The 144,179-nt window shown below is 36.5% G+C and overlaps 1 protein-coding gene across 1 annotated transcript; it reads right to left on the reverse strand.

Moving 5' to 3' along the window:
• Window positions 1-21,448: 21,448 nt before the first annotated feature.
• Window positions 21,449-94,344, reverse strand: RASSF6 (Ras association domain family member 6). Its single transcript, XM_074228449.1, has 11 exons — window positions 94,212-94,344; window positions 78,292-78,379; window positions 54,802-54,880; window positions 49,128-49,270; window positions 38,394-38,491; window positions 34,835-35,019; window positions 32,477-32,578; window positions 29,429-29,480; window positions 27,039-27,157; window positions 26,848-26,945; window positions 21,449-26,759 (listed from the first exon to the last, which is right to left on the reverse strand). The coding sequence occupies exons 2-11, from the start codon at window positions 78,354-78,356 to the stop codon at window positions 26,684-26,686; spliced, it is 1,017 nt and encodes a 338-aa protein (XP_074084550.1). The 5' UTR covers window positions 78,357-78,379; window positions 94,212-94,344; the 3' UTR covers window positions 21,449-26,683.
• Between the last annotated feature and the right edge of the window lie 49,835 nt (window positions 94,345-144,179).

The raw sequence follows: 144,179 nt of genomic DNA on the forward strand, positions 1-144,179 counted from the left end.
AGTAAAAGGAGTGTTGTGCTAAGTCATGAACCTCACTTTCCCCTCTGAAGCTATTTGGGTCCAGTGACCAGATAGGAATCAGGATGACTGGAGATAGCTTTGGATAGTTGAATAATAGGGATCAGATAGGGATAATGTTAGGGGTTAGAATTAAACTTGGGGGCCCAGGAGTTCCCAAAGTTCAGGTTTAGTCAAAAGAGAGGATTCTTTGTTGTTAATCACATCAAAATCTGTTTTGGAAGGAAATCTCTAAGATCGTGGAGGTCCCCTTCAAGATCAGATCAGTCCTGACCATGCTATTATTGCTAGCCTGAGGATTTCAAGTTATACAACCCCATTCTCTGTTTCTTTGACCTCTAAGGTTATTTTTTCTGGGGAACAGATGTTTTCCCCCAAACTCACAGCACACAAGTTAATCCATTTCCGCATTCCCCAGTGCACTTAAAATGTTTCAAAGAATCAGAATCTGAAACTTAAAGGACTTTGGACTTTTAGACTTTGAGTGGCCTTTCTGCGTTTGCAGGAGACAGAAACTAGGCTTGGCAGAGACAACGAAATGGTCATTGTGTAAAGCCAGCCTTAGTAGAAGCGTAAAGAAGCAAAATAACACTTTTGCTGATTGCATTTCAAATCAATTCAGAACAGAATCAGAAACAGAAGAAGCCAGAAGTTCTAGAGTCTTTTCTCAACCTATTCGCTTTCCACATTTTCCAAGAGGCATGAGGAAAAAGGCTTAGTTTATCGTCTATGCACTGACCCATTTTCCTGCAATCTCACAGTCCTCCATTCCTTGCCTTCAACCAAGTATTCCAGTTCCTTCCCTGGGACCCTGACTACTTGACTGATTCACATACTCTAGGCTTCCTCATTACCACTATGACACAACATGGCTATCTTTCTATCAGTTTTCTCTGCTCTACTCACTACCTCTCCTGGGTCACTTGGACATTAAAGTTCCTTCTTCCTACTTCAACCACCCCTTTCTACTTTTGGCTCTAGGGACAGAAATAATGGATATGTCCATTAATTACCTTATGACACTACTATCTCCATTAGAGAAAACAATATAATTATGCTTTGTGTCCTTAAAAATGACTCAGAAGATAATTTCAGTGAACTGTTGGTACTTGAATTTGTATAATTCTAGACCAAAACACCCCATCATTGGGTACTATGGCCCTGCATGTGGTATCTCCCCCATTACAATGTGAGTCTTTCTGAAGGCAAAAGCAGTGTTTCTTTTTATATTTATTCCCCCATTATTTAGCGATGTTAAATGCATGTAACATTTATTTATTAATTATTTTCCATCCATTTCTTCATTGCTAGGGTTCTTATTATCTGACTTTGAAGTTCAATAACCAGTCTGTTGGTTCTTTTGTTTTTTAAGCTCAATGAGGCTATCTCAATCAGGGGATAATGGGGGGGGGGTCCATCATGTCTGGGATCCTCAACCTAGTTTCTTGATCATTTCACATACAATTGACCGTGTAAAATCTTAAGCCTTTTATGAGGTGCAACTAGGGAGCAAAGTCTATCAGTTAGTATTTATAATTAAGAAGTATCTATTAATCACCTACTATGTGCCAGACACTATAGTTAAGCCTGGGGACACAAAGAAAGTCAAAAGACAGTCTCCGATTTCAAGGAGCTCACTATCTAATGAGAAAACAACATGTAAAGTATGATATACCAAAAAAAAAAAAAACCCTATGTGAGGATAAGTAGAAAAGAATTACCTAGAATTAAGAGGGTTTGAGAAAGTTTTACTTTTGAAATTGTGATTTTAGCTGGGACTTATAGGAAACAAAGAAAGCCAGGTGACCAAGATGAGGGGAGGAACATTTCAGGGGGAATATCTAGAGAATTTGAATGAGTCAGGAAATGAAGTTTTTGAGAAAAGCAAAGAGGTCAGCATCATTGGATCACAGAGTCTGTGGAAGAGAGTTTAGGTATAAGACTGGAAAGGTGGTGGAGGGATCTTTGTGTGTGTGTGTGTGTGTGTGTGTGTGTGTGTGTGTGTGTGTGAGCATGTGTGTGTATGTGTGTGCTTACATGTGCAAAGATAATGAATTCAATTTTGGACATGTCAAATTTAAGCTGTCCAAAAGACATCTGGACTGAAATGTCTAATGGGCATTAGCGATATGTACCTGAGGTTAGGATTAGATAAGAAGATCTGTAAATCATCAACATAGAGATGATAAGTGACTCCATGGGTGCTAGTGATATCACAAAGTGAAACAGTAGAGAGGGAGAAGAGAAGGTCTAGTATAGAATTCTGTAGTCACCCATCAAGACTAGTGAGTGTGACCTGGATGAGGATAAAGCAGAAGAGACTAGGTGGTACAGGTGTTTCAGTTTTCTAATCTGCAAAATGGGTATAAGAATAGCATCTACCTCACAGAATTGATATGAGGGATGAACAAGTTAACATATATAAAGTGCTTTGTAGACCTCAAAGTGTTTCATAAATGCTAGCTATTATTATTAACAATTACTAATATCACCCTCAAAAGTCTTTCTATCTCACTTTCTTTGCACACTTTTGAGTGTGTTATTGTCCTTGAAAAGTTCTTGAGACTTTAAGTGACCCATTTACATATAACCAGGGTCAAGAATTTTATATAATTATGGAAGTCCAGGTCAGAGTTCTGTAGGACAACCAGGATCAGTGAGAAGACCAGGATGAGGATCTGATAAAAGAAACTGATTATTTTCTGGTGGATTATAAATGTCTCATTTCATTCCATTTCCTCCCATTTCAGACAACCTGACAGCAGGACCCTGGGGCTGATATTTAATCTCTCTGTCCCAGGCAATAGTCCAAGACTTAGACAACAAGTTAGCAAAAAAGTGCTATCTTACATTGGTAGTTTCTTCATCTGGGAATACTCTGGTGAAAACACAGATCTAGTGTCTATGCTTATTTCTGAAGACCTAACAAGACCCAAGCTATGAAACTGGATGATACTAATGAAAACCTGCAACAAGATGACTCCAACAAAAAGGGGTGGGTTGGGGGTGGATAATCCCATAGTCTACAAGAAGCCTTCCAACTTCTCTTAGTTCAGGCGCCTTCCTTCTCTTAATTATTTCCTATGGTTTCCTCATATAGTTTGTTGATTCCCCCCATGAGATTGTAAGCTCTTTGAGGATAGAGACAGTCTTTTGCCTCTGTAGCTCTAGAACTTAACACAATGACTGGCACCCAGTAGCAACTGATTGATGCAGAGGAAAGTGGACCACCAGGTTGCCTCCTGGCTTCACGTGAACCTTCAGCTTCCTGTGAACCTTTCTCTACTAACCCTGGGTGATTGAGGAGAATGATAATAATGTTTGTCCTTCATTTTTGAAGATCATGACATCAGGGACTTGATGCCATGACAAGTAAATGAATTGGATTTGAGTGGGGGTTGCTGGGATAAGTCGCCACCCTCACTTTCTCTTCCAGAGCCATCTGGGTCCAGTGACCAGAGAAGAATCAGGACAACTGGGGATAGCCCTGGATGGGGGGCAAATGGGTTAAATGATTTGCCCAAGGTCATACAGCTAGTAAGTGTCAAGTGTCTGAGGCCAGATTTGAACTCCTGTCCTCCTGATTCCAGGGTCAGGGCTCTATCCACTGCACCACCTAACTGCACTTAAGGACAATAGGAGTAAACCTTAGGGGTTGAATTTATAATTTCTGTGTCCTAGATTTCGGTTGATCCTGATCTATCCAGTCTGATGGTCTCTACTTCCTCCTAGTTCTATTGAGATATTTCCTCAGTTTACCTTTGAAACAGCAGGGAGATATTAAATTTATGAGAATGTTCCATAATAGAAGCTGAAGAATGAGACTTTGCCCTGAGAAGTCAACAGATAAAGTGTAATATTTGAGGAAGTTATCAGCAATGCAAACATGACATTGTTGATATCTTGCTTGTTTAAAATAATGTTTTTTTTCTTTTGGAAACCTTGCGACATCTTGTGTGTCACCTTTGTGCCTTGAAGTCGTATCACTCTCCCCTCTTGTTAAATGTGGTTGACCTTAGAGATGTCCTATAGTTTTAGGGAACTGGTAGATTAAATGATTTGGCTTGGGTTATACAACCAAATGGGTGTCAGAGGCAAGGCTCAAACTCAGATCTTCCTTGCTCCAAGCCCAACTGTTGCTTAAACATAAAAAATAAATAACATTATACACATATGTATGTATGTATATTTAAATACAGATATCTATAATGCTTATAGTAAAAAATTTGGAAAAATCCTGCTTTTAAAATATTCAGAAGGAAAAATAAAACATATTCAGGATCCCAAAGCAGAGGAAAACTTAAAACTTTTTTTAAAAAAAATTGAGAAAAGAAAAGTATCCCCAGAAAGTCCTCACATTTAGCAGTTGTATGAGATAGGTAGTAGAAAGTTTCATGGGCAAAACTGGTTAATTTTTTTCCACTGGTCTCTACCCTATATTCCCAACTCCTCCTACTAATCTCAACTTGGATTAGGGTGAGGGGGTCTCATTAATTTGCCCTGGGATGGGAAAAGAGATGTAGCTACCTTCTACCTAAACTCTATTTTCCTTATTTTCAAACTGGTGGATTTAGAAAAATATATTCTTAGGTTCTTTCAGAATACAATTTTCTTCTCTGTCTTTGGGAAGCAGAAAATATGAATCAAAATAACCTTTCAGTCTAATTATGATTCCTCATATTTTCCCTTTGAAAATTTCTGGGTTTTAATCACATATCAATCTGGAGATAATAGTTGTCCCTTTTAATTATACTTAACCTTAAAGGATACATGATGGTTATCTTTTGTTCTCATAGAAGACCATGACATCAGGGAGGTGTTATCATTATAAGCACATGCATTGGATTTGAGTGAGGGGAAAGGGGGCTATGCAAAGTCTCCAGCCTCACTTTCTCCTCTAGAGCCATCTGGGACCATATAGGAATCAGGATTCTTGGAGATGGTCCTGAATGTGAGGCAATCAGGATTAAGTGATTTGTCCAAGGTCACCCAGCTAGTGTCAAGTATCTAAGGTCAGATTCAAACTTCATCCTTCTGACTCCAAGACCAGGGCTCTATCCAATGTGCAAAGTAATTAGCAAAAAAAAAAAAATCAAAAAATAAATAGGCTCTTGAAGAATAAAGAATAGGAATATCATTCAGTACTACTTTCCTGGGAGGGGAAAGGCTTGGATTTCACCAGATTTGTTCTTGTTAACAAGAACCCTAGTAAACTCTTCATTCTATAAAATCACTTCAACCTTGGAATTAACTCACTTTTCATCAGTATTGGTGGCTCCTAGGATTGGAGGGTGAAAAGTCTCTGTCTGAACCTGCATTTAAGGAAGAGGCTCATGTACTTTCATCTGCCTTTGGGTTGTATTTTTGATTTTCCTCCCATTAGATTGGCAGCATACTTAGGCATTCTGTAAATTGGGAGCAGGATTCTTCCATTCTATGTCATTAATTCCAGAAGCGTTCACCAAATCCTTCATGTGAGTTGACAGAAGATCAGAGACTGAACACCAGACCCCTATGGACCAATGCCACCATTACAAATCTTATTGGTCACAAGGGTATCCGAATCCATAAGTGGGAATATTCCTTTATCATTCTGGGAAAATAGAACTTAAAAGGATAATGCATACTCATGTTAGTACCTTCTATAGAGAAACAACAGTTTATTTTCTTTCTAGAGCGGGGGGGATTAAATCAAGGATACTTAGAAAGACAATGTGGTATAATTCAAATACTGTCCAGAGAATCAGCAAAGATTAATTAGGTCTGGCTTTGCCATTAACTTAATATGGTTCTTGACCAACATCCTTTTGAATCTCAATTTCTTTATCTGTAAGGAGTTGGACCCCATGATTTCTAACTGTAAGATTCTATAATTTTTCATTTTAATGGATTTCTCTGTGGTAATATATGTATTTAATATTTTACCGCCCTTCTCTAAGCATAGCTTGGGAGAGGAAGAGAGTTTATGTGAATTCTGAAATAATTTCTCCAGGTCTCATCCAACATCGCTGGGTATAGAATATACAAAAGTGAAGGTTGGGAGTGCAGAGAAAATTCCTTGAACTGTCTTAGGTTAAAAGATGACTAAGTTCAGGTTGATGGATTGTTTTCAGTGGTGATGACTCTTTGTGATCTCATTTAGGGTTTCCTTGGCTGAGATACTGGAATGGCTTGTCATTTCCTTGTCTAGATCATTTTATAGATAAGGAAATTGAGGCAAATAGGCTTAAGGTACTTGCCCATGGTCACACAGCTAGTAAATGTCTATTGTCAGATTTGAACTCAGGAAGATGGCTCTCTTTCTGACTCTAGGCTGGGCCCTTTTTCACTGTACAACCCTTTTTCACTGTACAACCTAACTACACTAAGGTCAGGTATATCATTCAATTAAAATTTCTCCCTACAAAGATAATAATTTCTGAATTACAAAATTTAATCGATTTTTTGCAATTTTTATACTTTTTGATTTATGTTCAGTCTTTGAAATTCTTACTCATCCTTTCTCTTGGATCCTCTTCTCTATAGGTTTTTTGAGACATTGAAATAGGTCAATTGTTTGTCATGCTTTTTCTCCCCTTTCCCTATATAATCATGAACTATTGAAAAAGCCTTAAAGTAAATATTAGGAGGCAACATTTACCAGAAGTGTTTGTTGATCAGGAGCTAAGATCACTTCCCAAGGTCTGTGTTGTGAAATGATGAAAGAGCAACTTTCCTGGCAAGGTTGTCTTGAAACATCCTATTCATTAATGAACAGGACACAGCAATATTCCTTTAGTTAGGGTTTGTTGTGAGTTTTCCTCAGATTTTCAAGTTCAGCAGGAGATGGTGAATATCAAATATACACCAGAAAAATTCAATAGTTTAGTGCAATTACTCAAAGAGAATGAAATGGCTTAGATAATTTTCTTTTCCTATCTCCCTAGATGTTTTCAAGATGCAGAGAAGAAATCTTTTCTATTTTCATCCGTATCCAGATTTGCCATGGAATGGGTAGTATTCAGCATCCAAGTGTTTAGGGAAATTATTACCTTCCTGCAGTGCTATCACTAATAAAATTGCAGTATCAGTAGCTATTAATGATCCAGAGGGCTCCCTCTTGGTAAATAAATTTATTTATTCATTCAAAGGATAAGTATGAGCATAAAATGGAGGGAAATACAGAGTTAATAATCATAACTGTGAAGGTGAATGGGACAAGTTCACCCATGAAATGATAGAGGATAGGCTAGATTAGAAACCAGAATCTAATGATATGTTATTTATCAGAAACACATTTGAAATGGGGATGTACACAGAGTTAAAATAAGGAGTTAGAGCAAGCTCTCATTCTTTAGATGAAGTAAGAAATGATTGGGTTGCTGCCTGTGTTCTTAGGACTTTACTAGATAACATAGGGGAGGCAACATGCATGTATTTGTGTTTATACATATATATATATACATATATACACACAGATTTACATAAATATAAAATACAATAGATGTATACATATATAAAATGCAATAGAGTAAGTCAGAGATGATTAAATGTGTACATGTGCCTCATTGGCCCACAATTTTAATTCTTTGGAGTTTTCCAAAGTCTGAAAAGGAAGTCAAATCGTTTAACTTATCTGGACCTTGGTTTTCTCTTCTATAAAATAAAGAGGGTGAAGTCAAGAAAAGGTCCCTTTCAGGGGCCTAGTCAATTCTGGGGTCATTGCCTGATCTATAATATTTATGAAAGAGATAGGCTGTGCTAGTGGACTGACAAGTCTGGATAAAGAGTATTCTTCATTTCCTATTTTATTGTTGTTTTTCTAGTATATTGTTAGGTCAATTTTTTAAAAAAAAGTGATTAGGAATCCTCTTTTGTAATCTATGCAATATTGCCAGAATTCAGGACTTTAAATCATGGACTACCACAACCTCCAAAGAATCAAAATCATGCCTAGTAGAAAGCAGGTGCTTACTAAGTGTCGACTGGATGATTGATTGAAAGACAGTTCTTTGCGCAGAGTAACAATTGGACATGCTTGCCTCTGTGAGGCAGGGACCTTATCTTTACTTTCTTTCTTCAAAATCCATCTCTGCTTTTTCTTTTCCTTTGGCTAATCCTAGTAAAAGCCTGCTCCAAATTCCTTATTCCAAAGCTCATTTGCTCATGCTGAGGGGCTCTCCTGGGCGCCAGCAGCAGAGATGGCCAGAGTGACCTGATCCAACTACCTTTTCTTTAGAACTCAGACACCTCACCCAAGTTTTGTTCACCCGACTCTTGTTGAGACATTTGCACCCTCCTCACTTTTTAAGGGCAAAGGTCACAACATATTGATTTTGAGTGGCACATTTTAATCCCAGCTTTACATATCCTTGGTAGAAGGATAGCAAGGGTACTGTTAACTATTATGAGGCATAAGATAGCATGTTTTCTTTATGTCTTCCCCAATGTCTAAGGTAATAAAAAGTGGAGTATTTCAAAAATTTCAGCTCTTTTTGGTGTTTTTTCTTTCTTTCTAATACTGAAAATTTTCTTATTCTTTCTTATTTTTTATTTTAAATTTACAGAATAAAATAAGCATTTCCATAACACAGTGTAATAAAAAGATGATTTCATTGAAACTGCAAATCTACTATGTAAAATTTGCTGATCCTTTTAAATATACAACAAAGTTAGCAGGCAAATTTCTTTTTTTAAAGAAATTTTAAAAGAAAAATTTGAATTTCTTTAAAATTTGGTTTTTTTTTAAAGAAAAAGGTATTTTCCTCCCTTCTTTGCAGAAGTGAAGGATTATTGCATATATTTTCAGACATGTGAAAAAACTAGAGTTTGACTCATTATCCCAGTTGGCTAAATTGTCCCTTAGGATATTAAAGGGAATACCCTGAGGGATTGAGAGTATTTCTTCTCTAATGTCATTGGTTTGAGCCCTGATCCATTGTGTTTCTTTTGCCTTAAACCACCGATGATTAGTAGTCCAGTTTCATTTTTTCACTTACCACTGATTGGCCAGAACAAAGGGACATTTCCTTTGAAGAAATACCAAGGGAAGTGCCTGGGCCACTAATAGGTTCAGTGACTTGATTAGTATCCTAAACTACATGTCAGAGATAGAATCTATATCCAGGTTTCCCTGATTCCAAAGCCAGCTTTCTGCTTACTATACTATCTGTCCCTCATGTGTAGTTTTAAAAATTGTGACCAAGAAAATTGTGTAAGAAGTTGTAGGAGTCTCTTATATATAGTTTGCTTTTATATAAACACATATACATAAGCATTTATATGTTTGTATGTAAATATATACATGTGTGTATAATGTAGTAAGACGGGAAAATTCTTTCATTTATTAAGTACTCAAAAGGTTTACAAATCCTTTTTCAACTAATCCATACAACAATCCTGGGAAGTAGATGCCATTATTATCTCCATTTTACAATTGAGGAAATTGAGTCAGATGGCAATTAAATGACTTGCCTGGGGTCACACATTTAGTAAGTGTCTGAGATTTGAACTCAGTTCATCCTGATCTCAGGTCCTGTGCTCCCTACACTGTACCACTGAGCTATTTCTAGAAAGTAATTTATTATTAGAATTCATTTGTCATTTGTTACTGTAGCCATCTTCAGTCCTCTCAGTCACATCTGGCAAAGATACTGGAGTAGTTTGCCATTTCTTCTCCTGCTTCATTTGATAGATGAGGAAACTGAGGCCAACAGGATTAGGTGATTTGTCCAGGGTCACACATCTAGTCAATGTCTGAGGCAGGATTTGAATTTAGGAAGATGAATCTTCTTGAATTAAAGTTCAGCATTGTGCCACCTACCTCTACTTGTTGTCTTATTTTTTTTGTTGTTGTTGTTGACTTGAACTGCATTGCATAAAGGGTAGCTAATTTTTACAGTTCTAGAAAAGTTGCTTGAATCAAGATTTTCTATAGATATATTCTTCCCAGTTTCTTTGGAGGAGAATGTGGTCTGGGAAATCCATTTAGGTAATTGCAATAAAGCAGTTTTTAGGTACAATCCTCATATTCTTATACCTCCTTTTGCTGTTAAGTAATACTATCTCCTGTAATTATCCACAGAAGAGTGAAGTGGACTATGATCCAATATCACACAGATTAAAATAGGATTCATATCAGAATTCAGATTCGTTCAGTTTAAATCAATTCATCAGTTCACTGTCATATTGGTGCAAAATTTTCAATAATCCTTAGAAGCTTTTTTTTGAGTATAATCTGTTATCTGGATGAATCCCTTTCTGCAAAACATGTTTAGCAAGAGAGTTGTTGACCTTTTGCAATCATAAAAGATCATAGGCAGCTGGTTGGTTCAGTGGAGAGAGTGCTGGGATACCAATCTAGCCTCAGACACTTACTAGCTGTGTGACCTTGCACAAGTCACTTAACCTTTGTTTGCCTCAGTTTCCCCAACTGCAAAATGGGATGAGGACTAAGCACATAGAAGGTACTGTATAAATGCTAGGGAGAGAGAGCACTGATAGTCTGACTATGACATCCAGATGTGAACAGAGATAAGTTCAGATGGAGAAAGTAAACCATCCAGATGGAAAGAGAATGAATGGGTGAAGAGTTAAGACTATGGTGTCAAGGTGACTTGAACAGACAGACAAATCTCTGTCAAATCTGTCAAATCCCTGGCTGAGATATGGTTAAACTGTTTTTCTGAGCCAAGGCTAGGACCAATGAGATGTTACAAGTCCCCCATTTCCCTTTGCTTCTATTTCTGCCTTAAAATGTTTGGCATTTTACTGCTCTGTTATGTTTCCCCCTCTTCTATAACTTCTGATTTAATTATCTTTGAAAATGCTTTCCATAGGGGTGGCTAGGTGGGACAGTGAATAGATCACTGGCCCTGGAGTCAGGAGTACCTGAGCTCAAATCCAGCCTCAGGCACTTAATAATTACCTAGGTGTGTGGCCTTGGACAGGCCACTTACCCCATTGAAATCCAAGCTTCATCATGACTGCTTTGTTCTATACATTCACATGCTTATTCCATTCCATTGCAAATGGAAGTTTGCAGTGGCTAACTGGAAAACTATATAACTTAACTGGGTCAGAAATATACTCTCCAAAGTCTAAAGGTTTCTCCATTCCTGGGCACTACAGAGCTGTGTGTGAGAGGTTCTCATAGAGATAGTTTTTTTAATTAATAACCTTTGGAGTAGGGGTGGGTGAGTGTTATAAACTGATGCGTTCTATTTTGATGATGGTGAGTTAGGGACATCCTGGGACATCCTGGGACATCCTGGGACATCCACTTTGAAATGTCCAATAAAACTGCTGCTGTGAGAATAAGAACACAAAAGTGAGAGAATTCTTGGTTATTTTAATAAAAAAATATTTTTGATATCAAATATTGAGGTGCTTCATTTTTGAAGCATCCCATCATTTGGTTGGTTGGATTTTTAGCAACTCCTCTCCTCTCTTGACCCAATCTCAACATAATCACTTATGGCATGATATGAGTTCCTTGGAGGGATGTAATCTCAGACTTCAGATTTCAGAGACTTCAAAAATGTTAGAGTTGGAAGGGATCTTCAATGTCATCTAATCTACTTTACAGATGAGAAAACAGGTGTTCAGAGAGGGAGAAAGAGTAACCAGAAATGATTAAAAACCTCAAGAGACAGAGTTTTGGGATAATTAATAATCAATTTATCAATTAGTCTAGCTAATAAGCACCCAATTAGTGGTCAGTGATTTCTCTTGGAAGCCAAAGACACCAATGGAGACAAAAAGTCCCTTTATTTTTTGAAAAGGAATACCCCTGACAGGAGAACTCAACCCTGACTGACACTCAGAAGCACAACACTTATTAACTAAATGCAAACTTAGCTTTTTTCCAACTACTGACACTGTATTTGGCAAGCAATGCACTTTCATTCAATTTCTATTTTAATGAATGAATTTTCTTTCCATACCAGGAGACGGGAGTTAAAAGCAGACCTAGTCCATATTTTTTTTTTCAGAAATTGATAATACCTCCATCATGGTGGTTGTTGAAAAAAACGTTTCCTACCCAAGCTTCTGATTGTCATTTTGATGAGAACTAGGAGATTAGTTATACAGCTCCTAGTCCTGACTAGTTTTGGTTCTACTTATGGTACTACCACTGACCTCTAGTGAACATGGTGGGAGCCATTCAACTTTCCTGCATCTTTTTCTGTTTCTTTACAATGGGGATAATAAAACTCCCCCATTCATCTCACTGAGTTCTATGGATTTAATAATATAATAGTGTATGTAAAATCACTATTAACTTCTATTGGAAGTTACTATTGTTCAGAACAAATGTCTGCAGGGAAAACTTTATTTGACACATTAAGGTTTCTTAATGAATATTCAAAAAAAACAACCTAGGCATCTGAAGTGTGGGTAATGCATAAGCAGGAATTATTATTTTTTTGTAAGGCAATGAGGTTAAGTGATTTGCCCAAGGTCACACAGCTAGGTAATTATTAAACATCTGAAGCCGGATCTGAACTCAGGTCCTCCTGACTCCAGGGCTGGTGCTCTGTCCACTGCACCACCTAGCTGCCCCATAAGCAGAAATTACTAAAAAGGTTCTTTGAAACTGGAATGCCACAACCATAGGTTAGATACCACATATATTTTATGGAGTCAGTATTTGATGATGGCAAGCTTTTGTTGTTTGGTTAGTCATTCAGTCATGTCCAACTCTTCATGTTGCCATGGATGCCAAGTCCTTCTTTTCTCCACGATCTCCCAAAGTCTGTCCAAGTTGATGTTCATTGCTTCCATGATACCATCTTATCCTCTGCCATTCCCTTCTCCTTCTGTCTTTAATCCTTCCCAACATCAGGATCCTTTCCAGTGAGTCCTCTCTTTTCATTATAACAGTCAAAGTATTTAAGCTTCAGCTTTTCCATTATGGACAGAAAAAATTCTAATACTGTTAGAGTACAAATGTTTGGCATTTGTGAGATGACTAAGGAATTTCCACACTAATGTTCAGCAAAATGTGAGTGAACCAGATCTTCATGTGCGGCAGTTCTTAAAGGGTTGGTGGAGAATGCTTACCCACAATAACAGTCCCTATTAAAAGATATAGCATAGATTTCACTGAACTAAAAATCAGGTGCTTACTTCTCAGGATTCTTAGTTGAAATCATGATGACTTTATAGATGGAAGATCCAGATTAAAGTCCCAAATTTAATTTTTCCAATGTGAACAAGTAATATCATGTTTCTGAAAGTTTTCTCATTTGTAATTATATGGGAAAGTGCTTTGTAAATTGCAAATTGCTGAATTATCATTATAATTATTGTTATAGGGACCATATCATGGGATCCAACCCATGTAGAATTGGAAGGGTTCAAAGAAATGTATGCTTTTTAAAAAGTAATGTGATAGAAACATTACTGAAGTAAGAGGTAGAAGACTGACCTTCTCATCTTGGGTCAACCTAATGAGCAGTGGGATTTCTGTCATGCAAAGAGAAAGTGTTTCATAAGTACTTGGTGAGGGGCAACTAGGTGGCGCAATGGATAGAGCACCAGCCCTGGAGTCAGGAGGACCTGAGTTCAAATTTGACCTAAGACACTTAATAGTTATCGAGCTGTGTGACTTTGGGCAAGTCACTTAACCCCATTGCTTAGCAAAAACAAAACAAAAACATAAATATTTGGTGAATGGAATTGAAATTTGTCCCTTTGTGCCTGCATTTCCTCATCTATAAAATGAGGAGGTTAAATGGCCTTTGGAGGTTCCTTCTGGTTTTAAAACACTTTGACTTTGTTTGAGTGGAATATTCATGTGCCCATTCATTTTTATCCGGTTCTGATCAACAGAATGGCCAAGTATATTTTCTGGTGATTTATGATGAAAAATTCCATTCATTTTGAGAGAAAAACTGATGGACTCAGGGTACAGATTGAAGCATATTTTTTCTCTTCCTCCCTCCCTCCCTCTCCTCTTTCCTTCGTTCCTTCCTTCCTTCCTTCCTTCCTTCCTTCCTTCCTTCCTTCCTTCCTTCCTTCCTTCCCATAATTAATATGGGAATTTGTTTCCCAAGACTACAATATTTGTAATGGATTGATGATATTTGAGAATGCCTTCTCAATGACTAAGGCAAGAGGAGGGAGAGGGAGAGAATTTTCAAATGAAAAAAATAAGATGGAATTTAAAAATTTATATCCAATAATAAAAAATTATTGATAAAAAGTAATCACTTTTATATAAAGATTTTTTCTAATCTGAAGGAAGTCAGCAGATGAAAAAGGTAGCTTAATTCCTTCTAGTTGAATCAATTCTGGATTTTAAATTTCTTTCTCATTTGTTTTAAAGACTAAGAATAACTTCATGTATATAGGGCAGAGACAATTACTTAGCAAACACAGAGTGCTTGGCAGGCTCTGGACTATGACTTGGGGATTCAAAGACAAAAAAGTTCCTGCTCTTAAGCAGCATACATTTTAATGAAGAGACAACATGCAGTAACTATGTAAGAGTAAAGCTATTGACAGGATAAACTGGAGATAATCAAATGAGAGAAGATATGTCATTCTACTAGATTGTCAGAAACAAAATATGTATGTCTCAGATTTACCTCTCAGTTTTATTTACCTTTTCAAAGATAAAGCCTGTTTTTATTTAAAAAAAAAAAGCTCAGAGTTTTGTTGTACCTTTAGAAATCCATGATCTCAGTGATGTTGGATATAGAGGCTTGTGGTATAGCTTTCATTTTTGTGGAGGACCATTGACATTCATGGGTGATAACTTGACTTGCCCATGCATGGGATTTAGTACTCCCTATAAGGATTACAATCTCTCTCTCTCTGTCCATCCATCCAGACTCCTGATCAGGGGGGTGGTTGTGAATGTTTATCTTTTTTAAACTCAGCAGTTACAAAATAAATAAAGCTTGTATCTGATGTATCTGTTGATTCACATGGTTTCACAGTGGTGACCCAATTATATTTTTGCAATAAAAAGCACTGAACTTAATTTAATACATAAAATGCATTTAATAAATATTTGTTTCCTTGCTTTGATAGCATTGCTCTTTATTTTCAGGTTGAAGAATTCATAAAGGTGTTCGATAAGAGACACATGCTTGTGAAGAATTACTTTTTTTCCTATATCACTTTCACAATAGAATTGTCCTTCTATTATATATCAGGTCAAAGAAGGTTAGTCAGTGTTAATCATGCTAAGTTGCAAAATCCTGACATTCAAAGGGTTCTCATGAGTTTGTTCCTCCCATCCTGCCAAATTAAAAATCTTAGAAGGCTGAGGGAAATCAATTAGGATGTTGCCACCTCCATCTTCTTTTTGAAGAAGATGAATAACTTCCACAACAATACCAAATAAATTTCCAGGAACTTAGGCCAACCATGCTCCTTCATGTGGAAAAGGGTCAAAGTTCTGATGAGCTTGGGTAAATCTGCCCTTGGTTTCTATTAACTCAGAAAGGATCTGCAGTATGCAGTATGCAGTCTCCATTCTGGAGACTGGACCAGGGAGATCCAAAATCAGTTTAAAATAAGATGCGAGTAGTAACTTTGGAACCTTCTTCAGCACTTCTTGGAAAACCAAGTGTCCAACTCCATTGTATTTATCTAGAGGCAGATAGGATACCTTTCAAGGGCCACAATGGGTCCCTTGTGGTTTTCATATTTTCCCCGTTTTCTTACCTTTCTTTGAATATATATTTATTTATGTTATAGTTTAACCCTTTATCAATGAGGTTGCTAATGAGAAGTATAGTTCCCCCCCCCCTAGATGGAATAAGGGACTAAAGGATGGGAAAAGTCAGAAACCTAGTGGGATGGGGAAATTTGAGAACCTGGATTCCTCTCGAGATCTGAAGTAGACTTCAAGGGGGAGTCAGTTGCAACCCATTTCTAAGTATAATTCGGAATAGTTGGACAAAGGTCTGGTTGATTTGTTTACTTGAACAGAATTTGTTGCCATAGTGACATGGGAGTGAATTTATTAAGCTTTACAATTCTTTCTTCTCCCTCCCTTAGTGTTGTCTGGAGACCTGTCATCATTTATCTTTAAATCTTAAGTCCTAGACTTAATTGGGAATCTACCCCTCCTCTTTGTCTCTAGGTCTCTCTGTCTCTGCCTCTGTTTATCTGTTTTTTCTGTAATTTTAAAATGGGTTTTGTGCCTAGAGAAAGATAAACTGATTATATCAGTTTATTGCATTGTGAGGAAGTTTGCTATAAATGAATGGACCACACTATGTGGGGAAGGACAAAAGAGGTCTTCTTGATAAATAGACCTAGACTTAACTGTGAGCCTAAATTCTCTATGCCTCTGTCCCTCTTTTTCTATTTCTATTTCTATTTCTCTCTGTCTCTCTTTGTGTCTTTGTGTTTGTCTTCAAAGAGAGGGGTTTCAGTTGAAATTGCAGCAAAAAGATGGATCTGAGGGATCCAAGATCCTGATTTACATTTTAACATCCCCCAACTTCCAGTACCAAGCCCTCCCCTCTCCTCCTCACAGGCAAAGTGACCAGAGTAACTGTCTCAGCAGATAGGTTAAAGCAGATTGAGTGTAACTGACTGTTGGTGAGTTAGGGCTATGTCTACCCCAAGTATGTGAAGACCTCCTGCCCCTAGTGAGCAGATGAGAATAATTTTTTCCAATGACTCTGAAGGTGGTTGAAGCAGGAACTGTGGAACACTTAAGGCTTGGTCAGCCCTTAAAGCCCTTTAAAGATGCCAATGTCATCCACTATTTCATGGGTCATTCTGAGTCATCCTGATTTTTGTCCAGTCATTGGACTTAGATGACTCAGGAAGACTATATGCAATTTTGTCTCTCTTAAATCCAATTCACCTAACAAGTCAAGACAGTGTCTGTATTGTCATTGATCCTCTTCAAAATGAAGGATGAACAACTTGTGCAAAGTAGGTTCTGATGTTTTTCCCCCATCTTGTTTTATGGTGATTGTACTTTTTTCAATACCTATTTTGCACAATTTTCCTGCCTTTTTTTCATAATCAAGTTGGTTAAAAATTGACAATTTTGTGACTCTTTTCAAAGAACCCTTGTTAGATTGTTTATTTTTGTTTTGTTGTTGTTATTCAGTTGAATCTAATTCTTTGTGCCCCCATTTGAGAATTTCTTGGCAAAGATAATGGAGTGATTTGCCATTTCTTTCTCTAGTTCATTTTGCAAATGAAGAAACTGAGGTAAACTAGGTTAAATGTCTTGCCTAGGGTCACACAGCTATTTAGTGGCTGAGGCCATATTTGAACTCAGGTCTTGACTCCAGGCCTATTGTTCTATTCCATTGCGCCACCTGGCTGCTCATATTTTAGTAATATATTCTCACCTGATTATTGCATTAACTATATTCCAGAAATTTTCAAAAAATTTTGTTTAATCAATATATTTTTCTGTCACAGAATTGTTAATTGTTTCTATGGTTCATTCTTTGATCCACTCCTTATTTAGTATTTCACTGTTAAATCTTCATTTGGTTTTGTATCTTTTATTTGTGCTCTATGAACTTGTTCCTATTTTTGTGTTATGATCTATAAAGAATGTATTTATTATTTCCACTCCTTTATATTTATTTGCAATGTCTTGGTACCCTTTTTTGTATGAGTTCCAGGTCATGCTGAGAAATATAACTACATCAATATACATATCTCTCTATATATATTCTTAGAAGTCCTATTTAGAAGAGGCCAAAATTCTTCTTAGCTCGTTTCTCTGACACTTTATTATTTGACATTCTCCTTTTAGCTTATCTTTCTGTTAGATTTGTTCAAAATGGAGCTACATTAAAAGTCTCCCACTATTATTGTGTTACTGTGCTATCAGTTAATTTCTCTTTTAAGAATTTGAATTCTAATGCATTTGATGCACCTAAGTTCAATTTTGATGTTTTGTTATCTATTTCAGCATAATGTAGTTTCTTTATTTATCTCTGTTATAAATTTGTTTGCTTTGTTTGATAGCATAATTGCAACTCTTGCCTTTTTTGTTTCACCTAGTACATTCTCCCATCACAGCTCTTCATTTTTATTCTGTGTATATCTTTATTTTAAAACATATTTTGATAACTATATTTCAATGTGATTACTTTCCAATTGTACTGTGGCTTAGGGAGGAGAATAGACACAGTTGAATTCTGTAGTTTGTTGCCACAAAATGAAGGCCAGGATGGGATGTACTGGCAAGAGACTATTGCAACAATAAGAAAATTGCTTTTAATGAAGTAACTTTTATTTAATGTATCTTTTCCAAGGAATTTTTCCTTTGCTTTGTTCTTAATTCTTTCTTGGTGAACTCTTTGAATTTCACTCTTCAGTTTGTAGGCCATACCCTTGTTAAAACAACAATTCTCTTCATCACTTATGAGAATATATTGGTCTATGTCAAATTTGACTCCATCCATTATACCTATATGCTACTTCATTTATAGACATTATTTCATCCTTCCCTTTCCACCACTTGCTGCTCTATCTCACTCTTAGGAATATTAGCTTATAAAAAACTATTTAAACACTTCTTTTCCTTTATCCTATTCTTATTGTGATTACTTGGCCATTCTGAGGTCAATTTACCCTATTTTTGGTTCTATGTTCCTCCTACCAACTTGAGTGATGACTGCCTTCAAGGATTCATATGTTCCTTTTGCTGGATAGAATGTAGTTCTGCCTTCTACAACCCCTTTTCAGAAAATATGCATGCCAAATGTAAAAATCCCCCCAAAAGGAGGAGAGGGGGAACAACATAAAAAATTCTCAGTCTTTTTCAGCAAACATATACTTCCTCCCTTATGAGATGTGGCACTCTTTCCATTTCCTTCTAGGGTGAGACCCTTCTATGTTGCTTTCCATTATTCTGTTTGATTCTTTCTCTTGTGGAGAGATTACATCAATTACTAAACCTTTTTATTTACCGATAGATCAGGATAGCAGTATAATTTTAGCTCTTCTCTGTATATCCTTCTCTTTTTCCTTCTGTAAAGCTTCCTTCCCTGTTATCCCTTTCACAAACTATTTATCAGAGCTTATAAGATTTAGTCTACAGAATAGTAATTCAGTTTTTGCTATTGTTCCATTGTAACTGAATCATCACTCCATTTGGGGTTTTCTTGGCAGAGATACTGGAGTGGTTTACCATTTCCTTCTCCAACTCATTTTACAGATGAAGAAACTGAGGCAAATGGGGTCATACAGCTAGTTTGTATCTGAGGTCAAATTTGAACTCAAAAAGATGAATCTTCCTGACTCTGGACCTGGCACTCTTTCCACTTAACAGCTCCTTTCTTGTTTCCTTCTCCTGATTTTATAGGTTACCCTTGAGTTCTTTCTGTCCTCTCTTTGTTCTTTTTTGTACTTCTCAGTTCACTTTATAAAGAATAGTCTATAAATAAGCTATAAACAAGAGATAATGGATTTTATTATTCTTCTGTCAATAATTGTACTTTCTTGGTATTTTTCTATTGATGGATGCTTGTATTTAAAATGTATATTCTGTCAATTTTGATGCCCCCCCCTTTCTTAAAGGAATGCTTTAAACACAGAGTGTTTCTCTAACAGAGCCAGGCTTTAGGCGTGATCAAGGTCATGGCAAGGTCTGGATAAGGACTTCTCCAGTCAGATCCTAAAGGACAAACTGGAGAGCTTGTACTCACTGTCCCTGCTGCATGAGAATGGGGGGTAGGGATACTGATTGGCAGCTCTCAAATATGATGGCATTCTTTAAAACTTTGTTTGCTAGGTGGTGCAGTGGATAGAGCAATGGCCTTGGATTCAGGAGGATGGGACTATGAATCTGGCCTCAGTCACTTGCCACTTATTAGCTATGTGACCTTGGGCAAGTCACCTTACCCTTTTTGCCTCCCATCCTTGTCCTGATCCATATCTGGCCACTGAACCCAGATGGCTCTGAAGGAGAAAGTGAGACAGCACAGCACCCTCCCACTCAAATCTAATGAATGTGCTTGTCATGGCATCACCTCCCTCATGTCATGGTCTTTTTTGAAAGTAAAGGAAAAACATTATTATCATTATTATAGTTGTACCTGGATTGCAATTTATTTTCTGAGGTTTGGAAAGGCTTGAGGAAAACAAGTCCACCACTAGCATGATTTTCATGTGATTATGTCTCATCTGAGTTTTACAGATCCCTTTCTTTTTCCCCCTTCTTTTTTCTTCTTTCTCTTCCTTTCTTCCTCCCTCCCTCCTTTCCTCTCTTTCTTCTTTTCTTTCTTCTCCTTCCTTCCTTCCTTTTTTCTTTTTCTTTCTTTCTTCTCTCAAGTCTCTGTCTTGTGTTACTTTCTTAATATCCTTTCAGTATTGTTGTTCACCATGTGTGCACGTGCATGTGTGTGCACACATATGTTCATGTGTGTGCACACATGTGTGTGTGTGCGTGTGTGTGTTCCACTTCCTATCTCCTGCTTATAATCAGCTGTGGCCTGGGAAACCAGCCAGACAAGTTTACCTCTTTGTATAGTCATATATAAACATAATCACACCTTCCTGTTCCTTTTAATCATTAGGTCTCCTGCCAATCTAATTCTTCCGAGATCTGTGATTTGTCACTGAACTACTGGGAGAACCCACAGGGAATAAATATCAGAGGTATGATTTGAATCCAGGTCCTCCCAGTTGTTTTTTTTCACTGTACCACTGTTCCAAAGACCCTGGATTTAATGGAGGGGTCCTACGGAATTCTGGAATTTGATGTAATCATCATAATGCTATCTTTAAAAGGAGACTTTTGGAGAAATTTGACATTAATAGGATTTTCACTTAGGATTTGTGCAGAACATAATAATAGCATTGCTAAGGCTAAATCTTAATGTGGTTTACCAAGCCTTTTACAGGTGAAGAAATTAAGGTTGAGAAGGGTTAAGTGACTTGCCTATGGTCATACATTGAGTAAGTATCTAAAGCAGCATTTGTAGTCTTTCTTTGTCTTTCTGGCTTCAAATATCTCTTCACTCTGCCACCTAGCTGTAATGACCTTAATAAGTGATTTTGCTGTGCATAGAACGCCCCGTTTTGTGATTTGCTTGTTGATGTTCAGGGAATGCTTGAATAGCCATTTCTTGTCACCTCTGTCCTAAAATCTATGAGTTCAATATATGTGAAACATTTATTTGAAAAGGGCATTCAAAACCACTTTTTTGCTCTACCTCATCAGATGATTTTCTGGAATTACCAAAAAGAGACATTGGGATTTTCTTTCTTATAGTTTACTCAACTATTAAAATATGAAGATGTAGTCTCTTGTAGGAAAAATCATGTCTTCAAAGACTGGTTTTATTCTTATATTTTCATCATGTTTACCTATGTATATAAAGATTTTTTTCTTTTTTAATCAAGATGAGAATATAAGAATATAGTTTAGCAGCAATTGCTTTTTTTTCAATAATTAAACAAGTCAGTAAGACTCATAGTGAGGGGCAAAAGGACTTAGGCTTTGGGGCTGCCAGCTGGATTTCAGAGGTCTGTTTTTCCTACTTTTGAGGGTTGAGGATTATATGCTGAAGGTAACGAGGCTGCTAAAAGTCCAATTTCTCCCTAAGTAAGATCTTGTGTATGGAGTAACAGATTGGAGAGTTGGGGCCTGCTCTCAGACCAAGAGGTCCAAGCTTTTAGCTCACATTGAGAGTTAGCCATGGGAGTAATTTAGCCCAAAAGAGTGAAATTAGGCTTTTCATATCCTCTCTGTCTCCAATAGAGTAGAATTCCAGGGACAATAACTTAAAACAAAGCTTAGGGTTTCCCAAAAGAGAGTTTATTAGGATTGTTTCTACAAGGGAACACAATGTACAAGGGAGATTAAATATACGATAGTATTTATTTTTCTATAAAAGACATACAACACAGAAGACACATTGATGCACATTGGCAATTTTTAAAACAAGAGCTACAATTCTTACTACTGAGGTTGATACTTGAAACATGAAAATAGGAAACATTTCCTGGAATAGTTAGATACTATTTCTCTTTGGGTTCTGCCTTGAACTGTCCAACCAACTCCCCTAAGGTCTTCATCCCCCACAAAGTCAGTGGATGGTTTGGGCTTATCTTCCTGCCAGAGATCATCTCTGAGCAGAATGTAATCAACTCCCACCCCCACTTCCCCATTCTCAGTCAGCTCTTACTGAGGAAGCCAGGAACTCCCACATTTTTAAGGGAGTCATTCGTGAAAAATTCATCTTTCATGATACCTGTTAGTCCCATGTTCTCAGAAAAAGAAACACAGAACGGAATAGGCAGCCCTGAGGTCTAGTTTTAGGTTCTCCTAGATGGACATATACTTTTTCTAACATAGCTTTTTAGGATGAGAGAATAGAAGCGCCTCCCTACTTATGGGGAAAGTCCCAACACAGTGGACAGATACGAAGAAAAGGAGTGATTGTGGAAATTATTTCTCTTTCTTAGCCTGTCATTCATGTCCTTTTGGGCATATCACAGGTAAGGGAATTAAGAGACTAATAAAAGAATATATGTGTCATTATCACAAAGCTTAACCTTTCAGGGTAAAGCCAGAGTAATGGCTTTGACTAGTAGTGGCCTAGAGATCTCATTTCGTTTTCTTACATGTTCCATGGGATGGCATCCATGCATGAATACCCAGCACCCCTTCAAACAATTGTATTAAAGGACTTCCTTGGGATCCTATCTATAGAGATGGAGGAACCTTAGACCAAGAGTTCTTTTGATTATTTGGTCAAGGCTAGGGACCTCTTTTCAAAGTCATTTTTGAATACACAAAATGAAACACATAGAATAATAAAGGAGACAAGTCATATTGAGATAGTTAAATATTTTCACAAATCAAGTTCATAATATGTAGGCTAAGGACCTCTTATTTAGATTAACATTTTCCCCCCATTGTCTCAACCTACCATTTTGAGAAGTGAAGTTACATTAAGTTGCACAACAAGACTTTAATCTCATATTTCTGACTTTGAATTCAGTGTCTTTTCCATTGTAAACACTGCATTTTAGGGGGCAAAGTTCTAAACTTAAAATCAGGAAAACCTGGGCTCAGAGCCTGACTGATTACTCTGGGCAAACTTCTTTAAGATTACCATTTTCAAAATCTTTATAATTGATATCTGTAATACAGACTTCACAGAGATGGTTTGAGTCTGATCAGCAAAGTTTAAATCATTATACTTACACTATTAACTTATTAATTATCTTGAATTATTATTTATTGCATTTTTGGAATAAAACAATAAAAAACGAAATTCTTCTTGTCAAGGAAAACCCCCTAACATTTATCCTCAATTCCATTTATTGCCTGCTCTGTCATCTCCTTTCTTTCATTAAACTTCAGTTGTCTTTCATAAAATGCATTCTCTGTTGAAGCCCATGTCTCTGTTATCCTTCAAAAAACCTCACATGGTTAGCCTTGGTAAATACCATTCTTAGTGTCTCCTCTCTTGCTTACACTTCTTGAGTAAGCTGTTGATAGCAGGTGTCTTCACGTCCTCTATTCACATGTACTTCTAAATTCTTTGCAATCTGAATATCAAACTCATCATTCACCTGGAATTTGCTTGCTCCAAAGTTGCTAATTATGTCTTAATTGTCAAAACTAATTAGCACAACTAGATGGTGCAATGGATCGAGCACTGGACCTAGAGTCGGGAAGACTCATCTCGTCTTCCTTAGCTCAAATCTGATTACACACTTACTGTGTGATCCTGGATAAGTCACTTACTCCTATTGATTTCAGGTTTCTTACCTGTAAAATGGGCTAGAGAAGGAAATGACAAACCACTGCAGTACCTTTGCCAAGTCAACTTCAAATGGGATCATGAAGAGTGAGATATGACTGAAAAATGACTCAACGATAACAAAATGGCCCTTTTTCAACCCTCATTCTTCCTGAGCTCCCTCTCTACTAACTGTGAAAGACCTCATTGCTATTTCCTCCTAGATACTTCCTTCTCTCTAAATTTTTGTGACACTGCTCTCTCGTGGCCCTCCTCTCCTTATCTGTCTCACTGCTCTTTCCATGTCTTTCAGCATCTTCTTCAAGGGCAAGGCCATTAACAGGGGGTATCCTGGATGATCTTAAGTTTTCCCTCTTCGCTGACTCACTCAATGAGGTTACTAGCTCCTTTGGGCTCAGTGCTCATCTCTAGGTTATTCCCAGGTCTTCATATACAGTTGTAGTTTCTCTGCTGATCTTTACTTCTGCATCACCAACTATCCTTGAGATCTCTCAAAGGGGTTGTTCTGTAGACTTCTTAAAGTCGACTTCCTTCCCATGCCCTAACCTTCCCCTCTTCTAAACTTCTCTCTAACTATTGAAAGAAACACCACCCTCCTACTGACTTCTAGGCTTACAACTTCAGTGTTATATTTGACTTCTTCCTTTTGCTTATGCCACAGAGCCATCCAAAGGAAAACCTTGCTCATTTCTTCTTTCCCAATGTCTCTCATCTTATCTTACCTTCTCACCATTCACATAGGCACCACCCTAGTACAGGTCTACATTGCCTCTTTTGTAAAAAGCTTTCTGGTCAGTCTTCCTGCCTCAAGTCTGTCCCTTGACTCAAGAGTCAAAGTGATTTTTTGAAAGTTCGGGTTGGAAATGTCACCTCTACCTCAGGAAACACTAGTAGTTCTTTGTCACTTTTAGGATCACCCTTGTTTTCTTTTCTTCTTACATTTTCCTCCCCTGCTATTGTCCAGTTTCACAGGCCTCCTTGCCATTCCTCACACATGATAGCTATCCAACAATTTTATTTTTCTTTTGCACTGATGATCCCCATATTGGAATAATCTTCTTCACCTCAGCTTCCATGAATGAGTCTTCCTTTATGATTCACAAGAGGCCTTAGCTTGTTCTGCCCTATTTGCCCCTTGCTAGTGCCTTCCTTTTGAGATTTCCTTCTACTTACACTGGGGATATCTTATACAACAATAGTGATTTGCATGTTATCTATTCCATTAAAAATGCAAGCTTCTTGAGAGGAGGTATTGTACAATTTTTCTTTGTATTTTCAGAGTTTAGCACAGTGACAACACATTGTAAATGTTTAATAAAAGCATTACTGATGAAATTCATTTTGATCCATATTTTATTATACCTTTTTTTTTTTTTAGTTTTTGCAAGGCGATGGGGTTAAGTGGCTTGCCCAAGGCCACAGCTAGGTAATTATTAAGTGCCTGAGGTCAGATTTGAACTCAGGTCCTCCTGACTCCAGGGCTGGTGCTCTATCGACTGTGCCACCTAGCAGCCCCTATACCTTCTTTCAAGGTATAAGTAATTTAGTATTCTAATGAAAACTATTATAAGTGACATGAGTTATGGTCTATATTGACAATGAATATAAACATTAAAACACTATAAATTATTGTCTATATTCTCAGCCTCCCATTTAGCAAGTGGACAGCTTTTTCTTGATGGTCACTAAAAAAGTAAATGAAGTGGTGAAAGTCCTGTCACATGTATTATTCTCTACAAGGAGGTCTTTAGTAGAATTTAATGTATATGAGCATAAGTCTTGTCTAGTTTATATTTTGGTGATAATTTAGAATTATGTCTTTGAAATGACTGTGATAAGTATTTTAATATTTAAAAGTAACTTTCTAATTCTGTTTTTATCATAGAGTTTTAGTCTACATCACATTTAAAATGTTTTAGAAAATTTTTTTTTTTAGTTTTTGCAAGGCAATGGGGTTAAGTGGCTTGTCTGGGGCCACACAGCTAGGTCATTATTAAGTGTCTGAGGCCGGATTTGAACCCAGGGACTCCTGACTCCAGGGCTGGTGCTCTATCCACTGCACCACCTAGCCCCCCCCTAGAAATTTTCTTAAGACAATAACCATGAAAACTAACAATTGAGGTAGATTAAAAATAAGGTCTATTGGCCTGTATAAGGAATTGCTTTCAAATTATTGCTGATGACAATAACAACTATGAATAACAACAATAATGACAAATCCCAAACTCACGTCACACTTCCACAATTTCTTTTTGTTTTGAAATCAACTCTGGGAAATAATAACAGGAGGTCAAAGTCAGCTCTGTGAATTCAGATTCGGTCTTTTGCCAGATGTTAGGATGGCTATATAGAAATTCCTTCAGGTTAAAGGAACCCAAAACCCAGTAACACTGGGAAAGATACTTCTGTAGATATTATAGTTTAATAGGTAGCTGGGATCTTTGGGCCTTTGGAGTTTAAGAAGAAATGCATTACAGATCATAGAAGTTCACTTGCCAATTTGTAAGGTTATCCTTATTTTTGTGAAAACCCCAGTCCTCAAAGATCTACAAACTTCATTCAAAATGAAAGTGAATTTCTTTGCAACATAAAGAACATGTCTCCTTAAAAAAAAGGGTTTGCAGTCTTTATTTTCCATTTAATTTGTCATTTCTTGCAAAGAATTAGTTGTCACAGTTCAAGCTAAGGGAGAGGTTTTAAATTCACACTCTTCAAAATGCCTCTCTAACTTTGAAAAAATGACTACTACTCTGGCAATCTAATTTTCAAACTATAGTCTCCCAACAATGATATGAAGGCAACTTCACTTCTTCTTATGGGGATGAAATTTCCTGGTTAGATGCTTTTCTATAAACTTGAAGTTACTATTGTGTTGCATGTACCTACACAATAAATATATATATCATTAAGTATGCAAATACATCTCACTTGGCTGAAGCGTTTGATCCACCGCTGTTTTTATGCTACACTGTTGTCTCTGTTTTTACTACCATTTTATCTTGAAGATGTTTTAGTATAAAAGCCTTCTCTGTATGGAATCTGAAAGGTTAAAAAAAAAAGGAAGAAAAATACTTAAAGATACCTTCATTTGGTAGAAAATGAACTTAATATTAGAATTTCTACTCACTTTGACATTATTTTTTTAATTTCTCTTGCTTCTTCTTCATTTAATCTTTGAAGGATTTCTTCCAAGAAAGAAAAATGACAGTGAATGTATTCAGCCACCTAAGAAAGGGAGAGACAAGATAAAGCATATCTATGAGTAGCATGGACACACAATGAAAGCTGAGAAAGATTCTAGATGCTGCTGTCTCATACATCACTGCTGATTTCTTCTGCATCTTGGTCCATGAGGAAAATCCTGGCATTCTTTTCTGAGGGACCCTGCAAAAGCCTCTCAAATAATGGAATGTGTATGTTCTTTAGCCGTCTCTTTTCTGAAAATAAACAACAAAGACTGATGAACAGGCAAGAAAGTTAAGCAAAACGTGGTACAAGAAAGTTAATGTAAACCATCCTATAAAAAGGATGCTATGAGGTATTCAGAGAAGTATGGGAAGACCTATTAACTGATGCAGAGAGAAGTAAACCGGACAAGGAAAACAGCATATGCTATAGTGTCTTTTAAGTCCCAACTAAAATAATATAAAACATTGTAGCAGTTTAATAAATATTTACTGATTGATTGATTCAACACTAGAATTGAAAAGGACAAAAAAAAAACGATCCAAATAAATACTAGGTAATTATAATGACCAAAAAGTCTGTCCTTGAAGAAGAGCTTATTTTTAGAGGTTAGGGATTATGATTAAAAAATGTTGTGCATGCTGTCAGTCTCAGTTGCTTGTAGAAGATTTCACTAAACTGTTTCTCTTCTCTCTCTTTTTAAAAATTCTTTGTTACAAGCATTGACTGGCAGGGGAAGGGAGGGGAAAAGAGGTATGAGGGTGATGTAAAAAAAAGACATCAATAAGAAAATGCCAAATACATTAAGAGAAAGAATTATGGAGTCTGAATGCAGACCAAAGTATATTATTCTTTTCACTTTTTAAAATTTGTTTTTTCTTTCTCATGATTTTTCCCTTTTGTTTTGATTCTCCTTTTACATCATGACTAATATGGAAATATATTTCTGTATTGAACATGTATAATTTATATCACATCTCTTGTCTTGGGGAGAGGGTAAGAAGGAGAAAAATGTGGAACCCCAAAACTTATAAAATGGAAAATATATGTAATTAGAAACAATAAAATTAAAAAATTAAAAAGACCAATAAAATTTTAAAAAATTCACAGGTAGAATTCTGTGGTTGAAATGAAAGAGAAAGGAATAAAGTAATTTTCCTCCCCCCCCCTTCAACTCATCAACTCCAAAGAGAATTGAGGGGATAAGAAAAGTAGAGGTTATTTTTAGCTGTTTTCTCACCAAAGTGTGAATGAAATATTTCTTCATTTAAGAACAAGAAGTGCTTCTTCCTTTAGATCTCCTAGACTTCCCCCTAATCTTGCTTCCAACCCATTCCTTGTGGTCATAATCCTCCATAAGAGCCCCAACTCCTGTGGAGGAGACAGTTATTCCCACCACCCATCAACCAACTGCCACCTACAGGGCAAACTAGCCTAGCGGAAAGAAACTGGGCATCCTAAGGGGAGGCAGGAGGCAGCATGTTTCACAGAGGCCAAACCACCTTGACCACTATTTGCTCTCAGACCCTGATAGAGAGAGCCTAGGGCCCTGACCTGAAGGACCTTGGGAAAAATGATGTTTCCAGCCTGGTGCCCCACACCATCATACTGGGAAGCAGCCTCTGTAAAGATGCTGCCTGGTCAAGGCGTTTGTGGGGGGCTATATACAGAGACCCAACTCATGAAGACCCAGAAAAGAAAACTCTTGCTATTAAAGTCCTCGTAACTATGAAATGGGTCAGCATTAGAAATGACTAGGATTTTAGCAACAGAGATGACATGAAAGAAGAATTAACATCTATTTTACTGCTCTACCCCAGACTACTTGTAGCTGAAACCTTCCCTATATTTTGCCCCCCATTAGACTGGGAGTTTCTTGAGTGCAGGGACTACCTTATTTTTTAAAAAATGAATGTCTACAATGCTTAATAAAAAAAAAAAACTTTGTAAATAGTGAGCAATTAATAAATGTGTCATTTCATTCATTCCCTCTTCCCTAGTTTCATTGATCTCTAAGGTCAGATATCATAGTGAATCACCTTACTTTGGATCTACACATAAATTTTGGGCTTCACTTTGGCATTACAGCAGGCAATATACCTCCACAGTTCATTCTTCTTTTCCCAAAACCATTTCTGACATATGATGGTTCAATCATTTTCAGGTGAGCTCAACTCTTTGTGACCCCATGGGCATTGCTTTAGTTAAAATACTGGAGGAGTTTGTCATTTACCTCTCTAGATAGTTTTTCAGATGAGGAAACTGAGGCAAGCAGGGTTAAATGACTTGCTCATGGTCACATAGCTATTAAGTGTGTGAGACTGGATTTGGACACAGGTCCCTTGAACTTGAGGGCTGGATTTCTATCCACTATGAAATCTAGCTGCCATTTCTGATATTGCATACAGACATTCTGTCATCAAATAATTATATATATATATATATATATATATATATATATATATATATATATATAAAACTCCTCAAATCAATTGATGATTTGAATGAGCTAATTTTCTTACCTCCAGATGCATGTATAATGTAAAGAGCAAACTCCTGGGGATTGTTTTCAATCTGTTAAAGAAAAATAAACCATCATGACTTTCTGTTGCAAAAAATTCCACAGTCATGTGACTGTGAAATTCCCTGTCCTACACTGGTGGTATTCCCAAATTTGACAGTAGGGGCCACTTACAGGGTTAGCTATGGCAGAGAGGGTCTGGTGCTGTGCAGTAAGCTCAACTGCTATTGTCAGGAAAGTCCCAGAAGGGAATCATTTAGACTGATAAGGAGAAAATTCAAAGAAAATCTTAGGAAAATTCAAAATCTAATTTCTAAATATCTTTATACAACAAAAACAGCAATGATAGCATTTATATTGACCTTAAAAGGTTTTCAAAGGACTTTACAAATATTGTCTCATTCAATCCTTATAAAAATTCTGTGAGGTTGGTGTTATTATTATTCCCATTTTACAGATGAGGAAACTGAGGAAAGAAACTAAGATCACACAGTTGGGTAGTACAGCTTTTGAAACCAGATTTGAAGGTAAATTTTTCTCTCTGCAAGCATAGCGATCTATCCATTGGATCAGGATAAATTATCATCCACCAACTTTTAGAATTTTTAGGAGAAACATTTTGTTTTGTTTTGTTTTTTCCTTATTGTCCAAAATCAAACAAGGCTTTACTTTCAATAGATATGAAGAGTGAAGGCAGGGACCTTGTGAGGTAGGTGATGATGATATTTGTCCTTTGCTCAAGAAGGAGACCATAAAATCAGGGGGTAATGTCATGACAAGAAAGTGACTTGGATTTGAATGTCGGGTTGCAGTGCTAAGTTACCAGACTCACTTTCTCCTCTGGGGTCATCTGGGTCTAGTGATCAGATAAGAATCAGGATGACTAGAGATAGTCCTGGATGTAAGGCAATCAAATCAAGTGACTTGCTAAAGGTCCCACAGTAAGAGTCAAGTGTCTAAGGTCAGATTTGAATTCAGGTCCTTCTGACCCAGAGGTGGTGCTCTCTCTCCATTATACCACCTAGCTGTCCCTTATGAGGAAAGAGGAGGACTAGACAGAGAAAGATGACAGTGCTTCCCAGATTCTAAGTCATGTGGGTGCTAATCCAAAGAGAATTTTAGGCATCTTAGCCCAGAAGCTAGAGAATTCCCAGTAACCCTGGACTTTGCCCCACCTAGAAACCAAAGTCTAAACAGTTTCCTCTTAGCTTGAGACAGCTCTGTTTGGCTACCTAGATATGGTACCTCCAGTTATAACCATCCACCTCCTAGTTTCCCTGGCTTCCTTCAAGTATCAGCTAAGATCTCACCTTCTATTAAAAGCCTTTCCAGATACCCCTTCCATTGATTAATTACCTTCCATTTATTCTGAGTTTAGGACTATTTTTTGAAGGAAAAAGAAGGAAAGGGAATAAGCACCTACTATTTATCCAAATTTGTTCTAAGTGTACAAATATTATCTTATTTCATCTTTACAATAACCCCACAAAGTAGGTGCTATTATTATCTTCATTTAACAGCTGAGGAAACCGAGGCAGGTAGAGGTTAAATGACTTGCCCAGAGTCACACAGTTAAACTCAGGTCTTCTTGATTCCAGGTTTAGGGGTCTATGCTGTCAACTGCTTCTTTTATAAGCAATGATTAAAAAAAGCAATAAACCTTTTCTTATCAGGGAGGGATTCTAGTTGCTATAGCCTAGCAGGCTAGAGATAAAAGAAGAGGCCAAAAGCTGCTAACAGAAGTCATTGTCTAAAAGAGACTTTGTACACAGGCGCCATAAGCCCCCACAGAAGGCAGTGAGATCAAGGCATAGTGAGACCGTGTGTCTATCACTCACCATGAGACTACTGGGGAAGAATGGGAATTGTTTGTCATTGTCCTCTGTTCTTGAAGAGGGCTAATGATAGCATGGAGGAGGTATCTGACTTCCTGTGATTTGGACTTAAGTGCTATGCAAAGTTATCATTCTCTTGGCCAGAATGATCAGAATCCAGTAGCAAGGCGAAAGTCAAGACAACTGGTGATGGCTCCACCATACCCAAGGAGGGGCAGACCCATTGAGGGCAATATAGTGGCATTATTAAAAAATAATCAGTGTACAGGGGCGGCTAGGTAGTGCAGTGTATAGAGCATCAGCCCTGGAGTCAGGAGTACCTGAGTTCAAATCTGGCCTCAGACACTTAATAATTACCTAGCTGTGTGATCTTGGGCAGGTTACATAACCCCATTTGCCTTGCAAAAACCTAAAAAAATAATAATAATCAGTGTTATGGGGGGAGGGGAAAAGGACAAAACTTGTGCTCCCATGAATATATCCTGGCCACATATTTTTCCTTTTGCATGTACTCCCCATTTTCCATCTTTAAATAAATGTCAACCTTCTTACTGATGGTGTATTCTAAGTCTATATAGTCTTGTAATAGTCCATTGTGACTTTTCTTGTTACGCTATTTCATTATCTGACTTTGCTTTGAACCAATTATGTCACCTGGTTGATGAGAGAAAAAGTAATTACATTAACAGGATACTAAGAGTAGATGTAGACCCACTCAGTTGAGATAATGTAGAGAAAGAAAGACAGAAGTTGGTATCCAGATCACTAAGTACTAATACACCCATTATTAGAGGATGTAGTTTCTTTAGCCTGGGGTAACTATTCTGGAAGCCCCAAGTATCAGAGAGGCACTGATAGAATCATTTATTTTTATCCCCATGATGTCTGTAATAATCATCCCATTAGTTTCCCCCTATGGAAAATAGCAGAATAAGTCTTCAAAAACTATAACAAGAGGATGGTTAGACTTTTTTCCTGGAAGCAGGGCAAGGATTGGGGGGGGGGGGGAAGCCTCCATCTTCACTTATCCAGAAGAACTGGAGTGATTGGAAACCCAAGCCTAGCGAAGCAAGGCAAGGAATGCCAACAGGCCAAGCCTTGAGCTTGCCGGTGGTAGAAATAGTAGTGGTACAAATTGCACTGGATTTTACACCCAAGAAGTCACCAAAGAGATGAACCAGTGATTTCTATGGGAGTTCCAAAGGAAACATTACCTTGAATTTTTGTAGAAGCTGCTTTATTACTTCTTCTGTTCTCATGTTACTGTTTATTCTCACTTTAGTTTCAGATCCAAAAGCTGGAGTAAAAATGGATGTCTAGAAGGGGAAAATGAACATTATAGCCACATCCCAAGGTTTGATTCTTCTATTGGCAGAAGGCCTATCTCTAGGTCCAAGAGTATCGGTAACAGAAGGCTCTGGGTCTAAAATAATTGTCTGAATCTGTGGATGTCTGATATAGATTTTTTTAAAAAAAGATTCTGCTACATTAGTTGAGTATTGATTTTTAAAAATTGATTTTAAAAATTAAAAAAAAAGGTTTTAAAAAACCCTTCAATTCAGGAATTTATGCCTCCCCTTCCCCATGCAGAGAGTCACTCCTTGTATTTGAGAATAAACCAAAAATAAAGGAGGAAAAAGCAATTGGCCCAAACCAGTCATCATCAGTTGTATGTGATAGTATATGCAATGTTGCCCACCCAACACAACAAAGAAGGGAGGAAACTGGATTTTCTCATCACTTTTTTTCTGGTCTAGCCCCACCCAGGAAACCTTTACATCTTTCTATAGGATTATGCCATTCATTAATTGGTTCATTTGATCTAAGAAGTCTTCCATACTTTCTTCCCATGCCTAGAGTTCCTTGAATTAGTTTGGTTTCAGATAAGAGGGGAAAAAAATGATGACACGGGTGAAATTTCTAGGATAGGGTTTTGTTAAAGTTAAATTCAATTCCACATTCTAGTGCTGTCAACAGAGTCAACATTGGCATAAGTGACATAAGACGCCATCAAGGACATGGATGGGCAGAGAAGGAAGTGACCTGAAGATTTATTAAGGATAATGAACAATGATGAACAAACTTGAGCACTACATAGTTCTCTATGATGATAGATAGAAATAGATCAAAGAAGAGACAGATAGCAATAGACAGACAGACAGATAGACTGACGATGGATAGACAGAGAGAAAAAAAGTTCTTTGCTGGTTTGGATTGTTTCATTAATTGCATTTGCTTTCTCAGTACAAAACAATATTTGATATTTGTAGTTACTTAAATGTTTTTGATGAGTTGATTGTATGTTTATGTGTGTGTTTGTGTATACTGAAAGATGAAAGGAAAGAAGAGGAAAACAGAAGAGAGACAGAGGGAAGGAGAGAAGGTGAGAAAGGGAAGAGAAGAGAAGAGAAGAGAAGAGAAGAGAAGAGAAGAGAAGAGAAGAGAAGAGAAGAGAAGAGAAGAGAAGAGAAGAGAAGAGAAGAGAAGAGAAGAGAGGATGGAGAAGAAGAGGAACAGAGAAACACAGATAGATGGAGACAGAGTCAGAGACAGAAACTGGAGAATGCTTCCCAGATCACTGATTAGAGTCTCTATAAAGGATTAAAGGGAAAAGTACAGAAAGAATGTCATAGTATGGAAAGCTACTGACTGACTTTGATCTACACTGGGAGGAGGAGTGTCCTTGCTCTTGAGCTGGGAGGGACTTCAGAGGACATCTAATACAATCCCACATTTTACAGATAATGAAACTGAGGCCCAGAGTAGAATAATTATCGAATAATTCCCAAATGATGTGCATTATTTCCTATTTATTCTGGATATAGTTTATATGCATGATTTTGTATTATTAGATTGTGAACCCCCTGAAAGAAAGGACTGTTTTTGCTTTTTTCTTGATTCTCCAGCTCTTAACACAATGGGCAGGTCATAAAAGGGGCTTAATAAATGCTTTTTAACCAACTGGAGCAGAATATTTTGCCTCAGTGGTACTTTTTGTTTCACAGAGGTAATTCGGTGGAATAGATAGAACATTGCACCTGGAATCAGGAAGACTTGAATTCATATTTCACGTTGTCACACTTAGAAGCTGTGGGTCACTGTATTTGTATTGATCAGAGTTCTGGAAAGACTTAAGGATTCTGATCAACACAATCACCAATCATGATCCCAGAGGACTTATGAGAAAGCATAGTACAACCCTCTTGACAAAAAAGTAGAGGGACAGAGGGTGAGGAATGAGATTTATGTTTTGGTAGTGGCTAAAATGGGAATTTGGATATGAATATCTGTTTTATAGGTTATCCCTTTTCTTTTCCCCTTCCTTCTTGTCTTTTCTTCCCTCCCATCCTCCTTTGTCCCTTCCCTTTCCCTTTCTCTTCTCTCCCTTCCATTTTTCCTTCCCCTTCTTTTCCCTTCCTTTCCTTTCCCCTTTTTCCCAATTGGAGGAAGAGGGGAGAAAATAAATTTTTGCTCATGGAAAAAACAAACAAAACTATAAAAATCAACAAAAAAATTCTCCTCAATGACCCATACTTTAAAATCCCTTCCTTTTCCATTGATTTTTAACTCACCTCCTGGTCATAGAAGTGACCATTAATAGATACTCTGTGATTCTGTTGATTTCTTCTCTTTATCTTGCCAAGGTTTACCTTGTTTCTCACTAAGGTTGCTTCACTCCTTGTTCTGTATAGCAAGGGAGAATCTGGCTCATCCCCAACTAGAGGCCTCAGGGTGCTGCTGTTATAAGACACATAATCTAAGAAGAATGCAATATTATTAGCTTGTGTACACTTCCCTGTTTCCTAGGTTGCTCCTGGAACTGTTTAAAAAAAAGGAGGGATGTTCTCAGGGATGATTTAGAATATCTGAAATCCAGACTAATCCTTCCCCCCTTCCTGTACTACTTTGCTTTCTGCAAGAAAGGATAATAATGACCACACAGACATATATCCAGAATCTATAACCCCAATACCCTTAATTTAAATGGATTTCATAAAAGGGAGGAATAGCAAGAGGTCATGAGGCAGAGGAGCTGCCATTCTGAAGAGGTGAAACCTAGGTCTAAGAGGGTAAAGAGTGGGTACGAACACTTGGTGATGATCCCAAGAGACGATGCAGCCAAAGGGTTGCCAAAGTGCAGTTACAGTGGCTTTGGTCATATAATCATTTGCAAGTTGAAGCAGCAGATTGTGGAGTGGGCTGGTGAGAAACCCATACCATATACCTGATAACTTCAATTGGCTCCCCTCCATTGATAGAAGATAAGTGGTCCTCCATTAACTGATTAACTGACTAAACATTTTCCTCTTATTTTCCCTCTTTCTAAAACAGGGGAGAGGAACTTAATCTGTTTTCTTAAGTGACAGCTGCTATTTCAGTTGAATGATTCCCCAATCAATTTCTATGATTGCCTTTTTTAAAAACTCATTCCCTCTTGTGTGTGTGTGTGTGTGTGTGTGTGTGTGTGTGTGTGTGGAGAGAGAGAGAGAGAGAGAGAGAGAGAGAGAGAGAGAGAGAGAGACAGACAGACAGAGACAGACAGGCAGAGACTCTTACATTTTCAGGCCCCACAACTGAAAAGCATAATATCTTTTATAATGATGTGATTGATTTCTCCCTTCAGTAAAAGAAGGATGAAGGGGGAAGCTCTGGAGCCAAGAAGAGAGAACATATGAATCTATATTGCTGTTGTTATTATTGTTTAAACAACTAATTCTTTTTTTTTTAGGTTTTTGCAAGGCAAATTGGGTTAAGAGGCTTGCCCAAGGCCACGCCGCTAGGTAATTATTAAGTGTCCTGACTCCAGGGCTGATGCTCTATCCACTGTGCCACCTAGTCACCCCTGCTATTCCTTTGAAATGTGTAATAAAGTTATCATGGAAATTTCTTTCTCTTTTTTCCCTTCCCCCACCCCCCATGGCTACCAAAACACACAGATAGATTGTGTTTGTGTGTGTGTGTGTGTGTGTGTGACACACATATATAGGCACATATACATTTTTATGTAAAATTACTCTAGACATACTTCTGTTTATCAGTTTTAAAAGGTTACTTTTGCAACCTTTTTTTTTGAACTCACCCAATCACAAAGAAAACTCAATGTTTTTTTTTTAAATCAAAATTTTGTTTCTTTCCCAGGTAAAATTTCTTCTTTTCTAACCAATTCACTACAGTAAATGTTGTTTGTCCTTCGTTACCAAAGAGAATCAATGATATCAGGAAGATTATGTCCTGACATGCCAGTGGATTGAGTTTAAGTGAGGCAGAGCTGTGCAAAGTCATCAGCCTCACTCTCTCCTCTGGAGTCATCTGGGTCCTGTGACCAGGTGTGGATCAGGACGACTGGAGATAACTCTGGTTGCAGAGGGAGATCTTGGCCTCTTAAAGGATCTTTTCCTCTCACCATTTATCTGAGGCAATGCCTATTCAGTGAATAAAGCTAGGTAAGAAGTGAGACCAAAAATGACCTCTTTTGCCTAGTTAAAAAAAATCAATCAGGGAAGGAAAAACTTCAATGTTTCTGGTTCAAACAGAAACTACTGCTATTTGCACTCACTCTGAACTATCAAAATCCAAACAATGACCAAATGAGGCTTGAGCTGGGACCTATTATTGGTCCACAATTGAGAGAAAGAGTGATTTGGGTTTATTGCATAGTCAGGTAATTCCTTTGGATCCCAAAAGGTTTTATCAAAGACTGCTTTTTCAGAGTTGTATTTCAAGAAATCTTAATTGAAACAAAAAGGACAAAAGAATTAATTTTCCCAGCTTTTTAAAATAATGGAATAAATAGGGTAGAGAAAAAAATAATCTAGCTTGTAAACCCCAAGATATCTTGTGAGGTGTCAGTGAGCAAAATTTATATTCCTTTGGACAGAATACTCCCAGGTAAAGGTATGATTCCCTAGGTGGACAGAAGAAAGAAGGGAGAGAGGAAGGGAGGGAGTGACAAAGGAAGGAAAGAAGGGAAGGAAGAAGGTTATCGAAGCAATAGGATTATAAATGCATTTTTGTGGTTGTTGTTTTTGCTGATATTTACATATGTTGGACCAACCCATAAGTTATTTACCTAGTTAAATAAATAATGATTGTTGGCACATGAGTGCATTTATTCAAACTTTCTCATGGTCACGAGTTTATCTCCAGCTCATTTTACAGAAGAGGAAACTGAGTCAAACAGGGTTAGATGAACACACAGCTGGTGAGTGTCTCTGGCCAGATTTGAACTCAGGGAAATGAGTGTTCCTGCTTCCCAGCCTGGTACACTGTATCACCTAACTGTCCTTTAGGAGAAGATAATAACTGGAAATGAATCAGCAAGCATTCACGAGTAAAGAAGGTTCCTACTTGGAGAAGACAAGTTCAGGAAGAACTGCTGAGAGCAATTAGAAGCATAGATTACATGGAAGTCTTATTACCTTTGAGAAAAGAATTAGCAAACACTGGACCAAATAAGACTGCAAAGGATGAAATAGATTATATTTTCAGAAACAGGAAAAGACTTGCTGCTGATGTGGGAGTTATTCTTAAAATCAGTGATCTGAATACACTTAAACCATCAACTTGTCAAGGCAAAAATAAAAATAAAGAAAAAGAAGACAAAAATTAAAATTAAAATAGAATATTAAATAAAATAGAATTTAAACAGAATTAAAATAGAAAAACTCTAAGTTAAACTATGTATATAAATAATCAGCACAAGACAATGAGAAAAGGACATCAAAAGATATAGGCACAAATCACTATAATCTTATGCAGAAATTTCATTCAATTTTCAGAAAATTGAAATGTGATGGGTATATGCACCAATCTTGCTGAAAGATGGAAAACAGCCAGACAGTGGTTGAAAGTACTGATAATAATGGCAGTGATGATCCCAAAGTACCAAACAACCACCACACAACAAAATTTAGAAATAAAAAAATAACAAAAAATCCATAGCAGCATTACATTGTCATAGAATCTTTTCCTTTTCCCTTACACATGTGCATGTATTTTAAAACTAAATGATGAAAATGATTTTCAAGAAAAACCTTTGACTGGAAATGAAAAAAAAATTCAGAGAATCAAGCAGGATCATCACTGATCCCAAGGAATACCCCACATACAACAGAAGGTGTTGACACTGACCTTCCTGGGAGTCCTTGACTTCATGCATAGAACATTGCTTTTTCTCCAGCTCACTGATGTGATAGAGGTCATCAAATTCTCCCCAACGGGTCATACCTCTGAAATAAAGCATTCATTATGTCAGTGACATCTATGACAGTTATGCTAAGGATGATGATGCTTGTCCTTCATTCTTGAAGACCATCATATCAGGGAGGTTGATGCCATGACAAGCACACGACTTGGATTTGAATTGGGGGGGGGGGTGCTGTGCTCAGTCTACAGTCTTACTTTCTCTTCCTTAACCATCTGGGTCCAGTGGCCAGAGAGGAATCAGGATGATTGGAGATGGCCCTGGGTGTGAGGCAGTCAGGGTTAAGTGACTTGCCTAAGCTAGTAAGTAGCCAAGTGTCTGAGGCTGGATTTGAACTCCCATCCTCCAGACTCCAAGGTCAGTGTCTATCCACTGCACCACCTAGCTATCCTTTATGCTAAGGATATCCTTCACTCAAGGGCCACACCTTTAGGGCTGTACACATTTGTATACCTTTAATCCTCACAGAGTTGCTGTAGGTAGGAGTGACTGTCAGACTGGTGATAAAATATTGTTAGATTTGATGAAAGGAGACCTCAACAATTGTAAAGACTTCTTACAACTTCAATGACCAATAGCTGTTGACAGATTTAATGCATGTTTTTGTCTTGGACTAGTTTTGAGATTTCCCTGGTGAATGTATCCTGCCATTTGTTGTGAACCCCCAATGAACAAATTTCCTCTACCAATGCCAATTGGTACCTGCAATTGATCTGAGATGTTCTTGCTGTTGTCATTCTATGTACATTGCTAAGGGGCACCAAGATGGTAACTAACTTGCCTGGATCCCACAATCCATACAGCTGTCAGTGGTGGGACTTGAGCTCAGATCTTCCTGACTCTGAAGCTGGCCTCTGTTCATTATCCCTTGATATCATACTATCTAAAAAAGCAAAACATTATCTATAAAGAGGTCCATGATAGTTGGAGCACTGAATGACTCATATCCTATCAAGTTCAAGAAACAGATGATTCTAAAGGAAACAGGAACTGCCATCATCTTGGATCTGGTGGTTTGTGGCAGAAGTTCAGAATTTTGCTTTCATATCAATTTTAATCTTTTTGTGTCTAGGATCTAGCATGGTACCTGAGACATAGTAGGTGTTTCATACATGATTATTAATTTGTTGATGCTATAAGACGATTCCCTAGGGGGGACAGGATTTAAAAGGAGAAGAGGGATCTTTAATGAGTAACAGAGCAGTAGTTATTTAATGCTAATCTAATCATTCAAGGGTTTGTGGTTTTCTCGGTGTAAGCATTTCTTCCTTAATACAGATCACAATATCTCTTCAATTTAACAGATAGTCTCCACTAGCTGAGATGGATTAAAAACCAAAAAACCTCATGACCCAGTGACCAAAGCAATGATGAGTCTTCCTGAACCAATATAGACTTGTCCTTGATGATCAGACAAATTTTATCACCAGACCTATCCTCAGATGTACAAATACTACATGCTCCTACAAGTCAACCATCTCAGTTTTCATCCAGGTTCTTCATCACCTTGTCTACTTTGTTTACATTTTTCTAGTTATATACAAGGAAGTTTGGAAAACTCAAAGGATAGAGACTCCTTCTACCTCAGTTCACACTTTTATCCTGCTTGCCATGGTGAGCATGAAACAATTGATGAGAGATTCCATAGAAGTCTCCTGTTCTGAGTCTGTGACTACAACATACATGTGAGTTCTGGGCTGAAGTAGGGAATGGAAGACAGGGACAGTCTCTTGTGATCAGAGTCTCTGTGATGAAATAAGAAGTTTTCAAGTTGTAAAACTCCCCAAAGAGATTCAGCATTGTCTAAGCATTCAAGGATTTGTGCTTCTGTTGATGTAAGCCTATCTTCATATTACAGATTACAACATCTCTACAACTTAACAGATGGTTTCCAGTAGCTGCAGTGGAAGAAAAAGTTCATTTCCCAATGACAAGTGTAATGGGGTGAGTCTTTCTGAACCAAAGTAGATTTATCCTTGAACAACAAACAAGGGTTCATTGCCAGACTATTCTCAGACATAGAAGAAGTACATGTAAACTGTTGGGAAAGCCTTTGAAAGCCTAGGATCCTCTGCCCTCTCCAATAAGGGACCAGAGTATGATCTGGCTAGAGCTTGAGCTCCAAGAAAAGAATGAATTGATAACATTTGGACTACATGTAACAAGTGCCATCTAAATATCCCTGAGAATTCTTGTCTCTGGAAGCCCTTACTTATTTCCCAGGTTCAGGTTGGATGTTTGGGAGTATACATTATTCAAATTGCAGTCTGACCCCCTAAATTAGATGCTCTAATTACTTACAGACCATGCAATAAGAAATGAAATAACAAAACAATTAAAGACAAAATAGTAGCCACATAATGAACTAGGAAAGAGAATTGAAGTAATAGAAGCATTCATAGCCATCTTATATACAAATGGGGATAATTCCTTGTGGGTGCTAGAAGTTTTATAATTCTGGCTAGAAAAAGGGACAGTCAATCAATTAGGATTTTTTGAGTAATCACTTTGTATCTGGAACCATGCTAAACTCTAAGGGATACAAAGAAAGACAAAACACAATCCCTTCTCCAATGGAGCTCCCATCTAATGGGAATTCCTTTATGAGAAAACTCCTTTTTCTGCCATTTATAATCTTAGTTGCCTAGAATATTAAGAAGCTAAGTATCTTACTCAGGGTCTTAAAGGCAATCTGGGTCAGAATCCTTCTGGCTCTGAGACCCTTTAACAAAATATTACAATCAATATCTTTTAAATCCATACTGATTTTTCCATACTTGAGGTACTTTCCCCTCTTGTTTCTTTTTAAATCTCTGTGACAAGGGATCATTCTCTGGGAAGGTGTTAGGAGGAGCCATATATTCCTAAATGAAGACAGGGACATACTGGAGGCAGCTAGGATAGATAGCAGGCAAGCTGTTAATTAAATTTTCAATGTGAACATTTATATCCTAGGAACCAGCAAATACTATAACAGAGAATGGATGGATGGATGGATAGATAGATAGATAGGTAGGTAGACAGATAGATAGATAAATAGATAAACAGATAAATAGATAGATATAGATAGATAGTTATAGATAGATAGATATAGATAAATAGATAGATAGGTAGATAGATAGATAGATAGCCAACCATGGGACTCTAGATTTAAGAAAGTGATAAAATGTTTATAATAAACTTAAAAGCTTGCCAAACATATATATATATATAATATATATATATATTATATATATATATATATATATATATATATATGCTCATGCAGCTAGATGATGTAGTGAATAGAACACTAGCTCTGGAGACAGGAGATCTGGGTTTAAATCGAACCTTAGACATTTATTAGCTGGGTGACCTCAGGAAAGTCACTTAACCCTATTTCCCTTGGTTCTTCATCTGCAAAATGAGCTGGAGAAGGAAATGATAAACAATATCTCTGTCAAGAAAACTCTAAATGAAGCCATGGAGAGTTGGACACAACTGAAAATACTCAACAACAAAACGTGTGTGTGTATTTGTATGTATGTATGTCTACATTATATATTATACATATGTATACATATATCTAACTATCAAGAGTTATGGGTTGAAAAGCAGATTGTTAATCACACCTTGAATGTAAATAATATAAAAACTAAAGAAAACAAAAATAATATGATTTTTATACAGTCTTGCATCAAATAAAAAGTGGTATATAGTTACCTATACCCACTCCTGGCCCAGTGATATAAAGTTCAGAGTTTGGTGCTGGCTACATCATGGGAATATGTCAAAACCTTTTGGGAAGTTTAAAGACACCTTCCTCTAGTCTGGGAGTATCAGGTTTCTCCCAGGACCACAAAGCAGTTTCACTTCCCAGGTTCCTCTTCTGTTTTTCTTGTTTAACTCTGATCTATGACTCATTTTCCTGTCTCCACTAGGAAGACCTTCAACACTTCTGCATTTTTAGAACTCGAAGACTTTCACTCAACTGAAGTCCTCTCCTGGTGGCATCAATGCTGTGTAGCCAGACACATAGTGCCCTTGGAATTAGAGTACAGGGAATTTCTTCCAATGAGTGAAAAGGAAATTAAGTTCTAGGGACTTTCATTCATGTAAGGATGGTAGCTTGACAAGGGAGAGGGAATTCTGGGCTTGGATTCAGAATGACTTGGTTTTTTATTATAGTCTCAGAAGTTTATGACGAGATGATTCCAAAGGGGTAGTGATTATAACTTCTAAGTATATTAGGCCCCAGAGCTATGAACTGTAAACTGTAAGTTCATTCGCTTAATCATAGGAAAATAACTAGAAGATCATCATTGTTTTTGTCTTGTTGTGGTGACCAAGCCCAGTGTGGTGAGGTCACTCAATTACATGGAAAAATCCCCCAATTTTTTTTGTTGCCCTTGTGTCCCCTATCATCCCTCTATTGCCCCAAATGGGAAGATGGTCATAAGCATTTGGTCAGTAAATGACTCTTTTTGGTGGTCGGAAGACTGCCTTTCTATTGGTCCATTGGTTCACATAGATATTTTTTTTTAGGTTTTTACAAGGTAATGGGGTTAAGTGGCTTGCCCAAGGCCATACAGCTAGGTAATTATTAAGTGTCTGAGGTCAGATTTGAACCCAGGTCCTCCTGACTTCAGGGCCGGTGTTTTATCCACTGCACCACCTAGTCATCCCATATAGATATTTTGATATCAGTTTATCAGCTTGCCCTATGGGGCTGCTCATCAGCTTGGCATGACCTCCTGAAAGGTCAAAACAGGGCTGTCTAGTTCTACTCAGCATTTGTCAATCTATGTGATTCTCTATTTTATCTAGATCTTCCTGGAACATCAAGGTCAAAAATCTATCAACCAATAAAGCTCTCTAGCCTATTCTTCTGGAACATCTATAAAACAAAAGTCCTGGAAGGAAGGGGCATCACAGATCATGAGGCAGACTTGAGTTCCACTTCATGAGGGAGCCATGGATCTTTTACTAAAGTGCCATCGACTCACAGCTCTGCCTCTTTTACTGTAGGTTGGGCAATTTGGGACCCTACATCTCACAGGGTGACTATGAAGTGAAAAACTTACAAGTTAGAGAATGAGGCCCAGGTGCTAGATGCAAGGACAATGACACTGATAAGGAAGAAGGACTGAAAGTTGAAAAAGAAACCAACAAATTTCAGATGTAAGACCCAACAAACCAAAACAAAACACAAACACAAAAGACCACAATAGTCTTCTATCATTTGACAGAGAGGACTATAAGAACTCTATATACTTCAGTAGGCCTTGAAGTCAATATTACACTATATAATAGTATGATAATTAAGGTTCCTAAGGATGTTGTTGTTGTTGGGAGTGGTGGTCTGTTGTTGAGGCAGTTAAGATTGAGTGACTTTCAATCAGGGTCACACAGCTGGTAAGTGCAAAGTGTCTAAGGTTGGATTTGAACTCAGGTCCTCTTGACTCCAAGGCCAGTGCTCACCCATTGTACCACCTAGTTGCCCCTCTTAAAGATGATTTTGAAGCAACAAAATGATCAGTCAACCAAAACCTACTGGGCATTTGCTAAGTACCAGGCTCTAGGAAGAAAAAACTTAAGTATACTCTCTACCTCCAGTTTAAGAAGGTAGGAAAATATGCAACATAGTTTAGAAAAATTTCCACATAAAACTTTAGCCAACTAACTTAGAGTTTCAGTTCTTTAGAAAAGTAATGTATAAAACATAGCATTTCTCACATATGCCAGATAAATTAGGTATGTCCCCATTAACCCCTCTTTCTCATCACTCCTTCCCCCATCCATTTTGTAACTGAGGCACAGGAAGGTCAAGAATTTTACCCAAAGTCAAGTAACAGATTCAGGTCCAGCACATGAGTGACCTGACCCCCATTCAGTAAAGTTTGCTTCTCTTGCTATATTGTCATGTTGGTCATTGGTAGGACATAAGAAGTTATTAGCGAAAAAGGTTCTATCATCATCCCTGTGGATTGTGGCATAGTAATAGTCTCCAAACATGATGAAGCAGCTAAGAAAAGCAGCCTGGAAAATCTATTTAACTAGACTTGGTGCTTGAATCTTGGTGTCTTAAAATAGTTCTACTTAAATCCTTTGAACTATCATTGATCATTTCATAAGATCTAAGTTGCAAAAATAAGGCAATTTACTAGGCACATGAAGATTAAAGATTTGGAATCACTCCATGATGATAAATGCCTTCTAAAGCATGGAAATGATGGGGAATCACCTGATAAATGATACTCACTCTGCCTCAGTTTGGATATCTTTTAAGGCAGTGGAGGTGATTGGATCGAAATATTCTAATTCTATGCTAAATATTGCATTTTATCCTCGATCATGTATATCATTTTAAAGTATGGATTATGTTTTGTTTATGAGTACAATCAATACTGTATATAAGTGCTACAAGATTACAGTGAAACTTCCTAAGATACATAAAGAAGAATTTATTCTAATTTAATACCCACCAAAATCAATCCTCCAGTATAGGGGGTTTTTAATTGAACTAGAAAAATAATTCAGTATTTGATTGACAGTTGATAACCATAGATGACATAGCCCCTTCCATAGAATTTGTTTATTGTCATTCTTCTTTTGAGAGAGAGAGAGAGAGAGAGAGAGAGAGAGAGAGAGAGAGAGAGAGAGCTGACACATGGAGTTGACACTGGAAGTAAGAAAATATTAATGGAATTTCATTTCTTAGGAGAGTGACAGTTAATTCCCTTGGAGAAAATCTATGAATGATTTGTACAGTTAACTGTGTGGAAAAAATATTTTGTAAAGATATTTTGAGGTTAATTCTTCAGGGGAGCTGAATAAAATGAATAGATTTTTATTGTTAGTGAGAATTGAACTGGTTAGTCCTGATTTGTGGAGAAAAGCAGTTCCCTGAAAATGAACTAAAGTCCCTGTGTTCTAATAAGAATTGATTTTGGGGGCTATACTTTCAGTCTTTTGGAGGATATGGCAATAGGTAATGTATGAGAGGAATTCTAGTCAGCAAATTCTTTTGCATGATGTCCCAAAGCACAGAAGCGATTTTGGTGATGGATGCATTGTTTATCTTATTATTGGTTACTATTAATTAATGAGAGATCTCAGTTCTACAAGACTGGGAACTCAAAGTGATTTTGATGAGGATTAGTAGGAATATTTAAGGGATGCAAAAAAATATTCATGTGAAAGCTGATGTTTAAGTTGACTTTTAAAGGAAAACTGGGCAGTCAAGGAGAGCATGGCATCAGTCCATGACTCAGAGATATAAGAAGGGGCATTGAGTGTTATGTATAAGGAACAGTAAGAAGGGCTAGAAAGACTGGATGGGAGAATGAATGAAGGGATGTAAAAAAACTCAAAAGATGGATCAAGAAGGGCCTTCAATGCTAAAGAAAACAGTTTTCATTTATTGTTACAGGCAATAGTGTTCCATTGGTATTTATAAGCAGAAGAGTGGCATTACATTTGTGCTTTAGGAAAATCATTTTGATGAGTGAGAGGAGGATGAGTTGGGGTGGAAGTGATGCTTGGGGCAGGAATTCCAATTAGAGACTATTGTAATGGTCCAAGCAAGAAGGGATGAAGGAGATGGAAGAGGGGGAGGAGGAGGGTGGAGCTGGTGGTGTTGGTGTGAAGGAAGCTATAAATTTGGAGTTTGAAGGTGAAAGAAGACAACTCATGAGAGATCTCAGTTATACAAGATGAGATTCAAATGGAATGATTAATTAGCCTAGTTATTGAGAGAGTTAGCATTTTTAGAAATTTAATGAATGACACTCTGAGTCATTTTTGAACTCAATGAAAGAAAAATTAATGAAATGATTAGTCAATAACAAACTGACGTACAATTGCATATAACACCCATGTGCCAGATCCTATGGTGTTATCACAAAGCAGATCTCATTGGATCCTTACAACTACCTTCTGAGGTAGGTGCTATTATTTTCATCATCCTTATTTTGATTGTTGTTGCTGTGTTGTTTTAATCATGACTGACTTTTTGTGACCCCATTTGTGGTTTCTTTGGCAAAGAAAGCAGAGTGATTTTCTATTGCTTTCTCCAGTTCATTTTACACATGAGGAAACTGAGGTTAAGTTATCTACTCAGCCTACACAGCTAGCAAGTGTCTGAGGCTGGATTTGAACTCAGGTCTTCCTGGTTCCACCCCTGTGCTCTACCCACTGTCACATAGCTGCCCTAAATTCTATTTTACAGTTTGAGGAAACTGAGGCCATTGAGATTAAGTGACTTTCCTAGGGTCAGACAGCCAGTAAGTGTATGAGGCTAAAGCTGAACCCTGGCCTTCCTAATCCTAGGCTTAGTGCTTTATCCATTGTACCAACTAGCTGTCTCCTCTTTCTGGGTTTTATTTCTTCAGCTTAGAAATGGAAAGAATTCCACTTATTTACTACCTTTCAGAAATAGTATTCTGAAAATAAATGTTGAATGAAGTCATCACATAGAGGGAATTCACCAATTTTATTTCAGATTCTTAATATTTAAAGCCTTCCTTTTGAGGTTCAATTCAAGTGTCTATTTAGATCTTTCTTATTCTCCCAAATCACAATGTGTTTTGAAAAATGGGAGTGGAATGTGATTTCATTGTATAGTGAGACATGAGAAAACTCCTTTTACCAATGCAGGTTGGCACCTTCCATTCACCTTACCATCTTAGAGTTATCTCCTGAACTAGAAGGCAAATGACCTGCCCAGGAATACATACCAAATAGATGTCAAAGGTGGGACTTGAACACAGGTTTTTCCCTGTTGTTCTGTGTAAATTTCATAATTTCTGTGTACCTTATTCCTCCAAACAAATGACATAAGCTCCTTGACAGCAAGGGTCATTTATGTTTTGGTCTTTTTGACCCCATCATCTAAAACAATACATGGAACAAGTGACATTTAATAATTACCTATTGAATTGAATGAAATTTCATTTCATTCTTGTCCAAGATAGTCATCTTGTCAATTCAAGCTCATGAAAACTGACTTTCGAGATTTTGAATTTTAAGGACTACCTCAAAGGGATTTGAGAAGACCACAAAGGAACTTGATGATGGTTTAACATGCAACTACAGAAATATCTTTTCTAAATTGCTTACTATTTTCACTTTATTTTTTGTCATTTTCCTCCTTTTATTCTGTTTCGTTTTTCACGTGACTAAAATGAAAATGTTTTACATGATTGTGCATATATAATCTAAATCAAATCATTTATCACTTAGGTAAGAGGAAGGAAGAAAATTTGGAACTCAAAATTTTAAAAATTTGAATATTAAAAATTGTTTTTATATGTAATTGGGGAAAATACTATTTAAAAAATAAATTACTTTGTTCCTTACAGGGAGTATTGAAATTAAACTTTGATTAATCAGTTTCTATGGGTTGTACCCTAGGGGAGTTTGAGAATCCTTATGTAGTGTGAAGAATAATCCCCAAATTGATTTATTTTAGGAATTTGAAATTTTCTCTATAGTATACTCCAGTAGTTTATTTAAATTATGCTATTGGCTATGGAGGTGAGGGGTGGGGAAGAAAGCATCAGCCTATATTTTATAAGAAATGGGAGCCAAGATAAGTTGAGTTTTGCCCAGGAGAAGTGGGTTGGGTCATCATGCAACTTGACTCTGCTACCTCAGGAATGTTGTCCCTTACAAACAATGGGGGCCTGGTTTAGAAAAGGAAAAAGACCATGGAGCTCTGCATTCCTTTTGTAAGGGAAATACTTGCATTCCTTTGACAATTACAGGCTTTTCCCCTATCACCAGAATCAAAAGGTTAAAAGTATTCTGTTATCTTCTTCCTTGCTCTGCTCTCCCATACCCAACCACCATAGGCAATCACCATGACCTCACTTCGTTCTTGTCCATAGCATCCTACTTTGGTGGTCTAGTTCCCTACTGTGCCTTAAATGCTCTATGGAAAGCAACTTAGAAGATGACAAATCAAGGAGAAATGTTCACCCCAGTTCCCTGTTCCATCATTCCTTCCTCAATTCCCATTTTGTTTTTAGAATGGCCATGAATTCTATTATAAATGAAGGGGGAAAAAAGAATAATTTTAATGACACCAATTCTAATTCACTGATGGTGAATTTTAGATTAACTTCTAGAAATTGATTCAATTCCCTTCCTTCCTACAGTAGGTTTGAGAGAGCCAGGCTAGGGTCTTGAAGGATCAAAAGTGAAAGGAAATAAGCCTTTATATGATGTTTACTATGTGACAGCTACTGGAATAAGCATTTTGATCTTTATTTTTTTTACAAATATTATGTCATTTGATTCTCGCAACAATCTTGGGCCATAGGTATTGTTATGATTCCCATTTTATGGTTGAGGAAACAGGTGAAGGGTCTTGCCCAGGGTCATACCATTTGTAACTATCTGAGGCAGGATCTGAACTAGTTTTTCCTGACTCTAGACACAGTACTCTATGTACTGTCCTCTACCAATTAGGCTGAACATTACTAAGGCTTAGAGAGTTTGGAAAGTATGTAAACATAGCTTGGAAATAAAAGATACTGTTTGGAACAGAAAACTTACCTCTAGTAGATAATGATCTTTGTTTTTTAAAGAGGAAATATATTGCTCACTTTGATTCTGGTCTAAAGAGAGCTCATATTTTCATTATATTGTATTTCACATAACTGGGTTATATAGCTCACCCCTTCTGGGAGAATAAGGTTGAGGACTTGATGGTAGCAAAAGATGGGAGCTGCTTCTCATCTTGCATTTTCAAACGGATTGGTCTTTGTACTCCCCAGAAAATATCCAGAATTCCTTCGATAACTAGATTGTCATCTTCAGCCTAGGGAAAAAAAAATCCCATCAGCACTCTTTGTAATGTATCAAAAAATTCCATTATGCTCTCTGAAAAATAAAACTATTGAATATTCAAGATGTAAAATCAATAATTTTTCTCTAATTTCTTACTTTCTCAAGGAGAAAAAGCAGGAGAAATTGACAGGAAAAAATGTGTGTGGTTTCCCAATGTATCTGCAAACAATTTCATTGTTTAGGAAATCTTTCATCCATAGTAAGAGGAATAGTAATCTAGTCACTGATTTTTAAAAATAAATTTGTAATGGTATCTTTAATTATTAAAATTTCTTGCATTATTTTCCCTCTCCTCACTTCCAAAGAGCCAAGTACAAAGATATGTAAAAAAATAGAAATATATATAAATATAGAACTTTATAGAAATAGTTAGAAAATAAAGAGATAAAACTATAAACTCAAGTACAAATAATAACCAAAAGGGATAAAAGAAACAAGAAGAGATCTTATATTTATGAAAATATTTATTTCAGTTCTTTTTGTGGTGGTACAATTGAGAGATAACAAATTATGATATACAAATTAGAATACTATTATACTGTTAGAAATGAAAAAAATAGATTATTTAGAAGAGACAGGGAAAGAAAAACCTGATACGGAGTTGAATGAGCAGATTCTGAAGGAATAAATTTTACTATAACATCCAAATTATAAAAATGAATCATTTTGAAGCCTTTTAAATGTAAGAATAAAATGAGCTGTCAGGAGAACAATTCCTACAAAGGCCGGTAGGTGGCACATTGGATTTGAAGCTAGGAAGATCTGAATCTGAATTATAGCTAGGATGCTTATTAGCTGTGTTGTCTAGGTCTGCTTCAGTTTCTTCAACTGTAAAATGGGGATAATAATAGGCCATATTTTCCTGGGATGTTGGAACCATCAAATAGATATTTTAAAGTACCTTGTATACCTTGAAAAGTTTTATTGTTGCAGTTAGATTTATAACTCTGAAAGGTAACAACTTTAAAAGTTGTAACAAATATTTAGAAGTCATTATTCCAGAAAATTGATGATGAAATATGTCATGTATCTCCTGACAGAGTGATGACAGATTTAGGGTTCAGAATATTTTTGTACATAGCCAGTGAAGGAATTTGTTTTGCTTAACTATATACATATTTCTTTTTTTTTCTACCAAGAGGGTTAGAAGTGAGAGGGAGAGAAAATGGATTTATGATAATGAATGTAAATTAATTTTTGTTAATTATAATCATTAAAATACCTTTTAAGATAGAGAGAATGTTGTGGTTACATGTTGTATGTACTTTCTGATGATGTCACTGTATTGTTAATTTTTGCTTGTTTATTTTAATCACAAGAGAGCTCTCACAGAGTTTGGATAATCTGGAAATGTTTTTAATGTAATAGCAATAATTATTATTATAGCTAGTGTTTATTTATCAAGTGCCAACTATGAATCAAACACTGGACTAAACACATTATGAATATTATTTCATTTGTTCCTAATGAAAACTCTGGGAGGTAATTTATATTATTATCCTCTTTGCAATGGAGAAAATGGAGGCAAACAGAGGTTAAAAGGGCTTGCCCAAGATCACACAGCTAAGAGGCTGAGGCCAGTAAAAGTAAAACATATCTATATATACATCTATGTATATCTATATCTATAGCTATAGCTATTAAATTAATGACATAACACAAATAAAATAGTTTAAAGAAAATAATGGCTTAACAGATTGTGGTATAATGAATGTAAAGGAATATTTATTGTGCATAACAGATGATGGAACGAACCATTTCAGACTTGTGAGATCTTTACGAAAGATGCGGAGTGATGTGAGCGGAATAAAGAAAACAATTTAACCAGTTATAACAATAGTATAGAAAAAACACTTTGAAATACCTTCAAACTTTTAAGAGTGCAATGAAAATACCATGAATCCAGAAGGATAAAGATCAAACTCCATTCACCTCAGGCACAAAGGTGAAGAACTGAAAACTTTGAAAGAAATATATCTATTTTTGGACATGATTAATGTGAGAATTTGTTTCACTGGATTATAAATATAAGTACTGAGAGATTTCTTTGAGACTTTTTTTAATGGAGTGCTATCTTAAAGGAACACAAAAGACAAAAGTCCTTATTTGAAAAAGAAAGTTAATAAGCATTTAAAAATAAGAAGATAAAAACAACAAAATCATTCAATACATGGCCATAGTGAATGACTCTTGGGTAGACCTGTGGTTTGGCAAGATTTTATTTAAAAATTCCAGAATTAATATTTATTAGTGCTCTTGATCTATTTTCTTGGGTTTTTCTTGGCAAAAAAAAAAACTGTGTGCTTTATCATTTCTTTCTTGGTCTTTTTTTTCCTTATATGTTTAATTTTCTTCCTTAGTCAACATTGGATGTCCTTGGACTACAGTCATCTCATAAAAAGATCTTGTAGGATGCTTTTTAATTTAAAAAATTGTGCAATATTAGCATGGATTATTTTAGAACTTTTGTAGAATTCTCCTGTGAGTCCATCACAGCCAGGAGGTTTTCCCCTCACCTGCCCTGTCTATGCTTTGGTGCTTTGTGTCTTTTCTGAGATTGGATTGCTAAAGATATATTTTTGGTAGTTAGTTTTGGCATTTTATGTTTTTAAAAGTATTTCTTATTTCTTCTGTGTTCTCAGTTTTGGTAGCATGAGAATTTCACAAAAGGGTCCAATACTTTTTATATCTTCTTATTTTGTAGCTTTTTGATTTTACCTTTTTGATTTGCTTTTTTTTTTTAGATTTTTTTTTCAAGGCAATGGGGTTAAGTGGCTTGCCCAAGGCCACACGGCTAGGTAGTTATTAAGTGTCTGAGGCCGGATTTGAACCCAGGTACTCCTGACTCCAAGGCCGGTGCTCTATCCACTGCGCCACCTAGCCACCCTTGATTTACTTTTTGGTTGATTTGACATTCTGTTTTTTATAATTTGATTGGATAAAGGTTGATTGATTTTGTTAGACTTCTCAAAGAACCAGCTTTCAGTTTCATCATTTCTAAAGGATTTTTGGTTACCAATTTATCTAATTCTCCTTTAATTTTCATTTGTTGACTTTCTTGTTTTTAAAATATATATTCATTTCATTAGTCCTCTCATATTTTGTTGTTGTTGTTTAGTTATTTCAGTCATATCTGACTCTTTGTAACCTCATTTGGGGTTTTCTTGTCAAAGATAGTGGTCTGATTTGCCATTTCCTTATTCAGCTCATTTGGCAGATAGGGAAACTGAGACAGTGTTCTGTGACTTGCCTAGGGTTATATAGCTTGTAAATATCTGAGTCTGTATTCATGGACTCAGGAAGATGAGTTTCCACCTAGCTGGGCCACCTAGTTGCCCCTCTTGTATTTTTTGTGTTTTTATTTAGATACATACATACATACATCTTACATACGTACTTACATTTTTATAGCATTATTGTCTGTAAATTATAAGTTTACTCTGACTTTTTACATTTATTTCCAATATCTCCTTGCCTATTGTTTCAATATCTTTTCTAGGGTCATGTAAGTAAACTATGATGCCACCAGTAAATAGGGATAGTGATAGGTCTTTTTTGACGTTTATCCCTTTAATTTCTTTCTACAACTAGCATCATATTAAATAACATTGGAGAGAATGATCCCCCCACTCTCCCTAATAATATATGGTCAATTTTTGTTAAAGTTGCATATGCTACTAAGATATATAAATGAGACCGCTAGATAATATATGCATTTCTACACACATATATAAAATATACATTGTTTTTACACATACAAACACACAGTCACACATATTACCTGAGGTTGTTTCCTGCCTTAAATACCATCTTTCTGTCTGGAGAATATGACATTGCTCCTTGCTTCAAACTGTTCAATTTTCTGAAATACTTCCTAATTGACAGGGTGTCCTCCAAAGAGGGAACTAACTCTTCTTTGCAAATAGGTGAAAGAGAAAAATCATTCATTCTCTACTTTTCTGGAAGAGGCTCAGGGATCACACAATATTGTTCCTCATCTCAAATTCCTTGAACTCTTAAACTGTTCCACTGTCTCTGGAACTGAGCAGACTTTGTAGGTGAGTCCTACCAGGGTCCATGGGCCACAAGTAGTCCTCAAAACTCATTCATGATGGCCCACATCACATAACTGAAAAATGAAGGAATGGGTGATCACATGTGCCATTTCATGAATATGCCTTGTTCATTACATCTCTTTATATCTATGTTTGTGAGCAGCTTTTTCCCCATGTGAAGTAAAAATAGAACAAAAATTTCCAATGAACATCTTAAATATATTCTTTACATCACCACAATTTCCATCAAACCATGTATAGATGCTTTGGTATTGAAAAAGCAGGCTCAGTGTTCACATTAAAAATGACATGTTCAAAAAAAAGGGGGGGCACTAGGTGGTGCAGTGGATAGAGCACCGGTCCTGGAGTCAGGAGTACCTGAGTTCAAATCCGGCCTCAGACATTTAATAATTACCTAGCTGTGTGGCCTTGGGCAAGCCACTTAACTCCATTGCCCTGCAAAACCTAAAAAATACAAACAAAAAAACTTAGATTGACTCACTTACCTCAATTATTTCTGAAACAGACTGGTTGCTGCTGTTATCTGGCTGCTGAATTGACCTTTCAGATTTATTATCTTGGAGAATAATTCAGAAGTGGAACTTGGGGCCCTTTATATATTATACCTTAATATGTAAGTTGTTTCTTAGTAAATCTGATGATGACTGCGGCATGACATCTTTTCTTAATAAGATGTTAACTCTTTGAGTTGTTCCTTTTAAATCGAAAGGGAAATTTATCAAGGGGCCTTCAGTGAATCATCAAATGGATGAAATTGCAAATTCAAGGATTCTTGTTTTCTAAAAAAATTTTTTTAAGTGACCAAACTTCCTATAGCCCATTTACAATGTTATTCTGACTATTAAATTAATTATCTATACATCATATATTTGTTTTATTAATTTATTTTTAGTTTATGGAATAAAATAAGTATTTCTATAATGGTAAAATTAAAGAAAAGATAACAGGACAGGAAACTGCAATTCTACCATGTACAACTTTGCTATATACATCAAAATTATCACAAACTTTTTTTTCCTTGGATTTTTCCCAAGATGAATACCATTACACACAAATAAGTGTATGTGTATGTAATATGTAGATATAATATGTATATTTAAAATTATTTGATCCATACTTCTATTTATCAGTTCTTTCTTTAGATGAAGGCAGCACCTTCTTCATAGGTTCTTTATAGCTAATTTAAGTATTTATATGTCAAAATAAATTATTTGCTGAAACTCATTCTTAAAATAACATTGCTGTCACTGCATATTATATTCTTTTAGTTTTATTCATTTCATTCTTCATTATTTCATGCAAATCTTTCCATGGTTTTCTCAAATTAATGTGTCCATCCTTTCTTCTAGCATGGAAGTATTCCATCACAATCATACCACAGCTTGTTCAGTCATTCCCCAATTTTAAAGAACAATCTTGTTCTTACCTCACCATATATCAAATGCCGGTTCTTCTGGTCTCCATAAAAAATATTGTAGGTCTTCAATAAACAATTAAGTTCATCTCTAGAAGAAATCACACACAAATGATACCATCAATCTCAATAATGTTAATAATAAGAGGAAATTATTTAATTCTCTTTTCCAAAGTAGATAGAATAGAAAGAATAATTCGATTTCTTTCCACCCAAACCTTCTCTAGGACTAAAGTAGATAGCTGACAACTGGAGCGTAGTTTTAAAAGTAGGAATTTTTCTTAAAATTTCTGTATCCATGGCAATTTTTGAGGGGGTAGGTGATAAATGATTATAATCTAAATACAAGGAATGGACTAAAATGATGGTTAGGAAATAGTTAACCTAGAAGAAGCTACTTGGGAACTCAGAAATTGTTTCATATAATTGTCCATTTGTATCAGGGGTCTGCTATTATTTGAAGTGCCTCTTCCTTAGCTTCTGAATGTCATTTGCTTCTTGGATAAACTCTTGCCTCCAGGTATTTTCTCTGGCTGTTTCAGCTTGCCATTAATTCTCTCCCTCTTTGCCTCTGCCTCTCGACTTCCTTCTAATCAGAGCCAGAATCCTACTTTCTGCAAGAAGCTTATCTTGGTTCCCCCTTAATGTGATTTCCTTCCCTCTATGATCATCTCCAATTTATCGGCCTTATCTCTTTTTTTGCACATAGTCGTTTGAATGTTGTCTTTTCCCATAGCATGTGAGCCCTTAGAAAGTAAGAACTTTTTTTTTTTTTGCATTTTCAGGGCTTGACACATAGCAAACACTTGGTGGGACTGAAGAAAAAAGAAAGTTATTGCTTGGGGAGACAGTTTCTTTCAGTTCGGCTTCATTGAAAACAATCTGTTCCAGAATTCTCTTAACATTTCAATTTAATAAACACTAATTAATGCTTACTATTTATGAGACTTTAAGACCAGGCTTTATAATTTGTATTTTATCCTATAGACAATAGGAACCCACTGAATATTGTTGAGTTGAAAACTGACAAGACCATATCCATGCCTGGGAAAGATGGGAAGAAGATGGGAAGAGGGGAGAGATAGGGAGAAGGGAGAAAAATGAGATTATAGCAAGAGTCCATAGCACTGGTCTTGGAGTCAGAAGGATGGGAGTTCAAATCCAGCCTCAGACATTTGACTCTTCCTAGTTGTGTGACCTTGAACAAGTCACTTAACTTTGATTACTTTGCATAGAGGGCCATCTCTAGGCATTCATATCTGGTCACTAGACCCAGATGACTCTGGAGGAGAGTTAGGCTGGTGACTGACTTACCACAGCTCCCCCTAACCAAACTCCAATTTATGTACTTGTTATGACATAGTCTCCCTGATGTCATAATCTTCTTGAAGAATGAAGGACAAACATCATCATCTGACTACTGGCCCCAGGTGGCTCTGGAGGAGAAAGTGAGGCTGGTGACTTAGCCCAACTCCCCCTCACTCAAATCCAATTCATGTGCCTATCGTGACATCACCTCCCTGATGTCATGATATTCTTCGATAATGAAGGACAAACATTATTATGAGAGGTGATAAAGACTAAAAATAGAGTGATAAGGCTTTATAAGAAAAAGGATGATGGAAAAGATGACATGGCTATAGAATTAATAAGATTTGGCAACCTATTTGACAAGAGGGTGGGGAGAAGAAAAACTCAAAGATAATTTCCTGGTTATGAAACTTGGCTGAATAGAGGGATGCCAGCTAATGGAAAAAGTAGAATAAAAAATGAAAAATAGAAGGAAAAAAACAATGTTTTAAATAAGGACAAAAAAGAAATTTGGAGGAGAAATAAGATTAGAGAGAAAGTTGCTGAATTCTATTTTTTGAAACAGTCCTAAATTCTTTGGGAAGAAATTTGTATGTTTATACTTCATTGTTAGATAAATTTTAGATAAATTCTTCTTGGCAACCAAAAGGTATAAACCGCTTGAGAGTTGATATGATTTCATTTATCCCCAGGGTTCAACACAATGTCTAGCACATAGGAGGTACTTGATAAACACTTGTTGATGAACTGAAAAGATTTTGTATATGTAAGTGATGGGTGATTTGGCTACCATTGTTGTTAATTTAATAAACCAAATAATTTGAACTATCTCTGGATAAATGGAAACATGGTTCCTCACTTATTCTTTTTCTTTCCAATTTGAAAAATGGACAAAATATGAAATATTAATCCCCCAAATCTTAGTGTGAAAAGCTATTAGAGCTTACTCACTCTCAAAAGATAAAATCAATCAATTCCCAATGCTTGTGGGTTCTGATTCCACACATCTTGCATTTATTCCCCTCTCCCTACTCATATGTTCATCAAACTAGTTCTAACCTAGTTAAAGCAGTGAGGCACCCTGCGGGAGACAGGAAGGCAGAAGAGCCAGTCCACTACTACCACCACCATCTCCCTCAGACCCTGGAGGTGAAAACCCAGAATCCTGAACCCAAGGGTCTTGGGAATCTCTGTGTACTTATCACCTATTTCTAGCCTAGTCCCCTATAGCCAGTACTGAAGGGAGAGATAATTGTGAAGAAGGGTCCTACCTTTCTCATGGCAATAACCTCTGACCAACTTGCTTCAAAAGGCAGATACCACTAGACAACTGGTTCTAACTTCTGGCCAAGCCTTCATAACCATTACTCAAGGGAGGTAATTCCTAGAAGGGACCAGCCACACTCAATTGCCACACTTAGGGCAAGTAAGCCAGTCTTGCTGAAGCATCAAGGTTCCCTGTCTACCTCACCCATTACTTCCCAATGGAATCAGCTCAGGACACCTACCCAAGAGACTTAGGAATAGCAAGGTTTTCAGTCCAGCATTCATAGACATCAACCTATGAGGATCTAACCTGGCAACTGTACTTACAAGTGCTGTGGATATAAATTTTGTAGACTTAGAAAAGTTCTTGGCCCTGTCAAAGTGTTTATCATCAGAAAGTGATACAATTTCATCAAAAAGTGATGCAATTTCATCAGTGTAAATGACATTAAAGAAGAGGTATGAGCATCTTAGCTCCAATACTACTTTTTTTTAAATTAATTTTTATTAAAGATATTATTTGAGTTTTACAATTTTCCCCCAATCTTACTTCCCTCCCGCCCCCCCACGGAAAGCAATCTGTCAGTCTTTACTTTGTTTCCATGTTGTACCTTGATCCAAATTGAGTGTTATGAGAGAGAAATCATGTCCTTAGAGAGGAGACAAGAAGTCTAAGAGATAACAAGATCAGACAATAAGATATCTGTTTTTTTCTAAAGTAAAGGACATAGTCCTTGCACTTTGTTCAAACTCCACAGCTCCTTATCTGGATACAGATGGCACTTTCCTTTTCAGACAGCCCAAAATTGTTCCCGATTGTTGCACTGATGGAATGAGCAAGTCCTTCAAGGTTGATCATCACCCCATGTTGCTGTTAGGGTGTACAGTGTTTTTCTGGTTCTGCTCATCTGGCTCAGCATCAGTTCATGCAAATCCCTCCAGGTTTCCCTGAAATCCCGTCCCTCCTGGTTTCTTATAGAACAATAGTGTTCCATGACATACATATACCACAGTTTGCTAAGCCATTCCCCAATTGAAGAACATTTACTTGATTTCCAATTCTTTGCCACCACAAACAGGGCTGCTATAAATATTTTTGTATAAGTAATATTTTTACCCCTTTTCATCATCTCTTCAGGATATATACCCAGTAGTGGTATTGCTGGGTCAAAGGATATGCACATTTTTGTTGCCCTTTGGGTGTAGTTCCAAATAGCTCTCCAGAAGGGTTGGATGAGTTCACAGCTCCACCAACAGTGTAATAGTGTCCCAGGTTTACCACAACCCTTCCAACAATGATCATTATTCTTTCTGGTCATATTGGCCAATCTGAGAGGTGTGAGGTGGTACCTCAGAGAAGCTTTAATTTGCATTTCTCTAATAATTAATGATTTAGAGCATTTTTTTCATATGGTTATGAATTGCTTTGATCTCCTCATCTGTAAATTGCCTTTGCATATCCTTTGACCATTTGTCAATTGGGGAATGGCTTTTTGTTTTAAAAATATGACTCAATTCTCTGTATATTTTAGAAATGAGTCCTTTGTCAGAATCATTACTTGTAAAGATTGTTTCCCAATTTACTACATTTCTTTTTGTTTTTTTAGTTTTTCTGCAAGGCAAATGGGGTTAAGTTGCTTGCCCAAGGCCACACAGCAAGGTAGTTATTAAGTGTCTGAGATAGGATTTGAACCCAGGTACTCCTGACTCCAGGGCCGGTGCTTTATCTACTGTGCCACCTAACCTCCCTCATTTCTTTTGATTTTGGTTACAGTGGTTTTATCTGTGCAAAAGCTTTTTAATTTAATGTAATCGAAATCATCCAATTGGATTTTGGTGATGTTCTCCAACTCTTCCTTAGTCATAAGCTGCTCCCTTTTCCATAGATCTGACAGGTAGAGACTAGTCCTTGATCTTCTAATTTTTTTATAGTATTGTTTTTTGTGTCTAAATCCTGTATCCATTTGGATCTTATCTTGGTAAAGGGTGTGAGGTATTGGTCTAATGTAAGTTTCTTCCATACTAACTTCCAATTATCCCAGCAGTTTTTATCAAAGAGGGAGTTTTTATCCCAATGGCTGGACTCTTTGGGTTTATCAAACAGCAGATGATTACAATCCAATACTACTTCTTATTCCAGAATTGGAATTTCCTTGGCTTGGGGGGAGAAAATAATAGTTAAAAACTAACATTCACATATCATTTTCTATGTGTCAGTCAATGGGCTAAGAGTTTTAAAATTTTATCTCATTTGATCCTCACAATAACCTTGGGAGGAAGGTACTGTTATTATGTCCAGATGAGAAAACTGAGGCAAACAGAGGCTAAGTGATTTGCCCAGGATCCCACAGTGTCTAAGGTTGATTTTGGACTCATATTTTCCTTACTCCAGGTCATTAGGTCATTTTTTTTTTAGGTTTTTGCGAGGCAAATGGGGTTAAGTGGCTTGCCCAAGGCCACACAGCTAGGTAATTATTAAGTGTCTGAGACCAGATTTGAACCCAGGTACTCCTGACTCCAAGGCTGGTGCTTTATCCACTATGCCACCTAGCCTCCCCAAGGTCACTTCTTTGCCTCATAAGTCGACCTGAGTCTAGGTCATTCCCCCTCACCCCACCAAAAGGTTGGTTACAATTGATAGAGAAAGAGATTTTAACTTTGGAATCTGGAGTTCATTGCTATTTAAAAGTTCCATGCTAATCTGAATTCAATGTGCCTCCTAATATAGGCTACCCAGTTAAGATCTCCTTAAAAGGGGAAAAAAATTAAAATATAATCCTCAAGAGTGGGCTGAAAGGTTACATTCAGGTTTCTATTTGAACTCCCATGCAAGGTGTTGGGTATTCCTCTGGACTTAGCGGCATCTACAGATCTGATAAGTATTCTACCTATTGATGTATCTAAATCATTGATAAAAATGTTCAAATCATTGAGATCCCCAAAGTACTCCCCTGGACACCCTCCCACAATTTTATATTGAATCATTAATATTTACTCTTGAAGTCTAGTCACTTAACCAGTTCAGAAAACATCTAATTGTAGAACTGTCTGGCTCACAGTTCTAACATCTTTTCTACAACAATAATCTAAGATTATCCTGTAAATATTTTCTAAATAAATTAAATTAAAGCATCCTTCTACTCAACCTGTTTGGTAAGTCTGTCAAAAAAGTAAATAAGGTAATTTAACATGAAATGTTTTTGATGAGGCCAGGGTGCCTTTATTTAATGACCACTTCCTTTTCTCAACAATCATTAACCCACATCCTCCTTGGCCAGCCTCCATGGATAAGGAGGAAAGGAAGATATTGGTTTCGGTTCTATGTGTTTCACAAATGTCCAGTCTCTTTTACTTTCTTGTTCTAAAATTTTTCTAGTAATTGAGGTCAAGCTCATTGAGCTAGAATTTACAGATTCTTATTTTCTCTTTTTTTTAGTTTTTTTTTTTTTTGCAAGGCAAATGGGGTTAAGTGGCTTGCCCAAGGCCACACAGCTAGGTAATTATTAAGTGTCTGAGACCAGATTTGAACCCAGGTACTCCTGACTCCAGGGCCGGTGCTTTATCCACTATGCCACCTAGCCGCCTCTATTTCAAAGATTATCAATGGTGGCTCACCAATGTTGAGATGCATAGAGAATTTCTACTTATATATGGGATGAAATGATGTGCTCTCTGTTTTTTTTTTAATACTGTCATTCCATCTTCCTATGGCTAAGTGAGAATGTATAAATGATATTCTTAGTAATATTCTTAGTTGTTAATCAATACTCATTTTAATAACTTACTATTTGTAGATACTCTACTAAGCATTATCATATAGAGGATGGTAGATGGTTATTCTGAATTTCCATTGAGGAAAAATAATTGAATTGGGTTTACATTTTAAAGTGAATGACAACATTATGAGGGAAAATTTTCATATTTAAAAGGAAAACATTAGATGGAGTTAGTGACCAATATGATCTGTCCTCCTCTAAATATATGTGTGTGTGTGTGTGTGTGTGTGTGTGTGTGTGTGTGTATGTGTGTGTGTGTGTGTGTGTGTGTATCTCATCTCTCCATGCAGATTGCCCATAGAAAAAAATGAAATAGCTAAACTTTCAAATTCAAAGTCTAGATCTGCTACTTTGCTAGCTTTGTGATATTTCCATCTCTCTGGGTCCCAGTTCCATTTTCTATCAATTGAAGGGGTTCATTTAGATGGTCTCCAAAATTTCTTTTCATGCTAAATCCTACAATCCTTTAAAAACTTAAATTCTATAAGTACATTCTGATGTGACATTTTGTGGGTTCAACATGTGAAATGTTGGATACTCCAAATCAACTTGGGTTCTGCCTTTCTTAATCTGAGAGAAAAGCAGTGAGTGAAGACAACTGATTTGAATGCTTCAGACGCCCTCTGTGTCACACCTAACAACTCTGTCTTCTAAATTCTTGCACTATCATTCTAAAAACAAGATGGGGTGGGGAGGGGGGAGAATGTCATCTATTCTAGGATAATGAGTTACAAACTTTAATGTAAACAATGCTTCTAACTACCTTTAGGGTCTGTTTGAGCTATCTGCCATTTTTGAGTAGCATTGTCTACTAGGGCAAAGTGGGGGAAGGAAGGATGATGCCAGGCAGTCCAGTATGGCATGCATGGATCTTCAGCCCAGGGCAGAGTTGGAGGCAAGGATAGTAACTAACCATAGAGGGAAGAATGGAATGAACCAATAGATGGTGAGGCTCCTTAGAAGACTGTTCTAAAGAGCTAACAGAGGATACTAAATTAATGATTAAATGCTTATGAGTTCTCTTTTTTTGATGTATGGTAAACACCATTGCTTTTCTTTTTTTTTTTTAAGATTTTTGCAAGGCAATAGGGTCAAGTGGCTTGCCCACACAGCTGAGTAATTATTAAGTGTCTGAGGCTGGATTTGAACTCAGGCACTCCTGACTCCAGGACCAGTGCTCTATTTACTGTGTCACCTAGCCACCCAACACCATGACTTTTCTAATGAGAATTACTCCCATTCTGAGGCAGGGGATGGAATATCATGAAAAGACTTCCCCAGTCTTCAGAACATTTTTGGACCCTTGAAGCACTTCCCACTGAACTTTATAAATATATATTGTTGATTTTATAGAAATCTGGATAGATTCCACCTTATACCCATAGAGGATCATAGATTTAGCACTGGAAGGAAGCTTGGTGTTCATTTAGTCCAAGCCCTTTGTTTGAAAGATGAGGGACATAGGGCCCAGAGAAATGAAGTCAATGGACCCATACCACTGAACTAGGTACTCTGGTTCTAAAGTAAGAGTTTTTGTAACACTTCCCGCCATATCTTTCTATATCTCTAATGTTTAGCATAGTGTCTTCATACAGAATAGGGGCTTAATTAATGTTTATTGATGGACTAAACTGCTTCAGTATTTCAAAGAGCTATATTCTTCTCAGTGTGAGTATCCCTTCTCTTCTACCTCACCTTCACTGCCACTGTAGTGACCCCAATAAACTATATTTAATAGGTTTATTGAGTTGCTATGATCCAAAACAAACAAAAAACAAATACTCTCCTGTTGTTCATCTCTCTGGTGATAAAACTCCCTCAACCTGTCTAGGTTGGTCTCCAGATGTTCAGTGGATCAATAGCTATAATTAAAATCTCTCCATTTTCATAGGTCCCAGCCATACAACCATAAATAGGAATTCTGATGCCTGGGTTCAAGTAGGCTTGGGACCACTTGGAGGAGAAGTAGTCATTCTAAGAGAGAAGGATGGCTTCTCATCTGCCAAGACAGACTGAGGATTCCATCAGTAGCCCAAGAAAGTAGTCTTTCCCCTTTTTTAAAGTTCTGAATTTTAAAAAACATGAATTAGGTAAATTGGTATGGCTTCCTTCTTCCAAATATGCTAAGTGAAGTAGATCCTATTATTGCTGAGACTGGAGTGATGAAGAAGGTCAAAAGGGTATCTACATCAATAATACCCAGAATTCTTTCATCTTCCCTTTTGTACATCCTTAGCCAACATGGATAACTTGCTCAATAAACTGCTACATTCCTCGATTTCATAACTTTATAGTCTTGTATATTTTGTAATATTAAACTTGTAGGGTAAGCACTCCAGCTATTCCTTCATCATAAAGTCTGATTTCTCATTGATAATAAAGTTTAATAATCATTATTATTCAAGCTGATTAATAAAGCATTATTATTATTTAATTATTATATTTTTTGAGGGAACTGGGGTTAAGTGATTTGCCCAGGGTCACACAGCTTGTAAACAAGCCTTCTGAACCAGGAACAGAATTCAGGTCCTCCTGACTCTAGGCTTGGAACTCTATCATTATTAAATAACTACAGTCTTTAAAATTATTTTTTCCTTTATTGGATCTTTACAGCAGACAACATTAAGGAAGCACACAAACACACACAAGCACACATATATGTTTAGGACCAGAAAATTGTCTTCTTAAAAGGTTTTAAAGGAAAGAAAATAAGACTTTATGTAAATATGAGATCATCCATCAAGAAGTGCTCATCAGATTTTTTCTACTGATATCTATAAATAATGACCAGAGTTCCATTTGCTATAATTCATTTTAATTTCAATAAGAATTTTAAATGAGGCAGGTAGTTGGTACAGTAAGAAAGAATGCCAGATTTGGAGTTAGGAACTTGAGACACTTATTAGTTGAGTGACCTTGAGCAAGTCAGTTAACTTTTATTGCCTCAATTTTTCTTAGCTGTAGAATTGGACTGATAATAGCATGTACTACAGAGGGTTATTATGAACCTGCCTTAGATACTAGCTGAGTGGCCTTAGGCAAGTCATTTAACCTCTCAGCCTCAGTTTCCCCATTTGTAGAACAAGGATAATAATGTTTTCAGGATCAAACAGGAAAAAAAAACCATTCACACAACTTTGTAAACTTTAAAAATCTTCATCAAGAGTCACTAACAAAGGGGTGGCTAGGTGGCGCAGTGGATAGAGCACCTGCCCTGGAGTCAGGAGGACCTGAGTTCAAATGTGATCTCAGACATATAATAATTACCTAGCTGTGTGGCCTTGGGCAAGCCATTTAACCTCACTTCCTTGCCAAAAACCCCACAAAACTTAATAAAAAATAAAGAGTCACTAACAGAGAGCTCCTACATTCCCAGTTCTACAGGTTTGACATAGCCCTTCATATTTTCCAAACTTCCTTTCAAAAAGATTTTTTATATATTTCTTCTCTTTCTATAAATCAAAGCTTAATAAATTTCTTTTATTTATTGGTGCTAAAGAAAAACAACAGCTTCATACTTTGGCTATTCCTCTCTAAGTCTTTGTTCATTTTTTAAAATCATGTCCAATTCTTTGTAATTCCATTTGGGATTTTTCTTGGCAGAGATGCTGGTGTGATTTTTCATTTCCTTCTCTAGCTTATTTTATAGATGAGGCAAACAGGATTAAGGACTTGTCCAAGGTCACACAGCTAGCAAATGTCTGAGGTTGGATTTGAACTCAGGAAAATGAACCTTTCTATTCGAGATTTGGTATTCTATCCACTGTGTTGCTCTGGGTTGCTTTTAAAACCTTTACAAAGTTAGACTCTTTATGTTGCAGACAAAATAAATGATGGAAATTTCCTTTGTAAGCCAAAGATTTGAACATCTAATTTTGAAAGTTGAGAAAAGGAACCCTGGGTTGAAGAAAAGTGCAAAGCTTTGAAAATTGTAAGACAGCTATCAATGTTATGTAATTCATCTGAGAACACCCATGGGAACCACAGAAGATCCCCTGCTAGCAAACTAACTTGGAGAAACTTTTTAAAAAAGGAAAAAAACACACCAAAGCTCTCAGTATTTTTTTTTTAGATTTTCTTTGCAAGGCAAATGTGGTTAAGTGGCTTGCCCAAGGTCACACAGTTAGGTAATTATTATATGTCTGAGGCCACATTTGAACTCAGGTCCTCCTGACTCCAAGGCTGGTGCTCTGTCCACTATGCAACCTAGCCACCCTGTTTTGTTTTGTTTTGTTGCCCCCCCCCCAACTTCCAGACTTCTGAACAGAAATATCCCTAGAAAATGATGAAGTAGGCTCCTCCCTCCAATCTCTTACTTTTCAATTGGTATTAAAGTCAAGTTGAGGCTTATTTACACATGATTTATCCTAGGTAGCACAGTGGATATGACTCCAGTCCTGGGGTCAAGAGGATCTGAGTTCATATCTGGTCTTAAACACTTACTTGGTGTGGGCCCTGGGCAAATCACTTTATCCGGTCTGCCTCAATTTCGTCATGTGCAAAATGAGGAGGAGGAAAGGGTAAACCATTCTAGTAATATTTATTGAGAAAACTAGAAAAAAAGGTCATAAAGAGTTCAACATGTTTGAAATGGCTGAACAATAACAAAATTAGCTGGAGAAGGAAATGGCAAATCATTTTATTATCACTGCCAGGAACACCCTAAATTGGGAAATGACTGAAAAACATCATAGTCTTTTTTTTCTTTTTAAAAGTTTTTTATTTTTATTTAAGGTAATGGTGTTAAGTTACTTGCCCAAGGTCACACAGCTAAGCAATTATTAAGTGTCTGAGGATGGATTTGAACACAAGTCCTCCTGACTCTAAGGCTGGTACTCTTTTCACTGTGCCACCTAGCTGCCCCAAAACAACAGTCTTAAAAAACTTTGCTATCACTGAGACAGGTAGGTGCCATGATCACTAAAGTCTGGCTGCATATTGCCAGTAGGATATTTGTCCTCCATTCTTGAAGAAGACCATGATATCATGGAGGTGATGCCATAACAAGCAAGTAAATTGAATTTGAGTGGTGGGGGGGGTTGTGCTAAGTCACCAGCCTCACTTTTTCTTCCAGAGCCATCTGGGTCCAGTAGCCAGATAGGAATCAGGATGACTGGAGATGGCCCTGAATGGGAGGTAATCAATATTAAGTGACTTGTCCAAGGTCACATAGCTAGTAAGTAACAAGTGTTTGAGGTTGGATTGGAATTCCTGTGCTCCTCCTGACTCCAAGGCAGTGCTCTATCCACTGCACCATGGCTCTGGAGGAGAAAGTGAGACTGGTGACTTAGCAAAGCCCCCACTCACTCAAATCCAATTCATGTACTTGTCATGGTATCACCTCCCTGATGACATGGTCTTCTTTGAAAATGAAGGCCAAACATTATTATTGCCAGTATATAACATCCTTGGATAAGTTAAGTTATCTTATCTACATTGAAATAGGAATAGCAGGGTAGGCTGAAATCCTGCAATTATCCTAGTCTCACCACCTTTGGAATGTACCATCTAAGGTACAGAGATGGTACTCAAAGTTGATGTCCTTCTAAAACCTCAATCATCTAACCATTTCAGTGTGATTCCTTCAGTACAGAGAAGCTTTAGAAGTTACAAAGGAGTCTTGAGATGTCTATAAAAAAAGAGATAGGGAATAAAGGGCTAATTGCTTCTTTTTCTGCTAATGTTCCACGGTGGTTAGCTTTGCTTTTTATTTTGCTAAGAATATTGTCATACAGTTAGTTCAATTAGAAACATGACTTGAACCCAGGTCTTCCAGACTTCAAGATTTTTCTCTTATGCCTTATAATACTTTGCCTTTTCAAACTTTTTTTTTGAAGTGGGGGGAAGTTGAAAAGGGAGATCAAGTCAGTGTTGCACAAAATTACAATGGGAACTTCCTCTACCACACAAATTATATTTTTAGAGTTTCCTTAAGCTTTAAGAGATGATGGGAGAGGGGCGGCTAGGTGGCGCAGTGGATAAAGCACCAGCCCTGGAGTCAGGAGTACCTGGGTTCAAATCTGGTCTCAGACACTTAATTACCTAGCTGTGTGGCCTTGGGCAAGCCACTTAACCCCATTTACCTTGCAAAAAAACCTAAAAAAAAAGAGATGATGGGAGATTGGTGAAGTAAAATTTAAAATTAGAAATCAGTGTGAAAATGTTCCCAGCGACACACAGTCAGTATTTGTCAAAAATGGGACTTGTGTCTGCTTTTCCTGTCTCAAAGGCAGCTCTGTCTCCACTATACCAAGCTGCCTCTCAGCAGCTTTTGGTTTCCTTTCGAAAGCTTTGCTTGCTTCCTTATCTTTGAATCTCGAGACTATAGATCCAACTGGCAGCTCCAATTCTGCACCTGTTCCCCACCTGCAAGACAGGGCTAGGTTATATTTATCCACCAGTGTTTGAAGTTTTATCTGTGAACCCACAGGTGGTGTTAGGGACAGAAGGAAGCAGGGCCCCCCTTTTTCCCATTCTATGTGTCTCAATAGCTTGTTCTTTCAACAATAGAGTAATTGGACCACGGACATAATATGTCCAAAATTGTACCTACCCATGATGCTCCTGGGTGGGCAATAATTTAGGAAGGCAGATATTGTCATTGGAAATAGTCCTACCACCTTCCTACACCTTACACTTCTTCCCCCTGCCCCTCCTACTAGCCTCCTTGCAGTTGCTGGAACAAAATACTAGGTTTCCTGACTCAAGGCCTTTCTTCTGCTTGTCCCCCATACTTCTTCTCCTCCTCATCTTCAGCACCTGGCTTCCTTCAAATCCCAGATAAAATTCTTCCATCTTCTGGGAACTTTTCCTGATCCCCTTAATGCTAGTTCCTTCCTTCAGGTCATTATTTCCAACTTATTCTCCATATAACTTGCTTATACATAATTATTTGCATGTTTTCTCTCTCCCATTAGAACTGGGAAGGAGGGAGGGGGAGAAAACTTTTTTCTGCCAAGGGCAATTTGGATATTTATAACATCATTCAAGGGCCCTACAAAATTATCAACTTATAAGTCAGTTTGCTATATTTGGTCAAACATTTAATTAATTCACCATGAAAAAGCTCCTAGATTTATTGAATTTCAAGCCCTGCTTGCAGTTGCCATAGCATCATCCCAAATGGCTGGGATATCCTTGTCCCTGAATTAGAGATGAGCTATTTTAGGGCAGGGATTTTTGACTTTTTTTTGGTAGCTCCAGATTTACTGGTACATAGAAGATATTTAATAAACATTTATTGACTAATTGATTGTGCTTCAACACTTTTGTTTCCAAGCGCACCCTATCTAAGGTTCTTCCTTGCTCACATCCCAGTAAACCATTTCAATGGATAGGCTAAACCAGATTGAAGGCTACTATCCATGAGTTGGGGGGGTGTCTACCCCAAGCATGTGAAGACTTCCCACACTAGAATAGGCAGATTGGAACAAGTTGTTCCAATGGTCGCCAAGGCAGTTAAGCAGATCTATGGAGTACTTTGATCTTGGTCAGACATCAAAAACACCAAGTCACCCACTGCATCTCAGACCATGTCCATTCTAACTTTTGTCCTGCCATTGGACTTCCATGACTCACCAACAGAGAGCGAGGCTGAGGACTGTGCACTTCTGCCTCACTTAAATCCATTCAAGTGCAAGTCAAAACATCACCCATGATGTCAACTGTTCTCTTTGCAAAAGAAGGAAGAACAACAGCCAAGACAAAAGGGTGGGAGGAAGAATCCTTTTCTACACAGAACCCACCAAGACTTACTCTACCTTTTGGAGGATTTCTTTTTCCTTTTAAAGGTATCTTTGATTTTAACCTATTAGCCCCAGTGAGAGAATGAGCACGCAGAGTGTGTGGAAATGTGGCATTATAATCTTAAAGAGATAGGTAGTTCCTGGAGGAATAAAAGCATTCTTAAAGAATAGCAACATCTAAGGTACATTAATACATAGAAAATATTAAAACCACAGATAAATACTATAGAAAATGGTACTAGAATACAAATCTTAAATCTCAGGAATTTGACAGTTTCCTCCTTGAACTATTATGAGAAACCAAGGGATTCTGAATATTTCTTCCTTTGTAGGAAGGTGAAGTACCCAGACAATACAGATCTAGATGGAGGATTAAAATTATTAACTTCCCTAAACTACTGATGCAAAGTACTGGGATTCCCCAGGAAAATTTCCCTCAAAGCTCTGTTATATAACTGTTGGTTAGTTAGATCCTAGGGTAAGGTCCTTGATAATAAGCCATCGTGAAAAAAAAATGAGTGGCCCAGAAACGATCTCTTTTCCAGGGACAATCACAAATAAGTTGGTTTCTGGGACAGAATAAGCTATTGTATTTGCATAAAAGAATTTATCTAATGGTCATATTTAGAACTTGGACACCAACTTTTGTATGCTAGGTTAACTCCTATCTGAGAAACATTTTATTTTATTTATTATATTTTGAAGATCAGGTTTCCTTATTTCAATAGGTTGGATAGGCATGGGAGCTTTGACTTATCTGTTTGTCACCTGAGTCAGGGAGAGCCTCTTTAGCCAAACTGATGGTCCCTCCTGTTTCCAGGGGCTGACTCTGACCAAAACCCCAAAGTTTATATCTTGAGTTCACTGTCATTGGAAATATTTAAACACTAAAAGGAAATCCCTGCCTTGGGTTAGAGGTTGCTTTAATTGATAGAATGCTGAGCCTGGAGTCAGGAAGACCTGGATCTAAGTAACTTTGTCACATAAGAACTATGTAACTTCAGGGTATATGACTTTCAACCTTTAATTAGTGTCCCAGGCAAATTTCTGAAGTTATAATAGTTGACCTTTCATTAATGGATGGAGTTTTCTCATCTAGAGTTCTCTCCTTTAATGAGGACTATTATCAAATCTATCTTCCTTGTACCCCAATGGTATTAATTTAGTTGAGAATACAGTTATCTCCTCTACATCTTGATTTTTACCATTGTGATTTTCGATATAGTGTGGGATGGTATAATAAATTAAATGGGAATTTGGGGAGAGTTTTGCAGATAAACAAAGACAGGCAGATGACCCAGAAAATGTTTAGGAACTCAGAAATGCATAAAATATATATGGTATTTTATAATATCAATATTTCATCTTTTCATGTATGTATAGTATTTTTAGTATTTTAAAATATCAATATTTCATCTTTTCATACCAAAAAAACTCTAACTTCTACTCTAATACTAAGGGATGGTCTAAAATTTTTACACTATTTTCTGGATCATGATGGAATCATATTCCTAACCGTTGTGCTGTGGAAGGGATAACTATAATTCCTGAGGTAGAAAGATTCTCATTTCCATTCAACTCAAAATGAAATTTCTTCTCCAATATCCCCAACAAGTATTCATGCAACTTATCTGTGAGAACCTCTAGCACTCTATGAAACTTTCTTTGGGTTTAGGTTATAACATCTTCTGTCGCACAATATTTAACAATTCATTGGTGTACTGGAGAGGTCTCATTTTCAGTGTGTGCATTTAATCTTGGAAATTAGGAATAACTATCAACCAGGACTTGATTTATTGTTTTGTTGATGATCTAGATTTAAGAAAGTGATGGAAAAAATGCTAATAAAGGAAATTAAACATAAAAGGGTGTTTTATGTATAATGTCTTTCCTCCTTCCCCTCCAGTCAGTTGTCAAACATTTACCACCATGACTCTGTTAATTATGAACAGAAACTTTTAAATTGAAAAATACTAAAAAATGTCTGCAGTTTCTCTGGTAGTAGCGGCATCTACTTTACAGAAATTGGGTTGGCTGATTTCTCCTTCACTTGGACTGACCCGAGATGGAATCTTTGGTGACTGCTTGTTTGTCTAAGGAATAAAATACACCTCAGGAAAAATTATATAAACACTATATAATGAGACATTATTTCATGTACCTCATTTTTGGTTTAATTATCAGATGGAACATGGAAAACCAAGTCAACCTAAACTAATTGATCCTGATTGGTTCTTTTTATGGTGGAGTAAACTCTTAATTTATGATCCATAAATGACACCCTTTATTCGAATCCCAAACCTGTACTTAGCCAAGAACTTCTTAACAGTGGTTAGCTGGGATCTTGAGTACTGTTGGATCCTATTTTTATAAAACCTAAGGCTGCTAAACTTACAATATGATTCTGTTGTCTTCTCCAAATTGAAGGGCAAAAAAAAATAGAGAATTCCATCCAGTTTTCTACGTGTTGTTATTTAGTTGTTTCAGTGAAGTCCTAATCTTTGTGACTCCATTTGGGATTTTCCTGACTAAGATAATGGTTTACCATTTCCTTTTCCAATTCATTTGATAGATGTGGAAAGTGAGGCAAACAGGACTAAGGGACTTGCCTGGGGTCAGATGATAGAAGGATCTGAGGAACTCAGGTGTTCCTGACTCCCACCCACCTAGAGGCTTTATCCACATAGCTGGGCTGAGAGAAAATCTTTCTCCCCTACTTCCAGTTACTAGCTCCAAAGCACAGTGGGGGAAAGTTAATGCCAGAAAGCCCCACCATAGTCCGGATTCGGAATCTCTAATGATCACTGGTTGGTTCAAGGATCCTTCCCTGCCTCCTCAGTGGTTGCCTCTTATCACTGGGGAGGTCTGACTGAATGGAATGAAGTTATTTTGAGAATGCTGCTTCCTCTTTTCTCCTACCCATCCACTTCAAGATCAGAATCAAAGGCATTCTGGGTAGTTTGTCCTCGGATGAAATCTGAAACCCTTAGGAATTTAGAGAGTTCAGAGGTCAGTTCTGTTTTAGATGGCCCTGCTCCACATCCGAGCTCTTTTTTGGAGTTCTGAAAAGGTCTGTTAGGTATTTATCATATGCCTCAGTTACAAATGTCTTTCTCTGTTGCTAGGGCCCCATTCTGAACAGTATTTATACTGAGTTTTGTTTAAGACAAACAACAACAACAAACCCATACTTTCCTATCCTCTTCAAGAAAAGGTCAAATTTTTTGACCTTGGTTTAATTTCAATCCCAAGTATCTACCCACAACCTTAAGAAAGAGGTCCCCTTATCTTCAATAAACTGAACTCAGTGTGATGGGAAGTGTTCACACCTCTAACCTTTGGCCAGGTGAACATCACAAGAGCTACCGAGTATCCAGGGGAAATACAAGAACTCCCCAGTTCAAAGCCAAGACGGAAGCATTCTCTGGAACAGTGGGTCTTTGTGTGAAATTGGGGCTCCCAGTAACAGGTGGCCTAGTTATCTGTCTTAGTAAAAAAGAGCTAAAACCTCGGAAAAATCACTCTTTCACCTGAATTTCATTATTTCTCATTAGTTAAACCTAGGAGGTGAAGGCAGAAATGCCCAAGGGTGGCACAAGAGACTGATCTCTTTCTTTGGCAGCTGTAGTGGAGTTGGCATTGGGTTCCAAGGTGTTAAGAATGACAAAACAGATTCTCAAGGGGAAAACTGACCTGGTTCTGTTTGGAGAAACTGATTCTACACTCTCTTTATTTTGGGGAGCCTGGGAAGAGATTAGCTGTGAGCCATAGTCAAAGAGTTTTACTTTGCTCACCATTCAACGGATATGAAAGGTGTAGGAAAGACATCTTTCTGCCCTAGTTTCTGGTCCTGATATCTTGGGAGGACCCCTGGGACAGAAGGCAGGACTTTGAACAATAGTAACTATAAAACTGGAAAGTAGAAAATTGAAGCAATTGAATGCATGATATCCTTGCCTCAGGATAATTAATTTTTTCAGCTTTTATTGATATACTTTTTACATCACCTTTTATTTCTGATAATATCCCTTCCTTCTCCCTATACACAACAGAGAGAGCCTTTAGAACAATGAAAAAATAAAAAAAAACAAGCAATCCCACCAAATTAAACTCATCAATCTCAGACACCAGCTATATCATCTTTGTTAAGTCACTAAACCTCTAGACTGACTTGTCTGTTAAATGAGGTGGTTAGGCTCAATGACCTCCAAGGTCTCTTCTGGACCTTCTATGATCCTATGAATGAAGGATGACAATAATTTTCCTATTACAGGTAAGGGCATCAACCTCCTTCCACTCATCCTGGTTCACAATCCAGATAGTACTCTTCAACTCTTCAACCTCTCTCCCTCCCTCTCCCTACATACCCAGGAGTGTACTGATAAATGTTTACTAACAAGCCCTCAAAAGAAACAAACACAAATAAATACACAGATACATACATACGTATAGATATATATATATATATACAATATTGTATTAGATAATTATGTTATACATATAATCCATTGTATTTAGAGCATATATACAAAATACATATCTTATATATATATTTATATCTATTATTCAAAAAATATACAACCCCTTACACTTTTAAGTTTAATTTTTTTTTTTTTTAGTTTTCAGAAGGCAATGGGGTTAAGTGGCTTGTCCAAGGCCACATAGCTAGGTAATTATTAAGTGTCTGAGGCCAGATTTGAACTCAGGTACTCCTGACTCCAGAGACGGTGCTCTGTCCACTGAGCCACCTAGCCGCCCCTTAAGTTTAATTTTCATTATTAACATTTCCTCCAACACTTAAGTTGAGATGATCAACAAAACAATAAATCAATCCCCGATTTATAATGTTGGATTATGTCAGGACAGATAAATGTTCAACTGGACATTTAATAATTGGACCTCTGGAGGTGGCTTATGTGTGCTATGCTGCTGCATCCAAATTGTTGACAAGGTTTATCAGTTCTAACATTTCTCCCATGACCCTTTTATCTCATTTGACACAACCACTAGTCAGGTGCAGATCTGTTTAACCTTGAACTTGGCCTATTAAAACCTCATCCTGATTGATCTGCTGACTTCAGTCCATCCTGTGTCTAGTCACTGTTAAACTTCCTGAAGGGCAGGTCTGACTAGGATCTCTCTGCAATTTTTACTGACCAATTGATTCCATTCTGCTCCTGAAAAGTATTTTTAATTGTTGCTCAAATATCTTTATTTCATTTTTTTGACAGTTAGTAAGCTGGGTGATCAGGGAATGTTGTATATAATGTTTATATACAACATTAAAAATTATTCTATTTTCAATTCACAGGACAAAATACACATAACATGGTTTAAAAAATATTGCACATGAAACTGAAAATCTATCATGTACAATTTACAATTCCTTATAAATATACAACAAAGTTATCATGTACATTTTTTCTTTTCTGAAAACTTCTCCCTACTTTCCAGGTTTTTCTTCTGATTCTCAGACTGCATCTTTTCAATTTTCCTGACTATACATCATCCCCTAACCATAGCTGCCTCCAAGGTCTTTTTTTTCTTCTCTCTCCACCTTTTCCTCAATGACCTCTTCAGCTCCCAAGAACATACATATATCTGATCAGATGACACTGAGATGTACAGCCAGATTTAATATTTCTTATGAATGATCAGCCCATATCATAAGTTTTGCCATTACACTATTTCACTTGAGTGTCTCAAAGACATCTCAAGCTCAACATGTCCAAAATAGATCTTATTTCCCTTCAAATTCCATCTTTGATTCATATTTTTCTGTTTTTTTCTTTTTATATCTGCTTTTTCACCACTCACAATGGCACATCACTTGAAATATTGTGATAGCATAATAGATGATGTTCCTTTGTGTATCTAAAGCCTATGTTCAAAAAATGAGAGTGGTTCCTTATCACCTCTAGGACAATATAGAACTGCTAGCATTTAAAGTCCTTCAATTTTCAGATCTATTTCAGAGTAATTCCCTTTATGCACCCCATCTTACAACTTAATGACCAGTTTGCTCACCCCCAAACTCAATGTTCAATCTCCTGTGTCTTCATTCTGATACTGGCTGACTATCCTATGCTAGGATTAGTCACTTCTTACCTCCATGCCTTAAGATCTTTTGTTTCCTTTAGTTCTTAAAGGTTTTACTTCCTACAGGAATCCTTTCCTGATGTCCTATAGTTCTGTTCTCAAATTGACTTGTGTTAACTTATCTACTTAGTTATTTTATTTACCTGCCGAAAGTAAGTTCTTTGAGGGACGAAGCATTTTTTCTTTCTTTTTTTTTTGTCTTTGTATATCCCACACATTTCTTAATTCCTTGAAAACTGTAAGTGGTATAATAAATATTTACTGGGTAGAACTGAAGATCAGAGGTATCTGAAGCTTGAAAATATCTCTAAGTTCAATCTTCTGAATTCTCATTTTTGCTGCCCTTAGAAGGATGCTACAATTTTCTTTTTTAAACTAGTATTTAATTTTTCACAATTACATTTAAAGATGATTTTAGCATTCATTTAAAAAATTTTGAGTCCTCCCAAATTCTGAAAGTAATGATTTCTAATTGTTAAAAAAAATCCTGAAAGCAAGGTTTTCTAATTGCTAAAACAATTCTGAAAGCAATTATTTCTAATTGTTAATAATTCTGAAATCAAGGGTTTCTAATTGTTAATAAAATTCTGTAAGCAATGATTTCTAATTATTAAAAAATTCTGAAGGCATGGATTTCTAATTGCTAAAACTATTCTGAAAGCAATGATTTCTAATTGTTTTTTAAAATTTTTTAAATTTTATTTATTTAAGGCAATGGGGTTGGGTGACTTGCCCAAGGTCACACAGCTAGGCAATTATTAAGTATCTGAGGTTGGACTTGAACTCAGGTCCTCCTGACACCAGGGCTGGTGCTCTATCCACTGTGCCACCTAACTGCCCCGATTTCTAATTGTTAAAACAACTCTGAAAGCAAAGATTTCTTTTTTTAATTGTTTATTGAATTTTGCAATTTCCTCCCCAATCTCACTTCCTTCCCCCCACCCCCCACAGAAGGCAGTCTGTTAGTCTTTACATTGTTTCCATGCTATACATTAATGAAAATTGAATGTATTGAGAGAGAAATCATATCCTTAAGGAAATCATATATTATATATATGTATATATACATATATATATAATAGCAAAACTATATACCATTAAAAAAAATTAAAGGTAATAGTTTTTGGTCTGAAAACAATGATTTCCAATTATTAAAACAATTCTGAAAGTAATGATTTTTTTTAATGATTTCTAATTGTTAAAAAAATTCTTAAAAAATTTTGGGTTCCAAGTGTTTACCATCCTCTTTGCTTTCCTTCTCTAAAACAGTTAACAATTTGATATAGGTTATATATATATGGATAGAAAGTTCAAGAAAACACCATTGTATTATATTATATGAATGTTTGGCCAAGTTTCATAACAAATACCAAGACAGGAACAGGAATTGGAAGTCTGTTGAACATCTGGAAAATAACTTTTGGGGGAATGTGTTTATGATGCTCTGAGAGTCTTCATTTCCTTTGCCTCTTACTTAATGATGCTTTTGAAAGTTAAAAGTACCAGAAATGACAGAATAACAGAATCATAGAATCCTACAATCTCTTTCTCTTTCATTAGATTGTGAACTTTTTGAGAGCAGGGATTTTCTTCCTCTTCCCCTTCTATGTAAGCTCAGAACTCAGCACATTGTTTGGCAAAGAGCAGGAGTTTAATAAATGTTTGTTGAGTGACTAATTTCTTTTTGAAGAGGAAAGGAGCCTCTCTTTTAAAGTTGAGGAATCAGACTCACAAAGGTAAAGTTAGCAATTAAGGTTAATCATTAAGGCTAGGCCTAAATTTAAACAGCACTGAATTAGTGACAACTATCCCTAGAAGTGAGATTGGCTCATGAATTGGGGCTCCCATTGGTTCAGGCAGAAATCACCCCAGGGTCCCCTTATTCAATGCCTGAGGGATATTCTCTGATCCTATCACTGATGGGGGCTAAGCCTTGAAAGATGACCTAGCTTCTCTACTCTTAAAAGAGGGTGGGGACTCTGACCCCCGGGCCATATAAGACAGGAGAAGTCATTTAGTCTGGTGTTGCCAAGGCAACCTTGGGCAGGACTGGGAATTCAATAAATTTAGTCATTTTTTTTTAATGTTTGATCAATTATAGCCTGTGAATGAAGTAATGAATATCTAAATGGTCCTCAGAGGAAAAAAAGGTTCCCCACTCCTTTCCATTTAAGAGCTGAAACCATGGCAGAAGACAACAGGAATCATTAAGGGTAAACTGAAGAAAGCCAGAAAAAAGTAGCCACAACTGGGTCTGAGAAGTTGATGAAAGATTATGAATGCCAAGACTGAGGGGTGATAGAATGTAGAAGGGGTGCTGGACAGGCACTGTGTCTGTCAATGGTCCCAAGATAGATCTGTTGACCTTTTCCTCCCCTCCTCTTCCCCCTCACTCTTTCTCACCTTATATTGTGAATTCCTTGAGAGGAGAGACTTCGGTTTTTGTCCTTTTTTGTATTTTTGCACTGAACTCAAGTTCTGAGACTTCATTTTGTTCAGTCATTTCAGTCACAACTGACTCTTTGAGACCCCATCTGAGATCCTAGAATGGTTTACCATTTCCTTCTCTGGCTCATTTTATATCTGAGGAAACTGAGGCAAAGAGGGTTAAATGACTTGCCATGGGTCACATAGCTAATAAGCGCTCATAAGCACTCAAGGCTAGATTTCACTTCAGGTTTAGCTTCCTTTTAATTTTATCTTTTTAAACTAGTTCATTTAATTTATGTGTCACTGCCCATATGTAGCAGAGTTCAGCATCAGGGCAACTCTAGAGGAGGAGGAGAAAGATAGCTATAAAACCTCAGTATCTTGCCAGAACATTCTTTTTTATTTCAAAGCTCAGAGCTCATAAAAGAGAATTATTGATTCATTTGATAACTTCCCAGGGCAGAGAGAGAAAAAAACATTTCCTAAGATCCATCTAGAAAATGTTAATCAGCAAACTAATCTGCCTAGGGCTGGGAGATAGGGATTGTGACTAACTGGCCTGGCATTGAAGGTAGGGGCTTTAAAGTCCCTTTTTTTTTTTCTTTCCCATTTTTCCTTCATTTGGCTTGAAAGGAAAAACCATCCCAGAGGAAGAGCTGAGGAAACACCTACTATCTAAGGGGAGGGGTAGCCCAATCCACACAAGGAGAGATGCAGAGTGTATAAGAGGAGCTCACAACCTTGCCCACTACCACAGCCCTTCGCCATCACTGCTCCATCTGCCTCCAATCCGATGCTCTTTCTATTATACTACCTGCTGATAGCATATTACCCAAATCACACTCAAGTGAAGTTTTGTTGGAAATTGTAGTTACCTGGTAACGCAATTCTTCTCATTGAGGATTATCAGAGAAGGGTATTGGTGAAGATTGGTGCTCATTTTTCTCCACTCATTCAGACTGACTGAAATGACATTTAAGAAAAAAATCAATGTCAATATTTCTTTCAGATGCCTCTTGACCATGGATTGCAAAAATTAGGAAAGGAATTATATGATATTTTCAGTGATGAAAATTATTATATTTAAATGGAGATGATTTGTTTCACCATAACTTTCATTCCAAATATTGTGTTGTTATTGTTCTAAGAGAAACTTTGTGCAGTGATATGAGAAGTAGGCATGTGATGGTTGCAATAATCATCTAGAAACACCAATCCCCACAATTCCTCTCCACAATTAGCTCTTATTTATTTCTTCTCTTCAGATTTAAATTGCATTTCAATTGCTATGCTTTGGAATAATCTCAGAAATTACAGAAAATGTGAAATATTTAGTCCTTATGCAGGCGCAGAGCTAAGGAAATCTCTTCTTAGGTGGTTTCTCTTGTCCCAATACTAAACCTTAAATTTGTAAACTCAGATGAAAATCACTCTTAAAGGCCTTAGAATTTATTAGCAATATCAAATAGCATAAACAAGTATTTATTTTTATCAAATAATATGGATAAAGGCAGCAAGATGACTCAGTGGATGGAGCACAGGGCCTAGCCCAGTTCACTTTGGCTTCAAGATACTTATTAGTGGTGTCATTCTTGGCAAGTCACTTAACATCTGTTGGCCTTAATCCACTGGAGAAAGAAATGGCAAAGCTCTCCAGTATTTTTACCCAGAAAACCCTACAGCCATCATTGGCTTGCCACATCACCACAGGGTCACAAAGATTCAGGTATGACTGAACAATAACAAACATACATAAACAACATAGAGAAGATTATCATAGAACTCACAGCTAGGGTCACCTCTTATTCCCCTTCCTACCTATCCATTTAATTTGGAAAGGAGGTAGTTTCTTTAGATAGAAATATGCCTTGGGAAAGTAGGATCTGAGGCTTTGGAGAATTTAGGCAATTTTGGACTGAGTTAGGAACTGGTCACTTTGATCAAAATTCTGGTCCTTCATTTCTGAAGAAGGTCACAACATCAGGGAGGTGATGCCATGACAAGCACATGAATTGGATTTGAGTGAGGGGCTGTACTACGTCCCCAGCCTCACCTTCTCCTCCAGAGCTATCTGGGTCCAGTTGCCAGATATGAATCAGGACAACCTGAGATGGCCCTGGATGCAAGGTCACACACAGCTAAATAGTCAAATATCTGAGGTTAGATTCGAACTCCTTTTCTCTTGACTCTCCAAGGCCAGTTTATCCACTGCACCACATAGCTGCCCTTCACTTAAAGTCTATTCTTGTATTCTGTCTTTGAGCAGTGCCTCTCATATGTAGTCTGTACAGATAAATACGCTTCTTTTTTAATAAAAGAAATTCAATCCAAATGGACAAACCCTGTTCCCATAAAGCAAATGAAAATACAAGTGCTTAGGCAGGCAAAAATCATGCTTCAACTTGACCAGACTGCTAAGCTCTCTACCTGATAGTCTTATAGCCAACAGTGAACTGTTGTGAGTGGGTTCTGCCATCAGTTCAGTGGCACTAGGGTTTTGCTAGAGGCCTTAAGTGGAAAATTTCCATTTCAATCCATTTTTTTTGGTAAAGGAATGTCTTTTTGTCTGCACTTCTAGGCTAAGAACTGAATTAGATTGGCAGAAAACAGAGCTAGATATCCGTGATAGAATTATAAAGTTTGGGAAATAAGTTCAACCGGCTTACACAATACTGTACTCTCCTCCAAGCTTGGCTCCAGAGAAGAGCTGAGAAAATATGAATCTTCTTTTTTTGCAGAGGTGGGGAGATATGGATACAGAATATTGCATATGACAGGACTGATGTGTTGAACGTTTTTAATGGATTTTTTTTTTCCTCTTCCTTTTTCCTGTTAAATCTGTATTAGTGGGGATGCATTTTGTGTAGGGCAAGGTAGATGAATACATTTTTTAAAAAATGAAGATTCAGGGACAGATAGGTATTTTAGTGGCTAGAGTACCGGCCCTGGAGTCAAGAGAACCTGAGTACAAATCCGGTCTCCAACACTTAATTACCTAGCTGTGTGACCTTGGGCAAGTCACTTAGCTCCATTGCTTTGCAAAAACAAAAACAAAATGAAGGTTCTTTTTAAAAAGTGGTTAATAAAAATAATATTTAAAATGAATAAAAATTATAACAGTAAAAAATGAATAATGTTTTCTACTTGTCATTTCCAGTCTACCTACATTCCCTTTGAGGTAAAACCATTCACTTTTCATAGTCTTCGTCTTCTAGGAAACCCTCCCATATGAACACTATCCAACTCTTTCATCCACCCCTTTCCTTAGTGTCTCATTATTAATTTCCAAAATTATATATTATAGTTCCAACATATGATGATATGGAATTCTCTTGGGATTGCTGACCCCAGAGAAATAGGTATTTTCTAATCTTCTCACTTCAGTGCAGTCCTCTTGACCTACGGTTCTTGTTTAGGTCTAACACCAGTAACATCAGAGGAGTTTCCTACAATGTTGTTTCTCCTTCTGCACTTGTCATTCCTTGTGGATAACATGACTATTTAAATGAAAATACTTTGTGAATTATGATGGCTGCAGGTCATATGGATACAGAAAGACTCTGTATTTTCCAACCTTTTGGGCTCATGGTTATGTGTAGGCTTGTTTCTTTATTACCCAGTCATTATAGAACATAAATAGGAGGACTAGCATATGTGGGATGGTCTTGGCCACTTAAAAGGCTACTGGTAGAATTTTTTTAGAGTCAAAATCATCATATGAATGAAAAAAAACATTTATTAAGAGTTCATTATATTTACCTAGCTGTGTGACCTTGGGCAAGTCACTTAATCTCATTGCCTTGCAAAAATAAAAAAAAGAGTTCATTATGTATAAAGAAGTTCTTAGCATATGTATTTATATTTTCTATACAAACAGAAAAATAACTTAGTCCCTGCCCTCCAGGAGCTCAAATTCTAATGGGAGAGAAGACACATATAGAAGGCTTCAGGTACAAGTCATGTAGATGCTAGCTTATATTTATATAGCTTTCAAAATTTGGCAAGTCATTTCCCTTACCAAATCCATGTGAAGTGGGATGGCAGGATTTAGAGCTAGAAATACCTTCAGTAATCAGCTACTCTAATACTTGCATTTAGATAATGTGGAAACCATGGCTCAGAGAGATGATGTGGATGGCCCAAAGTCATACTGAATCTGAAACTGTGACCTCTGACTAAAAAAACACAGCTCTTTATTATATACTACCACAGAAGTGCAAACATTATTATTCATTTTTTACAGATGAACAAACAGGTTCAGGAAAGTGAAGTGACTTTCTCAAGGACACAATGAAAGCTCAAGCTAGGCCTCACACCCAGGTCTTTAGTCTCCAAATAAAGTTACATATCAGCAAAGGGTTGAATGAAGCAAATTTGGTGGTTTTCTCATTGATTCCCATGGTTGGGCTTTGTTTTGATCTGGACCTGTGATTTATTTCCAATGAAAAATTCCTTTTTAATCAATAAAAATTGGTGAGTACTCTACAGCTTTTAGTTTTCCAAAGGTTTTTTTTTTCTTCTTCTTCTTCTTTTTTTTTTTTAGGTTTTTGCAAGGCAATGGGGTTAAGTGGCTTGCCCAAGGCCACACAACAAGGTGCTTATTATTGAGTCCTCCTGATTCCAGGGCCCATGCTCTATCCACTGTGCCACCTAGCCACCCTAAGGTACTCAAAGCTTAAAAGTCACCAGTTTAAATGGCCAGTCACACAACCAGCATGTGTCAAAAACTAGACTTGAACCCAGATCTCCCTAACACATCATGTATCCACTTCACTATTGTTTATTTGCATTAATAAATACAAATAACTAATATCTTTCAGAAAACTGAATATTTGTGCTATATTTACATTGTGAATCATAATCACTGACAACCCAAGCTAAATGGAAACCCCACCCCCAAACATTTTATTGTTGGTCATAGGCTATCAGATGACCACTTTCAGGTGGCTGAATGAAAGGATTGGTGATGCTCTTAAATCATTGCTTGGCTTTCGAAAGGAAGCCTGTTGAGTCAAATGAAGCAGAAGAATGTGAAATCCCCCCACTGTTAAATGGAAAATTGGGCAGTCACAGATAAAGCTGAGATTTAAGAACATATTTTAAAAATACCTGAAAAGTCAGGACATGCTTCTGGCAAATGTCTAGTAATGTAATGTAAGAGAAAATAATCCTTTGCTCTTTTTTTTTTCCCTTTTACTATGAATCTGATGAAGGTGGCTCTCATAAACTTATTTTCACCTATGGAGAGCTGAAGGATCCATCGAACTGAACACATTCCTTTAAATATTTGAAGGGAAGAAAGCAGGGGCATCAGACAGTGAAGGGAAAGGGGATGAGAGACAGCCATGCACCATCTATTTTTATATATGTAACAAATATTTGTTTATTGACTTATTTTAGAACAAATCAATTGCAATAGAGTAAAAGAATATCACTACTTACAGGCATAAATTTCAGGATCCTTGTGAGTTCATTTATGTGGAATCAATAATTTAATAAATTAACAGTAAGCATTTATTAAGTGCTCCTTGTGTGCCATTTATTCCCTAAAGGGATGGGGTTACAAAAGCAAAAAAGAAATACTTCCTACCCTTAATTCAAATTCAACAAAGTTACTGGCTGAACCATACTACCCTTAGGGAAGTGACTATTTTTAGGGGTGGCTAGGTGGCATAGTGGATAAAGCACCGGCCCTGGAGTCAGGAGTACCTGAGTTCAAATCCAGTCTCAGACACTTAATAATTACCTAGCTGTGTGGCCTTGGGCAAGCCACTTAACCTCATTTGCCTTGCAAAAAAAAAAAACCCTAAAAAAAAAAGGAAGTAACTATTTTTTAATGGTGAGGGGTGGGGGAAGATGTGTGTGTGTGTGTGTGTGTGTGTGTGTGTGTTTGTGTATGTATGTTTGTCTGCAAGGTACATATGAAATAATACAAGATAATTGGTGATAGGAGGCAAATGCACATGGAGCTACCAGATATATTTTCATGTAGAATGTAGAAGTTAAACTGGATTTTTTTTTAGGGTTTTTTTTTTTTTTTGCAAGGCAATGGGGTTAAGTGATTTGTCCAAGGCCACACAGCTAGGTAATTATTAGGTGTCTGAACTCAGGAATTTCTGATTCCAGGGCTGGTGCTCTATCCACTGCACCACCCAGCCGCCCCTTGAATCGGATTTTGAAGGAAGCAAGTATTCTAAGAAGCACAGGCAAGGAGGTTCAGCATTCCAGCTGAAGGCTCCACGTAAAGGGAATATATATGATAGATGTGAATAAAGAACATCTAGGCAACAGCTGAATGAACTCCAGAGAATGTGAAGGGCAAAGATCAATCATAAAAATGGAAAGGTGGAGTGAAATAAGTGAAGGATTTAAATACCAAGTTGGGGAGTTTGCAATTAATCTTGGAGGTACTCCTAGAGAAGTCCACTGACCTTACAGATTGATGTAGTCAGACCAGTGTTTTAGGATGACCATTTTTGCAGTTGTGTGGAGGATAGCTTGGAAGATGGATCAAATACAAGACTATTATATTAGTCCAGCCTTGAAGTGATAAAATCTTGAAATAGGACCATGGACTTGCAGGAAGAGAGAGGGTGACAGATAGCAGAGAAAACACTTGGTGAGTAGATATAAAGAATGAAGAAGAGTGGGCTCCTGAAGATGATTCCAAGTTTGTGGAACAAATGGCAATGTGCCTTCAAAAGAAATAGGGAGGTTTGGAAAAATGAATTTGGCTGGAAAATAATGAACTGAGTTTTAATATGTTCTGTTTGAGAAGCATTTGAGGCATCCAGGGAAAAATATCAAATAGGCAGTTAGAAATGAAGAGCATGACTTCAGAAGAGAGACTGAGACTAGATATGTTTATATGTGTGTGTTATGTGTATGTATAAACACATACACATAACACACACATATATATATTTGGGAGTTATATCCATGGAGGTGATAATTTACCTTGGGTCTAGACAAAGTATATGCATGTGGATGTGAAGAGAGAGAGAGAGAGAGAGAGAGAGAGAGAAAGAAAAGATAAGAGTATCCAGATGGATCCTGGGATATAGTCATAGTTATTATCAGTCATTTTTCAGTTATGTCCAACATTTTGTGTCCTAATTTGGGTTTTTCTTGCAAAGATACTAAAGTGTTTTGTCATTCCATTCCACAGATAAGGAAGCGGAGGCAAACAGGGCTATTTGGCTTGCCCAGGGTCCCCCAGTTACTAAGTGACTTAGACTGGACCTGATACTCTTATCTACTGCACCACTTATCCATAGGAAGGGGATATGATATGGATAATGAACTAGCAAAAGAGTCGGCAAGCTTGGAATCAGGAAATCCTGAGGTTGAATCTTACCTCAGATACTTAAGCTGTGCCTTGGGCAAGTCACTTAACCCCAGTTTCTTCAGCTGTAAAATGGAAATAATGGTACCTACCTCTAAGAATTAACATGAGACTCAAATGAGATAAGTGCAAAATACCTGGCAAATAGTAGGTATAGAATGCAATCTATCATTATTAGGGTTTGATTTTGTTGTTGTCATATGGAAAAAGAATAGTCAGAACAGTGGAGGAGAGATGAGAACAGATTTGAGAAAATACAAACAATAGAAGTATCCAAGAGGGGAAGGTGATCAGTGGTATTCTGTAGGGAAACATGCCTCTACTCTGCCTTTTAGAATGTAAATACTTCATCATCAACTTTTGCCTTACAATTGCTTCAAAATGTTTACCTTTCTGGGTTTCTCTGATCTCATTTTCTCTTTTAGGAATGCTCAAAATCCTCTATTTTATTTGTTTCATTTTTTTTTCTCCTTGTAGGATTAGATTCTGTTTTCCTGGTTAACTTGTTCTTGATTGTAAGCCTTTGTCTTTTGCCTTTTGGAATATTGATTTCTAAGGTTTTCTTTTCTTGATCATAGTTGTAGCATGGTCTTGTATGATCCTGATTGAAGCTCACTAGGATCTGAATTCATTCTGACTGCTTATAGCATTTTTTTTTGACCCAGAAACTCTGGGTTTCAGCTATAAGATTCCTAGATGCTCTTCTTTTGAGGTTCCTTTCAGAAAATAAATGATGAGATTCTATTTTGACTTTGCCTATTTATTCTAATTGATACTGTATATTTATTTTAAATAAAAGTCTCTGATGACTGGACCTTATGTTGGTTTCTGCTTCACTTGGTTGATTCTTTATATATATATTCACTCACAGGCTTTAGTCATTTACTGGAGCTCACTTTATCTAACTTTCTCTGGTATGAATCTTCTCTCAGAGATGTAGGCATCTAGAAAATTGTTGCTGTATTTCTGTTTTTAATCATTGCTTTTATCTGGTAACCTTTTAAGTTTTTTCTAGGTTTTATGGGAGAGAACTAGTTTCCTTTGTGACTTCTCATGTCCATCTTAACCAGATGACATAATATTTTCAATTGCTTTATATGCATGATAAAATGAAATCTACCAACTCCTTTAATTTTCCATGGAAAATTTGTGAGCTATATTACAGTTATTGATGGACTGCTTGAAACTGAGTCTCCTTGTCTCACAGCTCCATGGTATGATCTCACTACTGATTGATATGATACATTTGCCCTATTCCATTTCTGACTTGGGCTAGTTCATCCCTCTCTAGTCAGTCTGGTAGTTTCCCACTCCTGGGGGCTCACAATATTGGTGCCAGACTTAATGCCGACACCTGGTAGGTTTAGTAACTCAGAAATCTGCTTCAGCCTCCACGGTATCTGGGATTATAGATGTGGCCCATCAACTCCAGTCTCATTGGTTTCATTTAGAGGGGAATTGTTCAGATTGATAGGACCGAGTTCCTCTGCTACTGCCATTTGGCAAGGATTGTTGTGCCAGTGATGTTACAATAGCTAAATTAATGTTTAGAGATGGTCTAAATATTGTTAGCACAGTGGATCGAGTGCCAGAGTGTCCAGTCTGGAATCAGGAAGACTCATCTTTCTTAATTCGAGTCTGGCCTTAGACTCTTTTTAACTGTGTGACTCTGGGTAAGTCATTTTACACTGTTTCTTTAGTTTCCTCATCTATAAAAGGGACTGAAAAAGAAACTGGCAAACTACTCTAGTAGCTTTGCCAAGAAAACCTCAAATGAGTTCATGATGTTCATAAAATTGAAATGACTGAACAATAATAGCAAAACTTTGCATGATTCTAATTACCCACTGCCTTCTTTTTTCTTCTACTCCGCCAACATCATTGCAAGATTGGAAAGGGATCACACAAAACTGAAGGTTGTTTGATATTATTTTTAATTTCTTGGATTCTTGTGGAATAATAAGACTAAGTTTGATTTATGCTGATCTAGTAACTTAGGTTCAATATTAGAATGAAATGAGATAACTCTCTTATCTGCTGATCAACAAAAAACAGCTTTTCTTCAGTAAAGTAGGGGAGGGATATCTAGCAAGGGGAGAATTCATTCAGATGAGCCAACTTCACTGCCTCTTTCTTCCAGTCAGAAGTCTAAGGAAGACACAAGATGGTTATTTGTGTCCTAACTTTTGTATGTAGGCCACCATGAAACTCCATCAATGTCCTGAACCTCAGAATCATGAGTCAATTACGTCTCAAAGACAGTTTCAATTCATTTTAAGGAAAAACTAACTGTTTATATGGGTAGGGCCTTTGGACACCATTCCTATCACATGTGACCAAATTATTCATTTGTTAGGTAGAGATCAATATCCATATAAGTATTTGTGTTCGGCCCTTGAAGGCATGCAGAATAGCCTGGAGGCAAGATTTATAGGAAAATTATTTAAACAGCAAACATTCAGGCAGTGCTTTAAGCTTTGCAAAACATTTTGCATGTTCTCCCATTTGTTTCTTACAAAGTGAAAAATATAAATGAAGATCCATCAAAAGAGATCAGAAGTGAACAGAGATAGATAGGATGAGAAACTATATACTGTGAGCTAGACACAATGATTAACTCCCATTTTAAAATTAAAGCAGGAAGAGGTTAAGAGCCACAGTTATAAGTGGCTGAGGCAGGATTTGAACCTTGTCCAGTGCCCTATCAACTGTACTATGTCTTGCATTGAACGTCTCCCTTTAATCTCTTATAGATGGCACCGTAACTTAACCCATTATTTTAATTATCTATCACATGACGTGGTTCTGAGGCATTTCAACATCCCAATCAACTGTCCTTGTTGGATGCCAGTTGGCTCTGGTGACTGCAAAGTCTTAATGACTTGCTGAGTCATCAGCCTACAGATGATTTGCTAATGTGATTTCAAACATTTAAAAGTTTCACTTCCCAGGAAGGAAGGCATAGTTTTAGAGGGGTCCAGCTTCTGCTGAGTGTAAAAGTTTATCTACCTTGTTCTCGGTATTCAAGTGCTTATTCATGTTGCTTAAGATCCCATGGGCTCTTTGGGCAGACATTTCACACTTACTTAAATTTGTAATTGGTTCTTGATCTTCATTATTGAAGAAGCCCAAATGACCTCATTCTAGAGACAAATTACGGTGTGTCTGACTGTGACTGATCAGACCAAAGCTAGTTCAGAATTCTCTACCACAGGTGGGGCAAAAGGGAACACCTGGGGTGGTTACTCCAAACTTACTTCCATCACGTTTCCTTTGAGCTGCTTCAATTCTGCCTGGCTCATAGATCACAGCATCATCTCTGATGAGCGGACCTGTACCAGTGTCTCCCATCCTGGACAATTAATTCTAAAGTTCTTGAGAGAGACCTTCAGGGTATCCCTATAATGTTTCTTCTGACTCCCTTGTGAGCACTTGCCCTGTGGGTTCTTCATAAAATTGTCTTTTTTGGGGGGTAAGTATATATTTGGCATTCTAGTCATATTGTTAAGAGAAATCCACAAGTTTTTTCCCCCCTCCACACCTTAATATCACAACTCTTTCCACTCTATCCTGATGCAATGGATTTTTTTTTTTTAGTTTAAATCTGGACCTTATATTTATCCCCTTAAAATTTCATTTTAGATATGTCCCACCATTCTAGATGGGTGGACTCTTTGGAGCCTGATTTTGCAATATACTACTATTTGGACCCCATGCCAGCTTTTTAGTTACTTGATTTCATTATCCCTTCAAGGTGTCATCTTTTGTCTCTTCTGCTACATACTCCTAAAAGATGCCGTCTTTTCTTGTTCATATGCTTCCTGCCTTCCTCTTTCCTTCTCAACCTTTCATAATCTGGTTTATAATCCTAACACTCATTTGAAACTGTTCTCTTATCACTTATTTGTTGAATCTTAAATCATTCCTCATTACAACTTTTGACAATATGGACCATCCCAATTTGCAAGATTTCTCTTTTTCCCAAGTTTTCATGACACTGCTCTCTCCTTGTTCTCTTCCTATATCTCTGTTGACTTCATGGTCTCCTTTGATGGATTTTCATCTAGAAACTTCTCCTTGAGTCTGAGCAAAGGCCAGGGCTCTGCCCTGGACCCTTTATCTTCTTTCTCTATCTTCTCTCTTGGTATATCCTCAGCCCCTATGGGTTCAAGCATCATTTTTAAGCAGATGACTCCCCAATCTACATATCAAATCCTTATCATTCTCCTGAACTCTAGTTCAGCATCTAGAACTGTTTGTAGATAATTTCTTCTTGAAAGCACCACAAGTATCTCACACTCCACATGTTCAGAGCAGAACTCATTCTAATTTCCCTCAAACCCATTCTTCCTTTCTCACTATACCCATTTCTCCTGAATGTCCACCATCCATTCAAGCAGATTTTCACCCAGATTCAATCTTGAATTTTCTTTCTTTCTCTTAATCTCACATATCTAAATGGTTAGCAAGCCTTTTCAACTCTCCTTTCAAGAAATGGCTATCATTCTCCTTTTTATTAATTTAATCATTATCCTAATATAAGCTTTCATCCTCTCTTATTTGGAGTACTACTTTTTTAGTTTTAGTCCATTTCTTTGTGATCCCATTTGTGGTTTTTACTTGACCAAAAAATGATTTGCCATTCCTTCTCTAATTTATTTTACAGGTGAGGAATTGAGACAAGTAGGGTTAAGTGACTTGCTCAGGATCATATAACTAAAAAGTGCCTGAGGTTGGGTTTGAACTCTTATGTCCAGGCCCAGCAGTCTATCCTCTATGTCACCTATTGTAGTAGTTTTCTAATTGGACTCCTGTTCTCTAGCCTCTCTATAACTCATTCTTTAAATAGCTGACATGGTGATATGCCTAAAGCATAGGTTTGTGTGTATCTCTCATTCTTAAATTTGTTTTCTGTAAACATCGTATTGTTGGATTCTGATTTTTAATTCATTTTGCTATCCATTTATATTTTAGGGGTGAATTCATCCCATTCACATTCACAGTTATAATTACTGTTACTGACCCCAATAGCCATCACTTCTTCAATGGCTTCTCTTTGCCTTTAGAATAAAGTATAATTACTCTGTTGGTTTTTTTAGTCTTCCTTTTTTTCCCCTTTTTTTTTTTAAGATTTTTCAAGGCAATGGGGTTAAGTGGCTTGCCCAAGGCTACACGGCTAGGTAATTATTAAGTGTCTGATGTTGGATTTGAACCCAGGTACTCCTGACTCCAAGGCCAGTGCTCTATCCACTGTGCCACCTAGCCGCCCTAAAGTCTTGTAAAGTCTGGCTCCAACCTATCCCATCTAGATCTATCCCACATTAATCTCCTTTATGTACTTTGTGTTTTTGCTTAATTTGTTGCCTCTTCATGAAATTTCACATCCTGCTTCAATGTCTTTGCTCAAGTTGTCTTCAAGTATGGGATGCTGAATCTTAATAATTTATATACCTTCTCCTATGAGAAACCTTTGTCATTAGCGATCCTACCAAATTTTTCTTTAATTTATTTTGTAATTATGTTGCATTTACATGGGTTCTTATTTATCTCTTAGTATATTAAAAGTTTCTTGAAGGGAGAGATTGTACCATTTTTGAATTTGTGTATCTAGTGTCTAGCATGATACCCATTTCATAGTAGGTATTTAATAAATGATTGTTGAATTGAATTACTTAATTCATTCAATAACTTGCTGAAAAATGGTGAGCCCGATGGGGCAGAGTCAGTCCAGAAATGTTCTAGAGACCTCACCCCCAAGTTTACTGAATCCATTAATTAGTGTTCCTTGACTATGGTTTTCAGCTAACTATGGGGTTACCTAATTATACTTTCATTCAGCTCACATTTTTTCTATCTTACTCATAATCACAAGGTTATTGAATTCCTTGTAGAAATCAAGATATCATATTGACATTTCCCCAAAATATTAGACTAGTAATCCTATCACAAAAAGAAATGAAATGAGGTTAAATTGCTAATTCTTATTTTTGTTGTTATACAAGGCAATGGAGTTAAGTGACTTGACCAAGGTCATACAGCTAGGCAATTAGTAAGTGTCCAAGGCTGAATTTGAACTCAGGTCCTCCTGATTCCAGGGCTAGTGCTCTATCCACTGCATTACTCAGCTGCCCCTAGATTGTTAATTCTTGATAAAAAAGGCTTCAGCTTTAATAGTTAACCCACTGTGTTACCCTAGGGATGCTTCTCACTTCTCAGGGTCTTGGTTTCCTTTTCTGTAAAATAAATGAATTATTAGATAACCTATAAGATTAATTCCAATTCTGAACCTTGGACTCAGGTACTCAGGTGGATATAAATTAGAACTACTGGAGATATTTATGCCCAAAAATACCTCAAGGAGGGAACAATTTTGTAGAGTAAAAAGAGTCAGAGGAATTGAGTTTATCATAGTTTTGCCTCCTTACTACCCATATGACATCAATTAATCCCCAAAACCTCAGTTTTTCTCATCTAAAATAGGGGAGTTGAACTAGTTGGCCTCTGAGATCCCTTGCAGCTCCCAAGTCCTCTAAGGTTCCTGGTAGCTCTAAACTGATGACTTTGTGTTTAGAATATCAACTTTGTATGTTGATTGGATTATACATAATACTGTATAACTTGATATAGATGCCGTTCCTGTTATTAGAATTGTAATTGTTCCAAACAGACATCATTATCCTCCCTCCAAACTTCTATCTCCTTCAAAGTATATCATTTATATTGAGAGTACAATTAACCTTTCAGTCAAATGAAGCATGGGTGACTTGACTCTTCATTCTCCTTCACAACTCATACACCCAGCATTTAAAAAAATATTTCATATTTTATTTTCCCTGGTTGTGTGTAAAAACAATTTTAACAATTTTTTCAAACTCTGAGTTCCAAATGCTCTTCCTTCCTCCCATCCCATCCCCACCGCAGAAGCATGCAATTTGATATAGTTATAAATGTATAGTCATGGAAGGAAAACAGAGACCACCCCAAAAACCTCAAGAAAAATAAGGTTAAATTTTTTTTTAAATTTTTAAATTTTTAATTTGTATTCAGACACCATCAGATCTTTCTCTGGGGAGAGATAGTATTCTTTATCTGAAGTCTTTCAGAGTTGTATTGGGTCATAGTATTGCTGAGAAAAGGTAAAACATTCATAGCTTATCATGCTACAATATGACTGTTACTTTGTATACAGTACTTTGCATCTGCTCATGTAATTCCTTCTAGGTTCATTCTGAGAGCATCCTGCTCATCATTTCTTATAACAGAATAGCATTCCCATATCATCATACTATAATTTGTTCAGCCTTTCCCCAACTGATGGCTATCCCCTCAATTTCCAATTCTTTTCTGCCAGAAAAGAGCTGCTATAAAGAGCCTTGTGTATAGAGGCCCTTTTCATTTTTGTTTTTCATTTCTTTTGGAATACAGATCTAATAGTTCTACCCAATATGTTTAAGTCTTGCCTATTCTCCTCTCACATTTCCTACATCCTTTTTTCTTTCCTAATCCAAATCCTTGTCATCTTCCAGTCTCTCCTATCTCTAGTCCATCCTCCACTCAACTCCCAAAATAATCTTCTTCAAGTATTAGTTCTGATCATGTCACTCTCTTGCTCAAAAACATTCAATGGCTCCCTACTGCCTCTAGGAATAAAATAAAACTATTTGATTTGATATTTAATATCCACCATAATCTAGTTGATTTTTCTGGATTTATTTCTATTACTCTGCTTCATGTAAGCTCTATTCCATGAAATGAATGAAATGGGCCTCTATAACACAAGGCTCTTTATAGCAGCTCTTCCTAGTCTGTTCTTCTTTCCTTTTTCTTTCTTTTTCTTTTTTCTTTTTTTTTTTGTTTTAGGTTTTGTGCAAGGCAAATGGGCTTAAGTGGCTTGCCCAAGGCCACACAGCTAGGTAATTATTAAGTATCTAAGACTGGATTTTAACCCAGGTACTCCTGACTCCAAGGCCGGTGATTTATCCACTACCCACCTAGCTGCCTTCTTTTTTTAGTTTTTGCAAGGCCATGGGGTTAAGTGGCTTGCCCAAGGCCACACAACTAGGTCTGTTCTTCTTTCCTAAACTCAGTTTTCTGTCACTCATTTCTTTGCTCAGAAGGTTCTCTCCCATGCTTGAAATACTCTTTTAGATTTCTTCAAATCTTAGGCCAGATCCCAGGACTTTCTCACTCCCCTATCTATTATTGCTTTCTCCCTTCTCAAATTATCTCGTATTTACTTAAACTAATTACTTTTTCTTTCCAGATAATTGCCTCAGCATTCTATTACTGAATATTTTAATTGAAGGTTCATAGCAAGTATTTTAATTGTGCATAGAGCAGAACCAACAAAAATTAATCTGTTATTTTGGATTATATGTGACTTTGAGGCATACATTGTAGGAGAGCTGGATTTTTAAACCTAGGATTGATAATTATTACAATTTCTCAATCTTCCTTGAAGTCATTATCCAACTCTAGGGTTTTTGCTTTTTAATCTCTTTTGTAAGGAAGGATGGTTTAAAGCAAACTTTTTAACAAAGCCATTCTAAAATGCAATACAATCAAAATTCCCATATGTAACTCACTTTCAAATTTACCAACTGATTTCCTCAAGTCAGGTGTGAGGGGATTGGCAGTGAAATTATAGGAATCAGTCATTTGCCAGAAGGCATCTATAAACTATAGGATTGGAACTCAGGTCTTTTGATTCCAAGTCCAGGGTCTGCCCTATTACCTTTCAATTGTTTCTCAAATATTATATAATTTACCCATTCCAATATTCAGAGAAAAAGGCATTGAGTGCATAGTTCTAGACAAGTAGGTAGTATGGAAAATCCCTGGACCTGAAGTCAGGAAGGTCTAAATTCAAATCTTCCCTTAAATACTGGTAGCAGTGTGACTTTGGGCAAGATACTTCCTTTTGCCTCAGTTTCTTCAGCTCAGAAATGGGGACAATAGTTTTAAAACCCTAGAGGCTGACTATGCTAAGTATTCTTATTAAATGATAGTATTCTATTAGAAAGGCTAAGTAGTATTCTTGCCATCATGGGCAAATATGAGATTTACAATGCTCAGATTAAGAAAAATTAATGGAAAAGGGATCTTTTAAGGCTCATGGAGACTTTCCAAGAACTGTTGCTTTGAACTTGAGAAAAACAAAGAAAAGCATGAAGGGAAGAGGGTGTTCAGTCTGAGCTTGGTCTGCCCCACGTGGGCTTCTGGATCCCTTTATTGGGAGGACAGGTGCAGGGGGTCATGACGTCAGAGTTCATGGGCCCCAACTCTCTATCCCTGCTAAGCAGATCTGAAGGGTTTTGACTCTCGAGTTCCTCCCTTCCATTCCCCTCATACTACATATTCTAGCCTAAACCATCCCTCCTTCCTCCAGGTGCAACAAAGTCAAAGTGAGAAACCCTCCTAGCCACAGGCCTGGGAAAAGAGTTAACTTACCTGGGAGGGAGGTCAGATCCACTGAGGAAAGGAGAGGCTTTGGCTGCCTTGCCTTTGAGCATTCTCTTTTCCTGACAGATGTCCTTCTACAGCCTCATAAAGTCCAAGAAGCTGTTAATTATTACTCTTACTCCCAACAAGCTGGGGCGTGTTGGAAACCTGAGACACTCCCCCTGGCTCAGTGGTGTTGGGAGTGTTTATTTTCCTGGAGAGGAGCAGCTGATAGGAATACTCCCAAGCACACACCTGCAGGAGAGGTAAATTGACTCTCTGGTTAACTCTTTAATGATTCTTTGCAAACTGATTCTCCTATCTGGGCTGGATTCTCCCAAATAACCTCTCTGGACAGGAGATCACTTTTATGTAATATTTTCAGATTCCTCCCAATAATCCTAGGGCCTAGGCAGCAAGCATTTTTCACTCTATTTTGCATTGATTGAAAGTGACTCAGAGGTTATTTCCTTCTAGTCACCCAGCCTGCAAGGTATGAAATCCAAGGGCAAGTTTTCTGATTCCAAACCTTTTCATCTTACAATAAAGTGACAATGATTGAAGCTGAAAAGAATTCTCCCTTTTTTTTCTCCCCAATTTAAATGAGCTTAATTTGAATCCCTCTCTGCTCCCCAGGAGATATTAAAGGAGAAGAAAATAAGAATGTGATTCAATTGTGTTGGATTGAGAGAAACAGGAATCCTCTCACTTCCATTGTACTTCTAAGTACAAAAGGAAGATCAGAAAAGATTTGAGATCCAGAAATAGAGAGTGTTACTCAATACAGTATTCTTTTTGTTTCTTCTGGACCCTTAGATTTCATTTTTCAGCCCTTATCACAGTGCCTGACTGTGTAAGTTGGGAAACTCCTGGGGTCAGAACTCCATTTTTTCCCCTATTCCTTTTGGATTTAATGTCAATTTCATCACCTTAGTAACTTCCTACATGAAGCACCATAGATAAGATGTTTTCTACAATTGGCTATTTTTACCCAAGTAATCTCGAAACTCTTACCAAGAATCCAGTTTCTTCACATGACTGGTCAGTCAAAATTGTGTCCTGGTGCCTGTGGGATTCACATATCACAGGAAGAGAATGGATGAGACTTTAAAATAATAATTATTATAGCTTACACATACACATTTTTAAAATAAATTAATATTTTATTTGTTTTTCCAATTACATGCAACAGCAATTTTGACCAATTTTTTTTGGCAGGATTTTGAGATTTACAATTTTCTCCTTCCCTCCCTTCCCTCCTCCCTCCCCCAACAGAAAACAATCTGATATACATTCTGTATCTTTTAACCATGCTAAACATAGATTGATACTGAATAATATACACATTTTAATATCAATAAAACACCACAACAACCCTCATAGGTGAATGAAACAAGTATTCTTACACCTCCTTTAAAAATGAAACAGACATATTGTGACCAAATAATTACAGTTCACATAGCTAGATCAGAATTAGAATTGGAACTTAGAGCCATCAACTTTAAATTCAATATTTTTTTCATTATGATCACAGCATGGATAGTAGTGAAAGAAACATTCCACCAGGCTATATTTAAGGTAATATTTATAAAGCGCTTGAAGGTCTACAAAGCCCTTTGCAGATATCTCATTTTATCCTAACAGCTCTGTAAGGTGGGGGTGCTCCTTGACCACATTTTACAGATTTGAAAGCTGAGGCAGAAAATAGTTAAGTGACTTGCCTAAATCATACAGCTTGGGGCAGCTAGGTGGCACAGCAGATAGAGCACCGACCCTGGAGTCAGGAGTACCTGAGTTCAAAGCCAGCCTCAGACACTTAATAATGACCTAGCTGTGTGGCCTTGGGGAAGCCACTTAACCCCATTGCCTTGCAAAAAAGATCATACAGTTTGTAAGTGACTAAGGCTGGATTTGATCTCAGGTCTTCCTGAATCCAGGTTCAGTTTTCTATTCATATTTTACCTAACTCTTTATCAGATTGTGGGGTCTTGAACATATCTGTCTCATTACTTACAGATAGTGATGATTTAAAACAGAAAAATTCTGATGGCCTTGATGGGCCATAGCCAGTCAAACTGGAATCTTAGTGACCCATGTATAGCTCCTGTGACAAGGGCATAATTCATAGACATTGAATATAAGGAAAAAAGTCTGTTATGTTACTCACAGTCTCCTTTGGCCTGGATAATCTGACCTTTGACTACAATGTTTATAGACTCTTAAGTCACTAGAGTGTTTTTGTTCAAAGCAGATCCTTCATCTTCTGTAACCTATTGTTATCATTTCACTGTTATCAGCAGTTAGGCAATATTGCTTTGAAATCCATTTCTTCAGATATACTTCAAACAGGTTTTCTGATCATGTTCTTTATAGGTGACAGTGTACTAAAGTGAGAGTCTCATTTGGAAAGGTAACAAGAATCCTTTGTTTCAATATTTCCTGAATAGAGAGAGGGAACCTCCTAGGATGTAACAGATGTCTTTGGCCAGTACTTCCCCATCCCTTTGATACTAATGCCTTCCATCTGTGGTTTATTTCTAATTTGTCCCGAATATATCTTGTCTGTACAGTTGCATGAAATGATGAAAAGGAAGGAGGAGGAAGAGGAAAGGGAAATGAGGGGGTCTGTTGTCAGATTAATAATTTCATATTATTATTTATATAATTAATAATCCATAATAATAGATTCCCCCAACAAGAGAGATGAAATATTAGAAAACAGGAAGTTAACAAACATGAATTCAGCCAATCCTACTTGTGACTCGGTCACCATTGCCAATTGATTTTACCTCCTAGATAAGGTTATTTTAGGCATGTATGCTGGGGAAACTGAAAAAGGAAATGAAAAATCTTAAACAGTAGAGTGGAAACTAGAGTTAAAATTCAGATCTGGAAGTTGCCACACAGAGGAAGTCAGACATTCATGAGGGACATGTAAGGCAGAATAGGGAATTGTTTTTGACCTCTAAGTACTTCACTTTTTCTAAATATTAACCCATCAAATTTTTCCTCTGGGGAAAATCCAAAGGTCTATTTTAGACTAGAACACTGAGTTCTGATAGCATTGAAATAAGCACAATGCTTACTTTTCATGAAGAAAGGAATTTAAAGATTCTCCCCTTCCCCATCAAATGAGAAGACAAGTATGTTTCTCATCAAAAATATTCTCAACCGCTCCCTTCCAACTACTTATAGGATCAGTGCTGGTGTTGATAATGATGGAGGGGACCCCTGCCCCATTCAATCAGTTCTGGTGACTTCCTCACGATCAACTCAGTCCTCAGACATTTACTAGCTGTGTGATCCTGGACAAGTCATGTAACTCAGTCTCATTTTTCTCCACTATAAAATGAGGATGGTAATAGTGCCTGCCTCCAGACTTCTTGTGAGGATTGAATGACATAAAATTTGTAAAATACTTTACACTGTGCCTAGTACACAGTTTATATTTAATAATGTGCTTAATACTTTCGTCCTTTCCTTCCCTTTAATCCCTCTCTTCTATCCTCTGTACCTCCTTCCCTTCCTTTCTTCCTTTCTCCTTTCTCTCTTCTTTTCCTTCCTTCCTGTTTTCCTTTCTTCCTTTCTTCCTTTTCCCCATCTCTCCTCCTTTCCTTCCTTTTTAACTCCCTCCTTTCTCCTGTTCCTCCCTCCTTTCCTTCTTTCCTTCTTTCTTTCCTTCCTTTCTTCCTTTTTCTTTTTTCTTCCCTTTTTCTTTCCTTCTCTCCTACTCCTTTCCTTCCTTCTTCTCTCCCTCCTTCCCCCTGTTCCTCCCTCCCACCTTCCTTCTTTCCTTCCTTCCTTTTTTCATTCTTTCCTTCCTTTCATTTTTCTTTTTTTCCTTCTTTCCTTCCTTTTTTCTTTTCTCCTTTCCTTTCTCTCCTCCTCTCTCTCCCTTTCTCCTTTCTTTCCTCTTTCCTTCTTTCCCTCCTTCCTCTTTCCTTCTTTCCCTCCTTTCACCTGTTCTTCCTTCCTTCCTTCTTTTCCTTCCTTCCTTCTTTCCTTCATTTCTTCTTTTTTTCTTTCTTTTCCTCCTTTTTTTCTTTTCTTCTTGCTTTCCTCCCTTCCTTCCTATTTCTCTCCTTCCTTTTCTCCTTTTCTTTCTTTCTTCTCCTTTCCTTCCTTCTTTCCCTCCTTTCCCCTGTTCCTCCTGCCTGCCTTCCCTTTCTCTTTTCTTCTTTCTTTCCTTCATTCCTTTCTTTTTTCTTTCCTTCCTTCCTTCCTTCCTTCCTTCCTTCCTTCCTTCCTTCCTTCCTTCCTTCCTTCCTTCCTTCCTTCTTTCCATTCTATTCCTTGCTATTTCTAGCCCAAGACACTCTCTGGGTAAATTTTGCTGGCTGCCTCTCATTCTTTTCTCCTCAACTTTAACTCCTGGTTTTCCTCAAATTTGAGCTAAAATCCTACCTTTGATAGGAAGCTTTCCCCAAACCTTCTTAATGATAATCTCTTCCCTCTATTGATTATTTCTAATTTACCCTGGATATAACTTATTTGTCAATAGTTGTGTACATGTCACATCCCTGAATCAGACTGGGTACTCCTTGACAAGCTGAGACTGTTTTTTGCCTTGCTTTGTATCCACAGGACTCAGCACAATTTGATAGAAATGGTCTTCTGATCTTCTTCTGTCTCTGCCACAGCCGTGTGGTGTACAGGATGGCTACTCCCATGCAAATAGCCTTTATTCCCATGTTCACATCTTGTCCTATTCTCTTCAGTGACCTCCTACAAATTCTCCAGAGGAGTTTTATTCCAACACCTTTGAGACCTTCTCTGAGTCTCTAATCACTGCATGACCATGAGGGGAACAGGTGGGCTGTCCCTAGCTTATCCCTCACCCTAGCCACATGCTTATCCCTCCCCCCTCCTTTTCCTCTCAAACATCTCTCTCTGATGAAATCTTTTCACTTTTGTGTGTTCTTCCTGGGTACCATGTTGTAGTCTATTCATCTTGCCATTTATATCTCCATTGCCCTTTGGGTAAATCAAGTTGTAAATCACTGGAGACTGGGATGCCATGATTTGCCATCATTCAGTAACACCAGAAGAAAAACTGATGATGGAGAATATTGTTAGGCCCTTTTTTCCAGAGAAGCTTGATGTCATTCACTTACTCCACTGAACAAGCATCTAAAATGGACCTATTATGTGCTGAGAACATGAAGACAAAAAGAAACAATCCTTATTCTTAAAGGGCCTGCATTCTATGGTGGGGGGAGGAGTAAAATGTTGCTCAGTCATAAAGGACAAATTATGTTTAAACAGAATTATGAAGATACAATATATACAAACATAGATAGAGCTAGATGTGAATAGAGTGCCCAGCAAAGAGTCAGGAAGACTCATCTTTGAGTTCACCTGGTCTCAGACACTAATTAGTTATATGAATCTGAGCAAGCCACTTAATCCTATTTGCTTTAGTTTGCTCATTTGTAAAAATGAACTGGAGAAGGAAATGGCAACCCATTTCTTTCCCAAGACAATTCCAAATAGGGTCATGAAGAGTCAGATAAGACTGAAAATTCATATATACATATATGAATATTACATATATTCATATATATGTAAATTTCTCGTATATAGAGGTGTGTGTGTGTGTGTGTGTGTGTGTGTGTGTGTGAAATTCATGGACCCTGGGATAGGGACTCCTGCTCCAGAAGGGTAAACTTAGACTGAATTACACAGGAAGTTGAGGATTTTAGAAGCCAGCAGGTGAAAATCTGAGCACCTTCCAAATAGGAGGGTGGGTGTCCTTGGCAGAAATAATCATGTTGAGAAGAGAATCGATTAGGAGGAAAGGTACCAAGTTCTATTTTGAATATATTCAAGTTAAGTTGCATATAGGATATCTGCAGAGAGGTGCTAGCTGGATTCCTCAAAGTTGATGAGATAATTAAGAGGTAGTATAGAGAAGAAAGAAAAGAAGGTCTAGGTTACTGTCCTGGGAGTAATATTCCTCTATCAAAGTGTTAGACAAGAATGACTCAGTAAAGGAGACCGAGAAGGAACGGCTGACAGGTGGTAGGAGAAGAACCTAAAAAGAGAAGTGTCATGGATATCAAAGGAGGAGAAAATGTCTAGGAAGGAGGGGAGGTCAAGAAAGTTAAGGCCTGAGAAAAGAAAGTAAGATATGACAATTAAAAGACAATTGGTAAACTTGGAGAGAACATTTTCAGTTGACCAGTGATGAGGGAAGCCAGGGTTTTTTTTTGGGGGGGGGGTGGTATCAAATAGCTATTTCGTCCACTAAAAGAGACATTAACAATGTGAAAGATTCAGAACATGTACTAACAAAACTTAAATATAAAATAGTAATTCAAAATTCAGATTATTGATCAGGAGCTCCCTCTTCTTCCCTTCTCTTCATCTTAGAATGCCTTGATAATATTATCATTTTCTTCTTTCCTCTTTCTTTGATCTCTTATAATGAGGTAATTTTTCTCTTTGCCAAGACTGGTCCTTCTACATGTACTCTTCATCTCATCCCATGCCATTTTGTTCAGTAGACTGCCTCTTTAATCATCTGTCTTCTCACCTTAATTTTCATTTTCTCCCTATCCACTATTTCCTTTTGTATTGCATTCAGACTTACCCAACACCTTTTCATTATTAAAATGTCTTTCAATAGAACCTTCTATCCTCTCAAACTAGCATCCTACATCTATCCTTCTTTAAAATTTTTCTGAGTCTAACAAATATCAAATAAAATGAACAATTGAATATATAAAAAATACAGAAAAAAATTAAACATGAAATTTTGAGTCTTGTGCAACTTTCAAATCTATCCTTTCTATTTCCTTTGGCTTTCCTTCTGTTCTTTTCTGTGAACTAAAAAAAATCTTCATTATCTTTTTTTATTTCTTTACCCTTTTTGTCAATTCTGTCACTAGCTCTATTTCCCCCCTCTTTCCCCCACTGGTGCCAAGCAAAACAATGTCCAAGTTAGTCTTTTATAAAAAAGGTATGCCTTGGGGCAGCTAGGTGGCCCAGTGGATAGAGCACCAGCCCTGGCATCAGGAGTACCTGAGTTCAAATGCAGCCTCCGACACTTAATAATTGCTTGGTTGTGTGACCTTGGGCAAGTCAATTAATCCCAATGCCTCAAATAAATAACATTTTTAAAAAAGGTATGTCTCTTCACCTTGAACCCTCTCTACTATAAGGGAATAGATAGCATAGTTTGTCATCATCCTAAATTTTGTAACTTTCAAAGTTATTGGTCTTTACAATGTTGTTGTTATTATATAAATTATTTTCCTGATTCTTCTCACTTCACTCTCCAATAATCCATTCACATTTTTTTCCATGTTTCTTGTGGCTATCTCCTTTAGTAATTTCTTATGATACAATAATGTTCCATTACATTCATATATCATAATTAGTTTAGCCATTCTTCAATCATTGGGTACTCTTTAATAAAAAGAGCTGAGCCAAATATATGTGTATTTGTGGGTTCTTATTTCTTTCTTTCTTGGATTTCTTTGGAGGTTTAGGCCTATTAATAAGTTAAAGGATATGCATAGTTTGCTACCTTTGGATTCAGTTCCAAATTACTTTCAGGAATGGTAAAAACAATTCATAACTCTTACAACAGTACACCTTTTTCCTAATTTAGTTGCATTTATTTTGTTTGTATAAAACCTTTTTAATGTTATGCAATCAGAGTAGTTCATTTTATCTTCTGTGATATTCTTGTTAATTAGGAGGAACTCTACTCCTCTCCATACTTGAAAAAGCTATTTTTTTCTTGCTCCTCTTATTTGTTTGTTATACAACTCCTCATATTTAATTCATGTAAGCATTTGGAGCATATCTTTGCATGTGGTGAGAGTTATTGATCTAGACCTAATTTTTACCAGACTACTTCCAAATTTTCTCAGAAGTTTTCCTCAAATAGTGAGTCCTTCCTTAATAACTGGGATCTTTGCATTTATTATACTCCAGGCTATCAGGTACACTTGCTTCTGATATTATATACCTGATATAATCCTTTGATTGACCTCTTTTTTTTAACCAATATCAAATAGTTTTTTGATAATTATTGCGTTATAGCATAGTTTGAGATCTGCTATTGCTACACTCCTTTCTTTTACATTTTTTTCAATGTTTCCATTGATATTTTTCTTTTTCTTTTTTAAATAAAAGAAAGATTTTATTTATTCTGAATTTTATAATTTTTCCCCCTAATCTTGCTCCCCCCCCAAGGCAGTCTGCTAGTCTTTACATTGTTTCCATGGTATATATTGATCTAAGTTGTCCATTGATATTTTTCAATCATTCCCCCTTAAATTGATTTTTTTGGTTCTATATAGCAATCTTTTGGTAGTTTGAATAAGTATATTAATTAAAGTGGTATTATTATTTTAATTATATTGACATGGTAAACAATGAGAATTAATATTTATTTATCTAAGACTATCTTTAGTCTTAGATAACTGTTTTTGTAGTTTTATTTATATTGTTGTTATGCTATTGGTAGGCAGATTACCAAATATTTTATATATTTTGAAGTTAATTTGAATGCAATTCCTTTTTTCTAGCTCTACCCTACTGAGTTTTGTTCATAATGTATAGAAATATCAATATGGATTATATGGATTATTTCGTATCCTGAAAGGTTACTTAAGTTAGTTCATTTAACTTATTTTGTCTTTTTAGGTTTTCTAGACAGACAATCCTATCTTATGCAGAAAACTATAGATTTTCATTCTTCTTTGCCTGTATTTATTTCCTCAATTTCTTTTCCTTCACTTTTTGCTAAGATTTTGTAAAGAACTACATCAAATAATAATGATAATAAGTGTTTGATCTTTGAGATTAATGGAAATGACAATAATAAGAATTAGTAGTTTGTATGTATGGTGTTTTAAGGTTTACAGAGTACTGTGCATGTTACCTTATCTGATCCTCATAACCCTTGAGGTATATATTATTATCATTATTATTATTCCCATTTTATAAATGAGAAAAATGAGGCAAAGATTTAAACAACTTGCCCAGGGCCATAAAGCTAGTAAGGCAAGTTTACCCTGTTAATCTAGCTTATCTCATTACATATATTACTTGAGAAAATGAGTCTCAAAATCTGAAAGAATTTTGGAAAGAAATTTGTCAGTTCATTTGACAGGGAGAGGAAAAGAGGAGAGAGAGAGAGAGAGAGAGAGAGAGAGAGAGAGAGAGAGAGAGAGAGCGAGCACAGGCGTAAATGACTTTTCCCTTGAATGATGGACTATTGGTTAATTGGCAATTGAGAGAATCATACCTGATATCTAAACTGAAAATAATGTCAGATTACTTTCCCAAGAGATTTTACCTCAAATAACAAAATTTCATTAGTCACAGCTTAAGGCTAGATTATTATTGTTTTTCTCGTGTTATTGTAATAAAAATTAACCATAAACACATAAAAGGATATACAAGCCCTTAAATGTCCTTCTATTATTTTTCCTTTCAAGTTTATCCTGGAGCAGAAATAACTAGAAATTAATAATCACATTTTAGAGTTTCACAAATATAGTGAATACATATAGTTTCTTCACAGCAAAGCATTATCCACTTATTTTTTATTTTTTAGGTTTTTGCAAGGCAAATGGGGTTAAAGTGGCTTGCCCAAGGCCACACAGCTGGGTAATTATTAAGTGTCTTAGACCAGATTTGAACCCAGGTACTCCTGACTCCAGGGCCAGTGCTTTATCCACTATGCCACCTAGCTGCCCCTATTATCCACTATCCACTTTAAAGCAAAATATCAATTCATATCACATCATATCAATTCATAATCTAACAAAATCCAGATTAAAAGAGAAATTAATCTTTTAATGATATAATAGTGTCATCTTTTAGGTGCATTTTTCAAGTTAACAACTTTTCTTATACAATGGTTTCCCTAAAATCATATACAAGAAAAATAAGTCTAATAATAGCATTAGCAATAATTAATTTTAAAAATATAATACATAACTTTTTCCTAATCAAATAATATCCATTGAGTTGAATGCATGCTCTATCCATTTGGCATTCCATACCAATCACCTTTAAAAGCTAATATAGAGTAATTTTACTCAAAAAAAACCAATAATAGTTAATATTTATAAACTACTATTTGCCAGACACTGTGTTAATCAAATAACAATTATTATGTCATTTGATCTTCATAACAACCTGGTGAAGAAGGTGATTTCATTATTCTGATTTTATAGATGAGAAAACTGAGGAAGACAGAGGTGAAGTGATTTGCTCAAGGTCACACAGGTAGTGTCCAAGACTGGTTTTGGATCCTTGCAGTTTCCAAGCCTATTGCCTTATTGACAAATATCAAATGTTCCATTTTTCTGCTTTACCACAATTATACTAATAGGAAAAGACATCTCTATTTAAATAAGGCCATATTGTAACTTAGTTTCAGACAAACTTCAACCAAATTAAATTTTGATTTAAAATCAGAAATAGTAAACATTAAAATATTCAATTTTTCCCCAGGATCAATTGGTATAAGCTCCTCAAATTATGGAGCCTCATTTTTTTTTCAGATAGATCACTTTTTTTTTACCAATATGAACATATTTTTTGTTTTTTTATTTTTTGAATTTTACAATTTCCCCCCAATCTCACTTCCTTCTCCCAACCCCCCTCAGAAGGCAGTCTGATAGTCTTTACATTGTTTCCATGCTATACATTGATCAAAATTGAATATGTTGAGAGAGAAATCATATCCTTAGGGGGGGAAAAAACCCAAAATATAAGAGAGAGCAAAATTGCATAAAATACCTTTTAAATAAATTAAAGGTAATAGTATTTGGCCTTTGTTTAAACTCCACAATTCTTTCTTTGGATACAGATTGTATGCTCCATCACAGATACCCTAAAATTGTCCCTGATTGTTGCACTGATGAAATGAAATGAGCAAATCCACTAAGGTTGCTGTTAGGGTGTACAGTGTTCTTCTGGTTCTCCTCTTCTCTCTCAGCATGAGTTCATGCAGATCCTTCCAGGATTCTCTGAATTCCAATCCCTCTTGGTTTCTAATTGAACAATGATGTTCCATGATATACCAAAGTTTGCTAAGCCGTTCCCCAATTGATGGACATTTGCTTGATTTCCCATTCTTTGCCACCACAAACAGACCTGCTATGAATCTTTTTGTACAGGTGATGTTTTTACCCTTTTTCATCATCTCTTCAAGGTATAGACCCAGTAGTGGTATTGCTGGATCAAAGGATATGCACATTTTTGTGCCCTTTGGGCATAATTTCAAATTGCTCTTCAGAAAGGTTGGATGAGTTCATAGCTCCACCAACAAAGCCTTAGTGTCCTAGATTTCCCACATACCCTGCAACATCGATCGTTGTCTTTTCTGGTCATATTGGCCAGTCTGAGGGGTATGAGGTGGTAAGGGAGATCACTTTTAAAGGTGATGGGTCTCATTTTCCTATTCCCCCCCTTTTTTGGAACCTCTGAGCCTGTAATGATTAGAACAAGGCTTTCTAATGGAACTACAAGGATAGAATTCTAGCATGTTAAACTCCATTTCCATGTTACAAATTTATTTCCAGAATGTCTATTTCATGAATGTTATAGCTTGATAGAATATTGGCTATCTGAAATTGCTTACAGGCACTTCTCCAAAAAGCTCCTCATCTCCTTTTTATCTCAATGAGATAAAAAATGTTTTCAACCACTTTTCAACATTCCATATCCTTACTTCACATTCACGCTCAGTGCAAAAGCCTCCACCTTTTTTTAAAAACACATTACCCATTATCTTTTTTTTTCTTTTTCAAATATTTTTTCTTTTACAATACAAATTAATTGCTAAACTTTTACCTCAGGATTTATATAGTCTATTTTGATTTAAGTGATTTTGTTACTAATTTACCTAAAATGATTTAAATTCAGTTGAAATATTTCAAACTGCCTTCAGTTCTAGTTATGTTCTAGTAGGTGAAATAACTCCCTACAGAACAATAAATATATTTATCACCCTCCAGGAAAAGGAGAGCAGTGTTTTCTGTTTAAGTTTGTATTTACTTTTAATCCTAGCTGCAAACTTCCAAAAAAATCCACTAAAATGTTTTAACAGGTGCAATAATTTTTAAATTATAACTTGAAAATTTACAGTACAGCAATCATTGTTAGTTATAATTTTAAGTCTCTAATTAGTTTATGTTGCCATAAATTTCAGCAAAATGGGGGGGGAGTTCCTTTCTTTTCTTTCTTGTCTGTATTTATCTCTATAATATCCAAGCTAGCCAGAGTTATTAAGGTAAAGAGAAAGATTCTAGCAGTTTTCCTCCACTGAAAATCTAATAAAAAATTTGGGGCAGCCAGGTGGTCCAGTGGATAGAACTGGAGTCAGGAGGTCCCAAGTTCAAAACTGGCCTCAGATACTGGACACTTACTAGCTCTGTGACATTAGGCAAGTCACTTGACCCTGATTGTCTGTATTCAGGGCCATCTCCAGTCATCCATCTGGACCGGGATGGCTCTGGAGAAAAACAAAATGAGGCTGATGACTTTAGTACAATATCCCGTCTCTCCTATCCAATTCATAGTATCACCTCTGTGGCCTTTGAGAATGAAGGACAAGAGTCATCACCCTCTTCAATTAAAAAAAAAGTCAGTGAGAGTAAGGCCATGCTTCTTAGTGTAGATAGTTGGAAGAGTTGTTGTAGGCATGAAACTTCGTTAGTCTTACCCACTTTTCTAAGCTCCCCTTTTTGTGATCAATCTCAGATCTCCAAGAACCTTCTGACTCCTTGTGTCAACTATATGGTTCTAGCACTGTTTGTCATATTAAGGAAAAGTCTATTGATTCCCATGTTTGTATAATTTTTCTAACAAATTTTTTACATTTCCATGGACATTTTGTTAAAACCTTTTAAAAAGCATTTGTTGATGACTTTTATTATTTTTCTATATAAAATATCTATTATGTTAATAAATTTTCTATTATCAAACCAACCCTTTCTTAGAATTCAGAAGGCAGTCAGTTATTTTACCCCCCTTCTTTTAGAATTTAGAACTTTCATTTTTTAGCCCCTTTTCAAATGTTCAGATGGTTTATCTTTCTAATTTTCTCTCGAAATGTTTACCTTTTAAGGTTTTTATTCCAAACATGATTGGTCCATCAGGAATGCTTATGAGTTCTTTATTGTATTAGAAGTCTGGGTTTTTTGAGAAAGTTATTCTTGGATTGCAAGCCTCTGTCATTAATCTTTTGAAATTTTGTATTGCAAACTCTTTTTTGCATTATAGTGGTAATTTAATGTCTGGTTGGTCTTGACTGTCAGTCCTTGGTCCCTACACTTTATTTCTGATTATTTGGAGTACTTTTTCTTTGACACTGAAATTTTTTAGTTTGGTTACAGCATTCCTAGAATTTCTCATTTTAAGGTTATTTTCAGTAGGACTAGTACTTTCTATTTTACCTTCTGGATTTAGAAACACTAATAAATATAATTAGTTTTCCTTTATAATTTCTTGAAAGTTAGTATATAGATTTCTTTTTTTATTTGTTTGGTCATTATCTTTAGGTAGGCCAAACATTCTTGTTCAGTAGTGTCAAACTCAAAAAAAAAAATGGGGACCACCAAGCCATGACAAACATTAAGATGTAGAGTTACCTATGTTTTACAGAACTTATATATATTTTATTGAATGTTTTCCAAATAAATTTTTAAAAATTTAAGGCAGGGGGGTTAAGTGACTTGCCCAAGGTCACATAGCTAGGCAATTATTAAGTGTCTGAGATTGGATTTGATCTCAGGTCCTCCTGATTCCAGGACCAATGCTGTATCCATTGTACCACCCAGCTCCTCTCCAATTAAATTTTAACCTGGTTCAGACCATATTCAAAAGTGTCCCAAAGGCTGTGTGTTTGACACCACTGTGTTAAATTATGTCTTTTTGGTCTATGTAACATACATTTTCCTTATGTCTTTATCAATACCTTACCTCAAATCTTTTGATTTTAATTCATTATTTATACTAAGAGAAAGAGAGCCATGTTGAATTGCTAGAGAGTAATTGTGGAATGGCTGAAAAAATTCTTGGATATAAATGTAGTTAAAACAATTATGCTAAAAGAAATAAGGAAAAGTTAATTTTTAAAAAAGCCTAGAAAAATTGGTACAAACTGATGCAAAATGAAATGAGCAGTATTAGAACAAATCACTTTTGTAAAAATGAACAATTTTGAAAGATGTAAGAACTCTGACAAGATAAATAATCACCCATGATTGCTCCAGAGGAGATAAAGAAGAACATAGCTTACCTCATGTTGGATGAATGTGGAGAAAACAGAAAGCATTTTTGAATGGAACCAATGGGAAAATGTTTTGCTTGATTGTGTTTATACAATACAGGAATTATTTCTTTCTGTGAGTGGGGGACATTGGGAGAGAAAAATGAATTCTTGAAGATTGGAAAATTAAAACAAAATAAGTGAAATATTTCCTGTGTACAAGGATCATACATTCTAATATTTATGTATGTATTTATAGTCATGTCTATACATAACATATCCATACATATTTGTTAAATGTATAAATGCACAGTCTATTTGCACACATATAAACATGTTGTTTCCACTATATATCTATATCTATACCTATACCTATACCTATACCTATACCTATACCTATATCTATAGCTATACCTATACCTATACCTATACCTATACCTATACCTATACCTATACCTATATCTATACCTATAGCTATAGCTATAGCTATAGCTATAGCTATAGCTATCTATGCATATATATATACACACAGATGTATATTATATACGTGTACCTTTTTATATTTTAAATATAAAAACAGGGGTGGCTAGGTGGTACAGTGGATAGAGCACCAGTCCTAGAGTCAGGAGGACCTGAGTTCAAATCCAGCCTCAGACACTTAATAATTACCTAGCTGTGTGGCCTTGGGCAAGCCACTTAACCCCATTGCCTTGCAAAAAAAATAGAAACAGTATGTTTTGGGGAAAGAAGACACTAGTAAACAAAAGAATTCAGAAAAGCTGCATGTAGAATATAGAAATGGAGCCAAATTTTGAGGGAAACCAGGGATACCGAGGAGGTAGAGTTGAAAAAGAGAGCATTTTAGGTATATGAACACCTGCATTGCATAATAATGTCTAACTTAGTTCCAATATCCAACCAGTTTAGCTCACAAAGTTCAAAACTTCAGTTAATATTCTTTTCTTCATTGATTTTCTCTCTCATTGGATATCAGTCTCCATTAGATTGGAATTATTTCTTCCTGAGCTAGAACCAATGAATAGAAGGTTTTTTTTAAAGTTTTTGCAAGGCAATGGGGTTAAGTGGTTTATCCAAGGCCACATAGCTAGATAATTAAGTGTCTGAGGTCAAATTTGAACTCAGGTCCTCCTGACTCCAGGGTTGGTGCTCTATCCACTACGCCACCTAGCCACTCCTGACTGGAAGTTTTAAAGAAGCAACATTAGTTTGAGGGAAGGAAAGCTATTTTAACAAATAAAATTATCCAAAAGCAGATTGAGTTTTCAGAGGAGATAATAAGATCTCTCCTTTTCTAAATGCAATTACCTACTTGTTGGATATGCCACAGAGTGAATTCTGATGTGGGGAGGATTGGGCATTAGATATTCTCTTCGGCCCTTTTTAATCTTTAGATTCTATGATTATATCTCTCCAAATTGGCTAAATGTGACCTATAGTGAGTCTCCAGGTTGTGAATAGATTGTATCAAAGTTCTTTTATAAATTAGGATTTGAAATCCTAATGCATTTTCCAAAGAATCAATAATATAAATTTTATAAATTAGTTCACACACTAATGTAGAGAAAACCATTACCCATAATGTAGCTGAAATACTTCACATTTAGACTGAAAATAGGAGAATGCAGTAGTGGTCTAATCCTAGTAATTACACAAATTGAGAGAAAAAACAAAATTAAATCAGAATGACTCTTAATTTATCTTGAATACTGGTCCCTGCCTCCTTAGGATGTTCTGATCTTTTCAAATGATTAAAAGCCAATTAACAGGCCTGAGGGGAAATAAAAACCTTCTTGAGGAAAGAAGATATGTGATCGGAATATTTTTTCAAAGCAGTAAAGAAAACATCAATTGAAGTCAATCCAAATTTCATATATAATCAAATTCATGGGTTAATTGAGAAATGGGAAAGGGAGTTTGTCATATTGGTCTAAAGTCAGGGAAATTAGCCCTAAATCAAGGGAATGATTTTAAAAGTATTGGAGACATGATTTGTCTCACTAATCTCACCAAATGAAGATGTGAGCTTTTATTTTTTGTGGCAAAGGAACATATTAGAAACATCCCTCTTTTCACTGTTGTGCTGGTGAGGTAGGAGAAACTTTACAAGAGGAAGTTAAGAAGCTGACAGAGATTTTTTGTGGATACTGAAAAGAATTCCTAGTCTTTGAAAAGGCTTTTAGAGGTCATTAACTTTAATTCTTTATTATCTTTATTTACATTTAATAGCTAAAACTTTCCTCCTCTTTCTTAGAAGTATTATATGGTTTGCCTCTCAGATAAAATGAAGGGAATGGATGTTTCATGGAGTAAGTGGTCGATTAGTAGAAGAAAGGGAAAAAGGAAGATTTAGTTTAAAGATCTTTAGGCACACACAGATGGTATAATGGATAGATTTCTGGACCTAGAGGCAAAGAGACCTAAGGTCAAATCCAATCTCAAACGCATCTTTGAGACCCTTGGCAAGTCACTTCACTTCTGTCTGCCTCAGTTTCTTCCTCTGTAAAATGGAAACAATAAGGGTTGTGAAGATAAAAAGACATTTTCAAAGTGGTTTGTAAGCCTTAAAGACCTGTGTCAATGCGAGCTGTTGTTATGATGATGTCAGATGGATTTTACCTGACATGGAATCTACTGAGTGAACTAAGAAGGCTCAGGTGGTTTGGAAGGTATATTTCCTCTTCATAGCCACAAGATGGCACTGTAGACCCAGAATAACTCAACGCATTTTCCCTAACACCACCTGCCTCCTTCCCCCAGGATTGTTAGTGGAATGAGTAGGGAAAGGGAATATGATGTTGTCAGCCACAGAATGCATGGGGACTTTAGCCAGGTACTAGTTTGTACCTTTAATCCAAACTATAAAGTTTTTACAACATCAGGAGATGTTGGCACAGGATGCTATTTAGTTTGTTTCTTCTATAAAAAAGGTGAAAAACTTTTTGAAAATGTATAGCCTTCACTTGAGGATCAATGGATTAGGGAAGAAAAACCAAAAGGTCAAAGAGCAAACTGCTTGAATTTTAAGATAAAGATAAGAAAAGAATTAAATGACAGTTAAAAAGTGAAGGTATCACATGAGGAAAGAATTTAAGCTTTTTGAAAATGACAATTTAAAGAGAAAATTGGATAAAATTTAAAGGAAGAATTTAAAAACTTTATTTCCAGTTTTTCTCAGGGTAAGCTGTGCTCCATCCCATTTATTTCCTAAAGCAAATATTCAGTTGTCAAGTAGACACTGGGTATGACCCTTCAGGTCTCAAATGAATGCTACCATGTGGGTAAGAGGTAAGAAAGGAGGAAGAGCAACAATTCCTGAAAGAGCCTAGAAGATTGTTCTTTAATTGTCGATAGTAGCTCCATTTAAGTTCAAAGAACTTTCTCCATTTAAATTGAAGATGTTGTAGTTTTATAATATCTAGGATTAGGGGTTGGTATCATTCCATTTCTTTGACATAGGACCCACTTATTGGTCCCTGGTACTCGTACTGACTTATCTTTCTAAAATATCACCTGAAATTTTTAATGGAAAGGAAAGACCTACAGAGTTGAGAGGATTTCATTGCTGCTACAGTATTGGATTAATTTCCTATTTTCCCATATTTTTAGACCTCCTTAATTCTTTAATAATCACTTATAATACAGAATAAAATTTAGAGATTAGAGAGGTGAGAGGTGGAATATGATCACAATTTGGTAGTTCACTTCCCAGTCAACTTCATGTCTAAGATCTATTTTTCTCCCTTCCCCTACCAGAACAAGGGGCAAAAGTAGGCTTCCTCCTTTTGGAGTTAAGTTCTCTATGGTAACAAAGAAGTCAGGGACCATAGCTGATCCACCACTCATTCCAAAGCTATCTGGGTATTATTTTGCCTCTCTCCTAAGGGTGGCACCTTCTCAGGAGGATCATCATCTCTAATTGACCCCATTCCTACCTACTTCTTTTTTTTTTAGGGTTTTTTTTGCAAGGCAAACAGGGTTAAGTGGCTTTCCCAAGGCCACATGGCTAGGTAATTAGTAAGTGTCTGAGACCGGATTTGAACCCAGGTACTCCTGACTCCAGGACCAGGGCTTTATCCACTACGCCACTATGACACCCCTCCTACCTACTTCTTATTGTAGGACAGACCCACTGGGGACATTACAACCTCCCCACACTTGTATCCTTGGTAGAAGAACATCTTGGGGAGGAAATAATCTAAATTCCATGCCAATAGGCAAAACTTGGTTGCATAATCCTGGTTATGATTCTGACCTGTAATCTTATCTCTAAAATTTGCTGCAATCTTCTTAAATGAGTATAAAAACAAAAACATGAAAAGTATATGCCAAAAAAACTGTTGCTTAGATGAGACTAGTAGAAAGTCTACATAGAAAATAGCTTTGTTGTTTTAATTCTTGTTTTTTGTAGACAAGAGAAACTTTCATTTATTCCAAAATGACATTCTTTACCCTTTAGACAAAGGTTTTCATCATCTAACATGTTGCTGCAAGCCAGGCATTTGACCATGTAAGCTATTAGGGGACAGATTCTATGAACAGATCTAATGCCAGCTGCAAGGAATATTAATTAGTTATACCATTCTTTCTTCACCAGGCATTTTGCAACATCAACGATTTCTTCACCAACTCGACAAACAATAAGTGTAAGACTGGGCAAACCCCCACCCATGAGTACATGTATGACCATGAACTCAACTTTCCTTATGTGTATTGTTGCCTTATGGCATCATACAGAAGTTACAAGACTTTGAATGCCACACTCATTGTAGCAACTTCCAACTAGTTGACAAAAGGGGAACAATGCTGTAATTTCTGTGGCATCTTTCCAATATATGGCCAATTCTGGAACATTTAGCTCAATGTTTGACGTGAGAAGGAGTCAAAGAGAGAAGTTCCATTGTACATAGCAACAGCAATATTGTAATGATGGTCAACTGTGGTAAACTTAGCTACCCTGATTAAGAATTGGTCCAGGATAGTTCCAAACAATGCAGCATGAAAAATGCTACCTACCTACAGAGAGAACTATTGAATTCAATACAGATTGAAGTATACTTTAAAAATTATCTTTATTTTATTTGTGCTTTCTTTTACAATATGGCTAATATGGAAATGTTTGGCATTTGCTTCCCTCATAATCAAAATCAAATTTGTTTGCCTTCTCAAGGATGGGGGAGTGATGAGAGGGAGGGAGAGAAATATTAATGCAAAATTTTAAAATAAAAGGATTATTTTTACATGAAAATGTGAATATATTTAATGAAATAACTTTAAAAATAGAAAGTTTGCCATTTCTTTTCCTGATACCTCAAATTCTACTTCTTCTGATTCTTAAGGAGTAAATAATATTTTAGAATAAATACATTCCCTCTTTTGCCTTCCAATCTTTCATTCTCTTCCCTATACCTCATCGACATCAAAGAAATGGCATGAGGGTGGTCATTTAATTCTAAGTACAAGGGGAATAATGTCCAGGGGAATAATGGAGCCAACTCTAACTTACTAACCTCTCTCTGAGGGTAATAAAGATGATCGGGATTCAAACTCAGGAGACAAAACAACTTCTTAACAAATGAGCTTAAACAAAAATTCAAAATGGTCACAAGATCCCCAAAAGTTTTTAGAAGAGTTTAAAATGGACTTTAAAATTCAAATAAGTGAGGTTAAGGAAAAATGGGAAAAGAAATGAATAATGAAAGACTAGTAAGAAAATTATGAGAAGAAAGCCAACCAATTGTAAAAAAAGTTCTAAAAACTTACTGAAAGAAATAAATTCCTTAAAAATTAGAATTGGATAAGAAGCTTATGAATTCATAAAACAATAAGAAATAATAAAACAAAATCAAAGGAATGAAAATAGAAGAGGGAAAACATTTCATTAGAAAAACAATTGATTTGTAAAAAAAATTAAGGAGAAATAATATAAGAATTGTCAGACTACCTGAAAATTATGATTTAAAAAAGAATATAGATAGACATTACACTTCAAGAAATTATTTTTTTAAAGAAAGATTTTATTTATTTTTGAATTTTGCAGTTTCCCCCCAATCTTGCTTCCCTTCCCCATCCCCCACAGAAGGCAATTTGCCAGTCTTTACATTGTTTCCATGGTATACATAGATCTAAACTGACTGTGATAAGAGAGAAAACATACCCTTAAGGAAGAAACATAAAGTATAAGAGAGAGCAAGATTACATAATAAGATAACTTTTTTTAAAAAAATTAAAGGTAATAGTCATTGGTCTTTGTTCAAACTTCACAATTCTTTCTCTGGATACAGATGGCATTCTCCATTGCATATACCCCAAAATTCTGCCTGATTGTTGCACTGATGGAATGAGCAAGTCCATCAAGGTTGATCATCACCCCCATATTGCTGTTAGGGTGTACAATGTCCTTCTGGCTCTGCTCATCTCACTCAACATCATTTCATGCAAATCCCTCCAGGCTTCCCTGAATTCCCATCCCTCCTGGTTTCTAACAGAACAATAGTGTGCCATGACATGCATATACCATAGTTTAATAAGCCATTCCCCAATTGAATGACATTTGCTTAATTTCCAATTCTTTGTGATCACAAACAGAGCTGCTATGAATATTTTTGTACAAGTGATGTTTTACCCTTTTTCATAATCTCTTCAGCTTACAGACCCAGTAGTGGTATTGTTGGGTTAAAGGGTATACATATTTTTGTTTCCCTTTGGACACAATTCCAAATTGCTCTCCAGAAAGGTTGGATGAGTTCACAGCTCCACCAACAATGTATTAGTGTCCCAGATTTCCCACATCCCTTCCAACATTGCTCATTGTCCTTTCTGGTCATATTGGCCAGTCAGAGAGGTGTGAGGTGGTACCTCAGTGATGTTTTAATTTGCATTTCTCTAATAAGTGATTTAGAGGAATTTTTCATATAACTATGGATCACCTTGATTTCCTCATTTATAAATTGCCTTTGCATATCCTTTGACCATTTGTCAGTTGGGGAATGGCTTGTTGTTTTTTTATAAAAAATTTGACTCAGTCCTCTGTATATTTTAGAAATGAGTCCTTTGTCAGAAATACTAGTTGTAAAAATTCTTTCCCAATTTACTACATTTTTTTTGATCTTGGTTACAGTGGTTTTGTCTGTGCAAAAGCTTTTTAATTTAATGTAGTCAAAATTGTCTAGTTTGTTTTTAATGATGTTCTCCATCTCTTCCTTGGTCATAAACTGCTTCTCTTTCCATAGATCTGACAGGTAAACTACTCCTTGATCTTCTAGTTTGCTTATAATATTGTTTTTTTGTGTCTAAATCCTGTATCCATTTGGATATTATCTTGGTGTAGGGTGTGAGGTGCTGGTCTAATCCAAGTTTCTGCCATACTGCCTTCTAATTTTTCCAGCAGTTTTTTATCGAAGAGAGAGTTTTTATCCCAATAGCTAGACTCTTTGGGTTTATCAAACAGCAGATTACTATAATCATTTCCTACTATTGCACCTAGTCTATTCTACTGATCCACCACTCTATTTCTTAGCCAATGCCAGACAGGTGTGATGACTGGTGCTTTATAAAATAATTTTAGACCTGGTAGGGCTAAGCCCCCTTCTTTTGTACTTTTTCACTTCAAGAAATTATTGAGGAAAATTACCCTGAATTTCTTTAATGACAGTATAAAATAGAAATTAAAAAAAAAAGAGAACCCAAAATGCAACTGCTACATTAAAAGACTGAAGGACATGGAATATAATATTCTGAAGAGCAAAGAAGCTGAATTTGCAGCCAAGAATAACTTTGAGGTATTCTTGAGGGAAAGACTAGAACTGAACAAAATATTTGACATATTAGAATCAGGAGAAATATAAGACGGTAAATATTAAAGACTATAAGGGACTTAAATTCAATTACTTCTTCTAAAGATTGTGCTATGTGTAACTCTTAAGAACTTTAAATAATTGGAGAAATAGCAGTTGCTACTTAGATAAGATCACACTATTTAACTCTTAAGAACATTAAATAACTGGGAAAAATAGCAATTGTTCAAAAGCAGGGCCAATATAATAAAAACGACAATTCTACCTAATCAATTTATTCAGTGATATGCCAAATAACTTAACAAAAAATTATTTCATTGAGCTAAAAAAATGACAAAATTCATTTGGAAGGACAAAAAGTCAAGAATATCAAAGGAATGAATAAAAAAATATAAAAGAAGGCTTAGCAGTAGCAGATCTTTTTTTTTCTTTAGGTTTTGCAAGGCAAATGGAGTTAAGTGACTTGCCCAAGGCCACACAGCTAGGTAATTATTAAGTGTCTGAAGCTGTATTTGAACTCAGGTACTCCTGACTCCAGGGCAGGTGCTTCCATCCACTGTACCACCTAGCTGCCCTAAATGTTTATTTTTTTTCTTTCAGAATTGGGATCTCTTTCAGGTGGGAAGCAGTAAATTTTTTCTGTTTCTGCTTTTCCTTCCTGTTCTAGAACTTCAGGGAAATTTTCCTTGATAATTTCTTGTAACATTTATGAAGATTTTTTTTATCATAATTTTCAGGCAGTCTAATATTTCTTCTTAATATGTTCTCTAGACCAATTGCTTTTCTCATAAACTGTTTCACATTCTCTTCTATTTTTTTATTCTTTGATTTTGTTTAATATTCTCAGTGTTTTAGAATATCATTAACTTTTGCTTGCCCAATTCCAGCTTTCAAGGAATTATCTTTTTTTTAAGTTTTTGTTTCTCTATTTCAAGTTGGTTAACTTTTTTTTCCCATAATATTCTCGATTTTTTGAACTGCCCTTATTTTCTACCTCTTTTTTGTCTTGATCTCTCTTATTAGATTTTTAAAGTCCATTTTAAGTTCTTTCAAAAACTTCCTGTGCTTGGGACCATCTGACATTATCTCACTGAAAAAGGAGTAGCTTTTTAGCTTCATTATTTTTCTTTAAATATGAACCGTGATCTTCCCTATCCCCCCTAGTAAGGATCTATGGTTGGATACTTTCTTCTTTGCTTACTCATTTTAATTTTGTTTTTAGCTACTATTAGTATTATCAAGTTCTAGTCCCAAGGTGTAAGGAACAATGACCCAAGACTCAGGTCCTTCTTACTGTTATTTTCCTCTGGTCTAGCTTGGAATCTGATTTTAAACTCTCCTCCTCGTTCCTGAGCCATGACTCTGGCCCTCACCCAGAATGTCCAGCAAAGATAGTGATTCCTATAGTCCCTTCTGTGGCTGCAAACATCATCTGTCCTTTTTGCCCTGGGACTTAAACCAGGGACTCTATTCTTCTGCAAATGCCCACCGACAGCAAGGTCCCTGTTCTTCTGCTACTGCACCCATCAGGTGTGGGCCAACTCTTCCCACAACTGCAGCCCAGGACACATGGCCAACATAGTGGTGCTTGGCATTTCTTCATTGTGGAAGGTCCTTCAATCTTCTCCTATACTATCTATGGGTTGAAAGGTTGAGGTTCCTGCCCAACCCAGTTGCCCTTAGGGCTTGTTGTTTGGCAGAGTCAACCAGAAGTTATTCTCACTTCCCTCAGACCAACCCTTTGCCCTTGGAGGTTGGGTCTTTCCTAAGGACTTCTTAAATGGTCTTAAGAGGACCACTGCTTTACCCTGACTTTTATTTCTTTTCTACATTTCTACATTTCTTCTCACATTATATTCTGTCTTATTTTGTATGGGTGGGAAATTTGGAGAGCCAAAATTTTCTGACTACTCTGATATCTTCCCAGAATCCTCTCTAGTTTGCCATTCTTTTGAGAACTGTTTGTTATATCAATGATGACTTAGTCACTAGGGAATGATCTTTACTTTTGTATGTTTGTGATTGTCCTACATAGATTTTGAATATTAGATAATGAGTGATACTTTAGCAGAGCAAGAGAAAACAGTTGTTTTTGAAAGCAACTCATATTATAGATAGTATTTTGAAAACTGGCTTTTAGAAATAATTTCATCATGTGATTTCTGTTGTCATACATATATCTATATATATAGGTACACTTCCATAGGACTACAATAAATTTTAAAAAAAGAAGTTTCTAACTGCTTAAATTTTTCCAAATGAAGAGTTTCAGTGGGTTTTGAATTTATCTGTATAAAAATCCAGCATCCTTGGATTTATTTGTAAAAAGAGCTGATTGATGGGAAGATGAAAAATTCCTATTCAGAGTTCAATTAAAACCTTTGAAAAATTGATGAAAGGGATTGAAATGTTTTTATCTTGATTTAATAAGCATAATTAAGGATATACTTCTTTCATTTGGAACTATGTATCATTATGAAAATTTTTTTCTAGCTATAATAACAATTAAAACCAAGCATTAAAAGAAATAAGCACTGAACTAATAGCACATGCTAATTTACAAATAAATGTGACTATATTGAGAGTACATACTCATAATTTTATTTATTGACTGGAGCATAATCAAAACAGCATGGAGATCACTGATAGACAGGTCTAGAATTGACCCTCAATGGGGACTTACCATGTAAGAAAAACAACATTCAAAATTTCAGCTCTCTGATATATGTAAGCCTAAATTTTAACTTTGTCAGAGTCAGGAAAGTTCTATTTTCTTCCAAACATGGTGAATATTCTGCCTCTGTAATTCTGAAGATATTATTCCACCAAGCAAATGTTGGGTAGTATACCGACTCTGGAGTTAGAGGAAGTGCCTTCAAATCTTTTCTAAAAAACTTAGCACCTGTGTGACCTTAGGCAAATTGCTTAATATATCATCTTGTTCTGTAGAAGTCAACATGGGGTTCTCTGGGGAAGAGTGCTTATTTTTTAGAATCAGTGTCCACAAAGAAGGTTCTTTTTGGTCTTATCTTTTCACTCCCTTGTGCTCTGTTATTACATGACTATAAACTTCCAGTTGTAAGGAAAGCACCACATGGTGGTGCCAACTTTCCAGATATTACTAAGGGAGGTTAGACATGAAGTTTTAGAGCCCTCATGTGTTCCCACATTATTCTGACCTTTTCCTTGGGCAATTCCATACCTTTGGCAGAACACAAGGGATGGAAAGCAGCCCATTGCCTAGAGGACCTGCCGATTTCTGAGTCAGAAGGGGGAAATCAGGGTAATAGAGATTTGTATCAGAAGCTTCTTTTTGAAATTTTAGATATATAGGGAGGTATTTCCAAGTTTTCAAAAGGAAAATGGCCAGATGCTTTATCTTCTAAAGATAAAGAAAAAAGGAGGGTAATATTGAAGAAGTGAGGATCCTTAGGCATGGTGGAGTAAGAAGTCCTAACTTCTATTAATTTCCTTGAGTCTCAGTTTCTTCATCTATAAAACTAAAGGTGGTAGGGTGAAAATAACCTTGCCTTGATTGTCTATCCCAAAGGATTGACTGGAGGATCAAATGAAGTTGATCCACATAAATCTTTGTACACCTTAAAGTGTTGAGAATGAAATGTAGGGTTTTGACGCTTTCCAGTCCTCTGTAATTCTATATATTATCTACTATGGTGTGTGAATTTTTTTTTTGCCATCAGGGGAACAAATGAATGAATGAATGAATGTAGAAAAATCATTTGTTAAACACTATTTGCCATGTATTGTGTTAATTGTTAAAGATTCAAACTGAAGAAAGAGAAAGTCTTCTATATACTTAATTATTTTTTTTAAATGTTTTTATGTTACCATAGTATTCTCCAACATCCTTCCTCTTCCCAGAGAGCTATGCAATATAATAAATTATGTATAATATACATATACACATATTTAATGTTTTATTTTCTCCCAAATACATGTAAAAGCAATTTTAATATTATCAAAAATTTTTAATTCCAAATTCTTTTCTTTTCTCCTTCAAATCAATCGACACCTAAAGAAATTAATTCAGATTATTCACTAGAAAGTCAAATATTAAAACTGAAGCTTAAATACTTTGACCATATAATAAGAAAATGAGATTCATTGGAAAAGACCTTGCTTTTTGGGAAAGATTGAAGGCTAAAGAAAAAGGAGACAGAAAAGGATGAAATGGGTAGATAGTAGCATGGAAACAAGGAACATAAACTTGGACAGACTTCAAGAGATAGTGGAGCATATATAGTTCGTGGAGTTTTGAAGAGTTAGACAGGGTTGAAGGACTGAACAACAACCATAAATAGCCTTGATCACTTTATCTGAAAACTTCCTGTTCATCTCCTTCGATCATTTGTCAATTGAGAAATTTGAGAGAAAGGAGGCCTTTATTAGAGAAAGTAGCCATCAATTTTCTTTTCACAATTCTGGTTACTATGTCCTTTCCTCCATCCTAATTTCCTTTGTTTATTCCATTCTGTTTCCTTTCAATCTGTGTGTTTTTCAATAATGTTTTGCTTCTGACTACCATCTTCTTTGCTCTGCTCTCCCTTCTATCAGCTTTTCCCCCTTTCTTATCTTTTTCTCCTGTTACTTTCCTTTAGGGTAAGATTAATTTTTGTGCCCAACTGAGTGCGTATGTTATTCCCTCTTGGAACCAATTCCTACAAGAATATAAAGTTCCAGAATTTCCCCTAACTCCCCCATCTTGCCTCTACTTTACAAACTTTTTCACACTTCTTTTATGAGAGAACTTTACCTCATTCTTTCTTTTTCTTTCCTTTTCTCTCAGTGAATTCCTTTTTCTCACTCCTTAATTTTATTTCTTTAGATATCATCACATCATTTTGAACTTTTACCTGTACTTTCTGTGTTCTTCTAATTGCTTTAATAATTATAAAATTCTTAAAAATTAAAAATATTATTTTTCTATAAGTAGGAATATAAATAGGAAAAAGGACTTTTTCTTTAACCTTTTTATGCTTTTGACTCTTGTAATTTAAAGTCAAATTTTCTATTCAGCTCTAGTCTTTTCATCAGGAATGTTTGGAGGACCTCTATTTTAGTGTGTTCATACCCTCACTCAATTTTACTAGGTAGGTCATTTTTTTTTTGCAAGGCAATGGGGTTAAGTGTTTTGCCCAAGGCCACACAGCTAGGTCATTATTAAGTGTCTGAGGCTGTATTTGAACTCAGGTACTCCTGACTCCAGGGCCAGTGCTCTGTCCACTGCACCACCTAGCCTCTCCTAGGTAGGTCATTCTTGATTATAATTTGAGGTTCTTTCCCCTCTACAATTTCATATTCCAAGCACTGTTATCCTTTAATGTAGAAGCTGCTAAATCTTGTTATATCTTGATAGTGACTCCAGGATATTTACTTCTTTATGGATTCTTTCAATATTTTTCTCCTTGACTTGAGAGCTCTGAAATTTGGCTATAATATACCTAGGACTTTTCCTTTGGGGATCTCTTTCAGTAGATGATTGGTAAATTCTTTAAATTTCTATTTTACCTTCTGATTCTAGGATATCCACGCACCCCCACCCCTTCCCCTTCAACCTGCTACTAGCTTATTACCTAATTATTTCTTTCACTGTACTCAAAGAATATTTAATAGGTGTGAATAATGACTTCTTCAAAAAGCATTAAAATGCAAAATTGCTTTCATTAATTACTAATTAGTTAGATTCAAACCCCTATTCTGAGAAAACAGGAAAAAATTCTTTTACCCATAAAGTTTTTAACTCCTCTTAATCTGAAACTCCAGTCTCATGACTCCCATAAATAGCAATCTGACCACTCCTAGAATTTAGTGACGATAGCAGATAATACAAAGATAAAGATTTCTACAATGTAGTGATTGTAAGGCAAGAATCAGAGTTATTACCCTGCTTTCTGGAAACACCAGAGAAAAAAGTTGTCAACTAGAATTGCTGACTCCCAAATCCTCAAATTACAGTCTAACAATTCAATTCTACCAAGATGGTAGTCAAGGTTTTTTTAATTTCATTCAGGAATTCTCAGAATATCTTCTGCACAGAATAAGAATTAACTTAGTACACTTCTCATGAGGAATACAATGCCATTCTATTCATTTCATTATCCTATGAAATGACAGTTAAATTCAGTTCTCTAGGTGGTTCTTTGGGCCCTCTATAAAATGATAGGACATTTTCCAAGTCCCTCATAGATTCTCCCTTAAAAGGCAATTGATAGTAATCTCTTACAGATGTTTTCTTTATGACAGTTAATTCTTTAAGTCTCCTTATGATAGAAATTCTCTGAGTCCTTCCATAATGCTTTATAGAGTTTTCTTCAAGAATGTCATTTAACTGGGGTGGCTAGGTGGTGCAGTGGATAGAGCACTGGCCCTGGAGTCAGGAGGACCTGAGTTCAAATGTGACCTCAGACACTTGATAATTACCAAGAATGACATTTAACTGATAGAACCAAGAGAAATATTTAATTGTGAAAAAACAAAAGTTCAAGGGAAAGGTATGGTATTCATGGTGAAAAAGGAATAGATTTTTGTATCTACTCTATGAAGAGTAGCATGTCCTTTTTTAAAGGGATATTCACAATATCCAAAGCTTGTAAGAGAGAGTATTTAGCATGTCAAATCAATTATAGCTGTATGTATTCGTATTGAGAGTGGGCTCATGTGAATTTTGGACTGTTGACTCCATAATAATGTAATTCTCTGCAGCATAGGAGTCATTTCTTCTATTTTCTTTGGACTATCATCACCACATCTTAATTTGAATGCTGAGAAGGGATCAACTTGACTGCCTATTCTTAACCTAAAATTCACTGATGCTTAAAAGTGAGCTATTAGGAATAAAAAGAGAAATACAACAAAATAAAAAAAAACTAGAAAAAAATCTAGTCAATTCAGTTTAAAAATTGTCTATCTTTTTCCCACAGGAAAGGGAAGTCTTGTTACCTATAGACTTCAGAGGTATTGGGCACACCTGAGAAGCTCTCTTATATACCAAAAGGTCTGTCCATTCTGAAAATAGACTCTTTAAATGACACATGACATGGTGAATGTCCTCCAATTGGGGAATGGCTTAGCAAACTGTGGTATATGTTTGTCATGGAACACTATTGTTCTATTAGAAACCAGGAGGGACAGGATTTGCATGAACTGATGCTGAGTGAGATGAGCAGAACCAGAAAAACACTGTACACCCTAACAGCAACATGGGAGTGATGATCAACCTCAATGGACTTGCTCATTCCATCAGTGCAACAATCAGGCACAATTCTGGGGTATCTGCAATGGAGAATACCATCTGTATCCAGAGAAAGAACTGTGGAGTTTGAACAAAGACCAAAGACTATGACCTTCAGTTTAGGGGAAAAAAACCCATTATCTTATGTAATTTTGCTATCTCTTATATATTATTTTTCTTCCTTAAGGGATATGATTTCTCTCTCATCACATTTAACTTAGATCAATGTATACCATGGAAACAATGTAAAGACTAACAGACTGCCTTCTGTGGGGGGTGGGGGAGGGAAGCAAGAGCAGGGGGAAAATTGTAAAACTCAAAATAAATAAAATCTTTCTTTAAAAAAAATTTTAAAAATGATACATGACATGCTTTCATTACCCTAATGAAAGATCAATGATGTTTGACTATTGTTACTTTCATTAGGGTTTGTCATTTGCTAAAATCATTATCTAATTTAACCAAAATTATAGACTATAGCACTAATTATCTGTTGTCTAGAACTCAGAAAAAGAGTTAAGACAGATCAAAAAGATTCATAAATACATTAATATTATAGGGTTTGAGGAATCTGAAGGCCCCCAACTGTGATTCTGTTGATAAAAGGAATTTTTGGTTAGGAATCTCCCTCTACCAATCTAGGCATATATTCTGAATATTGTGTGAACAAGTTGCCTGGATCGCTTGAGAGGTTAAATGACTTGTCCAAGGACATGGAAGGTATGTGTCAGAGGTAAGACTTGACCCTTCCCTGTGCCTCGGTCAACCTTTCAGCCCCCCTCCCCCATGCCCCCATGGCCTCATTCTTAGGCTAGCTCTTTACTGTGCTGCTTCATAGTATTATGGTTAACAGAAAAATATTCGTGTTATCATTTAAATACCATAGTAGTACCTGACAGATTGTTTCCATATTTTCATATGAGCCATGGAATATGTATCAGAGGCATCCTGCTGCAGTGGAAAGACCATTAGAGAACATGGATTCATGACCTGGCTCTGACACTTGTTTTCTGGCCTCAGGCAAATTCCCCTGCCTTACCTCAACCTTTGCTTGCTCATCTCTAATCTTTCAAGCCTCTTCTCACAGGAGGATAATGAGGAAAATGATTTAGAAAACCCCAAAGTCCTGCAGCCATCATTGGGGGAAGGATATCTCAGAGGCCTACACACCTTCAGTGTGTGTATAATCTGTACAATCTGTGATTTCAGAGAAATAGCTTCCTTATACTACAGACATGATGTTTCACTTAGAGATGGAATGGAGGTTAAGTTTCCTGTCCTATAAAGAAGATTTCTCGAAGGAAATGGTGAGAGATGACTCTTTGTGAATGATGCTATGAAATTGAATGTGAATAATTCTAGGAACTTGAGACCATGTACTTCTTTTAAACGATTGAAATTCTGGTAGAGCCTGAATTTCTTTGAATTACCATGAAATTTCTAACATAGGCTATGAGTCAAGGTCAGATTGATGGGTCAGATCCATTTGTCCTGCTAATGAAAAATCTATTTGCTTACTGATTTTGCTTAAGATCAAAGAGCTGACTTTTTATTTTATTAGTTTTAGTATTTGTTTTCCCCAATTGCATGTAAAAACAATTTTAGCATTCATTTTTAAGACTTTGAGTTCTAAATTCTCTCCTTTTCTCTTTCCCCACACCCTCATTGAGAAAGTAAGCAGCTCGATATAGGTTATACATGTGTAGTCATGCAAAACATATTTCCATATTAGTCATGCTGTGAAAGAAAACATAGACCAAAAAAAACCATTATGGTCAAGAAAAATAAAGTAAAGAAGTATTCTTTGATCTGCAATCAGATACCAATCAGTTTTTTCTCTGGGGATGGATAGAATTTTTCAAATTAAGTTGTTCAGAGTTGTCTTGGATCATTGTAGCATTGAGAATAGCAAAGTCATTCATCACTGAACATCTTAAAATATTGCTGTTTGTACACAGGACATTTCACTTTGCATCAACTCAATTTTTTCCAAGTTTTTCTAGGAACATCCTGTTAACCAATTCTTATAACAGAATAGCATTCCAACATAATCACATACCACAACACGTTCATTGATGAGCATCCCCTCCATTTCCAATTCTGTGCCACCAGAAAAAAGTCACTATAAATATTTTTGCAAGTATAGTTCCTTTTCCTTTTTGTTTTTTCATTTCATTTTGGGTATAGAAATAGTAGGGGTAATTGGTAGGCCAAAGGATTTGGTTTTATAGCCCTTAGGGCATAATTCCAAATTGCTCTACAGAATAGTTGAATATAAGTTCACACCTCCATCAACAATATATTAAGGTTTCCTTTTTTCCCACATCCCCTTCAACACTTGTCATTTTCATTTTCTGTCCAATTATTTAATCTGAGAGTTATCAGTTAGTACCTCAGAGTTGCTTTTTATTTGCATTTCTCCAATCAGTAGTGATTTGTAACATTTTTGCTACATGATTATAAGAAGCTTTGTTTACTTCTTTAAAATGTTCATTTCTTTTGAGCATTTATCAGTTGGGGAAAATCTCATTATTTATAAATTTTACTCAGTTCTCTCTATATTTGAGCAAGAGGGCCCTTATCAGAGAATTACTTCACATTTTTTTCAGTTATCATAGCAAATTATTTATCTCTATCCCATTCTACCATTTATTCTATTCTCTCTCCTTTTACCCTGTCCCTCCTCAAAAATGTTTTACTTCTGATTAGAGCTTTCCCCAATCTGTCCTCCCTTCTCTAAATGCCCCCATTCTTTTTCCCCTCTTGTTTTCCTGTACAATGTTAGATTTCTATATCTAGATCTTTATCTTATTTTCTCTTTGAGTCAATTTTGATGAATAGGGTTTACTAACTCCCCTCAATTCCCCACTCATTCCCTACATTGTAAAAGGTTTTCTTGTGTCTTTAATGTGAGATAAAATTATTACCCCATTGTACTCTCCCTTTCCCTTTCTCCCAGTACATTCTTCATTCGCATCACTTAATTTTTTTAGATATCTCTTCATATTCAACTCATATTTGTGCCCTCTGCCTATATATATATATATATATATTCATTCTAATTGCTTCTAATGATAAAGATTTTGAGTTTTAAGAATCTTTTTCCCATGTAGAAATGTAACCTGATTAAACTAATTAATTCCCTTATTATTTCCCTTACCTTTTTAACTTGAGTCTTGTACTCGAAAGTCAAATTTTTTATTCAGCTCTGATCTTTTCATCAAGAATGTTTGGAAGGCCTCCCCTGAAGGATTATACTCAGTTTTGCTGGTTTGGAAATTCTTGGTTGTAATATTAGCTTTTTGGCTCTCTGGATCCTTTAATGTTGAAACTGCTAATTTTGTATTGTCCTGTCTGAGATTCCTCTCCATCTCTTTAATTCCCTATTTGCATCCTCATCCTAATTCATATTCACCCATACCACCTATATCTATATCTATCTGTATTTATCTCTTTTTCTTTTTTTTATCTTTATGTAATTTGTATATATCTACTTTCTTATTTTATATATACTAGAAATTTATAAGCATTCTATCCTACATCAGGCACATTGAATCCTTTTTTGTAACACTTAAGGGCAGTTAAAGAATATCAAATGAGTAAATAATCATGTCCAACAGTAAATGCAATACTCTGTTTTTTGTTTTAACTTTTATTTCCTTTTACATTAGCAAGCATTAATTTTCTTTTCCTTCCTTTACTTTAAAACAAACCACAACCCCCATATAGACAGCATTCTGAACCAATAGCTCCTCAACTCTCTACTGAGGTACTGGAGACATGTTTTAACAACTGTTCTCTGGACCAAGATTGGTCATCATTTGGGTTAGGGTTAGGTCTCGCCTTCCTTAGGTATCCCTATATTTTGGTGTCAAATTGTCTTTTGAATAGAGTTTCCACATAAACATTATCTTCCCTGATTAATAGTGCATAATAAAGTTATTTCTTGCCAAAAAACAAAAACAAAGATGAAATTAACTACATAATATAGCAATGAATTATCCACACTTAAAATTTATCTCCATATATATATATATATATATATATATGTATATATATATACATATATATATATATAAAACTTTTCAGTGTCTATTTTAAAGCAAAGGACCACAGTTTTCTTTGGGGTAGTATGTTTCATTACCCCAAATTACTATCTACTGTTAACAAATTCTTTATTGACAAATGGAATTGATTCTGGTAACCAACTCTTTTGAACCAATAAACTTTCTAGTTCATGCAGGCTAGCATTTGTTTAAAAGGATAGACCATTTCCTGGTATCTACTTAGGCTAACATTGGTATACATGGGTGACAATGGTCTTTTTTCTACCTTGTGTTGATTCCATTCAACCTCCCACCTTTTGTGGCTAACCCAGGTCGAGTCTCTACTGGTAATAATCATCTGGCTTTATGTCCAACAGTTTTCTAATGGTCTGAAATCCACTTCTATCCCTCCAAGAAACCATCACTCAAGTATAAGGCTGCCAAGTATCATTTTATTTTTATGGAAAGTACCAGACAATTTGGTGAATGAGAGGAGATGAAGTGGAGGAACCATTGGAAAATGGTTTTCTTGAGTTTAGTCACAATGGGAGAAAAGATAGAGAACAATAGCTGGTAGGGATGCTTAGATCAAATATAGAATTTTTTAATGTTGGAGAAAATGTAAATATATTTTTAGGAAGCAGAAAAAATGCTAGTACATAGAGAACAGAGAGAAAGAGACAGAGACACAGACATACACAGATAGTGAGAGAAAGAGAGAGTTTGCTTGGCAGGAAAGGTCATCCTTTTATCCTGGAAATATTTTATGGAGGAGATTGTGGTGAAAGATGTCTGAGGGAGGTGAGATGAGGAAGGGAGAAGAGGGAGCTCTCAGGGAATGCCCTCAGTTCTTTTTTATTCTTCAAATTTGAGAGAAAAAAATCTTCAAGTGAGGGTAGAATATAGCAATGTTAGGAAATAGAATACCTGAGATATTCAACAGTTCACAAGAGGGAAAAAACCAAGAAAGAAACAAATAAAATCTATTATATAAGATTCTTTTTATACATGAATAAAGGAAGCTTTGGTAAGGAGTAAGATATTTCAATTCAAGGAAACAAATTTGATCTCCCTAGAGATCAAATTTTGTAGAGATTTGGAGGAACATGATCCAGGATAGAAATGTAACTTTAGAACTTAAACTTTATCCAAAAGAAATGAGAGCCTCAAATGTGAGTGAGGCTAGGTATGGCAGCTTTACATTATTTAAAAACTAAACTCATGGAAGGAAGTCCAATCAATCTATCAGTTAACAAAAATTTATTGTTGCCAGACATGACTGTATGTTCTGATGAACAAAGGGGCCTTCCAAGTCCAGGGGGGAAAATGACAGAAAGACCCTGGAATGGGAGGTCAAATTTTTTGTGCAAGAAGATGCCAGTTGGACTGAACCATAGAATAGATGAGGGGCATAAATGTGTAATTAGTCCAGAAGGGTAGGCTGGAACTGGGTGATGAAGGGTTTAAAATACCAAGTGGTGGAGTAGTTATTTTATCTTGTTAATTATTGGGATCTATTAGAGTTTATTGAAAAGGATAAAGGGTTTATGTGCCATGAATAGACTTTATGAAAAGCAACTTGCCTCTGTACAGAGAACAGAGCAGAGAGTAAAGAGATTTGAAGCTAAGAGACAATCAGAAATCCATTTCAGAAATCCAGATAAGAGGTCAAGAGAACCTGAATTAAAGTGTTGATCATTTGAATGGGAAAAAAAAGATAGAAGAAATTTTGTGGAGATAACATTGACAAACCCAACAGAAGAAGCAGGGGAGAAATCATTTGGGCGTTATTTACCAGGCTGGAGAGTATATTTTGCTTTAGAAACAATACCAGACCAATGGAAATATCTGAGTGGAAGAATAACCTTGCTATTTAGGCTTGACCTTAGAAATGACAGTATCATTAATAATTCCTAACAATAAGAATTATCCAAAGTTGAAGTCTCTTTTGGATCATACTTTGGGTTACTGAAAGCTATCCAACTAGTTCAAGTTCTGACAGAGTCAATCAGGATGAAAATACTAGTTGTTATAGGCCCGACAGTCTCTGTGTCTTTCATCCAAGGAGAAACTTAGTAAAATTTATTCAGTCAACAAGCATTCATTTGGACATTTCAATTTGGTCACTGTTATTAGGGGATTAACCACCCAATAATTTTTTAAATTTTCTTTTGAGTTATAATGAAAGTCATCTTCCAAGACATAGAAGGATTGCTATCTACATCTATATAGTAACAAAAACACTAATGAACTCAGAGCTTTTCATTATTAAAACTAGATCCTCTGACTCTAAAAAATGAATGCTCTTTCCATGATGTAATCTTGCTCCCTTCATAATCCTAATGACAATGATGATGTTTGCCTCGTCCTCCTTTCTCAAAGACCATTACATTAGGGAGGTGAGGACATTACAAGTACATGAATTGGATTTGAGCGAGGGGAACTGTGCTAAGTCATCAACTTTACTCTCTCCTCCATAGTCATCTGGGTCCAGTCAGATATGAGGCAATCAGGATTAGGACTTGCCTCAGTGTTAATTGATTGAGGCAGGATTCAAAGCCCAATCCTCCTGACTGCAAGGCTAGTGCTCTATATACTACATGAGCTGGTAAACCTATAAAGAATAGGAATTGAACTTGGATAGGTAACTTCCAGGTGAGAAAACTCTGAGCTCATGCAGGCTGGCACTTTCTCTATAGATTGGTCTTAATGGGATGTCTAGAGCCCTTAGACTTTAGATGATTTCCTCAAATTCAAATAGTCACTATATTTGACCAGCAGGACTCAAACCTTGGTCTTATTTCTTCCAAGGTTAGAGCTCTGGTCACCATGCCAAAGTTGTAAAGGAACGTACACCCAAAGCCCTCCCTCTCCCCATCTAAGGATTAGATAAAACTTCTTAGTCAAACAGAAACTTTACTCAATAAAAAAAAAATCTTTTTGACTCATTCTTTTGCATAAAGTCTTGCACAAGAGATACTTAAGTTATTTATAAGGGATAATTCTGTGTACGTGTAGGTAATGAGAGATATTTCCCATTGTTAAAGATCAATTTTATCTGAAAAATTCTTGCTAATAGATTAAAGATAATCTTTATTAATTCAATTAAAAATGTAATGAGCAATACTCTCAGTTTCCTTTCTTCTTTTGTTGTTCTCTTTCAAAGGGCTTGAACCATTTAAATCCTTTGTTTCTTTATCATATCCCCCCACAATAACTGTTCTTTTTTCTCCTCTTTTTTCAAGCCTCCAAACAACTTCCAGTATTCAGCAGATAGTCAGACAGCTATTTTGTAGAGAGAAATGGGCCTATCTAAGGGAATTCTTCCAGTTCCTCTTTTCATCACATTAAAATTTCTTTGTCTGTTCATTCACTCTATTCTGCCTTCTAGTCTCAGATAATAAAATAGTCCTTGTTTTTGTCAAGGCTAATGCTTCTATAATTTGCTAGTCTTGACATCACCTTCCTGATGTTATGACAATGCAACTCCTATTCCTACCCCTTCTAGATTTCTCTAGAAAAAAATGCTCAATCATTTATTTATCTTTCCTTCCAGAAGGTCTATGAGAATGCTTAAAACTCCTTTATCCTGAAAACATAAACAAAATAACAATAAACTGGCCAAAGCAAAAATCTCCCTTCCTTTCTAACCCTGATACATTCTCAAGCTGCTCTTTCCTCCCTTCCACTGATGAGCTTCCAGAAACAATAAATTATACTTACTAACCACTCATTCTTCTCACTCTTACAATCAATAATCAATCTGAAAGAAATTAATATCATACCATTATATTAATATTGAACTTTCTTCCACCCTTTTCTCTCATATTTTTGTCAAGATCTCACTGCTAAAAATTCTTTCTAATAGCTTAAAGTTAATCTTTATTACTTTAATTAAAAATTTAATGGGAACACTCTCAGTTTCCTTTCTTCCTCTTTTGTTCTCTATGTTTTTCAGTCTCTGAAGAACCTGAGTAGTGTGATTCCTGTAAGCCCCCAAAGCACCTGCTCAGTAACTAATGTGGGCTGGGTCTCACCTAACATGAAGCTTGGATTTTGTTTATACAATAAACAAAAGCTAAATTAAGTTGGTTCTTGTTCCCAAGAGTTACTAGTGTGACCTTGGTCCCTCCATTAGAGTTTGGGGTAACCTACCTTATGAAAGGGAAAACTAGCTTAGAGTGGTCCCTAAGGAAATGACTTCTCCTGCCCAGATAGTGGAGACTGCAAAATCTCATGATCAAGCCACATTAGGGTTTGAGGACTCTTGACCCATCTCCTCATTAACTATCTACCAATCACAATTGACTTTCTCTTGCCAGGGGAGTTCCCTGTCAGAAAAAAAAAACACTCCTGATTTAAGGTGTATGAGTTTCCTTGTTTTGTTTTTGGTTATTCTTGAATAACCACTGACTACCAATTAATTGATTATCAGTTAGCCAAGTTAATGAATTGATTTATAAAACTCAGAAATTTTGTCACTCAGAATTTTACTGGCCTTGAGTCAATCAATCAATAAGCAGATAACAAGTATTTAATATGTTCCAGACACTGTGCCAAGCTCTGAAAATGAAAAGAACATAGTCACTGCCCTCAAGGAGATTATATTCTGATAGGGAAGACTACATATGAATATGAAAATAGAAAGAGAGTTTAATGACTATGCAAATCTCATGAGTTTTCTCCAAGACACAACCATTCCTCAGGGAGAATCCTGGGGAACATGCTACTAGAAGACTCATGAAGTGGGAGGGAGTGGTTTGGAAAGACTAAATAGATAGACTTTCTGGAATAGGTTCTGGTTGGGTAATCCAATGGGGAAAGGGAGGTTCTTTTTCAAGAGTCAGTCATCTTCAGCTACTCCCTTTTTGATCTTTGTTCACTTGGTATTATTTGGTGACTACTCATGGTGCTGAGTGAGACTATATGGTTAAGAGAGAGAATCCATCTTTCATGGATATCACGTGGTTCCCAAGAAATAGGGCTTGACTTGTGGCAGAAGTTGCATCTCTTCTCTAATGCCATCACTGTAAGCTCCCACTGGCTCTTTTTCTCCTGTTGTTAGAGGTCAACAGATTTCATTATAGATTCATTTTAGCTGCTTAATATTGCTTAGCAATTACAAAAAGATATTTACTTCAAGAATATTCTCTCCCCTACACCACCTCAGTCTTTAGGGACAGTAGACTCAAATCTTCACTCAATTCCTACATAGCCTCAAGGTTACATCCAAAGGTAATATAGCCACCAGATGAGTCCTTGTTGGTTTTCATTGTTCTGTGTTCAGAAGGTCAGTCTTTGCTCTTTGGAACATTGATAGAGAGCTGGTTGCAAAGCCCAGCCTAGAATATCAAGGTACCCTCCAAGTCCTTTGAATTAACAAGGTCATACAATCTTTACTTCTTCCACCTAGAATGGAAAAGAAATAGAATCAAACAATCAAGCACTCAGACTGTTTCTTGGGACCATAAGGTCCCAAGGGAAGAATTGCAGCTTAATGTCTCATCTGATGTTATGGGAGGAATTAACAAATCCAATAATCAAGTAGATGAGGCAGAGAGAAAGGAATTGAGGTTGACAGACCTTTGGGAAGATTCCATAATCCGTCAAAGAACCTTCCATTCTCCATGTGGTTAGTCAACCAGAACCAGTTAAGGAATGTCTGTGTGCTCTGCAGACTTTTAAAGATACTTCCCTTACTTCCCAACATGGTATGTTCCAGTGGTGGAGCAAGATAGTGTCAAAGAAGCCTAATCATGGAACTAGAAGAACCACCCACTAGGAAGTCTTCAAAGAAAAGAACTCAGTCTCCTTTTCCTCTCTATTGAGTACATCACTCAAGGAGACTCTTGTCTGACATATATCCCTTGGATCTTCAGTGGCAATGAGGAAAATATTTCTCTCATCTCCTTTCTGCCTCAGTCAGTCAACAGATACTTATCTTGTGCCTCCTACACACCAAGCATCATTCTAAGCTCTGGGGATACAAAGAAAGGCAGAAGACAGTCCTTGCTTAGGCACAAACAAGCTATAGACAGGATAAATTGGAAATAATCTAAATAGGGAAACCACCAGAATTAAGGTGGACTGGGAAAGGCTTCCTGTGGAAGGTGACATATGGAAGGTGACATGGAAGGTGACATGGAAGAGACATAAAAGAAGGCAGGAAAGCCAGGAAGCAGAATGGAAGAAAGTGCACATTCTGGGTATAGGGGACAGTTGGGGAAAATACCTACCCTACCTATTTACCTTGAACATTGCATTACTTAACTTCCCTGGGCCTCCATCACCACCACTTCAAAATAAAGGCCCTAGATTAGATAGCTTCTGGGGTACTAGATCTAAGGTCCAATGATCTCCCTCAGGACTCATGAAGTATTTCATATAATATGTGTTTGCTTAATCAATGTTTCTTAGATGATTTGATGAGTGAGTGAGTGAATAGATGAACAAATGAATGAAAGAATCAACTAAAGGAGCTGGTTTATGTTGCAATAGGAGAAGATGTATAGTAAAGAGGTGATTTGACAGAATTTAGAATGATTAACTTTGCTTCATCTTGATCAAGTATGAAAGAGGAGATTCTTTGCCAAAAAATGGAAAACAAACCAAATCAAAAATCCCATCAATTATTGCTCCTCTTAAAAGAATTCCAGCTCAGATTCATAGTAGAAAGAATTCATCATAAGGCCAATAAAGGTGACTTCCCAATAGTCACTGTAATCAGAAATGAAATGGTATGCCTGAAGCTTTTGCATGTGGTGGTCAACCCCTGTTTATTTGAATGCAGTGCTCAGATTTAGCAGTGATTTTGGGTTTTTTTCCTATGTTGTCACTTGGTAGCAACTTCTTTCTCCTTTATTTTCTCAGTTTTCATTTCTTCCTCAGATACCCAAGAAAAAGCAAGAGTATAAAAGAGAAATAAATTCCCCTTCACTCAAATTGAAGTCATCATTCCTTTCTCAGTCCTGTATAGAACTAGCTCCTCTATGCTTTTCAAAATATTCTCATGTACTGGTATAATGGGATGTTTTTGGAGACACTTATAAATTCAAGGATGGAGAATTGAGGTGAAGCGAGAGAAAGGTGTTCAGATCGAAAGAAACAAGTTGAATAAGATAAGGGAAAGAGCAGGACCCAGAGAAGTATTGGGTGCCATAATGGAAGTTGCTTATTAGTCTACTCAGTGTTGACTGACCCACCATATCACTAATGACTTCTCAATTTTTTTTTCCCTTGCTTTCCTCTGGCATCTCTTCTAGGTTATTTAGGCAAAGGGTCACACAAACAGAACAGAACAGGAATGTGTATTAATCAATCAACCTTCCTATATTCACTAATAATCAGTTGTCTTTGGATCATCATTGTCAAGTTTTATGACCTATTATTTGCTATTTTAGTGATCAAGATTTCATGGCCATATTTAAATGCTTCCTAATCTATAGACTAGTGGTTTCTTTGAGATATACAAACCAGGAAAAAATGTTTATTTCCCACTGTTATCTATTGAGCAATAATTCAGCTTTGAAATATTTGATATGTTTATTGTTATAAAGACCAATACTTCTATGATTCAGACATTCCTTTTAAAGCTAACACCCCCATGCATGAATCATTGTATTCTTGATCTTCTATTTCCTTTTGCTTAAGCCATACCTCTGGTAGACAATGGGTTGGTAATTTTAGCTCTAAACTATTAGAAGTCTCATCTTTGACTAGACACTTAATCTGGGAGTCTTACAGTAAATTATCAATATATTTCATTCAAGCTTAACATAATGAGAGGCACTCAAACACAGTGGGTAGAGGGGTGACTGACAACCCAGGCAGCCCTGGGTTCAAATCCTGATTCTGACAAAGAAGGGCACTATGACCATGGACAGATCACTTAATCTCCTAGTTCTCTAGGCAGCTTTCTAATTTTCAGAGAAAGTAATGCCCCTCATCCATAGAAGGAATTCCTTCTCCCTATATATATCAAAGAAATAATCCCTTCAGTCCCTTATCCCTATCCTTTTGAAAGGATAAATAAGATCCAAGAGTTGACCCACTTGGGACTTCATTCTTCTACTATAGATCAGTATCTCCACTGGTTAAATATTTATTAAGTGTCCATGGAGTAAATTGCACTATTTTAGACATTTAGGGGAAAGAAATAAAGATTTTACTTGATATCTGTGAAGTTGTGGAAATGGAATAAATAACTCTTTTCTCAAAGGCTTATAGTTTCATCATTCAATTAAATTTAATTCAAGAAACCTTTTTTTTTTTTTTAGGTTTTTGAAAGGCAAATGGGGTTAAGTGGCTTGCCCAAGGCCACACAGCTAAGTAATTATTAAATTCTGAGAGTGGATTTGAACCCAGGTACTCCTGACTCCAGGGCTGGTGCTTTATCCATTATGCCACCTAGCTGCCCCCAAGAAACCTTTAAATTTCTATTTTGTTCCAAGCACTGGGCTAGGTGATATTAAGACAAAATCAAGACAGCCCCTGATCTTAAGGAACTTAAATTTTATTGAGGTATACATTTCACAGAAAAATGTAAGATATTAGATAGAAAGATAGATAATCTCTGTACTTTTTCTGTTATTTTAGTCATGTTGAACTCTTTGGCTTTTTCTTTTTTTTTTTTTGACAAAGATACTGGAGTGGTTTACCATCTAGCTCATTTAATAGATGAAAAACTTGGACAGAAAGGGTTAATTACTTTTCCAGGCTCACCCAACTAGTAAGTGTGAGGCCAGATTTGATCTCAGGAAGATAAGTCTTCCTGACTCCAGTCTCAAAACTCTATCTACTGTAACTCTTAGCTGACCTTGGTAGGAGATGGAAGTTCCATGCAGAGGAGTACTGTGGGCTGCTTATAGAAGAAAGAGAAAGCAGTGCTACTTGGATGAGAGGGAAGGTTCTCTACTCACCAAAGTTTGGAGAGTTCAGTTACCCCCTATTCATGCCACGGCAACTAGGTGGCACAGTGGATAACGTGCTGGTCTTAGAGTCAGGAGGATGGGAGTTTGAATCCAGCCTCAGACACTTGCCACTTGTTAGCTATGTGACCTTGATTGCCTGGCATCCAGAGTCATCTTCAGTTGTCCTAATTCATATCTGACTACTGGACCCAGATGACTCTGGAGGAGAAATTGAGTCTGGTGATTTAGCACAATCCCCCCTCACTCAAATCCAATTCACGTGCTTATCATGGCATTACTTCCCTGTTATTGTGGTCTTCTATTCATGCCAATCTCCTCATTCCAAGATGTCCTGTAAAACTTCTCTAAGTCAGTCTAAATCAAATTCTCTACCCCCTCACTCTACTGAGAAGTAGAGAAGTAAAGATTGAGTTGTTTGTATCTCCCTCTCCTTTATTTAGCATATGTAGTATATAATAATAGAAGGGCAAAGGGAAAAGGTTCAGCAGAGGATAAAATGGATATAGTGTGATGGAAGCAAAGACCATGACCTTGGGTAGACTTAAGAGTTAATGGAGGATAGAAAAACCCAGTGGCCTCTGGTCTACATAGGGTCACAAAGACTGAATGATTGAACAACATCAACAACAGCAACAAAATCATTTATATCATGCTTTGATGTTTGCAAAGCAATTTACCTAGGTTATCTATTTGATCCTCATAATAATCTGTGAGGTAAGTGCTATTATTATCGTTGTTTTATAGATGAAAGAATTGAGGGGGTAAAGGAGGAATTGTCTTGTGCAGAGAAACATAGCTAAATAAATATCTGGGCAGCATTTGAATTCAGGACCAGCACTTTCCCACCACAACATTTAGCTGCTTCAATATGGAAAATCAATAAGGAAATCAGATCCTATGACAATGACATCGATATGATAGAATATACATATTAACTAGTAATGTTTGTTTTTATTTTGGAAACTAGAGAAGTTGACAATATTTAAGGGTAGGGCTTTTTCCCAAGAAATGCTCAACATAGACATATTTCCATACATAGAAATAAATTCATCCACTATATGTCTTTAAATACACATTTATATGGACTTATACATATAACATTTGTTTTACATATGCACTCAAATTTGGAAAATGAAATGGGAAGGATTTGAACACAAGTCTTCTTGACTCTAAGCCCAGAGTTTATTGAACTGGGCCACCTAACTTCCTCTGATTTATAAGGAAGCCAAACAAAGAAGATGAGACACTGGCTGTGAAGAGCTCACCCAGTTATAAAGAGGCAGAGGGAAGACGTGCTGGGCAGAGGTCAAGTGTCCAAAAACCATCTCAGCCATAGCTCTGGTGAACAGAAGAGTGACACCACTAGACTTGAGTCTTGAGACAAGAGTTTGATCCTGACTCTTCTCCAAATGCTTTCATTTCATAACTTTTGGTTAATCACATGCCCTCTCTGGACCTCAATTTCCCATTTATCAAATGAAAGCGATAGACTACAGCATCGCTTAGACTTTTAAGCAACAAGGGTCTGGGAATCTATGCCTTGAAATCTGGGGCTCAAACTCATCGACCACAATAGCTTCCCTGATAGTACTGTGTGGGATAAAGTTTTGAGATTTCTTCAGATTTCTTCAGCACTGCTGCCACAAATTCTGGTAGTTTGTCATTTTCTGGGAAGCCTTAGTTTCCCCTCTGTGCAAATGACCCAAAGTGGAGAGACTCGGTAGGAAGAGAACAGCAAATCCTCGGCAGGAACCTGATATCTGTGAAGACAAAAAACAGTCTTTAAATAGAAAAATAATTTAAGGAATATCACTAGGCATATTAGCTATTCTTGGGGTTAATTCAATGACATAAAATCAGGAATTTAGTTTGATCAATTTTGGAGCCAGGAAGACCTTTCTAAAGATTTTGGTATAAAACTTGCAGTGGAAGGAGGTACAGCAACTTTGGAAATGTACCTATTATCATGGTGATTATAGGGCTTATCTAAAGGGTCCCTGGGAAGTAAGGAGGTGATCAGGGAGTTGTTATTTAGACTTAAGGGCCAACTCAGAAATGTGAAGAAATCTCATCAAAATAAAAGAGGAGGGATTGTGTGGGATAAAGTTTTGAGATTTCTTCAGTAAAATATTATAGATTGAATTTGGTTAACTATGTGCCCCATCTCCCTGGACAAAGCAAACTTCTGGGATATTGTAGAAGAGTCAACTGACTTCATCTTATCTGTTGATGTCTGGAGAATCATTCAATTCCTGAGACTAAAGAGATAATCTGGTTTCGGTTTGAATTTTATGTTCTTTTCCCTAGATTGTAAGACTATATTCCTCATTAACAAGAGTGGGTCAGTTGTGTGTGTGTGTGGGGGGGATTGAGTTAGGATAAATGTGATTCCTGGGCCTTTTTCTTTTGCCTCAATCTCTCTAATTGGTTGTGGCCCATTTCTCGAGAAAGGAAGCCTTCTCTTCATACCTTTTGAGATCTCTGAAATTTAAGTGGAATTTGTCCCACACAGTGTGAAAGGTCACAGTTCCACTTTATGGGGGAAGAGCAATTTGGAGTGTTCTACAGATGGTAGGAAAGACTTGAGGGTGCTGAATAATGCATCCTTCCATGTAGCCTTGAGCTAAGTAGTTTAGACTTATGCTTATGTCTAAGTGCTTAGAAATTTGGATATCTAGGCCAAACTTCACAAAATGTGTCTGAGGCAGAGATGGATGCCATGTTCCACTCCACTGTCCCCAACTCAAAATTTTAAGAAAAATTTAGGAATCAAACCATCAATCAGACATTTATTATCTGCCTACTATGTGCTGCACTGGCATGCCCTCAAGGGCAAGGAGACAACATGTAAAGAAATATATATTTAAAGTGAACTATAAGATCAATAAAAGAGGGAAATTGCTGGAATTATAAGGGAGTGGGAAAGACTTCCTGTGGAAGATGGAATTTTAATTGAGATTGAAAGAAGCCAGGTTGGTCATCGGTTCCAGGAATGGACAACTAGCCAGAGAACATTCTAGAAATGGATAAATGGAGTGACTTGTTTGTGGAATACTGGTGTCACTGGATTGAAGAGAAAAGAGCCCTTGAGGCTAGGAGGATGCTACTGGAAAGTCCAGGTGTGGAGGATAGAGGTAGTCAGTGGAGGAGCTAACCTGGGATAACTATGGTTATCTGGGGATCTCCTTTTTGAATGATACTTGCTAAGAGATACTTCTGAGATGCTCAATGTAGATCTACTCTTTTAGTTTCTTTAAAAAGTGCTGCCTACCCCCACTTCCTGTCCCTTTCCCCAACCTCAGGAATGGGGACTGGCAGAGTCAAATCCATACTTGTTTAAAATATTGTGAAAAGCTGAGAGAAAGCCTGGGGCTAAGGTGAGGTCTTTCACTCCTTTCCTGTTTGCTTTGTTCTCCTGCTCTGGTGATTGCATTCATGTGTGGGTAACAACTCACTTCTTTAAACATTAGTCCCCCTGCCTTAGATTAACATGCAAAATCCTTGCAACAGGGGTGGTATTAAAGAATTAAGAGCTGAGAGCTACATCAAATCTCAATGATAGATGTCAGTCAATTGTACTTCCTAGGGAAATTATCACATGGAATTCTTTGTAATTTTCTTCCTAAAAATATTTTCTTACTGAAAGGCAAATTTGATTCCAATTCTAGATTTTTTAAAAAGGGATCTGGGAACTTGTTTTTAAATAGCTTTAAGAATTGTATTTCAATATAAGTGACTTCCTTTAAGTATTTTCTAAGTATTTTCTTTTGTGTTGAAAAGCATTATTCTGAGAAGAGGTCAGTAGAGTTCACTAGACATCTTAAAAAGCAAATCTTGACATACCATGTCTTCCCCATTCAACAAATTCTAGTGGTTCTCTATCAGTTCCAGTATCAAATAAATATAAACCCCCCAACATCAGGCCTTTCCTATCTTTCCAGTTGTCTTCTAACTGTCCCTTCCCTCCATGTACTCTTGCTCTTCCTCAAAGAAGATCCTCATGTGCCTACTCTTAGGTTTGCATTGGCTGTCCCTCATGTCCTGAATTTTCTCCCTCCTTATCTCTATCCTGATTTTTTTCACTTCCTTCCAAGTCTCAACTAAAATCCTACCTTTTTAAGGAATCTTTTCCTCACCTTACTCAACCCTATTTCCTTCTGAGATCATTTCCAGTTTACCCTTTATTAGTTTGTTTATAAGTAACTGCTTGCATGTTGACTCCCTCCATTAGACTGTAAACTCTTTGATGGCAGGGACTAAATTTTTGCTTTCATTGTATTCCTAGTATTTAGTACATTGTAAGAACTTAATAAATATATATTGAATGAATATAGATGCAAAAATCTTAAATAAAATCTTAGCAAAACGATTGCAATAAGTAATAATACAACAAGGATAATACATTATGGCCAAGTAGGATTTATCCCAGCCATGCAGGGTTGGTTCAACATTAGGAAAACTGTCAGTATAATTAATTATATCAATAACAAACATATCAGAAATCATATAATTATATCAATAGATGCTAAAAAAGCTTTTGACAAAATACAGCACCTATTCCTACTAAAAACACCAGAAAGTGGAGGAATAAATGGACTGCTCCTTAGAATAATAAACTGTATCTGTCTGAAACCATCAACAAGCATCATATTAAATGGGAATAGGCTAGAGGCATTCTCAATAAGATCAGGGTGAAACAAGGGTGCCCATTATCACCACTACTTTTCAATATTGTATTAGAAATTTTAGCTTCAGCAATAAGAGAAGAAAAAAGAAATTGAAGGAATTAGAATTGGGAAGGAAGAAACAAAAATCTCACTCTTTGCAGATGACATGATGATATACCTAGAGAATCCCAAAAAATCATCTAAAAATCTACTAGAAAAAAATTAGCAACTTTAGCAAAGTTACAGGATATTTAAAAAACCCTCATAAATCCTCAACATTTCTATATATGACTAGCCAGATGCAGCAGAAAGAGCTAGAAAGAGAAATCCCATTCAAAATAACTTCAGACAATATAAAATACCTGGGAGTCTACCTGCCCAGGCAGACACAAAAACGTTTTGAAAGCAATTACAAAACACTTCTCACACAACTAAAATCAGATTTAAATAGCTGGGTAAACATCAACTGCTCATGGATAGGTTGAGCTAATATAATAAAAACGACAATGCTACCAAAACTAAACTACCTGTTTAGTACCCTACCAATCAAAATTCCAAATAATTACTTCAATGAGTTAGAAAAAGTTGTAAGTAAATTCATATGGAGAAATAAAAAGTCAAGAATTTCCAGGGATTCAATGAAAAAAAGGGCAAAAGAAAGGTGACTTAGTCTTACCAGATCTAAAATTATATTATAAAGCATCAGTCATTAAAACTGTCTGGTCCTGGCTAAGAAATAGAGTGGTGGATCAGTGGAATAGACTTGGTGCAATAGCAGGAAATGATTATAGTAATCTGTTGTTTGATAAACCCAAAGAGTCCAGCTATTGGGATAAAAACTTGTTCTTTGATAAAAACTGTTGGGAGACTTGGATTAGACCAACACCTCACACCCTATACCAAGATAAGATCAAAATGGATACAGGGTTTAGACATAAAAACCAATATTATAAGCAAACTAGAAGATAAAGGACTAGTTTCCCTGTCAGATCTATGGAAAGGGAAGCAGTTTATGACCAAGGAAGAGATGGCGAACATGATTAAAAACAAACTAGACAATTTTGATTACATTAAATTAAAAAGCTTTTACACAGACAAAACCACTGTAACCAAGATCAAAAGAAATGTAGTGAATTGGAAAACAATTTTTGCAACTACTATTTCTGACAAAGGACTCATTTCTAAAATATACAGAGAACTGAGTCAAATTTTCACAAAAACAAGCCCTTCCCCAATTGACAAATGGTCAAAGGATATGCAGAGGCAATTTACAGATGAGGAGATCAAAGCAATCCATAATCATATGAAAAATTGCTCTCAATCACTTATTAGAGACATGCAAATTAAAGCATCTGAGGTACCACTTCACACCTCTCTGACTGGCCAATATGACCAAAAAGGACAATGATCAATGTTGGAAGGGATGTGGGACACTAATACATTGTTGGTGGAGCTGTGAACTCATCCAACCTTTCTGGAGAGCAATTTGGAATTATGCCCAAAGGGCAACAAAAATGTGCATACCCTTTGATCCAGCAATACCACTTCTGGGTCTATATGAAAAAAAGATAAAAACATCACAAGAATATTCATAGCAGCTTGTTTGTGGTGGCAAAGAATTGGAAATTAAGTGAATATACTTCATTGGGGAATGGCTTAACAAACTGTGGTATACGTATGTCATGGAAGCCTGGAAGGATTTGTAGGAACTGATGCTGAGCGAGATGAGCAGAACCAGAAGAACACTGTACACCCTAACTGCAACATGGGGGGGGGGGGGGGATGATCATCAACCTTAATGGACTTGCTCATTCCATCAGGTCAACAAGCAGGCACAATTTTGGACTATCTGTAATGGAGAATACCATCTGTATACAAAAAAGAATTGTGGAGTTTGAACAAACACCAAAGACTATTACCTTTAATTAAAAAAAAGTTATCTTATGTAATTTTGCTATCTCTTATACTTTATTTATCTTTCTTAAAGATATGCTTTCTCTCTCATCACATTCAACTGAGATCAGTGTATACCATGGAAACAATATAAAGACTAACAGACTGCCTTCTGTGGGGGTTGGGGGGAGGGAAGCAAGATTGGGGGGGAAATGTAAAATTCAAAAATAAATAAAATCTTTCTAAAAGTAAACAAACAAACAAACAAACAAATAAATAAGTGAATTTTGAATTGATCAAACTGAGGAAAGGGTCCATGATTCAAAAAATGCTCTAAACTAGACAAAGTTTGGTAATATCCAGACTCTGTAGTATTCATTTGTGATGGTTTGAGATAGGCATGAGAAGCAAAATGTATTGAGTTAACCCATCTGTAAAGCTATTTTTTGTGGACAATTTGAGAATTTAGTCCTAAGCTTGGGGGGGGGGGGGAAGGTTACAGCATCTGAAAAGCAGTCACTCAAGAAAACAAGATAAATGGAAGGGATAAGGTATGGTAAATTTTATGAGCCTGATCAAAAGTCAGCTTTCAGATTCAACATTTACACAAAGATATGTTTTATTTTATTAGAAGTTGAACCAGTTAGTGATAACAGCAAAAGAAGGAAGAATGTTTTATGACCTATTCCAAATACAAAGGAAGTTTTCTTTAAAATGAAACAATTTTAGAATCAGACAGGACCATAAATTTATTTCATCCTTCTTCTAGAGTCTTGAAATGCCTTTTTTACAACTTACACTGAGATAGCTACAGTGATAAAGAAATCACTACTTCCTGAGTCAATCTTTTTCACTTTTGGACAATTTTAAGTGTTAGTATAGAGCAGTTAAATGACACGATGGAGATAGTATAGGGCCTGGAGTCGGGAAATCATGAGTTCAAATTCAACCTTGAACACTTTAGCTGTGGGACCCTAGGCAATTTGTGTAATCCTTTTTTGTCTCAGTTTTTTCATTGGTAAAATGAGTTGGAGAAGGAAATGACTAACTACTTTAGTATCTTTACCAAGAAAACTTCAAATAGGATCCAAAAGAGTTGTACAACTGGAAAAAATGACAACATAAACAAATAC

The sequence above is a fragment of the Macrotis lagotis genome, chromosome 3 (genome assembly GCF_037893015.1).
Source record: "Macrotis lagotis isolate mMagLag1 chromosome 3, bilby.v1.9.chrom.fasta, whole genome shotgun sequence".
Classification (NCBI taxonomy): Eukaryota; Metazoa; Chordata; class Mammalia; order Peramelemorphia; family Peramelidae; genus Macrotis; species Macrotis lagotis.

Excerpts from the sequence above, each read along its gene's own strand:
- RASSF6 (XM_074228449.1), bottom strand. The coding sequence starts at position 78,356 with ATGAGCACCAATCTTCACCAATACCCTTCTCTGATAATCCTCAATGAG. Across the intron at positions 27,158-29,428 it reads CATTATACATGCATCTGGAG|AAAAGAGACGGCTAAAGAAC; the intron begins GTAAGAAAATTA and ends GTTTATTTTCAG. Across the intron at positions 26,760-26,847 it reads ATTAAAAAAATAATGTCAAA|ATTCCATACAGAGAAGGCTT; the intron begins GTGAGTAGAAAT and ends TTAACCTTTCAG.